Source organism: Aquarana catesbeiana, linkage group LG01, assembly GCF_042186555.1.
Source record: "Aquarana catesbeiana isolate 2022-GZ linkage group LG01, ASM4218655v1, whole genome shotgun sequence".
In the NCBI taxonomy this organism is placed as follows: Eukaryota; Metazoa; Chordata; class Amphibia; order Anura; family Ranidae; genus Aquarana; species Aquarana catesbeiana.
Genome location: NC_133324.1, coordinates 628,987,388 through 629,131,566, shown reverse-complemented (window position 1 = coordinate 629,131,566; position 144,179 = coordinate 628,987,388). Strand labels below are relative to the sequence as shown.

The 144,179-nt window shown below is 44.7% G+C and overlaps 1 protein-coding gene across 1 annotated transcript; it reads left to right on the top strand.

Moving 5' to 3' along the window:
• The first annotated feature begins 67,106 nt into the window (after nt 1–67,106).
• On the top strand, nt 67,107–126,108 carry LOC141109804 (N-acylethanolamine-hydrolyzing acid amidase-like). Its single transcript, XM_073601096.1, has 9 exons — nt 67,107–67,229; nt 108,875–108,965; nt 110,369–110,442; nt 112,601–112,761; nt 112,923–112,985; nt 122,040–122,106; nt 125,160–125,188; nt 125,733–125,806; nt 125,910–126,108. The coding sequence occupies exons 4-8, from the start codon at nt 112,646–112,648 to the stop codon at nt 125,803–125,805; spliced, it is 348 nt and encodes a 115-aa protein (XP_073457197.1). The 5' UTR covers nt 67,107–67,229; nt 108,875–108,965; nt 110,369–110,442; nt 112,601–112,645; the 3' UTR covers nt 125,806; nt 125,910–126,108.
• The last annotated feature ends 18,071 nt before the right edge of the window (nt 126,109–144,179 follow it).

Sequence of the window (144,179 nt, the reverse complement as noted above, 5' to 3'; positions counted from 1 at the left end):
ATGAGGACGGCTTGGTCATCCACTCGACCAAGTCTTCCGCATGTTGCGGCTCAACACGGCCAGCTGCCGAAAAAAAGGCCAAGCGTGTCCCACGGCCACGTGCTGATGAGGATGCACCGTCTCCACGACCAGCACTAGACACGGAGCAGGCTTGCCCTCTCTTATTGGCTTGTGACTGTCTGCCTCTCCTTCTTGGCCTTCCAGACATACTAATGGCCTGTAGCTGCACTAAGCTGGGATATATATATATATATGTTCTGATACTGCAGCTAGCAAAATCAACTGCCTGCCTGTAGTATGAGAACACCACCAACCTTCTACAGGTAGCTTTAGCTGAACACTGTGAGGTGGACGCACCCCACTAACTTGTAGGTTTAGCTGAACACTGTGAACAGGACGCACCCCACTAACTTGTAGGTTTAGCTGAACACTGTGAACAGGACGCACCCCACTAACTTGTAGGTTTAGCTGAACACTGTGAGCAGGATGCACTGCACTAACTGTAAATAGTCTAGCTGCCTGACTGTGGTACTAATAGGATCAAAAGAACACCAGTAATTTTCTTCAGGTAGCTGTATATACTGTAACAAGACAAGCCTGCCTGTCAGTAAGAAGATAACAGGAACGGATCTAGCTGAACACTGTGAGCAGGACGCACTGCACTAACTTGTAGGTTTAGCTGAACACTGTGAGGTGGACGCACCCCACTAACTTGTAGGTTTAGCTGAACACTGTGAGCAGGACGCACTGCACTAACTGTAAATAGTCTAGCTGCCTGACTGTGGTACTAATAGGATCAAAAGAACACCAGTAATTTTCTTCAGGTAGCTGTATATACTGTAACAAGACAAGCCTGCCTGTCAGTAAGAAGATAACAGGAACGGATCTAGCTGAACACTGTGAGCAGGACGCACTGCACTAACTTGTAGGTTTAGCTGAACACTGTGAGGTGGACGCACCCCACTAACTTGTAGGTTTAGCTGAACACTGTGAGCAGGACGCACTGCACTAACTGTAAATAGTCTAGCTGCCTGACTGTGGTACTAATAGGATCAAAAAAACACCAGTAATTTTCTTCAGGTAGCTGTATATACTGTAACAAGACAAGCCTGCCTGTCAGTAAGAAGATAACAGGAACGGATCTAGCTGAACACTGTGAGCAGGACGCACCCCACTAACTTGTAGGTTTAGCTGAACACTGTGAGGTGGACGCACCCCACTAACTTGTAGGTTTAGCTGAACACTGTGAGCAGGACGCACTGCACTAACTGTAAATAGTCTAGCTGCCTGACTGTGGTACTAATAGGATCAAAAAAACACCAGTAATTTTCTTCAGGTAGCTGTATATACTGTAACAAGACAAGCCTGCCTGTCAGTAAGAAGATAACAGGAACAGATCTAGCTGAACACTGTGAGCAGGACGCACCCCACTAACTTGTAGGTTTAGCTGAACACTGTGAGCAGGACGCACCCCACTAACTTGTAGGTTTAGCTGAACACTATGAGCAGGACGCACTGCACTAACTGTAAATAGTCTAGCTGCCTGACTGTGGTACTAATAGGATCAAAAGAACACCAGCAATTTTCTTCAGGTAGCTGTATATACTGTAACAAGACAAGCCTGCCTGTCAGTAAGAAGATAACAGGAACGGATCTAGCTGAACACTGTGAGCAGGACGCACTGCACTAACTTGTAGGTTTAGCTGAACACTCTGAGCAGGACGCACCCCACTAACTTGTAGGTTTAGCTGAACACTGTGAGGTGGACACACCACACTAACTTGTAGGTTTAGCTGAACACTGTGAGCAGGACGCACCCCACTAACTTGTAGGTTTAGCTGAACAATGTAAGCAGGATGCACCCCACTAACTTGTAGGTTTAGCTGAACACTGTGAGCAGGACGCACCCCACTAACTTGTAGGTTTAGCTGAACACTGTGAGCAGGACGCACTGCACTAACTGTAAATAGTCTAGCTGCCTGACTGTGGTACTAATAGGATCAATAGAACACCAGCAATTTTCTTCAGGTAGCTGTATATACTGTAACAAGACAAGCCTGCCTGTCAGTAAGAAGATAACAGGAACGGATCTAGCTGAACACTGTGAGCAGGACGCACTGCACTAACTGTAAATAGTCTAGCTGCCTGACTGTGGTACTAATAGGATCAAAAGAACACCAGTAATTTTCTTCAGGTAGCTGTAAATACTGTAACAAGACAAGCCTGCCTGTCAGTAGGAAGATAACAGGAACGGATCTAGCTAAACTGAATACAGTGTATATATATATATGCAACACCTGGGATGCATATATATACACAATACACTGTAAGTGCAGCTAACTGACTGACTGTTCTGCCTAATCTAACTCAAATCAAATGTCACTGTCTGTCTCTCTCTCTCTCTCAATGAATGCCGGAACACACACTACACAGGGCCGCCGTGCAGGCGGCCTTATATAGTGTGGGGCGTGTACTAAATCCCCTGAGCCATAATTGGCCAAAGCCTCCTTGGCTTTGGCCAATTACGGCTCTCTGTTTAGGCGGCGCTGTGATTGGCCAAGCATGCGGGTCATAGTGCATGCTTGGCCAATCATCAGCCAGCAATGCACTGCGAATTTGTCGCGAACGGCCCATATCGTTCGCAATTCGGCGAACGGGCGAACAGACGATGTGTTCGACTCGAACACGAAGCTCATCCCTAGTCACTGCTACTGCAGCTTTCGTCTTCTGCTTGGCTTTTATGGTGATTCGGTTACTTTGGTACTTTGGGTTAAAGCAGTATTAAGCCCAAAACCAAAAATGTTTTATATTGCAGCTTACCAATCATTAGATATGGTGGCTGCACCAGTTTTCTTTTCTTTGTACCCCCCCCTCTGTTTTCACCTGGTGATTTGGCCAGTAACACACCTTCAGTATTAGTGAGACACAACTCTGTTTGAATGAGCACAGGAGGTACAGCAGACAGCAGCATTGTCAGTCTGGGGAGGGTATGGTTAAATTCATTATAAGATTTAGATCGGGAGTCAGCAATCTGTAGATCGCGATCTACCAGTAGATCACGGACAGGTGTCTGGTAGATCTCGGTCTGGGCTTGCTGACCCCCATCCCAGAGCATCAAACAGTGCAATGCAGAGGGACTACCTGTAAACTTGGAGGTGTAGTAGGGAGCAAGAACTGCACAATCTGATGCCTCCTCTGTAGTGCTGGCTCCTGTCCCATGTGGAGTGATACTAACTGCACTCCACCTCTTATCCTGGCTAGCGGTCTCCAGAGTGGTGCCAGCAGCAGGAAATAAGAGATCTTCAGGTCAGTGTGAAGCAATACACGGGGCATAATATTATAGGGCTGCTTTCACACTGAACCGCGACTCAACCGCAGGGTTTTACTGCCACACAACTTTTTTTTTTAACAGAAAAGTTTTTATTTATCTCCAATGGGAGATGTGTTTCCATATACAATATAGTTGTAGACATAAAACCTTATACAATAACGGAGATTACATCATGATTTAAGGCGTAACAGTAAAGCAGTTATTTACAAGCATTTCATAATATACCGTGTTAGACTGCCACCCAACCTTAAGTGTGAACGAGCCCTAAGGTTGCCTCTGCCAAATGCAACTAAGGGCTCATTCACAAGTGCAGCAGGCACTGCTGCTCCTCTGAAAAGTGTTCCAAGTGTATTTGACAGGTGGTGAGGAGGCGATATGTTGCCTCATCACCACCTGATTTAAACCCATGATTGTCACACAATGCACTCGATTGCAACTCAGTAGTACGGCAATTAGAGGTTTAAATCAGGCTTTCAATACATCAACATCAGGGGCAAAATGTTCATTTGCTGCCTAATATATCTCATCCACTTTCAGGTGCCATTTTCATGAGATAATCATAGTTATTCACTTCACCTGTCAGTGGTCATAATGTTATGACTGATCAGTGTATATTTATGTGTGTATATCTTTCTCTCATATAATATATATATATATATATATATATATATATATATATATATATATATATATATACCGTATATACTCAAGCATAAGCAGAGTTTTTCAGCACATTTTTTTGTGCTGAAAGTGCCCCCCTCGGCTTATACTCGAGTCAAGCACTTTTCTGCAGCAAAAAATGTCATTTTCCGAACCGACTTTGGGGCCCCGTATCTCGGGGCCCCTTGGTGCTAGGAACCCCAAATTTGGTGTGCAAACCCAGTGGAACTAGTACCACAACATATCCAAAGCTGGGGTTCCTAGCACCAAGTGGCCCCAAAGCTGGTTCAGAAAATATCATTCTCTGCTGCAGAAAAGTGCTTGACATTTTCTGACATTGCTGTGTCCATCTGCAGCAATGTCATTTCGAGACACTTTGGGTCCAGAGACCCCAAATTTTGGCTGCAGCTAGGGGGCATCTAGGAACCCTTAACTCCCGAATTTGAAGTTCAGGGGACCTATGGCTGCAAATGGGCACAGTGAGGCATGCAAATGGGCATTGTTGACCCTCTTTTCCACTAAGAGCCCTTTCACACTGGGGCGGTTTGCAGGCGCTATTGCGCTAATAATAGCGCCTGCAAACCGACCCGAAAGTGCCGCTACTTTCATTCCAGTGTGAAAGCCCCGAGGGCTTCGGAGCGGTGAAGGAGCGGTGTGTATACCGCTCCTTTACCGCTCCTGCCCATTGAAATCAATGGGACGGCGCGGCTATACCGCCGGCAAAGCGCCTCTGCAGAGGTGCTTTGCGGTGGTATTGAACCCTTTCTCGGCCGCTAGCGGGGGGTAAAACCGCCCTGCTAGCGGCCGTATACCGACGGTAAAACGCCACTAGTAATAGCAGCGTTTTACCGCCGACGCCGCCCCCCGCCCCAGTGTGAAAGGGCTCTTACAGTAGCTGCACATTTCTCACCCTAGGCTTATACTCGAGTCAATACGTTTTCCCAGTTTTTTGTGGTAAAATTAGGTGCCTCGGCTTATATTCGGGTCGACTTATACTCGAGTGTATATATATATATATATATATATATATATATATATATATATATATATACATACATATATATTTATATATACAGTATGTATATTAAAACTAATCAGGAGCTTGGCTTACTTCCATATTATTATACCAAGTCTTACTAATTAACATAGTACCCACAGCAGTATGAAAAACACATCTTTTACCAGTTACAAAAATAGCATTAATCCCTCAGCGTTTTTTTTGGCTTACTCAATAAAATTGTATTACATTGGCACAATAAAATAAACATTCCCTTGTAAACTATTTATTTGTTTCTACCCCAGCACCTGCAGTTTACAACGTTCAGTGCTGCTGGCTTCTGCACTCTCAGTGCTGCTTCCCTGAATTTCCAGTCTTCACAAAAAAGAGTTAACAGTGAACAGTGGGTAGGGTGGGGGAGTGCCTTGCTATCCTAGGCTATGGGTCTGTATGTTTCTATTGATGCACGCAGTGTAGGGAAACAAAACTCTACTCCCTGCATGCAAGGATGCTGCAAGAGAGCCATCCTGAAACTGGAAACTTGGAGCAAAAGTCATGGCACCATTTTAACTGGAACGTTTTCAAGGATTAAAAGATTAAGAAGCTGCACACTCATTTAGTGATTACATTAGTTACTGAAAGTGCTTAAAAAACTGAGGGTTTAATATCACTTTAAAGCAGACTTTCAGTCATTTTTTCATCTTTCCATCTATTAAATCCTCTGCCCTTGTTGTTTTAACTTTGGATCTTCCTGTTTCTTGTCTAGTAAAAAGCCTAGGCTTATGACATCATGCATATCTCTCTCACTCTCATGAGAGTTTGCCAGGAAGGGAGGGGGGTGAATCATAAGAGGGCCAATGAGAGCTGCAGAGCTGGAGGTGTGCCTCTGTGTGTCTGTGTAAATCCAGGAAGTGAACAGGCAGCAGCTTCAGCTGCCCACAGTTAAAAATGGCTGCAGCCAGACTCGATGGAGGGAGATTTCTGCAGCATATTTGCCAAGTACAGAATGACAGTATATATAAAATAATGTGCAAAGTGGTTGAAAGGAAGCTTCAAAATGGCAAAGATGTTTTTATTACAAATTATGTGAGCAGACTGCAGTTCCTCTTTAAGGAAAATCGTGTGTTGAACGTTGGTGGGGGGGGGGGGGGGGTTAAATTTAGCAGTGGTTCCTTGACCCTCTTAAAAATTTCCAATGTATCATTCTAATTAGCAGAGAGTTTTTCATTGATCATTATCCAATGTAATTTTGAAAAAAATCTAAATTATTTGAATTTGAGTTCCATGATCTAGCTATTGTATGTTTAGCTGAAACTCATGGAATATCAGACAATTCCACCAAATATGAAAAATCTGTTACAGCATCTGCTAAAGCAGCCTTTCTTAACCTTTCAATACAGAGGATCCCTTGAAATAACTTTGCGATCTCAGGGAACCCCTGATAAAAGTTACTATACCTACAACTCATGATACATTGGTGTGATGGTCAGTGGGAAGAATGCTCCTTACACTTGTGGTCATTGGGAAGAATTCCCCCCTTACAGATAGATAAAAATTTCAATGATGTCAGTGGGAACTTATCTGAGAGGAAGAAAGTGCTCATTGCTCAAGGAACCCCTAGCAACCTCTGGAGGAACCCTTGTTGAGAAAACCCTGCTCTAAAGCATAACATTAATGCACTAAGGCCCCATTCACACTAGCGCGTTTTTTGATGCATTTTGCATTTTGCAGAAATGCACGGGAATTTTTTAACATGGGTTCCTATGGAACATGTTCACATCAATGCTTTTTTGTATCTCTGCGTTTTTGGAAAGGGTCGGGGACTTTTTTTCATGCAAAAAGCAGCGTTTTGCATGTAATGGTTTTCAATGGACAAGCATCAAAAACGCAAGTGCACCGTTTTTGCAGTGTTTTTGATGCGTTTTTGGTGCGTTTTTGGTGCGTTTTTGCCGTTTTTTTTTTTTTTTTTTAATTTTTTTTTTTGTAATTTTTTTTTAAGACTGTAAAAAAAAATGAAAAAAAATAAAAAAACGCAAAACGCAAATCGCGGCAAAAACGCGGCAAAAACGCGGCAAAAACGTGGCTCAAAAACGTGCCAAGTATGAAAAAAAAACCTCCAAAAACGCTCAAAAGCAACATGCATAGGTGTGAATCGAGCCTAAGGCCTGATTCACACCTATGCATTTTCAGTGCTTTTTGCATTTTGCTGATTTGCACTACAGAACGTGTTCCATAGGAAACCATGGTAAACGGACTGTGGTGCAAATCTGCAAAATGCAAAAAGCACTAAAAATGCATAAGTGTGAATCAGGCCTAAGAACACACTTGGCTAATTGGATCAGTACTAAATACCATCTGAAGTGTACTGTGTAGTTAGCCTCATTGACGGTGGTATTGATGGAAATTAGGATGTTCTTTTAGGCTGGGCTCACAGCTCTGTGTAGAGTGGCTGTAAAGGGGTCCAGTGCGTCCCTGTATACCGTTTCAGGTCTGATTTCGGTCACAATATTTGGCTGAATTCGGACCTGAAATGGACCAGTAAAGGCACAGGCCTCCTGTGCAATTCGCTCTTCAGCTGTCCCGGAGCTGTGTGATACGGCTCCATTGAGACCTGGTCACAGGCTCCTGACATGCAAATTGGATGTGGGAAAAGCCGCATCCAAATCGCAAAAGTGTGAACCCAGCCTTAGTCATAATATACCAGTCAGTCAACCTATAGCTTCTTCAAGATCCAAATTTCAGTTCATCATATAAGATAATTTGTCATTAGAAATTGAAAGTAGTTGTTTAGACTATTTGTCAAACTGTCTACATAAAGTTTCAAAAAGAGAAATGTTGAATTTGTCATTAGATGGCATTGACTTCAATATTAAGATTGGAATACAGTGATGTTCTTCCTGTGGTGGAAGTTTATGGTTTCCTTAAACTTTCAATAGTAATATTATCTGGAGACATGAAAAAGTTATCATTCTTAACAGACCTTTATATTTCCACCAATGAAATTAAAGCGGAATTAAATTGCATCTGATCACCACAGACTGAAAACCTTATTTGTTTAATTTTTAAAATTCTAAGCAGACTCACCCATCCATCCATGTCTCTGCGCTTTATCTTGTCAAGAAATCACTTTAAAAAACAGCCTCCATAGCATTTCTATCCGCAGCTATCTAAAGTAAGAGCAGATCATTCATGTAGCATTTCTTTCCTGGAATTTATCTGCCCTTAGCTCAGGCATACTGGCAGGAGGGTGCACTTAGGTGAGAAAACCCCTTCTCCCCTCCTTCAGATAAAAGATAAAAGTGCCCATTAAGACTCTTGGGAAGTATGACATCACTTTGGCCTAGGCCAGAAGCCATGGAGCAAAGGAAGAAATGTAAAAAAATGAAAGTAAAGTACCTTGCTATCTATTTACTAAGGCTAGCAGCATAATTATTAAAATAATTAATGTTGCATAATAGAGTCTAGTTCTGCTTTAAACAAGATACAATTCTGAAATGAAAGTAGGATTTGAAAATATAGGAAAGGAGAATGAGGAGATTGAAAATGATATCTAGATCTCAGTCTGTCCTACAATACTAACCAGTGAGAGGGACGAACAGAGTATTTTTGGATACTAAGTTTGATTCATATTCCTGAATCTATAGTAGTAGTACATTCAGTGGAGTTATTACTAGCATTAAAGGATTACATCTTATGGTAAGTACATCAACTAAAGCATGTTATACAAAACATCCAGAAGCTGTGTGGAATCAAGCTGCACTGAAGTACTGACTTGAGCGCATTTGCTGTGTTTTTTTGTTACATTTACAATTTACTTATCTTAATCATACAGTACAGGACAGGATATAGACTTGGTATTCATAGGCCCTAGGTTATATGCTCGTGATAAGATGATTAGACACTGGACCCCCCCCCCGCATGTCCTCAGTTTTTTGCTAGTGTCCTAAGATGATGGACCTCTTCTCTTTCACAGGAAAATCACTTTTAACAAACTAGTTCTATTATTTTACTTTAGATTCCTCAATCTACTTTTTAATTAACACTTTACTGTCTTCTAATACCACAACAGAAGCAGTGCACCCGGATCCGTCTAACCTCAGTCTAACCTTGGGAGCCATGCCCAGACCCCACATTGTAGGGACGGACTGTAATGTTGCTTTAGAATTCTCGTTGGGAACTCACCTTGGCACTTTGGTCCAGGGCCGTGATCTATTCCTATGGAACCCAGACCCCGAAGACCCCTTTGGGGGTATACCCACCGTGACAAGCAAGACATGGTCATACATTACATCATTACTGTAGCCTGAACATTGGGACCGTGTTTGAAAATTATTAATTTATATTTAATTTATATTGTCGGATTTTCCGACAACAAATGTTCGATGGGAGCTTGATGTCGGAAATTCCGACCGTGTGTAGGCTCCATCGGACATTTTCCGTCGGAATTTCCGACAAACAAAATTTGAGATCTGGATCTCAAATTTTCCAACAACAAAATCCGTTGTCATAAATTCCGAGCGTGTGTACACAATTCCGACGCACAAAATTCCACGCATGCTCGGAATCAAGTATGAAACGGAAGCACTCGTTCTGGTAAAACTAGCGTTTGTAATGGAGAAAGCACATTCGTCACGCTGCAAATTTTAAAATCTTTTAATGCAGGGCATTCTCTTCTTCTTTATAATGCAAGAATAATTAAGTTGTTTTGCTGCTGATATTCACACAGAGTTCTGACAGCCTGATTTCTTTATTATTTCTCGTGATCTCATGAAAGTGGTTTAAACTCTCCTATACAACTTTACATCAATGGAATCTACATAGCACAGGCAGCTTATCGCTGCCTGTGAAAGTGCACTCACATTTGTCTTTGCGATGCAAATTGTCTTTATTTGTCCTGTGACGTCGCCCACACTTGCGCACTAGGTAGCCTCATTGACGGCACACAATATGTGCCGTTTCAGCTCCCTCTGCCTGCTGTGTCATTATCTGACACTCAGAACGGCACAGAGGAAGCCTCGCGATGATAGCCTTGATAGTCATTTACTGTTCTCATTGAGAATGCTCTGTTGCCGTAGTAACGGCAATTGAGATCGAGGCTTGGTTACGACGCTACGGCGCATGCGCTAGATTTTGTCAGGGATACGAACTAAGGGCGGAAATGACATCCGCATCGGCTTCAGCAAACAGGACAAAGAATGGCGCGGACGATACACGGAAGATACATGAAAATAAAAATCATAAAAAAGGTACTTCTAACGCTCGTTTAGGAATAATTTATAGATCGTTTGCTTGGCAAGATAAAAAAAATTGAAATATTAGAAAAAAAAATAAATATTTTGCGGGGTTTACTTCCTCTTGAATAATTTTTTTTTTATGTCAGATCTCCATAATAATGTTTAGAATTTTTGTTTATAGTGTTTTTTTTTTGTTTTATAGTGATCTCCATAATTTTTTCTTTTGTTTTGTGTCAAGTTACCACAACACCATTATTATCTTGTATTTTTTAACCTCAAGGAGGTTGGTGTTGGTGTCCCTTGTTAATTTGACTTTGTATTTTTGAAATGTACCTGCCTACTCACAAACAAACTGTCCTTTTTGAAGTAAAACACATAGGCAAGTATTTGTGAAAAATAAATAGCCATTTATTATGGGTCATACCAAAATAAAGAGGAAGGCAACGCTGGAGAAACTGGTGAAATTTGCAATCTTTTGTACCCCAGGGCACACATCAACTATTTTACAGTCAAAATTGTTGGCCTGAGGAGTCCTTATAATAGTGAGCACAATCCGATCCAGGACTACAAGAGATCAGGAACAGCAGCATCTGTCCCCAGGCTGTGAGTCTTACCACAGCCTGTGTCTGTTTTCAGACCAGACTGAATTCAGGCCATCACTTTCTTGTCTTCCTTCCACACTTCCTTCCACGCTTGCTTCCAGGCTGTGGCTCTGGTGTTGTAGTTGTGGCAGGAAGAGGAGGAGGACCATGGTTGAACTCACAAACGTGACTTTGGCTTGTGAGTTCGCCCCTCAACCCCTTAGTTAGGGCTTGTAACATAACTTCCTCACATAAGAGGCGTTGGCCCTCCTCCATTTCCTGCATTTTGCAGGCTGCCATGTAGGCATAGTCGTCTTGATTATTGGGGGGGGTTCTGAGGGCCGCAGTAGCCTTCCGAAATAGGCCAAGTGCTGCCTCCTCCAGGTTACTCCTCTTCCTGGGACTTTTTTTTTGGAAGGCGGAGGGGAGGGACCTGGGATTCAGGTAGGCTACTGGGACCGGCCACCTCCTGGCTGCCACTTACCCCTGCCACCTCCTGGCTGCCACTTTCCACAGCCTCCTCCTGTCTGAGACTTTCCTGTGTATGAAAAAGGGACATAGTTTTAGTTTTTGGTTCATCAATCACACACAATTTTCAGCTCATGACTGTTGCAAATTGAATGTTAATAAATAGAAAAGATTATCATTCTGACCCCAGCATCTTTCATGTCACAATCATTTGTGGCCACTACTGTCTATTGATATGTAAAACACTTTGTAAAATCAGAAATTACTGATCAATAATAACATCTAGTTAACATCATTAATTATTTGACTAGAAATATGTTGAACAATGCTATAGCTGGCTCAAGCTGGGCTCCTCCACTTCTTCCTGGCTGGAAGGCCCAGGTTGGACGTCGGAAGCCTCAGCTGAGGTGGAAGGAAGCCTTGAAGGAAGACTGGAGAGTGCTGGCCTGGGTTCAGTCTGGCTTGCCAGAAAATGCAGAAGAGAAAAAAAGCAACTCCTGCGCACAGGTGGATCACCATATGCAGTAGGCTGAGCACTGGCCTTGCTGCCTTCAAGGATGGGGATCCTAGTGAAAACTGAAATATAAAAAAGACAAAAGCGCACCAGCCTAGTGCATTAACTTTTAAAACATTTATTTGATAAAAAATAGTAAAGGAAATAACTCACAGGCAATTGGTGGAGGAGGCACAACATAAAATCGCACCGGTGTACAGTCTGCGATTTGGAATGAGCAGGACCTTCCAGGGGTCGTGGAAGAACGCACAGACGCTGCAATCCGCTAACGCGTTTCGAGGGGAATGTCCCCTCTTCCTCAGAGCTATGCAGTGCAACCTCCCTCAGCGAACCTCACTTATAAATGCCTGCAAGCCAATAAGACAGGGGTGGGGTGTGGGGCTCCTCCCCCTTAAGAAATCCCTCCCTCCTAAGTCCTCTGATCAGGCATACCCTATACACATAAGTGCATATGCAGACGTATGCACACACCATATGTACATGTGCATGCATACACACACACACACATATATACACACAGAAAATGCAGTCTGTCATAATGCCACAGCCTGGGTACATAAATGTCATCTGCTGCAGCTCCTGATCTCTGGGAATCCTGGACCTTCTTGCACTCCCTATTATAAGTGCGCCTCATGCCATCAGTTAGGGCCTTTAAATAGGGGATGTCTGTCGTGGGGATCACTGGCTTCACAAATTCCAGCAACTGATCCAGCGCTGCCTTCCTCTTTGGTTTATTGTTATAAAAGGGGTGGTTTACCTGCCACAGACAGGGCAGCTCCCTGCAGATATAAATGAATATGGGGATAAAGTCCTCATCATTGAATAGACCCATTTTCTGTGCAAGACACAACACAAGACAAACCCTATTTAGTGGGAATTCTTCAGCAGTCCCACTATTGTTGTTCGTTTTTATTTATTTTTAATTATAATTTTATTCCGTACGTTTTTTGGCTCTGCGTAACCTCTGCATACTTTCAGCTATTAAAACCATTTGACTATTAAAATGTTTGTCTCTTTCAGCTGATGATGGGACTTTTTCAACTTTTTTTCTACTATTTATACTTTTTAAAATATTAAGCTTTTTAACACTTTTTTTAACATTGAAGTCAATGGGAGCATGCTTCAGATCCCTAAAATCTTCTTCCGCTCCCAAAAGTTTCAGCTCCTTCATACTTTCACCTACAGACGCCAAACAAACTTTAAAATGTTCACAAAATATTCAGCTATCTGGCTATATCTTTTCAGTTTGATATAGTTTACAGTTTTTGTGAAAAAGCTGTTTGTTTAGTGGTCATTTCAGGAAATTTTAGCCATTAAGTAGAGTGTACTTTGTTGGTTTTGTTGCCATGGTTACCAAAGCTTCTGTTATACACGGGGGGGGAGCACCAAGTTAAAATTGTACCTTCATTCTAACGATCGGCGCTTCCGATACTCCTTCCTCCACTCACAGATCGTACGTATGACGCACGCGTGTTGCGCTTTATATACACTGCGCATGCATGAAACTCCGCCCGCCCCTGATGTTCTTTCTAGTCTATTCCCCGCCCCTTCTCTTTTGGCGCAGTGGTTGATCACATGGCGGAGAAAGAGCAAGTGCATGCAGAGGAGAGCAGCAAAGAAGAAAGCCCGGAGCCATGAATGTCCCGATCCCGGAGGAGATTTAAGGCCTCAAATATGTCCTTTGTCGAGATGGTGGAGATGGTGGACATCTTGAAGAGGACCGACTTTGATGGGAAGCATGGACCTTACCCAAACCCAAATGTGAGAAAGGCCAAGATCATGGCGAAAGTTGTGAAAAGTCTGCAGAAGAATTTTGGGGTACGGCAATCCAAGGATCAACTGAGGAAACGATGGTCCGAGGGAGCAGGATCAGTACAGAAAGATCAGGAAACTGCTTCTAAAAAATAAGTATTTGTCCTGTGGTTCTATTATTATTACATTCGTGCTGCTCCATGTGTTTTTCTTTACTGTTGTACAGTTTAAAATGGCAATTTTCAGGTTCGTGGGCACAGTAATTGTTCGTAGTAAACATTGTTCGTTTGCCCACTAATACAAACTTTTTAGGGTGTCCCACGCAGGTGCTCTGACCAAAAAAGACAATTGTACGACACTTCCAAGCAATGTTTCAGATTCCTATTTCTGCCCTCAAATATCTGTGTGCTAAGTATACCTTTTTATTCACATAGGGGAGAAAAGACTCAGGACATCAGAGGACACCAGGGACCCCCAACCTCATAAAGAAGGGGAAATACCAACACCACAACCAGAGGATGTGGAGGAAGGAGAGGTTTATGAAGTGGGCGAAATAGTGACCACAACAGGTGAGTGAAGAAACTCTTTTCACAAGTGCAAGTGCACACGGCCTCATCGGGGAGATCATGGTGTGCAATCGGGTTTTACAGAAGATCAAGGAAGACATCAATGATGTTGAAAAAAGACTCAAAAACATCATTGATGTTTTAGGCAGAATCTAACACCATATAACAGACTGTATGCTATAAAACAGCTGTCACTGCGAAAAGGCTGCAGTCAGCAAGACGCCTCACATCGAGGTGGAGTTTTTCCCTTTTTATTTTCCCCGGGACCGTCAGCGCCGTGATTGAAGATGGATGGACATCGCGGGACACTTTTTTTTTTTTTTTAAATAAAGGAATTGTCAAAAACTGTCTCCTGTCATTTTTACTTTTTTACACTTTTTTGGTGAATGGATAGGGGTGCAATGTACCCCATACCCATTCACATAGGGGGGGCGGGATCTGGGGGCCCCCTTGTTAAAGGGGGCTTCCAGATTCCGATAAGCCCCCCACCTGCAGACAACCACCGGGCAAGAGTTGTGAAGATGAGGCCCTTGTCCTTATCAACATGGGGACAAGGTGCTTTGGCGGGACCCCAAAGCACTGTCCCCATGTTGAGGGTATGTGGCCTGGTACAGTTCAGGAGAGGGGGCTCTCTCTCGCCCCCCCTCTTTTCCTGCAGCCTGCCAGGTTGCATGCTCGGATAAGGGTCTGGTATGGATTTTGGGGGGACCCCCACGCCATTTTTTTAAAAATTTTGGCACGGGGTTCCCCTTAAAATCTATACCAGACCTGAAGGGCCTGGTATGGATTTTGGGGGGGACCCCCACACCATTTTGATAAAAAAAATTGGTGCAGGGTTCCCCTTAACCACTTTACTACACTGTTATATAAACAACACTGCCTGCGTTGACTAAATATAGAATCTACACTAAATACATAGGCTACATTGAATGCAGAGTATATATATACTAGACTGTATGTATGTATCTATATATATATATATATATATATATATATCAAATACACTGCCTGCACTGACTTGAATATAGAGTCTACACTGAATATCTAGTCTACACTAAATGCAGAGTATATATATATATATATATATATATATATATATATATATATACACATACATACACACACACACACACACACACACACACACACACACACTAGACTGTATATATATCAAATGCACTGCCACTAACTAACCTACCTGCCTAATCTAGCTCAAACTGTCTCCGTCCACACACTATACACAGCCGCTATGTAAGCAGCCTTATATAATGTGGGGTGTGGACTTAGTCCCCCTGAGCCATGATTGGCCAAAGGCACCCTTCCTTTGGCCAATTATGGCTCTCTCAGCAGAGCACGCTGTGATTGGCCAAAGCATACAGGTCAGGTGCATGCTTTGGCCAATCATTATACAGCAATGCACTGCGATCTCGCAGTGCATTATGGGGCTTCCGCGGTGCTCAAATTTCCCATGAACGCCCCATATGTTCGGTTAGTTTCTAGAACAAATGAACAACCGATGTTCAAGTCGAACTCACGTTCAACTTGAACTGCGGGCTCATCCGTAGTTATGACAAGTCTCCAGCTTGACTTTGATTTCCATTCACATGCATAGAATCCTGTGACTCAAAGCCTGGTCAGCTGTAACCTCCTGTAAAAGGTGCCGCACACATACAGTGGGGTAAAAAAGTATTTAGTCAGCCACCAATTGTGCAAGTTCTCCCACTTAAAAAGATGAGAGAGGCCCGTAATTGTCATCATAGGTATACCTCAACTATGAGAGACAAAATCCAATCACAATGTCTGATTTGGAAAGAATTTATTTTTCAAATTATGGTGGAAATTAAGTATTTGGTCAATATCAAAAGTTCACCTCAATACTTTGTTATATATCCTTTGTTGGCAATGACAGAGATCAAATGTTTGCTGTAAGTCTTCACAAGGTTGTCACACACTGTTGCTGGTATGTTGGGCCATTCCTCCATGCAGATCTCCTCTAGAGCAGAGATGTTTTGGGGCTGTCATTGGGCAACACAGACTTTCAACTCCCTCCAAAGGTTTTCTATGGGTTTAGATCTGGAGACTGGCTAGGCCACTCCAGGACCTTGAAATGCTTCTTATGAAGCCACTCCTTCGTTGCCCGGGTGGTGTGTTTTGGATCATTGTCATGCTGAAAGACCCAGCCACGTTTCATCTTCAATGCCCTTGCTGATGGGAGGAGGTTTGCACTCAAAATCTCACGATACATGGCCCCATTCATTCTTTCATGCACACGGATCAGTCGTCCTGTTCCCTTTGCAGAAAAACAGCCCCAAAGCATGATGTTGCCACCCCCATGCTTCACAGTAGGTATGGTGTTCTTTGGTTGCAACTCAGCATTCTCTCTCCTCCAAACATGACGAGTTGTGTTTCTACCAAACAGTTCTACTTTGGTTTCATCTGACCATATGACATTCTCCCAATCCTCTTCTGGATCATCCAAATGCTCTCTAGCAAACCTCAGACAGGCCCGGACATGTACTGGCTTAAGCAGGGGGACACTGGCACTGCAGGATCTGAGTCCCTGGCGGCGTAGTGTGTTACTGATCGTAGCCTTTGTTACGTTGGTTCCAGCTCTCTGCAGGTCATTCACTAGGTCCCCCCGTGTGGTTCTGGGATTTTTGCTCACCGTTCTTGTGATCATTTTGACCCCACGGGGTGAGATCTTGCGTGGAGCCCCAGATCGAGGGAGATTATCAGTGGTCTTGTATGTCTTCCATTTTCTTTTTTTTTTTTTACAAGAAAATGTCTTCCATTTTCTAATTATTGCTCCCACAGTTGTTTCCTTCACATCAAGCTGCTTGCCTGTTGCAGTCTTCCCAGCCTGGTGCAGGTCTACAATTTTGTTTCTGGTGTCCTTCGACAGCTCTTTGGTCTTCACCGTAGTGGAGTTTGGAGTGTGACTGTTTGAGGTTGTGGACAGGTGTCTTTTATACTGATAACAAGTTCAAACAGGTGCCATTAATACAGGTAATGAGTGGAGGACAGAGGAGCCTCTTAAAGAAGAAAATACAGGTCTGCGAGAGCCAGAAATCTTGCTTGTTTGTAGGTGACCAAATACTTATTTTCCACCATAATTTGCAAATAAATTCTTTCAAAAATCAGACAATGTGATTGTCTGGATTTGTTTCCACATTTTGTCTCTCATAGTTGAGGTATACCTATGATAATTACAGGCCTCTCTCATCTTTTTATGTAGGAGAACTTGCACAATTGGTGGCTGACTAAATACTTTTTTGCCCCACTGTATACCATTTGAAGAAGTACACCTCTTTGGTGAGACAGTTGATAAATTCATTAAAAATGTCTCCGCCCTTCCTTTTGGCACAAGACTTTGCCCACAAAGCTCACCAAATCCTTCCCAAAACCCTCTTCCCAATGGAGGGGGATGTCTGTTACAATTTACCTATCTCTGGGTCCCAGACCTATGGTTTCAATCAGTGGTTTCAAATGGGTACAAAAGAGTTTAAAACTCTACCCCCTCACAGTTTTCTTTGCTCAAACCTGCCAAAATGTACTCAAAGACAGTCAGATTTGCAAAATACCCTGAACCATCTCTTGTCTCAAGAAGTAGTTGTTCCAGTACCTCTAGAAGACTGGTTCAAAGGATTCTATACCAACCTGTTAATGGTACCAAAATCAAGCAGCAGTTTTCATCCTATCCTGGACCTAAATCCCTGAGCAAATACCTTCAAAATTTGCATGGAATTCACAAGGTCAGCTATTGCCTGAGACAAGGGGCATCCATAGACATCCAAGATGCTTATATGTCTATTATTCACCTCATCAGCAATTTATACGCTTTGCCGTATAATTCAGTCATTTCCAGTTGCAATCCCATTTAGCCTATCCTCTTCTCCCAGAGTATTCACAAAGGTCCTGGCACCTATCCTGGTCATTTTAAGCACTCAGGGCATCCAGTTCACAGGGTATCTAGATGACCATCTTCTGAAGGATACATCTCCCTTCTAACTATCTGCAATTGTCCAAAAGACAAATCAGAAGCTACAGGGTTGGGTGATAAACTTCCAAAAACCTGCCCTCCAACCCTCTCTTTGCCAGGAATACTTGGGCCTAATTCTAGACACAGCCCAAGCAAAAGTCTTTCTTCCAGAAAGGAAACTTTTCTCTCTCAGAACTCATACTTGGGACTTGAGATTGAGACGTTACTCTGAGTTTTTTTTGAGAATTCAAGACCTCATGGTGACTTCATTCGAGGCTGCCCTATTTGCCCCATTTCATTCCAGACTTCTCCAACACAACATCTTGTTGGCATGGAATAAGCAGCCTTATCTCAGCCTACCTATTCTCCTTTACCCTATGGTGGTTTCAGTCCTCCATGTTAAAAAAGGCATAGCTTTTCCATTTTTGTAGCCTACTGCCAAGCACTCAAAGGAAATTGCTCTTCACTCCCTGGATGTAGTCAGAGCCAGAAGCATCTACCTCAAAACTACAGCTTCTATTAGGAAGATGGAACTGCTATTCATCCTACCCTGAGGACATCCCAAGGTCTATGAAAACAAACTGTACAATTAAGATAGAAGTAATTTTTTGTGCGTGGGGCTGCGGAAGCTTTACTGCATTAGCATGCATGTAAGTAAATCACTGTGTTGCATAATATAATTCGATGTTAAAGGGGCTTTTTAGCACAAAAAGTAAGTAAGGAACTTGATTGAGAGGCATAATACATATTCTCCTGGAGTGACTGGTACTTTCTAATCTAATTTAAAGTCTCTTCCAGTAATGTAGGCTATAGGATGCTGGAGAATCTAAAGTATATTGATTCACACATGGATTTGAAGATGGATAAAGAATTATGGGAATATAAATAGATTATGTAGTAATCTTCTTTATAGAATGGGGGATAACCTTGCTTTAGCAAGGCAGTGGTTGTCTTGCAGGTGTGTTTGGGGTCATTATCATGTTGGAATACTACCCTGCAGGCAAGTCTCAGAAGGGAGAGGGATCATGCTTGGCTTCAGTATGTCACAGTACATGTTGGCATTCATGGTTCGCTCAATGAACTGCAGCTCCCCAGTGCCGGCAGCACTCATGCAGCCCCAGACCATGACACTTTCACCACCATGCTTGACTGTAGGCAACACACACTTGTCATTGTACTCTTCACCTGGTTGCCGCCACACACGCTTGACACCATCTGAACCAAATAAGTTTATCTTGGTCTCATCAGACCACAGCACATGGTTCCAGTAATCCATGTCCTTAGTCTGCTTGTCTTCAGCAAACTGTTTGCAGGCTTTTATGTGCATCATCTTTAGAAGAGGCTTCCTTCTGGGACGACAGCCATGCAGACCTATTTGATGCAGTGTGCAGCGTATGGTCTGAGCACTGACAGGCTGACCCCCCACCCTTTTAACCTCTGCAGCAATGCTGGCAGCACTCATGCGTCTATTTCCCAAAGATAACCTCTAGATATGACGCTGAGCATGTGCACTCAACTTCTTTGGTAGACCATGGCGAGGCCTATTCTGTTAAACCGCTGTATGGTCTTGGCCGCCACCGTGCTGCAGCTCAGTTTCAGGGTTTTGGAAATCTTCTTATAGCTTAGGCCATCTCTATGTAGAGTAACAATTCTTTTTTTCAGATCCTCAGAGAGTTCTTTGCCATGAGGTGCCATTTTGAATTTCCAGTGACCAGTATGAGAGAGTGAGAACGATAACACCAAATTTAACACACCTGCTCCCCATTCACACCTGAGACCTTGTAACACTAACGAGTACATGACACTGGGGAGGAAAAATGGCTAATCGGACCCAATTTGGACATTTTCACTTAGGGGTGTACTCACTTTTGTTGCCAGCAGTTTAGACATTAATGCCTGTGTGTTGAGTTATTTTGAGAGGACAACAAATTTATACAAGCTGTACACTCACTACTTTACATTGCACCAAAGTGTCATTTCTTCAGTGTTGTCACATGAAAAGATATAATAAAATAAAATGTGAGGGGTGTACTAAATTTTGTGAGATTCTGTATGATGAGTCAAACAGACGATTTAAGTGTCACGAAAGAAGCCTAGGGATGAGTTAACTGGTAATATCTGAATGTCAAGCTCCATTTTAAATTAAATCAAAAGAGGTAGTAGGAGAATAATCGATAGAGCTTGAGACCTACATGCACGCTAATCTCAGCCTCCACCAAATTATCCCATAGGGCTCACTCTCAAGATCGAGGGCTCAACAACTATCAGCCCCCCTCTGCATGCCAAGGTACTAGGTATAATCCTGGACCCTGAACTATCCTTTCAGCCCCACATCCAAACAATGTCCAAAGCCTGCCGCCATCCATATATTATTGTGACACTCAGGGCCATTATCTGTATTGTATAGGTATGGAAAACTGTCAGAAAGATATTAAACTGTACAGGGCACACAAAGAGCAAACAATTTATGCTATAAAATCATACCATTTATTGATAACAAAGATAAAAAAGAGTTCATACAAACATGTCTCAGTATATAAAAACATAGTATTGATAAAATTCACTGTGTGTTAGATATGCATCAGGGATGAATGGAGATATAAAGGGTCTTCATGTACAGACCAGTTTTGCCAACTTTTGCTTCATCAGGGTTCATGAAAACCATACAGCAGATTGTATAGTATAAATTGTTTGCTCCATGTGTGGCCTGTGCAGTCCGATATCTTTCTCCAAAATACACCCCTTCCTAACCAATGACACCACCAAGTTCCTAGTCCACTCCCTGGTCATCTCTCGCCTAGACTACTGCAACTTCCTCCTCATTGGCTTACCGTTACATAGGCTATCCTCCCTTCAGTCCATCATGAATGCTCCTGCCAGACTCATCCACCTTACCAGCCGCTCAGTGTCTGCTACCCCACTCTGCCGATCCCTCCACTAGCTTCTGCTCATCCAACAAATTCAATTAAAAATACTAACAACTTACAAAGCCATTCACAATTCTAACCTAATTGTTCTCTTTGTTCCTCCCAAGACCTCTTGCTCTCTAGCTCTCTTGTCACCTCCTCCCATGGTCGCCTCCAGGACTGCTCCCGAGCCTTTCCCATCCTCTGGAACTCCCTACCCGAATCTGTCCACTTTTAGACGATCCCTGAAAACCCTTCTCTTCAAGAGAGGCCTACCCTGCCCCCACTTAACAACTGAATTTTTACTTTCCATCAGTTCATCCCCCAAAGTTATAACCTTTTGTAACTCTATCTAACGAGAAGGGCTCTGTGATTCCTAATGTACTAAATTGTATTGTAATTGTACTGCCCTTATGTTGTAAAGCGATGCATAAACTGTTGGCGCTATATAAATCCTGTATAATAATCATGTTTTGTATATAGTAAGGGGTTAGCTATCTACAAGGTAGGATTCCCAAGGAGGGAATTGTTATTTTATTTAGGATATTTACTAGGATAAAAGATTTGCAGTGCTTTGAAAAAGTATTCATACCCCTTGACATTTTCCACATTTCGTTATGTTACAACCGAAAACGTAAATGTATTTTATTGGGATTTTATGTGCTAGACCAACTCAAAGCAACGCATAATTGTGAAGTGGAAGGAAAATTATATATGGTTTTCAAAATTTTTTACAAATAAATATCTGAAAAGTGTGGCGTGCATTTGTATTCAGTCCCCTTTACTCTGATACCCCTAACTAAAATCTGGTGGAACCAATTGCCTTCAGACGTTGCCTAATCAGTAAATAGAATCCACCTGTGTGTAATTTAATCTAAGTATAAATACAGCTGTTCTGCGAAGCCCTCAGAGGTTTGTTAGAGAACCTTAGTGAACAAACAGCATCATGAAGGCCAAGGAACAGACCAGACAGGTCAGGGGTAAAGTTGTGGAGAGGTTTAAAGCAGCGTTAGATTATAAAAAAATATCCCAAGATTTGAACATCTCACAGAGAACTGTTCAATCCATCATCCAAAAATGGAAAGAGTATGGCACAACTGCCTACCAAGACATGACCGTCCACCTAAACTGACAGGCCAGACAAGGAGAGCATTAATCAGAGAAGCATCCAAGAGGCCCATGGCAACTCTGGAGGAGCTGCAGAGATCCGCAGCTCCGGTGGAAAAATCTGTCCACAGGACAACATTTGGATTAGTCGTCCACAAATGTGGCCTTTATGGAAGAGTGGCAAGAAGAAAGCCATTGTTGAAAGAAAGCCATAAGAAGTCCCGTTTGCAGTTTGTGAGAAGCCCTGTGGGGGGACACTACAAACATGGAAGAAAGTGCTCTGGTCTGATGAGACCAAAATTGAACTTTTTGGCCTAAAAGCAAAACACTATCTGTGGTGAAAAATGACCCTGAATGACCACATCACCCTGAACACACAATCTCCACCGTGAAAGATGGTGGTGGCAGCATCATGTTGTGGGCATGCTTTTCTTCAGCAGGGACATGGAAGCTGGTCAGAGTTGATGGGAAGTTGGATGGAGCCAAATACAGGGCACTCTTATACCGCGTACACACGGCCGAACTTGCCAACGGGCTAAACTCCATCGGCATTTCCGACGGAAAGATTTAGAACATGTTCTATATCTTAGTCCATCGGAAATGCCGACAGAAAAGTCCGATGGGGCATACACACGGTCGGAATGTCCGACCGAAAGCTTCCATCTGACTTTTTTTGTCGGGAAGTCCGGCCATGTGTACGCGGCATTAGAAGAAAACCTGTTATGCCCCGTACACACGGTCGGACATTGATCGGACATTCCGACAACAAAATCCTAGGATTTTTTCCGACGGATGTTGGCTCAAACTTGTTTTGCGTACACACGGTCGCACAAAGTTGTCGGAATTTCCGATTGCCAACCACGCGGTCACGTACACCACGTACGACGAGACTAGAAATGGCCAGTTCAGAACCAAGCGCGGCACCCTTTGGGCTCCTTTTGCTAATCTCGTGTTAGTAAAAGTTTGGTGAGAGACGATTCACGCTTTTTCAGACTCGTGGCTTTCAGATCGTTTTCTGCGGTTCAGTTTGTGCTTGTGGGTTTCTATCTGCTCTTCAGTGCGTGCAAGCAAGTTCCGCGACACTTAGTCATTGTGTTCTTGTTCGTTCGTTACTGTTTTTCAGGTCGCTCTTCACAGGCCTTGCTGTTCTTCAGTGCGTTCTGTTACTTTGTTCTGAACAGCTGACCGTTTTCTAGCCATGTTGCGTATACGTATTCCTCGTAGAGTTCGTGCTGTGCGGGGGCTTGGTGTTGGGGACCTGACCTTGACACAAGTCCAGTCCATGAACAGGGTGGGGAGGAGTTCATGGACCAAGAATTGGTTGCTTCAGCGTGACCAGTTCTCTCATATGCCTTTGCTCCGTGAGATCCGTGAGAATAATCCTGATGATTTCAGGAACTTTCTCAGGATGACGGACCCCGTATTTCACCGTTTGTTGGCTTCGCTGACCCCCTATATCAGCAGACAGGATACCTGCATGAGGCAAGCCATCACTCCGGAGCAGAGGCTCGTCGCTACCCTGCGGTACTTGGCGACAGGGAGAAGCCTGCAGGACTTGAAGTTCTCGACAGGCATCTCCCCCCAGGCTCTGGGGATCATTATCCCGGAGACCTGTTCTGCCATCATCCAGGTCCTGCAGAAGGAGTATATGAAGGTAAGTTTTTTATCCTTTAATATCACATTTTATTGTATTGAATGTTTGCTAATGTATTGTATTTCTTTCCTCATTCCCCAATTACCATGATTGTAATATGCTGTGAATGTCCCCTTTGTCCTCATGCATGCTGGATTTTTATGTAATTATTTTTTTAGTCCTTCATACATATTTGCCTTCACTTACCTCCCCAGCATGGTCTCCTGCCCCTATATTCACCTCATGTAGTCACTTAACAATGTATTTTATCAGCTCCATAGTAGTGCTTTACCCCAAACACCCCCTAAAATGTTTAGAAATGTGATTTGTGCTTTAAATTTAGGCAAAGTGCCAGAGGCATTTTTTTGTAGTGTCCCCAAATCATTTTTATTAACCCTCCCTCCCCCCAACTGCTAAGTCAGCTGATACCAATTATCTGTCTATCCTCAGTGCTCTATCTGCTGACTTGGCCAAACCCATGCACACTAAACCCATCTCTTTAGTGGTGAGATTTATGGATGAATTCCCCAAAGCATGTAGTAGGGCCTGCCTGTATACTTGCAAATGGTACTGTTTAAAGTTTTTGTATCCTATTATTATCTTGATAGGTAAGAGCAGAAAGTCCAAATGTGCTCAAATGTGTACAATGTGTATTTATATCTTTGTATTATGACACTTCTTACCTGTCCAGTGGGCTGCCAATAGTGTAACTAAGGAGGGGCTGTTCAAAGTAATACCCTGTATTTAGGCATTCATCTCTCAATGAAGTGGAGAGGGTTACCTGTCCAAGACCCCCCCCCTATAATGTTAGAAATGGCCCATGAGAGGGGGGGGGGGGGGAATATGATAGTGTACCTTGTACTTTGGTGTTGTAAAACTCCCCTTAATAAATGTTTTATCTGGATGTTGGCCAAGAATGTTTGTGTCTAATCTGCTTTCCATGTTTATGTGCCAAAATACTAATTTTTTTTGGTTTTCCTCAACAGTTTCCTTCCAGGCCACAGGAATGGCAGACTGTGGCCTCCCACTTTGCCCAGCGGTGGGACTTTCCTAACTGCAGAGGTGCAATTGATGGGAAACACGTCCACATCGTCCCACCACCCAACTTGGGGTCGTACTATTATAATTACAAGGGGTTCAATAGTATTGTGATGTTGGCGGTGGTGTCGGCTAATTACAACTTCTTGTATGTGGACATGGGGAAGAATGGCCGGATGGCCGATGGTGGAGTCACCGCCCAGATGGAGTTTTACAGGCGTCTCCAGAATGTCAGTTTGGACTTGCCACCTCCAGAAGAGAACGTGGAAGGACTCCCATTTGTCTTCGTTGCGGATGAAGCCTTTGCACTGGGAGACCATCTTATGCGGCCATTCCCGATGAGGACCCTCACCCCGGAACAGAGGGTTTTAAATTACCGGCTGGCCAGAGCCAGAAGAGTGGTGGAGAACACGTTTGGAATCATGGCCAGCCGGTTCCGCCTATTTCTGACACCCATCCATATGGCGGAGTATAAACTTAATCATATAATCCTGGTGTGCTGTGTTCTGCATAACTTTTTATACCAACATTCTGCCAACTATGCTGGCTCAGTTGGGCCTGAGGCTGGAATTATACATGAAACATTCCTGACGGCGCTTGAAAGTGGCCGTCCTGGCTTGCCCTCCCTGATTGCCCGTGATGTCCGGTTACGATACCTTGAGTTCTTTGCGGGTAGGGGGGCCATCAATATGCCAGACCATTTGTGAAGCCTTGATCAAATAAAATCCAAAAAAAACAAAATCTTTGGTGACATTTACTGCTTGTGTTTGTTTTAGCTGACCCTGACAGAAATGTGGGGAGTCCTGCAAATGGCGTGATTGTGTAACCTTATACAAAGCACTTTTGGGTGTTATTTACTAAAGGCAAAGACACTTTGCACTACAAGTGCACTTGAAACTGCACTTGTAGTGCAAAGAGGATTTGCCCTTAGGAAATAACCCCCATTTTCCCTGAAAGCTGCAATTACATCACCACAAAAGTGTTGTAGCGTTGAGACAATAATCCACACATACTTGATTAACAATCATTTTAATACAAGCACAATCACATGTGCATTTAGAAAAGGTTTTTAAAACAAACCAACATGTTTGTTGTATAACAATCTTTGGGGTGGCATTTTCAAAAATAAAAATGTCAATTTAAAGCGGGGTTCCACCCAAATTTTGAACAATATATGTATGTATTCTCTTCCTTGCCTAGATGCTGACATGCCGTTTAAAAAAATTTAAATCGCTGTAATTACCTTTTATTTTTCTATTCTTCTTTGCACTTCCTGGTTCTCCTCCCGTGGGAGTAGGCGTGTTTCTAGCCTCTCCCAGACTCCTGGGAGCTAGTCTCAGGCTTCCCAGGATGCCACTGAGCATGTGCGGGAACGAGCGGTGAATGCTGGGAGCACAGCATTCACCACATCCAGGAAATAAATGCTTGTGGGCTTCAAATGCCCACAATGAAGATGGAAACTGCCTGCAGTGAATAAGTTATTCTTTCCGACGAAATCTGACACAGGCAGACATATTACACACAATATGTGAGTATGTAATGCTGAGAAGAAAAGTTTGTGAATGAACTCAAAAAAAAAAAAAACGATAGATGGGTGGACCCCCGCTTTAAGATAAAACAGGCATGTGTAAAACCAACAAGAAAGACACAAATCTTGAACTTACAAAGTTCACATTAGGTAGAACTTGAAGGCAATATCAGACATGAGTATTTAGGAACTGTGTTTGATATTGCGTTCAGATGGGGTGAAGTCACCCCAGGAAAAGCCAAATTTGGAAGATGCACACCAATTTACGAATGTCAACATGTGCTAGCTGCCATCACGGGGGATCAAAGGACGTGTTTTGGTGGAGAAACCCCTTCCTCTCAACTACTCTATTATTGAGGAAGGGGTTGCACCCCCAAAACGCGTCCATTGAACTCCCGTGATGGCAGATAGCACATGTTGACACACTGTGTGCATCCTCCAAATTTAGCTTTTCGAAAAATCGCTAAAACATTTAGAACATTGTAGCACACAAAAAAACAAAGGGATTTGGAGGGGTTTTAAACTCTCCCCAAAACATCAATGATGTTTTTATTTTTTTGAATAACATCATTGATGTTTTTCTTGAGGTTTCCAATTCTAAATTACACCCCATGATCTCCCCGATCAGGATCTGGGCACTTTCTGATGTGAAAGGATCTGGATCCACAACATCACGATCACCTAAAAAGAGAGAAAACAAACAAAAACAGGTATAAAAAATATGCCGGCATCCATCTCTTACCTGAGCCTGTGGTCGCAGACACTCACCTGTTGTGGTGACTAGTTCCACCACGTCTTCTTCCTCCTGCTCTTCTTGGGTTGGGGGGATTTCCCCTTCTTCCAGAGGTGGGGGGGCTCTGGTCTCCTCGGATGAGGGGTGTCCTCCGAGTCTTTTCTCCCCTATGTAAAACAAAAATGCTATACTTAGCACACAGATATTTGATGGCATAACTATAAATATGAAACATTACTTGGAAGTGGGGTACAATTGTCTATTTTGGCAGAGTTCCAAAATGTAGCATTTTCAGTGTCCTTTGTCAAGCTGCAATACTTTACCTGTTTGGTACAAGCTTCACAGATGGAGACCCCCCTATAGTATACACTGGAGCACCTGTGTGCCCCCCTAATAAAAATGGTGTTCTTGTGTCCCACACTAGTGTTCCAGTGTCCAGATGTGAAAACCGCTGCTCAGTGTCCTCTCCTTACACAGAATCTAGTTTGCATTTCATTCTAGTAACAAACCCATCTACACAACCAAATTAGTTTCATACAAGTAGGGCGTAAAAAATGTGGCCAAATGCATATGGCCAAAACAATGGTGTTTTATAGGCCGAAAGAAAAATGTTTGCTACGAACGAATAATGTGCCCATGAACATGAAAGTTGCCATTTTAAAATGTACACTTTTAAGAAAAGCACATGGAGCAGCACGAACGTAATAAACATAAAGAATAGGAACACAGCACAACTACTTACTTTTTTGCAGCACTCTCCGGATCTTTCTGTACTGCTCATGTTCTCGTAATTTGAGGTCCGACCACCACTTCCTGAGCTGATCTTTTGATCGTCATACCCCGAAATTCCGGTGCAGACTTTTGACCACTTTTGCCATGATCTTGGCCTTTCTGACATTGGGGTTGGGGTAAGGTCCATACTTTCCATCATAGTCGGCCTTCTTCAGGATGTCCACCATCTCCAACATCTCCCCAAAGGACATATTTGAGGCCTTAAATCTCCTTCTGGATCGGGACGTGTCCGGATCCGGGCTATCCTCCTCCTCATTCCTGTAATTAGCGCGCACCTGCTGTGTATCCGCCATGTACTCTTCCCCCACTGCGCAGAACGAAAAGGGGCGGGGAATAGACTAGAAAGAACGTCAGGGGCAGGCGGAGTTACACGCATGCGCAGTGTGTATAAAGCGTAACACGCGTGCGTATTACGTACGATCTGTGAGCGGAGGAAGGAGCATTGGAGGCGCCGATCGTAATAACGAAGGTAAGAGACAAACTTGGGCCTATACTGCTTCTAGATTGAGGCCTATATTGTAACAAGATTAGGAGAGTTTTGCCTGACATTAGGGTTTGTCTTGTGTTGTGTCTTGCAATTAAAATGGATATCTTGAAAGATACAGACTTCATGGCAATATTCATTGACATGTTCAGGGAGCTGCCTTGTCTGTGGGAGATCAACCACCCACATTATAGGAACCAAACAAAGAGGACGGCAGCGCTGGATCAATTGTTGGAAATTGTGAAGCAGGTGATCCCCACGGCAGACATCACATATTTGAAGATCCTAATTGATGGCCTGAGGAGCACATATGTAAGGGAGCGCCAGAAAGTCCAGGATTCGCAGAGATCCGGAGCAGCAGATGACATCTATGTCCCCAGGATGTGGTACTATGACAGGCTGCATTTTCTGGAAGGCCAGACTGAACCCAGGCCAGCACTCTCCAGTCTTCCTTCCACGCTTCCTTCCCCCCAGCTGAGGCTTCTGACGCCCAACCTGGGCCTTCCAGGCAACAACATGTGGAGGAGCCCAGATTGAGCCAGGTATAGCATTCCTCTAAATATTTCAGGTTGTCCAATCAATGATGTTAACTAGATGTTAGTTTGGAGTACTAATTTATGATTGTGATTGATGATGCAAAACATTACAACCATGTCCCTTTTTCATACACAGGGAAGTCTCAGCCAGGAGGTGGCCGGGCCGAGCAGGCTGCCTGATATGCAGGTCCCTCCCCTACACCTGCAAAGAGAAAGTGGCAGGAGGAGGAATACCCTAGAGGAGGCTGCCATAGGCCTCTTTTGGAAGGCTACAGAGGCCCTGGGAGCACCACACACTGTGGAGGAGGACTTTGCTGCCATAATTGCCTGTAAAATGCAGCGGATGGAGGAGGGCCAACAACTTATCTGTGAGTCCTTAATTTTGGAGGCTCTCAATAAGGGTTTGAGGGCCCAAATAACATCTGATACCCACCTTTGTGACCTCACACATGGTCCTCCTCCTCCTCCAGGTCCTCCTCCTCCTCCTCCTTCTCCTCCAGGTCCTACTAGTCCTCCTCCTCCTCCAGGTCCTACTCCTCCTCCTGCCACATCTCCAACAGCAGAGCCACAGCCAGGAAGGAAGCGTGGAAGGAAGACCAGAAAGTGATGGCCCTGGGTTCAGTCTGGTCGGCCAAAAGATGCAGCCTCTTGTAGTACCACAGCCTGGGGACACAGATGTCATCTGCTGCTTTCCCGATCTCTGGGACTTCTGGACCAGACTGCACTCCCTTACATATGGACTCCTCAGGCCACCAATTTTGATGTTCAAGAATTGATGTCTGCCCTGGGAGTCCAAGGCTTCGCTAATTTCTCCTGCTTATCCAGCGTTGCCTCCCTCTTTGTTTGGTTCTGATCCCTTAATAAAGGATTTTTTGTTTCAATTATACTCTCCTATGTGTTTTTTACTTCAAAAAGGACAGTTTGTTTGTGAGGATTCAGGTACATTTCTAAAGTACAATGTGAAATTAACAAGGGACACCAACACCAAACAATCTCCTTGAGATTAAATAATACAAGATAATAATGGTGTTGTGGTAACTTGACAAAACACACACAAAAATATTCTGGAGTAAAACTAAAAATAAAATAAAACAAAGACCAGCCTTTGAAAAAATACAAGCCTAAAATAAAAAATAAATCTGCCTTTAAAAAAAATATATATTTTTGTCAGATGTGACAAATCAAAATATATTAAGGAAATCCCGATAAATAATAAAGAAAGAAGTTTGTGAGAAGTGTGTGTGAATATGAGCAGCAAAACTACTTAATTCTTCTCACATTATAAAGAAGAAGAGAGTGCGCTGTATTAAACCATTCTTTACATTGCACCGTGACGAAAGTGCTGTATCCATTGCGAACGCTAAGTTTACCAGACTGAGCTGTTCCGTCTCGGAATTTCTTCTGAGCATGCGTGGCACTTTGTGCGTCGGAACAGGCCACACACGGTCAGAATTGACGCGATCGGATTTTGTTGTCGGAAAATTTTATAGCCTGCTCTCAAACTTTGTGTGTCGGAAAATCCGATGGAAAATGTCCGATGGAGCCCACACACGGTCGGAATTTCCGACAACATGCTCCGATCGGACATTTTTCATTGGAAAATCCGACCATGTGTACGGGGCATTAGAGTCTGCAAAAAGACTTGAGACTGGGGTGGAGGTTCACCTTCCAGCAGGACAACAACCCTAAACATACAGCCAGAGCTACAATAAAATGGTTTAGATCGAGGGTCAGCAATCTGTAGACCGCGATCTACCAGTAGATCATGGACAGGTGGCTGGTAGATCTTGGTCTAGGTTTGCTGACCCACCATTCCAGAGCATCAAACAGAGTGCAATGCAGGGGGAATACTTGTAAAGTTGAAGCTGTAGTAGGGAGCAAGAGCCGCATAAGCTAATGCCTCCTCTGTAGTGCTGGCTCCTGTCCCATGCGGATTGATACCAACTGCATTCCACCTCTTATCCTGGCTAGAGATCTCCAGAGTGGTGCCAGCAGCAGGAAAAAGAGATTTTCAGGTCAGTGTGAAGCAATACGCTGGGCGTGGGTGTACCTGCAGCTTTCCTGCGGGTTTGCTGCACTTAGCCATAAACTTCTATTATATTCTGCTGTTATTCCACCCCCTAACTTTAGGTGTGAACGAACACAAGTGCTGCTCCTTTGAAAAGCGATCTGAGTGTGTGTTGATAGGTGGTGAGGAGGCAATATGTCGCCTTCTCACCACCTGATTTAAACCCATGATTGCTGTGCAATGCACGCATTTGCGACACGGTAGTCCTGCAATTAGAGGTTTAAATCAGGTGTGAGGATGTGACACTGACTGGTGATCTGACTTCTCCCCTGTTATTCAGGTAGATCTCCACCTCTCCAAGGTTGTCTACCTCTGTGTCAGGTCACCTTGAGGTTAGGTGACAGATGCACACCGTTGGGATCAGGAGTGCACCGCAAGGTAGTGGACCCTACGGCTGACTGCTGCGGATGGGAGTCAGGGTGGTAAGGAAAGCAGGGCCACTGGAACACCAACACGGATCCCACGGGGTTAAAGCGTAAGATTCCCTAGGGCGCAGAGTCTAAGAGCCAGCAGGTGTTCACCAGAGCCTCTAGTGGTGAGGATGGACTGGGCTGCAACTGGCTCCAGGTCCGACCCCCAGGGTCCCCCAGCTCACACCCACATTAGGCAACAGGAGGATAGGGATAGTAAGGGAATAAGCCAAGGTCGTGGCCACAAGCAGACAAGGACAACAGAGTTCACGCCAAGGTTCAGGGTCACAGGCAAACAGGGATAGTCGGGGACACGCCAAAGATCAGGGTCACGAGCAGACAGGAATAGTTGAGAACACACCAAGGTCGGTAACAGAAACAAATGTAGAGCACACGGCAGGCAGGAAACAGGAAGCCAAAACACACAAAGGTTGATCAGCAGGGCTGGCCTGCAGTACAGAGGTTAATATAAAGTTCTCTGATAGGAGCTGGGGTGGAGCCATGCTAGAGGAGAGATTATAAAAGCAGTCAGGTGAGAGTCAGCTGATCTCTAGAGATGAACACATGGAGACAGGTAAGCTGACAGACAAAACTCTATTGCATAACCATGACACTCTGGTTTAGATCAAAGCATATTCATGTGTTAGAATGGCCCAGTCAAAGTCCAGACCTAAATCCAAATGGGAATCTGTGGCAAGACTTGAAAATTGCTGTTCACAAACGCTCTCCATCCAATCTGACAGAGCTTGAGCTATTTTGCAAAGAAGAATGGGCAAAAATGTCACTCTAGATGTGCACAGCTGGTAGAGACATCCCCAAAAAGACTTTCAGCTGTAATTGCAGCGAAAGGTGGTTCTACAAAGTATTGACTCAGGGGAGCTGAATACAAATGCACGCCACACTTTTCACATATTTATTTGTAAAAAAAAAATTGAAAATCATTTATCATTTTCCTTTCACTTCACAATTAAGTGCAACTTTGTGTTGTGTCTATCACATAAAATCCCAATAAAATACAAGTTTTTGGTTGTAACATGACAAAATGTGGAAAATTTCAAGAGGTATGAATACTTTTTTAAGGCACTGTATGTACATTTTAATCCGTTTTGTGAAAAAATATTGGAATATTTTATCTTTTGGAGTCTTTAATAATAATACAAGCCCTTTAACCACTTGACCACTGGGCACTTAAACCCCCTTCCTAACCAGACCAATTTTCAGCTTTCGGTGCTCTCACATTTTGAATGACAATTACTTAGTCATGCAACACTGTACCTATATGAAAATTTTGTCCTTTCTTTCACACAAATAGAGCTTTCTTTTGGTGGTATCTAATCACCTCTGGGTTTTTTAGAGACAAGTGCATTACCACAAAAGGTCACTAGATGGCAGCATGTAAACTAAACATAAAAGTCCAAAGAAAATGGTTAGGAAAACAATATATATAAATTCTATGCCCTGTTGGGGCAGCACACTCCCCATCTGGCATTGGTAAATGTCACTATATATATATATCAGAACGGTAGTGATACAACTGCAAATAACAACAGTGTAATTTGCTGGAAGACTTGAAGACCTGAAAGACATAAATAACATGCATATAATGCAAAAACAACAACTATTAATTCAAGGCTTCAAGATATGTTAACTCAATTTTTTTTTTTTTTTATGTCATATTGTAGAGTATAAGATTTCCTATCATTTGAGCCCAGTCTTGCCATACATTAACATTGAGTTAATCCATCTCTGAGCAATCCTCTTTTAATGTTCAGTGAGATAATTCTTGACAAACTGAGAAAAACTTTGTCAAATACCCCCCCCCCTTGCTGTGAGTGACAGGTGATTTACATATCTCGTGCACTAGCCTAAGTAAGAGACATGCAGTATTTTTTAATTCCCTCCCACTCCTTTCTTCTGCTGCTCTGCCAGGATTGGATGTTCCACATAATCTCCGCCCTGGCTGCAGACACTCCACTGGTCTGATGGGGGGGTTTGCTGCTGGACACAGCTATATACTACTGTATATAGCTGTGTCTAGCAGCACTCCACCCCCCCCCCCCCGTAAATGACATGTATAGCGTTTCCGTCCTTTCCTCCACTCTCCATCCTGACAGAGCCCGCGGGAATGGAGGGGAGTCGGCTGCGGGGGATGAGGGGGGGTGGAGGAGGAAGACACAGCGGGCGGATGAGGACAGGAGGGGGGCCAGAGAAGAAGGGGAAGTTACATAGTTACATAGTAGGTGAGGTTGAAAAAAGACACAAGTCCATCAAGTCCAACCTATGGAAGTGGTGGTGGTTGAGGAGGAGAACGGGTCAGGCGCTAGAGGAGGAGGAGGAGGACACAAGGGACAGTCGGGGGTGATCGGTGCAGCGGAGGGACAGCCGTGAGCACCGATCTCCCTGCATGGCATTTGATCAGCCGCTTCTCCTTCTCTGCCTCCCGTGGCTTTCAGCAGAAAAGCCATTTAGGGGGATCCGTGCTTACAGCTGTCCCCACCACACTGATCATCCCCGACTGTCACTGGACAGTGACACATGACGTGACAGGAGCCATGAGCGCGCTCTTCTTCTCTTGTGCGCGCACTTTTCACTCCGGACGGGCGCGAGTGTAGAGGTGGGCGGGGAGTCTGGTGATGTCATGAATCCGCCCACCGAGCGCTGTACAACGGACCCGCCCACTGAATCCGGCGTTTTTGGGGCTCCAAACAGCCAAAGGGGAGACATTTGAAAGGTAAGGATACATGCAGGAGGAATGTATATCCTTATAGATCACCACTATGGCAGTACTTTAAAAAAGATGAGAGTGGGTTTACATTCACTTTAAATCCAAGACACTTTCTTCTTGAAGTCGCAGGTAGGATCCAGCAGCGTAGGCAAACAAGTTCATTCTCCAAAGGGTAAGAGCAGAATAAGTTCCGTGATAGGTCTGATGAAAATCCTTATAGTCCCTTGTCTGGCAACCTTCACCTCTACCTTACATACCATACCATCATCACTAGGAAGGCTCTTTACAATAAGTCCCATGGGCCATTCGATTCTTTCAGCTTGCTGGTCCTTAAGCAAAACAAGGTCTCCAACTTGTAGGTTAGGGTTCAGATCAGTGGCAAAGGTCTTGACTTCAGGACACATCTCTGGATCTTTGTCAGATTCTAGAAGACTGAAGACATCAGCTGTGGTTTCTTCTGGATGATCCAGCAGGAATTCAGGCCAAGACCAAGACCAAGAAGAATTTGCAAAGACACTTGCAGACACTGGCCTAGTGGCATGATCTGCAGGGTTAATTTAAGATGGAACATAATGCCATTGTTCAGGCTTAGATGATTTCCTGATTCTACACGGTTGCTGACATAGACATAGAAACGTTTAGTCTGGTTGTATATGTAGCCCATAACAACTTTGCTGTCTGTGTAGAATCTGACGTCATCTATCTGAATGTCTAGCTTACGCAGTATGAAATCTGCTATTTCTACCGCTAGCACAGTCCCACAAAGTTCAAGCCTGGGAACCGTGTGTTCAGGCTTAGGTGCCAACTTAGCTTTCCCAAACAGAAACCCTATGTGGGCTCGATTAGAAATATCTCTTACCTTGAGGTAAGCGACAGCTGCTATGGCCTCAGTAGATGCATCTTGAGAATATGTAAAGCTCTTTCCTCCGTCTTGTGGCAAGGGAGGCAGAAGTGTCAGTGTGGTATATGGATTCCATCTAAGGCATGTGGAGATTGTTTCCAGGACTCCCAATTTGAAAGCTGGTCTATTGGTAGTGGAGCATCCCAATCTTTAATAGTCTCTGAGAACTGCCTAAGTAAGGATTTACCTTGTATGGTGATGGGAGCTACGAATCCCAATGGATCGTATAGGCTGTTCACTACTGACAGAACACCACGTTTGGTAAATGGCTTGTCTGCAGAGCTGACTTGAAATCCGAAGGTGTCTTTTAATAAGTCCCACCGTAGGCCCCAAACTTCTCTGTACAGGTGGTATGTCCATTCCCATATTCAAGTCTTTAAACCCTGTGGCATGATCGCCAGGTTGAAAGGCTTTCATAACAGCAACACTATTTGAGGCAATCTTGTGTAGTCTGAGGTTAGGCTCAGAAAGCATACCTTGTGTCCTTTGGAGCAGGTCTATGGCTTCTTCGTTTGTAGGTAAAGATTTAAGTCCATTGTCCACATAGAAGTCTCTCTCAACAAAGTGTCGAGCATCCTTGCGATACGCCTCTTCTCCATGAAGGGCAGTCCTTCGTAAACCGTATGTTGCAACAGCAGGTGAGGGACTATTTCCGAAAACATGTACCTTCATGCGGTATTCAATCATCTCATTGTCCATGTTGTTGTCACGGTGCCACAGAAAGCTTAGGAGGTTCCTATGGTCTTCACGCACAGTGAAGCAATGAAACATTTGTTCAATGTCAGCAGTTATGGCAACTGGCTCTCTTCTAAACCTCATAAATACACCTACAAGGTTGTTGGTTAGGTTTGGACCAGTGAGAAGAACATCGTTCAGGGATACGCCTTGATGCTTGGCACTGGAATCAAATACTACCCTGATTTGCTTTGGCTTACATGAATGATACACTCCGAAGAAAGGCAGGTACCAGCACTCATCATGTCTTTGAAGTGGTGGAGCTGGTTCGGCGTGATCATTGTCAAAGATCCTTTTCATAAAGGCGATGAAATGGTTCTTCATTTCAGGCCTGTTCTTTAGTGTTCGTTGAAGTGAGTTGAATCTGGATAGAGCCTGTTCACGATTGGTTAGGAGTTTAACCCTTGCAGCACGAAGAGGTAATGGTGCAACCCAGCTGTTAGACTCATCCTGGAAGAATTCTTTGTCCATTATTTTGATGAACTCCCTGTCTTCAACTGACAAGGCTATTTTGTTGTCATCGCTTGTAGTACAAAACACTGTGGTACCTAGGTTGGGAGTGACATCAGGTACTTGGATGATGTCAAGAGGCTTCTCCTTTACTTCGTAATGGCGAGGGCACTGTTTGAAGTGGGATGCACGTCCATCTCCTAACATGTAAGTTTAGAAGGAGTGGATCTCGGATGACGTACGCATACTATCCAAGCATATGTTGCCCACGATTACCCAGCCTAGGTCAAGTTTTTGTGCGTAAGGGGCATCATTAGGTCCATTGCACTGCTTGTGTACTTTGTGTACTCTGAGAATGTCTCTTCCTAGCAAGATCAAGATTTCAGCATTCATGTCCATTGCAGGAATTTCATTAACAAGGTGCCTCAAGTGAGGATGGTGATATGCAGCCTCTGGAGTAGGAATTTCTTCCCTTTCATCTGGTATCCACTCACACTCGACTAATGTTGGTAGGGGTATGCCCTCTCCCTTATTGATATGAGAGACCATGAACCCATCGGCCCTTCTGCCGAAGGTCTCTTCACAACCAGAGCAGGTTCTGAGAGTATACAGTAAATGCGTGTCCCTCTATACCAAAGATCTCAAATAATTTAGGCTTAACCAGGGATCTGTTGCTCTGTTCATCTATTATGGCATACATCCTAATAGCTTCCTCAGGTTGACCCTTTGAGTATATCTTGACTAGGCATATCTTAGCACAGCATTTGTGATCTAAGCCTTCTCCACAGACTTCTGTGCATGAAGAAGAAATGTTAGCTGTGACTGGAGCATGACCTTGCTACTCCCCGCCATGACTTGAGACAGGGCTGGAGGTAGGAGGCTGCTGTGAATTGTCTGAAGGTGGACCCGGATGCATAGCTGTAACATGTCTGTCGCTACTGCATTCTGTGCACTTGATGACAACTTTACAGTCTTTAGCAAAATGTCCATAACAAGCACAGCACCTGTAGCATATTCCAAGTTATTGAAGAACCTCCCTGCGCTCTTGTAATGTCTTTGCCCTAAGCCCACGACATTTCTTTAGGGGGTGAGGCTTCTTGTGAATAGGGCACTGACGATTAGGGTCTTTATCTCTGTCACCCAAATCACTCTGGTGAGCAGGAGAGGAAACGGGTGGTGAGATCTCTGTCCTTTTAATGGATATTGCTCTATTAAAGTCTCTACGTTTAGCTGCCATGTTATCATACCTTGATGAAGATGATGATGATGATGATGAAGCAGGCAAGTTGGGTTCACTGAAGCTGGGATCGTTTCTCGTCCAGGCTTGATAACTGATGAACCTGCAAAAATATGCGAATGGAGGAAAAGATACGTTATAGTCTCTTTTGTACCTTGAGCCTTGTTGTGCCCATTTCTCTTGCAGGCCGTATGGCAGTTTAGATACCACTGGATTGACACCATGAGCAGTGTCCAGGAAGCTTAGTCCAGGTAGACGTGGGTCTGTCTTTTCCAACCCCAGCTCCATGAGAAGATCACTCAGATCTTGGAGCTTGTGGCAGTCTTTGTTACCTATTTTTGGGAAGTTTTGCAGTCTCTTGAATAAAGCGCTTTCTATGGCTTCAGAGCTACCATAGGCTTGCTCAAGTCTTGCCCATGCAGCAACAAGACCTGCATCTGGGTGATCAACGTGCACTGTTCTCAGTCTTTTAACACGATCTGCAGATTCCAGCCCCAGCCACTTTATGAGCAAATCAAGCTCCTCCTTGGTAGTAAGGTTGAGATCAGCAATGGCAGCTTTGAAGGTTGATCTCCAGGCCCTGTAGCTTTTCGGACAGTCATCAAACCTTGAGAGGGTAGTGTTAATGAGCTCACGGCACACCATATATCTGGCAAAGTCATTCAAGTCTGATCTCTCACTCTTCGGTGCCAAAGTAACTTGTGGAACCCCTCAGGTGTAAAAGTTCTCTGGTGAAGTAGGGTGAGGTTTACCAGGATGAAATGATGTTGCAAGAGCCTTTAACTGTGGAGTAGTCCCTAAGGCTTGTGCTGGCTGTGGCTTGAGCTGCGGCTTGTCACTAGAAGTCACCTTGTTGTCAGCAAGAGGTGATGCGGTTTGTTGCATAGATGCACTTGTGTTGTAGACTTGAAGAGGCTCAGGGATTTGGAGCTGAGAGGTCTCTGTGTTGAGAGTCAGAACAGTGTTGTTAGTAAAACGTACAGGAGATAACTCTGTATCATTGCAAACATTATGCTTTAGTACATATTCACTGGTGCGTTCAACTGGGTCTTGCAGTTCCTCTGGGATGGAACAGTCTGAGTTAGCACTTTCTCCCGTCGCTTGTTCAAGGACTCTCAGCCTTGCTAGGGCAGCTGCTTCTTTCTTTTCCATTTGCAGAATCTTTAATTGGGAATCTGTCTCTGCTTGTTGGGCATCTGCCTCTGCTTGTTGGGCATCTGCCTCTGCTTGTTGAGCTGCTTGTTGAGCTACCATCTCTGCTTGGTGAGCTTTCATCTTTGCTTGGTGAGCTTTCATCTTTGCTTGGCGAGCTGCCTTTTGTGTTTCTATTTCTGCTTCCTTTCTGGTAAAAGAGCTTTGCACTTTTTTTGATTCCGCATCAGCGCGGGCCTCTATTATCTTATCGCTTAATGTTGAACTTCTGGAGCGAGAGGATCTAGAAGAACGTGTAGTGTGCTTGGTTGATGTGGATCTGTGAGATCTGGTCTAGCGATGCGGAGTTCTGCCTTACACTGGGCTTTTTGCACTAAGAGATCCCTTTGTTGGTTTAGTGCATCAGCCCTGGTCAGTTCTGCTGAAGAGTCCTCTATATTACAGTCTTGCAAGAAAGCTGTGTATTTTGCAAACAACCGCTGGTAGCGTTCGTACGCGGCAGATAAGCAATCTATAGAGTCTCTTAGTTCAGCTGGTCGATCATTAAAGTGTGACAAAACTGACATGCAGTGTGAAGCTTTGTCCCATAAGTCTGACAGATTGCTGGAGAACACATCTCTAGTGGCTTCATAATTTTCTCTGAGTTTCTGTGTAGGTTCTATTGTACGCTTGGTTCTTATACTCTGTTTGGCAATATCTGCAGAATCTGCTCCCTGTACATCTGCGGGTTCAGAGGCATGATGAATCTGCATTGGTTCAGCCACAAAAGGGTGCTCAGAGTCTAGTCTAGACATTTTTCACGTTTTGCAAGAAATGGTACTGTCTCTTTTAGAAGACGAACAGCAGCTTAGACAGGTGGGGTAACACAGTTCAATGTAGAGAAACAGTTTTTAACATTCACATGAGGTGCAGTAAGCTTGTGCGACCATGTGCTTTCACAAGATGGCAGATGGCACTGAGCTTGATTGCAGATTAGGCACACACATATACACAGCAGGCTGTAGGAATTCTATACATCTTTTGACTATTCTGACTCCGATTGTTGTGAAGCGACTGTCCCTTGTGAGACCTCTATGCCTGGCCTGTATAAGCAGATATAATCACTGAAGACAATCCTCCTCAGATAGTTTGAACTCACCAAATACCGCAAGATCCACAAGATGCTTTTATTCTGAACATCAGGTTACAGCAGATGACAGGATACAAACAGATGAACAGGTTGTAGTATTTATGCGTGTAACGAGCCCCTGCTCGCTCGGTTCCACTCTCCCGACACTCCTCTGCTGCTATAGAATCAGATTGCAGATCGCACATCTGATTGTTCGGTCATCCAATGCTACGGGATTAGAACTACAGCTATGTGTCGTTCTAACTCAGTTGTGATAGCTCAGAACAAACACCAGGCAGGCTGTATGTAAGTTCAGCCAGGAATCTTCTTTATTGAAAAATACAGGCTCTTTTATACAATAAAAGAGGAGGTGCGTACCTCCGGCTCATATTAATCACACATTCTGGCAGACAACAGACAGGTAGCTGGAATTGATGACATTAGCATTTAACAGTAGGAGTCCCAATGGTATGAATCATTCACTATTCTAATATGGCATATAAAGGGTTCCCAGAGTCTTGTGTCTTGGGGGACATGGAGCTGAATCCAAAGTAACACCAACCCCAGGGTCCCCAGAGTCTGTGTGTCCTGGGGGACCAGGACCCGAATCCACAGTAATACCACCTCAAGGGTCCCCAGGCATACAGCTCACAAAGAGCACCATTCCCCCAAATGCCAGGGCCCACGATCGATCGGCAAGAGGCTAGCATTCAGTCCCCTCCAAAAGTCTCTTTCCCGGCTAGGTCTGTCACAATGCGGTCAAAAGATGATATTGTCTTTAGCTTACAATGGAGAATACATGTGCCCTGCTACATGTGGCTTGTTAACTGCATAGATGACACAGGAATAGGGATGAGCCAAACACCCCCCGGTTCGGTTGGCACCAGAACCTGCGAACGGACCAAAAATTTGCACGAACATTAGAACCCTATTGACTTCTATGGGACTCGAACGTTCAAAATCAAAAGTGCTCATTTTAAAGGCTAATTTGCATGGTATTGTCCTAAAAAGGGTTTGGGGACCCGGGTCCTGCCCCAGGGGACATGTATTAATGCAAAAAAGCTTTTAAAAACGTCAGTTTTTTCGGGAGCAGTGATTTTAATGATGCTTAAAGTAAAAAAAAGAAAGTGAAATATTCCTTTAAACATCGTACCTGGGGGGTGTCTATAGTATGCCTGTAAAGTGGCGCGTGTTTCCTGTGCTTAGAACAGTCCCTGCACAAAATGTCATTTTTAAAGGAAAAAAAGTCATTTAAAACTGCTTGCGGCTTTAATGTAATGTCGGGTCCTGGCAATATGGATGAAAATCAGTGAGACAAACGGCATGGGTGCCCCCCAGTCCATTACCAGGCCCTTTGGGTCTTGTATGGATATTAAGGGGAACCCCGCACCCAAATTAAAAAAGGAAACAGCAGTATACAGGCTCTGTACTCTGAACAGGAATATACAGGTGGTGCAAACAAGAGAGGGACTGTAGGTTTGTTGTAGAATCTGTTTGTAATTTTGAACTGGTACATTTTTAACGTGTTTATCTCCAGCCAAAAAATCTATTTTAAGCTTTTTGGAAAACATAGGGAAGGGTTATCACCCCTGTGACATTTGTTTTGCTGCCTGTGCTCCTCTTCAGAAGATTTCACCTCACTTTTTGTCCCAATGACAAATGTTTTTTGAAAATTTGGGGTTTTTTTGTGAAACAAGGATTGGTGATAAAGCATCAGTGGAAAGGAGAAATGTTTTTCCCATATTATCTCTTACAGGAGAGAATTTCCCTTCCTAGGGGTAGATTTCATCTCACTTCCTGTTGTCTCCTTCCATTTGCAAGTAGGAGTCGTTTGTAAGTTCGATGTTTAAAAGTAGGGGCCTGCCCTATATACTCAGCAGAAATGTGGGCCTTAGGTGTTGTTGTGGCCACAACACTAAGCCCTCACAGGGCCCTGCTGTGAAATATTAGATCAAGAATTGTAATTACATGCCCCTGTTGAACAGGGGCAGAAAAATTGGGCCTTTGGTGGTGGTGCTGTTGCCACAACACTGTAAGTCCTCACTCGCTCTTGGTGGGTGCTGAAACGGGCCCTGCTGTGAAATATTAGATCAAGAATTGTAATTACATGCCCCTGTTGAACAGGGGCTGAAAAATTGGGCCTTAGGCACTGGTGCTGGTGCCACAACACTACAACCCCTCACAGATACTCTAGTTGGAACGCAGGAACGAGCCCTGCTGCAAAGTATTGCATCAAAAATTGTAATTACACGCCCCTGTTAGACAGGGGCTGAAAAATTGGGCCTTAGGCCCTGGTGCTGGTGCCACAACACTGCAACCCCTCACAGATACTCTAGTTGGAATGCAGGAATGAGCCCTGCTGCAAAGTATTGCATCAAAAATTGTAATTACACGCCCCTGTTAGACAGGGGCTGAAAAATTGGGCCTTAGGCACTGGTGCTGGTGCCACAACATTACAACCCCTCACAGATACTCTAGTTGGAACGCAGGAACGAGCCCTGCTGCAAAGTATTGCATCAAAAATTGTAATTACACGCCCCTGTTAGACAGGGGCTGAAAAATTGGGCCTTAGGCACTGGTGCTGGTGCCACAACACTGCAACCCCTCACAGATACTCTAGTTGGAACGCAGGAATGAGCCCTGCTGCAAAGTATTGCATCAAAAATTGTAATTACACACCCCTGTTAAACAGGGGCTGAAAAATTGGGCCTTAGGCACTGGTGGCGGTGCCCAGAACCAAAAATGTTCTTACAAGCTATCAGCGTGATCATTGAGGAGGAAGAGGATAATTACTCAGGATAGTCACTCAGCATCAGCATAGGCAGTCTTTGAAGGGATCTGAGATTTTAAAAAAAATTATTCGGTTACATCAGCATCAGGTGCTTGGTAGCTGGTGGTGATCCAAGACTGATTCATTTTTATGAAGGTCAGTCGATCGACCGAGTCGGTGGACAGATGCACCCTGTGATCGGTTACAAAGCCTCCAGCAGCACTGAATGTGCGTTCCGAAAGAACGCTGGATACAGGACAGGCCAGTAGCTCAATTGCATACTATGCAAGCTCTGGCCAGTGATCCATCCTCAAGACCCAGTAACCCAAAGGATTTTCGGTGGGAAAGGTGTCCAAGTCAGATCTTGCCCCTAGGTATTCCTGCACCATGTAAAACAGACGCTGGCGATGGTTGCTGGAACCGATCATACCTTGGGGCTGCGGACTAAAAAATTGTCTGAACGCATCGGTCAGACGGCCACCTTCTCCACCGCTCCTTCTTTGACTGACCGAAGCCTCAACAACACTTTGTCCAGAAACAGGAGTTTGTAACCTCCCAGTCTCTGGAAACGCATTGCACAGACCTTTCTGCAAGGCCTCCTGAAGATGTTTCATCCTCTGCTCCCTCTGCGACGGCAAGATAAGGTCCGCAACCTTACCCTTGTAACGTGGATCAAGGAGGGTTGCCAGCCAGTATTGGTCCTTCTCCTTGATACCATGAATACGAGGATCCTTACGTAGGCTTTGCAGGATCAGGGAGGCAATGCAGCGTAGGTTTGCTGAGGCATTCGGTCCAGAGTCCTCTGGGTCACTAAGGACGACATGGTCTGCAGCCACCTCCTCCCAGCCACGTACAAGTCCATGGGTTTCTTGGGACTGATCCCTTAAAGACTGCTGCTGATGCTGAGTGCCAGGCTCCACCTCCATACCGACACAATCCTCCTCCTCCTCCTCCTCCTCCTCGTCCTCTTCCTGTGTGATCGGCTGGCATGCAGGAACACTGTCTGGATAAAGGGGGCCTTGGGAGCTAAGGAACTCCTCCTCTTCCTGCCTCTGTTCTGCCTCAAGTGCCCTGTCCATTATTCCACGCAGCGTGTGCTCCAACAGGTGGACAAGGGGGACAGTGTCACTGATGCATGCACTGTCACTGCTCACCCTCCTCTTGGCCTCCTCAAATGGTGACAGGACAGTGCATGCATCCCTGATCATGGCCCACTGGCGTGGGGAAAAAAAAACAAGCTCCACTGACCCTGTCCTGGTGCCATAGTCGCACAGGTACTCTGCTGCATGTGCAGCTGTTGCAGCATGGCCAATGTTGAGTTCCACCTGGTGGGCATGTCACAGATTAGGCGGTTCTTGGGCAGGTTAAACTCCTTTTGGAGGTCTGCCAGCCGAGCACTGGCATTATATGACCGGTGGAAATGCACACAGACTTTCCTGGCCTGCCTCAGGACATCCTGTAAGCCCGGGTACCTGCCCAAGAACCGCTGCACCACCAAGTTAAGGACGTGAGCCAAGCAGGGCACATGGGTTATTTGTCCCTGTCGGAGGGCAGAGAGGAGGTTGGTGCCATTGTCACAAACCACCATTCCTGCCTTAAGTTGGCGTGGCGTCAACCACCTCTGAACCTGCCCCTGCAGAGCTGACAGAACCTCTGCCCCAGTGTGGCTCCTGTCCCCCAAGCACACCAGCTCTAGCACCGCATGGCATCTTTTGGTCTGCATACTTGAGTAGCCCCTTGAACGGCTATGGAGCACCACTGGTTCTGAGGACAAAGCACAGGAAGAGGCCATGGAGGAAGAAGAAGAGGAGGGGGTGGAGGAGAGAGGTGTGTCACAATCATTAGTAGTGGCATTTTGGAGGCGTGGTGGCGGAACAACACTACTGCACCTTGTCCTGCATCCTTCCCAGCTGCCAGCAGAGTCACCCAATGCGCGGTCAAACTTAGGTAACGTCCCTGTCCATGCCTGCTGGACCATGAGTCAGCGGTAATATGCACATTACCGCTGACCGACCAGTCCAGCAAGGCATGGACATTGCCTTCCACACGCTGGTAGAGAGCCGGAATCGTCTTCCGTGAGAAAAAGTGGCGTTTGGATACCTGCCACTGAGGAACCGCACATTCCACAAACTCACAGAAGGGGGTAGAGTCTACCAACTGAAAAGGCAGCAGTTGAAGTGCTAGCAATTTTGCCAAGCTAGCATTCAACCGCTGGGCATCTGGATGGCTGGGAGCGAACTTCTTTCGGCGGTGCAGCAGCTGGGGCAGGGAAATTTGCCTGCTACAATCTGACGTCGGTGTACCGAAAGCAGATTGCCCACAAGTACTTGGCTGTGACACACCTAATTCTACACCTTCATTCCTCTCAGTGCAGGTCTCAGAGAGGACTGAAGGTATAGTGGGGTTGGAGATCTCAGCTGATGAGGAGCAAGGAGAGGTCCTCTTTGTTCTTTGGTGTGGGTCTTTTAGATACGCTTGCCAACGAACTGCATGGCAGGTCAACATATGTCTGGTCAAGCATGTGGTGCAGAAGCGGGAGATGTTTTGGCCACGCGAGATACGCTTGAGACATATGTTGCAAATAGCAGCGGTGTGATCTGATGCACTCGTCTCAAAAAAGGCCCACACCAAAGAACTTTTGGAATAACGCGCAGAGACAGCAGCGCCCTGCACATGCGGAGCTTTGGGGTGTGATGCAGTCAGTGTGCTGCCCTTAGACTGGTCCCTGGAGGGCATCCTGCCTCGTTGGTGATGTGCCTCCTCCTCCTCCTCTCTCCTATCAGGCACACCACGTTGAGTCAGTGACCTCGTCATCCCCTCCCTCCTCATCACTGGAGCAAACCTGGCAGTATGCTGCAGCAGCGGGAGCATGACTGCCAGATTGCTGTCCTTCTTGGGCGCCCCCTCTGTCCGTGCTCACGTTACTGCCTTCATCTAGCTCAGTATCATCATCAGAGCCTTCAAAACGCTGGGCATCCTTCTGGAGCATGTACCCAACATTGTGGTCAAACAGTTCGAGGGACTCCTCAGGAGGACATGGTGGGGCTAGGGAAGGAGTCACTGATGCCATTGAGCCGAGGGAAGAGGCCGCATTGGCAGCTGCTTTGCCAGACAAAGTACCCTGAGCATGGGTGAGAGAGGATGAGGAGGATGAGGACGGCTTGGTCATCCACTCGACCAAGTCTTCTGCATGTTGCGCCTCAACACGGCCAGCTGCCGAAAAAAAGGCCAAGCGTGTCCCATGGCCACGTGCTGATGAGGATGCACCGTCTCCACGACCAGCACTGTTGCCTCTGGACACAGAGCCTGCTTGCCCTCTTTTATTGGCTTGTGACTGTCTGCCTCTCCTTGTTGGCCTTCCAGACATACTAATGGCCTGTAGCTGCACTAAGCTGGGATATATATATATATATATATATATATATACTGATACTGCAGCTAGTAAAATCAACTGCCTGCCTGTAGTATGAGAAAACCACCAACCTTCTACAGGTAGCTTTAGGTGAACACTGTGCAGAGCTCGCAAAAAACGAACTTTTAGCTTATTTAGCTGCCTGCGGTAGTGATAGGATCAGGAAAACACCACCAACCTTCTACAGGTAGCTTTAGCTGAACACTGTGCAGAGCTCGCACTACGCTAACTTGTAATTTTAGCTGAACACTGTGCAGAGCTCGCAACTGCACAGAGGACGCACTACACTAACTTGTAGCTTTAGCTGAACACTGTGAGGAGGACGCACTACACTAACTTGTAGCTTTAGCTGAACACTGTGAGGAGGACGCACTACCCTAACTTGTAGCTTTAGCTGAACACTGTGCCGAGGTCACACTAAACTAACTTGTAGCTTTAGCTGAACACTGGGAGGAGGACGCACTACACTAACTTATAGCTTTAGCTGAACACTGTGCAGAGGTCGCACTACGCTAACTTGTAGTTTTAGCTGAACACTGTTCAGAGGACGCACTACACTAACTTGTAGCTTTAGCTGAACACTGTGCAGAGGTCGCACTACACTAACTTGTAGTTTTAGCTGAACACTGTTCGGAGGATGCACTACACTAACTTGTAGCTTTAGCTGAACACTGTGCAGAGGTCGCACTACACTAACTTGTAGTTTTAGCTGAACACTGTTCAGAGGACGCACTACACTAACTTGTAGCTTTAGCTGGACACCGTGCAGAGGTCGCACTACACTAAATTGTAGTTTTAGCTGAACACTGTTCAGAGGACGCACTACACTAACTTGTAGCTTTAGCTGAACACTGTGCAGAGGTTGCACTACACTAACTTGTAGCTTTAGCTGAACACTGTGATTAGGACGCACTACCCTAACTTGTAGCTTTAGCTGAACACTGTGCAGAGGTCACACTAAACTAACTTGTAGCTTTAGCTGAACACTGTGAGGAGGACGCACTACACTAACTTCTAGTTTTAGCTGAACACTGTGCAGAGGTCACACTAAATTAACTTGTAGTTTTAACTGAACACTGTGAGGAGGACGCACTACACTAACTGTAAATAGTCTAGCTGCCTGACTGTGGTACTAATAGGATCAAAAGAACGCCAGCAATTTTCTTCAGGTAGCTGTAAATACTGTAACAAGACAAGCCTGCCTGTCAGTAGGAAGATAACAGGAACGGATCTAGCTAAACTGAATACAGTGTGTATATATATATATATATATATATATATATATATATATATATATATATATATATATATATATATATATATAGAACACCTGGGATGCATATATATATATATATATATATATATATATATATATATATATATATATACACAATACACTGTAAGTGCAGCTAACTCACTGACTGTCCTGCCTAATCTAGCTAACTCAAATGAAATGACACTGTCTCTCTTTCTAAGCACGCCGGAACACACTACACAGGGCCGCCGTTGTTCTGACTCAACTACAAGGCAATAACTTTATCTTCAGCTTCACATAGAGCTTACATGACCTGGTGATCTATTTATCCCTTGCATCAATTCAGACAGTTTAACTCAATGGATAACTCACTGTATGGAAAGACAGACGATGAATCCTCTCGAATGTTCCGTTTAATGATGGGTATCCATAGGTAGAAAAATGTTGCAGTTGTAAGCCACATGTAAAGATGTTACAGCAATGAGGTATACTGTGCACAATGAATCAGAGAGAGGAAGGGGAGGAGAATATACAGAACTACGGTGAGAGAAAGAGTTCAGATAGACAGAGGGAACAGATCTTAAAGACACAGAGCATAATAAATCACATAGTGTAACACAACACTCCCCGTCTGAAATCTTTAGATTTCATAACCATAAACAATTATATATATATATTCAATAAGTCCAATACTGTTAAATGTCCTGGAACCTGTAATGAAAAACATGCAACAAGCAAGTATAAACATAAGTCCAACAGGATAGAAGAACATGTAGTCCGACGTATGACGTCTTCAGAGAATTCCAAAGTTCAGAGTAGAACCTGTTGATAGCAGCAATGTACTCCCCGCCGTGCCAACAGCATGGCTAGTCCTTGTATAAGTCATTCACCTGGCAAAAGGAGTACTAACTCTGTAATTGGCCGAGTAAAGGTTCGAGTCGATCCTCCTTTGGTTACCTTGACTTCTACCTTCCGGACCTTGTTATCGTCACAGGGCATAACTTTAGTAATAAGACCCATGGGCCACTCATTCTGACAAACTTCCTTGTCTTTTAGAAGGATGAGATCTCCAACCTTAAGATTAGGCTTAGATGTTTGCCATTTGTTACGACCTTGAAGGTGATGAAGATACTCCTTCCTCCAGCGATGCCAAAACACATTGGCGAGATGCTGCACCTGCTTCCATTGACGCCTGTAGATATCCTTGGGTTCAATCTCACTTGAAGATATTACAGCAGTCCCAATCTTTTGAGTAAGGAGCGAAGCTGGAGTAAGGATCACTGGAGCATCAGGATCTGAAGATACCGGCACTAAAGGTCTTGCGTTCACTATAGCACACACTTCAGCGAGAAAGGTAGACAAAGTATCATGGGTGAGTGGTAAAGACTTGTGAGTCTGCAACATGGAGTCGAGAATTCTTCGTGCTACTCCATTCATTCGTTCCCAAGATCCTCCCATATGTGAAGAATGTGGAGGATTAAACAACCAAGTACATCCATTATTGGCCAGGAAATTGTCCAATTGTAGCTCTTTACATGCTCCAACGAAGTTGGTACCACAGTCAGATCTCAACTGCTTAACTGGTCCTCTGATAGAAAAGAATCTTCGTAGAGCGCAGATGAAGGAAGAAGAATCCATAGACTCGATTACTTCTATATGTATTGCTTGGATGCTGAGACAGGTAAACAATACAGCCCACCTTTTACTATTGGCAGCTCCACCACGAGTTCTCCGAGTGATGACGGACCATGGGCCGAAAACATCTACTCCAACATAGGTGAAGGGTGGATCTGTACTTAGGCGGTCGGCTGGAAGACTTGTCATTTGTTGCTGTTGATGTTTTCCTCTTAACTTGTGGCACTTGACACACCTGAAAAGCAAGGAGGAGACACACCTTTTCATACCAATAATCCACAAGCCAGCTGACCTGATGGCACCTTCTGTAAACTGACGTCCTTGATGATGTACCAGTTCATGGTGATGACGAACCAGAAGGGTAGTAACATGATGTTGACCTGGTATGATTATTGGATTCTTTTCTTTGCTGCATAAGTCGCATTTAGTTATACGGCCACCAACTCTCAGCAGCTGATTGGCGTCAACTACAGGATTTAGATTGAAGAGAACTGTTTTTAGACAATTCAGTTCCATTTCTGATTCTCTCGAATTCCTCCTGATACACCTCTTGTTGCTCACAATGGATTATTACCTCTTCTGTGTGTGAGATCTGCTGCTGTAAAGTGTCCAGAACAGCTGTGCCAACCACGACACTCTGCCGCAGGGTTCTTCCTAAAGCTGCAAGCAATATGAATTAGGCGAGCGATGGCTGTTACAGCAGATGACCAGGTGGAAAAACGCTCAAAGCGGTGTGACCGCAGCTTCTGTTTTGTATTTACAGAAGTGTGACGTGAGATGTTCACAGTTCTTATTTCCTTATCATCTTCAGGACTTACTAACCCATAGGTGTTGTCAGTAGGGGGTGAGTAGGAGTCCTCACACAAAAACCTTGGAGGTGACAGCCATAAGCTGTCCTGAAAAACATCAGATGACATGGCTCTGGTCCCACAGTCAGCTGGATTGAGTTCAGTGGGAACGTAATGCCATTGACTTGGTAGGGAGAATCTCTTAATACGTTCAACCCTGTTGCTGACGTACACATGAAACTGTTTTGTTTGGTTGTATATGTAACCAAGTACTACCTTACTGTCTGTATAGAAGGTGAAAGAATCAATTCTAGTGTCCATTTCACTTCGTATGACTTCGGGAATTTCTACTGCTAGCACGGCTGCACAAAGTTCAAGTCTTGGTATGGTATGTGCAGGTTTGGGAATGAGTTTTGCCTTGCCTAGAACAAAACTACAGTGTGATTCCCCATTCATTTCAGAGGTCTTCAAATAGGCTACAGTAGCAATAGCTTCAACTGATGCATCGGAGAAAATATGAATTTCCCTCCGGTAAACAGTTGAAATAGAACCTGGAACATAGCAACGGGAAATCTGAAGTTTTTCTAGTGACTTCAAAGAATGTCTCCACCTTTCCCACTTGTGTTGATTCTCAAGTATCCCAGTCTATGTTCTCAGTAGATAACTGTCTTAGCAGAATCTTACCTTGAATGGTAACTGGAGCAAGGAAACCAAGTGGGTCATAGATGCTATTCACCACCGACAGGACTCCTCTCTTAGTGAAGGGTTTGTCACAAGTTGACACTTGGAAGGTGAATGTGTCTTGTTTGATGTTCCACAACAAACCCAGACTTCGCTGTACAGGAGGCACATCTGTACCCAAATCAAGGTTTTTTAGACTAGTGGCATAGTCCTCAGAGTGAAAGGCATTCATAAGTTCCCGGCTGTTGGATATAATCTTGTGCAGTCTAAGGTTTGCTGTAGCCAGCATCTCCTTTGTTCTGGGGAGGAGATCAATCGCTTCTTTAGCGGTTGGAAAAGACTTGAGTGCGTCATCAACGTAGAAGTTTCTTTCAACAAACTGACGAGCATCAGATCCATATTCTTCTCCAGTCTGAGCTGTTCACCTTAGCCCATAAGTTGCCACTGCAGGTGAAGGACTGTTACCGAAGACATGTACTTTCATTCGATAGTCTATAACTTCCTTGTGGATGTCATTGTCTTTGTGCCATAGAAACCTGAGGTAGTTTCTGTTGTCTTCTCTGACAATGAAGCAGTGAAACATCTGTTGAATGTCTGCCATAACTGCTACAGGCTCTTGTCTGTAGCGAATTAAAACTCCTATTAGACTGTTGTTCAAGTTAGGCCCTGTAAGGAGCATGTTGTTAAGAGAAACACCTTCATGCTGAGCACTGGAATCAAAGACAACTCTGATTTGGTCTGGTTTACGTGGGTGATACACGCCAAAGGATGGAAGGTACCAGCATTCTTCTCCTTCCTTTAGTGGGGGTGCAGGCTCTGTATGATCTCTGTCAAATATATTTTGCATAAAGTCCACAAAGTGTCTTTGCATCTCTGGTTTCCTGCTTAAGTTGCATTTTAAGGAGGAGAATCTACTGATGGCCTGTTGCAAGTTGCTGGGCAGTCTCTCTCTTGGGAGACGAAAAGGTAGGGGTGCTACCCAGTTATTGGAGTCGTCTTGAAAGAACTCATTGTCCATTACCTTGATGAATTCTTTGTCTTCCGTTGAAGGAGCCAGTATGTCATCTTCACTGGTTGTATTAAACACTGTAGAGCCGAAGTCGTCATCGTGGCAGGAGAAAGGGCTTGTGTTACCTGAGATACCATGTTGCCATCCATGGCTGGCTATCTTCTCTTTCACCCAGTAGTGATGTGGGCATGGCTCAAAGTAAGTGTTTCAGCCATTTGGCAGAACATTTGTCTTGAATGACGAAATGTTGGTAAGTCTCTTCATTTTACCTATACAGACGTTGCCTATGATGACCCACCCTAGATCCATGCGCTGAGCAAATGGGGCATCTGGGGGTCCACTGACTTGTCTGTGTACCTTGTGAATTCTTAGAATGTCTCTTCCTAACAGAAGAAGGATCTGAGCATCTTTGTCAAGTGGCGGTATCTTGTTCTGATTTTGCAAGCGATCTATTGCTCTGATCGTCTAGGATAGCATAGGCTTTTAGAGTCTTTTCTGGTTGGTCCTTGTGGTATATGTTCACCAAGCATATTTTAGCACAGGACTTATCACAGCGGTCTTCTCCACAAACTTCAGTGCAGGATGAAGAAATTATGGTAGAATTAGGCACTTGGTCTGTATTCTCCCCGCCATGCGTTAACCTGGGAGGAGCGTTAGCAGGTTGTGCAGAGCTGGGCTCAAGCGGATGTAGGGCTTGCACATGCTCTTCGGAGCCACACTCTATGCACTTGATGGATACATTACAGTCCCTTGCAAAATGTTCGGTAGAAGCATAGCACCTGAAACATACCCTAAATGTCTTTAAAAGCTCCTTACGCTCTTCAAGAGGCTTTTTCCTGAAGCCGATACATTTTTTGAGGGGGTGTGGCTTCTTGTGAATGGGACACTCTTGTTAGGGTTTTCAATCTTCCTGCTCTGTCTGTCCGTGGCCACCACTGTGGTAGGAGTGGGAAGGATGTCAGTCTTTTTCACGGATACTGGGCCTCTACGGCTTCTATAGTTGCCCTGAAGACTGGTACTCTTAGGAAATGGTGAGAAGAGACTGTACTCACCGTAGGAAAAACTTGGATCATTCTTGGTCTCTGCGATTTTCCTGATGAAGTTGCAGAAGAAAGAGAATGGAGGGAAGGAAACCTTGTTCTCTTTTTTGTATGATGATCCTAGTGCAGACCATTTCTCTTGTACACCATACGGGAGCTTGGAGACGATTGGGTTTACCCCTCTTGCAGTGTCAAGGTAACTGAGTCCAGGTAGTTTTGGGTCTGCTTTGGCTAGCTGAAGCTCAAGGAGAAGGTCACTCAGTCTCTGGAACTCTTTGTTGTCCTTACCAGATATCTTTGGAAAGGTTTCCAGACGCACGAATAAGGCATTTTCTATAGCTTCTGGACTGCCATAACTTTGCTCTAGTCGCTCCCATGCAGCTATGAGGCCTGCTGTAGGATTGTCCATGAAAACTGATCTTAATGGCTTAACACTTGCAGCAGATAGAGGACCAAGCCATCTAATCAGCAGATCCAATTCTTGAGCCCCTGTAATGCCAAGATCACTGATTGCAGTTCTGAAAGCACATTTCCAACTTCTGTAGCTCTCAGGTTGGTCATCAAAACTTGTAAGACCAGTCTTTGTGAGCTCTCTGCGAAGTATGTACCTCACAAACTCTGCTGTCTCAGTTGTCTCTGCCTTTATGTGAGATGCTGTTGGCTGAATGGTGCTGATTGCACTATCTTTGACATTATTGTTAAAGGACACAGGTAAATATGGTGCAGCAGATGCGTTCAGGTGAGTTGCTTGCTTGAAGTCGGTTGTTCCAATGGTACATTGACTCAATGCTGTACCGATGACAGGAAATTGATGACTTGCTTGCAGCTTGCTCTGATGCTCTGTGACATAAGAAGGAAGGTTAGGTAGGCAGGCAGGAAATGCATTGGAGTGATTTTGCATGCAGGAAGTTGCTGGAACCTCTTTAACTTGGAGCTGTGAAGGAGTTTCTAAGTTGCCAGGAGCATTGGAGACAATGGAGTGTATACTGCAGTGGCTTAGGACATAGTCTTTAGTGCGTTTGAGGGGATCTTCCATATCTGCTATGTTTAGGTTGATGCTGTCTTTCTCACTTGCACCTTCCTCTGCACTGATAGCTTGCTCTAGAACCCTTAGCCTTGCCATAGCTGCGTCATGTTTACACTGTTCATTTAAGATTTCTATAGTTGTTCTTTGACGTGCTGTGTGAGCTTCCAACTCTGCTCTCTTTTCTGCATATGCGACCTGCACCTTGCTGGCTTCCGTTTCAGCGCGGCATTAATGAGTCGCTCACTGAGTGTTGAGTATCTTGAACTATGACTTCTAGAAGACCTTTTAGAATGTCTGGTGGAAACAGATCTGTGAGATACAGTGTCCTGTAGCAGCTTTAACTTTGCTTCTGCCTTTAATTTGGTTTGCTGGATAAAACAGTCTCTTTCCAGATTAAGAGCCTTGAAATTCTTTAATTCCTCAAGTGAAAGTTCTGTGTTCATATTTTGTAAGACATTAATGAACTTGTCACTGGTAAGCTGATAGAGCTCATAAGAGATAGAGAGTTGTTTAATGGCGCCCTCTAGTGTCAGTAATTCACCTTCAACAGACACTGTATTTGATTCAGAAGCAATCTTTTCCCAAAATAGCTTCAAGCTATTAAACAATTCAGTTCTTAAGGCTTCATAATTCTCCATCACTTTCCAGGTGGGTTTAACTGAGCGTTTGGGTAAGTCAGTTGGCTCAGTGTCTTGTGTTGGAGTGGCTGTGTATTCATATTGAGAGCTGTGGTGACTCATGACACAGGCAGAGAATGTCTCAGTGATAAGCAGGCAGGATCTGTGTGCTGTAATATGACACCCTGCAGCCTGGTCTCAGGTTATGAAGATTCCATGTGCTGCTGACTCAATCTTTCTTGCAATGAGGGCAGTAAATCTTGTCTGTAACAGTACTGTATGCAGAAATCTTGTAATTAGGCTGTTCTGACTCAACTACAAGGCAATAACTTTATCTTCAGCTTCACATAGAGCTTACATGACCTGGTGATCTATTTATCCCTTGCATCAATTCAGACAGCTTAACTCAATGGATAACTCACTGTATGGAAAGACAGACGATGAATCCTCTCGAATGTTCCGTTTAATGATGGGTATCCACAGGTAAAAAAACGTTGCAGTTGTAAGCCACATGTAAAGATGTTACAGCAATGAGGTATACTGTGCACAATGAATCAGAGAGAGGAAGGGGAGGAGAATATACAGAACTACGGTGAGAGAAAGAGTTCAGATAGACAGAGGGAACAGATCTTAAAGACACAGAGCATAATAAATCACATAGTGTAACACAACAGCCGTGGAGGTGGCCTTATGTAGTGTGGGGCGTGTTCTAAACCCCCTGAGCCATAATTGGCCAAAGCCACCCTGGCTTTGGTCAATTACAGCTCTCTCTACTGACGGCGCTGTGATTGGCCAAGCATGTGGGTCATAGTGCATGCTTGGCCAATCATCAGCCAGCAATGCACTGCGATGCCGCAGTGAATTATGGGCCGTGACGCGCCACACGAATTTGGCGCGAACGGCCCATATCGTTCGCAATTCGGCGAATGATCGAACAGACGATGTTCGAGTCGAACATGGGTTCGACTCGAACGCAAAGCTCATCCCTACACAGGAAGTATAAAACACAGGAAAAAGGGTGGAGCATTACATTCAAAGGAAGTGTGTCATAACATAAGGGAAAAATAAACTTGAGAGACAAGTGCATTACCACAAAAGGTCACTAGACTAAAGTCCATAGAAAATGGTTAGGAAAACAATATATATAAATTCTATGCCCTGTTGGGGCAGCACACAATGATAGTCATAAAGTATCATTATATCTGAAGTACCATTTTCCAATATGATTTAATGAAAAGGTGATTCGTTAGATCAAATCTGAAAACACAATTCCTGGCTCTGATGAGACTTGATATCTGAGAAAAATAAGTTACCAATGGAGTTTTCTGTTTAAACATGATCCTGTTTAAAAAGAAATACAAGAATTGCACCTCTAGCTAATAACCCTATTGTTTTTTGTATTTTTTTATTTGCAGGCAGTTGTCCGGTTACAAATTTGAACTCATCCAAAGACTATCAAATAAGTATATCAGTCATCTTTTTCACCCATATATCAGTGAAATGGAAGGCATTGCTAAGTTAATCAATGAAAGCTTTGCTAATGTGGTTATGCTGAACATTTACTTTGATGCTTATGTGTAAGTATGACCTATCTCTTAGCAATAGTTTGCTGTTATCTTTGTCTTTTTATTGGTGGAAGACAGTATGACCTATAAGATACACACCCCACCTAGAGAAGCCTGGACACTAAAGAAAGGTTTACCTTCCCTCTGGACTATAGTTCTGCAATAAGAACTAGCTCTTTATGCCTTGGATAGTTTATGTAGGAATTATATGCTAGTTGTCCTTGTTATTCTAAGTTTAGTTTCATGTTTTTTTAATTTATGTAGCACCCTCTAGTGTGTGCTAGAAGCAGTGTAGGTTTGTTAGTGTAGGTCAGTGATGGCGAACCTTGGCTCTCCAGATGTTTTGGAACTACATTTCCCATGATGCTCAACTAAACTGCAGAGTGCATGGTCATTATGGGAAATGCAGTTTCAAAATATCTGGGGTGCCAAGGTTCAGCATCACTGGTGTAGGTAAATTTAGTTAGCTCAGGGCTAAGCCTGAGCTGTGAATCTAGGTCAGGGTTCAGTGAGTCAGGGCTGGATAACTCACCCTGACAGCTCTCCTAGTGCCTCCCCCTGTTTATGGAACATTGGAGAATGTTCCAGAGCTAGTGGGCAGGAGGTTAGGAGGAGGTGCCATGATAATTTATGAGGCCTTGGCCAATCCCCAGTAGAGGACTGGCAGGAGGCAGAGTTTACCACATAAATAAACATGGTGCATGCCAGCAGGGGCAGTCGGGTGGAAGATGGAGATGCAGTTCTGGGGAGGCTGTCAGTGGCCCTAGGGGGTGCCCCCTAGTCTGGTGGGGGGGTGACCTTGGGCTGGGGAAAAAGTCTTCCTGGGGTCACAGGAGCAAGAGAGGACAGAGTAGCACTGTGGGGACTACAAAGGGGGGAGATTGCCACATGTAGTTAGTCTCCCTTGAAGTCTCCCTTTAACTCTTCAGGCTTTCCCCAGAGATCTCCTGAGAGTTAGCCGGGTGGGGCTGGTGAAGAGTCAGTCGGGTGAACTGATCTAAAGGGGCAGATTCAGCCAGGTGGGTTGGCGTTGCCTCAAGTAGTGGTACTAGGCTCAGTGACCACAGAGGAAGTCAAGGAGAAAGTTTAAGCTGTGTCACTCCAAAACGCTACTGTTAAGGGACTGCAAATTCTTGCCTGTAATGGGTTATTGCTGAGCTGTCAATCAGGCCTTGTCAGCTCCCCTCAAGGAGTGAGCCAGCAGAAACTGAGTAAAGGAAAAGGAACCAAGTGTGTGCAGGTGACTGAAGAAGTGGAGGCTGTGTATAGAGAATGATTAAAGAGACTGTATATAGGAAGTTGTCCCTGAAGTTGTTGAAGTCAGGTGGGCATCCCATAACCTCCCATTCTTATCCGTGTTGAAACTCCCTAATAAAACATAAAAACAAAGCTATGGACTGTTCTCTGTCTGATGAAGATGCATTGCGCCTGGCTGTGCAGGAGGGGGGATCCCTTTAAAATGCAGCTCCTACGTGGGGTGTGCTACATTTATTTTATTTTGTTTCAGGTTTGTGACAGGTTTCTTCCGCAGGAGAGATTTCTTATATGCAGGAGCTGTTCCTTTTCCACAGATTTTAGGCTGTGCCTCTACAACAGGGATATGCAATTAGCGGACCTCCAGCTGTTGCAGAACTACAAGTCCCATGAGGCAAAGCAAGACTCTGACAGCCACAAGCATGACACCCAGAGGCATGATGGGACTTGTAGTTTTGCAACAGCTGGAGGTCCGCTAATTGCATATCCCTGCTCTACAAGGTTCAATTCAACAGTGCTTTCTTCTGACTGTTTTTGAGCCTAAAATCCATCTTTTCTTCAGCCCCCATCCTCCTGTACTTGGGTATCATTACGGGACCTAAACTTGCCTGTATATATCCATGGTTGGTGGAGATAGATCTTTACTATTATCTAATTTTGTGACCAATTTAAGATTTGTCTCTAAAGACCACTTAGCCCCGGTTCACACAGGGGCGGCACGACTTGCAGGTCGCCTCAGCGAGGGGACCTGCAAACTACTTCTGAGGTGACTTGCAAAACGACTTCTGCATAGAAGTCTATGCAAGTCTCCCCCAAAGTAGTACAGGAACCTTTTTCTAAGTCGGAGCGACTTGCGTCGCTCCTATTAGAACGGTTCCGTAGCACAGAACGGGAGGCGACTTGTCAGGCGACTAGGTCGCCTGACAAGTCGCCCCTGTGTGAACCGGCACTTATAGTAACTGACAACAGTCTTTTCAGGATTTCTGGAGCATGTAGCAATCTGTTTTGTTGTAAAATGTCACCAGAAACAGAAATTAAGAGCATGTGCACTGAATGAAGGTCATTCTAGTCTACAGTCAGGTCCATAAATATTGGGACATCGACACAATTCTAATCTTTTTGGCTCTATACACCACCACAATGGATTTGAAATGAAGCTTCAGCAGCTTTAATTTGAGGGTATTTACATCCAAATTAGGTGAATGGTGTAGGAATTACAACAGTTTGTATATGTGCCTCCCACATTTTAAGGGACCAAAAGTAATGGGACGATTGGCTGCTCAGCTGTTCCATGGCCAGGTGTGTGTTATTCCCTCATTATCCCATTTACAAGGAGCAGATAAAAGGTCCAGAGTTCATTTCAAGTGTGCTATTTGCATTTGGAATCTGTTGCTGTCAACTCTCAATATGAGATCCAAAGAGCTGTCACTATCAGTGAAGCAAGCCATCATTAGGCTGAAAAAACAAAACAAACCCATTAGAGAGATAGCAAAAACATTAGGTGTGGCCAAATCAACTGTTTGGAACATCCTTAAAAAGAAAGAACGCACCGGTGAGCTCAGCAACACCAAAAGACCCGGAAGACCACAGAAAACAACTGTGGTGGATGACCAAAGAATTCTTTCCCTGGTGAAGAAAACACCCTTCACAACACTTGGCCAGACCAAGAACATTCTCCAGGAGGTAGGTGTATGTGTGTCAAAGTCAACAATCAAGAGAAGACTTCACCAGAGCTAATACAGAGAGTTCACTACAAGATGTAAACCATTGGTGAGCCTCAAAAACAGGAAGGCCAGATTAGAGTTTGCCAAACAACATCTAAAAAAGCCTTCACAGTTCTGGAACAACATCCTATGGACAGATGAGACCAAGATCAACTTGTACCAGAGTGATGGGAAGAGAAGAGTATGGAGAAGGAAAGGAACTGCTCATGATCCAAAGCATACCACCTCATTTGTGAAGCATGGTGGTGGTAGTGTCATGGCATGGGCATGTATGGCTGCCAATGGAACTGGTTCTCTTGTATTTATTGATGATGTGACTGCTGACAAAAGCAGCAGGATGAATTCTGAAGTGTTTCGGGCAATATTATCTGCTCATATTCAGCAAAATGCTTCAGAACTCATTGGACAGCGCTTCACAGTGCAGATGGACAATGACCCGAAGCATACTGCAAAAGTAACCAAAGAGTTTTTTAAGGGAAAGAAGTGGAATGTTATGCAACGGCCAAGTCAATCACCTGACGTGAATCCGATTGAGCATGCATTTCACTTGCTGAAGACAAAACTGAAGGGAAAATGCCCCAAGAACAAGCAGGAACTGAAGACAGTTGCAGTAGAGGCCTGGCAGAGCATCACCAGGGATGAAACCCAGCGTCTGGTGATGTCTACGCGTTCCAGACTTCAGGCTGTAATTGACTGCAAAGGATTTGCAACCAAGTATTAAAAAGTGAAAGTTTGATGGATGATTGTTAATCTGTCCCATTACTTTTGGTCCCTTAAAAAGTGGGAGGCACATATATAAACTGTTGTAATTCCTACACCGTTCACCTGATTTGGATGTAAATACCCTCAAATTAAAGCTGAAACTCTGCAGTTAAAGCGCATCTTGTTCATTTAATTTCAAATCCATTGTGGTGGTGTATAGAGCCAAAAAGATTAGAATTGTGTTGATGTCCCAATATGTATAGACCTGACTGTATCCTATATAATCTTCAGCATGAAGAGCCTGGGGCAGAGGGTGAAAGGAAGGGAAAAGGCTACCTCTATTATACAAATATGTAAGCTTGTAGCTTTAGTAAGTGAATCCCTGGGGATAGGGCTGCAACAGGCTCAGGTGGAGAACCCACTTATGGGGGACTTACGGTGAGGACCATTGAAGAGATGAGTGGCTATCCTATGTTGTGTTGGACTTGCAATGTTCATAACATTGATGTTGGGACCGACAGAGCGGAGGTGAAGGTTGTGTATTGCTCAATGTTCTGCCACAGTAAAGGTTAAAAGGCTGAATTTGTGGACATTTATTATTTTGAGAGGTAGGCCTCAGACTGGGAGAATAAGAATGACCAAAGATGGCAGAGTTTCTCCATGTTACAGATGTACAGTGGGGAAAATTATTATTTGATCCCCTGCAGATTTTGTAAGTTTGCCCACTTACAAAGAAATGAAGGGTCTATCATTTTTATCATAGGTGTATTTTAAATGATAGAGACAGAATATTAACCAAAAATGATATCAATGGTATAAATTGAGTTGTAGCTCAGTAAAGTAAAATAGTAAAATAAGTATTTCATCCCCAAGAACAAAACATGAAAAGAGATCTGTAAGGTGAAATTACACTGGACCCCCTCCCCATTCCCCTGATCCTGCTGTACCTAATCACAGCGTTTACCCACTAGGAGACATCGGGTCGCCACTTTACCGGTCCGGGGATTTGAAATCCCTGTGGCTTTCTCTCCTCTTCTCCCCCGCTGACAGGACAGGCTAGGTGGGTTCTGATTGTTCGGTGCCGACCAATTAGAATGCCTCCTATATGTACCTTTATCTCCTATATGAGGTATGTATAGGAGAGTAGGTGCAAGTAATTTAAAATCCACGGACCAGTGAAGCAGCAACCCGATGTCTCCTAGTGGGTGATCGCTGGCCTCAGGCACAGCGGGACCAAGGGGGGATGGGGAGGGGGTCCAGTATAAGTTCACCTTACAGATTTTCTGAAAGGGTAAACTTGCCCTTTAAGGTTTCTTGATTGTCGCATGACAACTTGAAGTTTCAGTTCCCACCATAAGTTTTCTATAGGATTAAGGTCTGGAGACTGGCTAGGCCACTCTATGACCCTAATGTGCTTCTTCTTGAGCCACTCCTTTGTTGCCTTGGCAGTATGTTTTGAGTCATTGTCATGCTGGAAGACCCATCCATGACCCATCTTCAGTGTTCTGGCTGAGGGAAGAAGGTTCTCATCCAAGAGTTTACAATACATGACACCGTCCATTGGCCCCTCAATGTGGCACAGTACCTTTAGCAGAGAAACAGCCCCAAAGCATAATGTTTCTACCTCCATGGTTGACTGTAGGGATGGTGTTCTTAGGGTCAAAGTCAGCATTTTTGTCTCCTCCAAACATGGCGAATCGAGTTAATGGCAAAGAGCTCAATTTTGGTCTCATCTCCCAATCCTTCTCAGAATCATTTAGATGTTCATTGGCAAACTTCAGATGGGCCTGTACATGTGCCTTCTTGAGGAGGATGACCTTGCGGGCGCTGCAGGATTTCAATCGGTTACTGTGGTCCCAACTGCCTTGAGATCATTCACAAACTCCCCCCGTGTAGTTCTGGGCTGATCCCTCACTTTTCTCATGATCATCCTTACCCTATGAGGCGAAATCCTGCATGGAGCTCCAGACCGGGGGCAAGTGATAGTTATTTTGTATTTCTTCCATTTGGGAATAATTGCTCCATCAGTTGTCTCCTCTTCACCAAGCTTCTTGCTGATGGTCTTGAAGCCCATTCCAGCCTTGTACAGGTCTACAATCTTGTCCCTGATATTCTTTGACAGCTCTTTGGTCTTACCCATGATGGTGGGTTTGAATGGAAGAAAGAGATTCTGTGGACAAGTGTCTTTTATACACTGTACCTGATCTCATCCCTGAGCAGGATGATAGTGGGAGGGACCCTGCTAACATATAGAGAATCAGCATTATCACTCTAGGGCAGTACTACAGAACACTTCCTCTCCTCTTCTCTAGAGGAGAATAGGTGTTCTGTCTGCCTCAAAAATAGCTGGGAACGATGTAATTGAGTTATGCACCAGCAGAGAGCACAGAGTTATTATCAGCTCATAAGATTTCCTGGCAAGATTTCTACACTTTTCAAACACGTCAGTGAGGCCCGGAACGGAAAGGACTGCAAGGAGGGATAGTGTAGGGCCGGGCATGACAGTGTGTCTAAGGGAGACACATATGGGGTTAATGTGGAAAGGAGTAATGGGAGTGGCAAGAAAGGGGAAGGTAAGAAAGAAGTTTTTGCCAAAGGGGAGTGGTTATATTTATAGAGGGGGCGGTGCAAAGGGTCAGTGTGAAGATGAACTTACAGGAGGAGGCAGTTTTTCTCACTGCTCCTCCACGATGGCAGAGATTGAAGCAATACCAGAGTGGCTGCAGAGACAGGCCCGGAGCTCATGGAGGACGAGGCAGATGGATCCCCGTCAGGTGAGGTGTCCCATCAAGCGCGGAGGTCGCGGCCTCTGGCGTGCTTTTCACCAGGGCCTGCATCTAGACCCATTCGCCTCCCCAGAAGCCCGACAGAGGAGCGATTGCTTCCCCCGGCAAAACAGCATCAGCCACAGCTTTCAGCAGGCCCTGGGTGGTCCACACGCCGCCTGCCTAATCCGGTAAGTGGGGCCATGGGCCAACATGGCGCCGGTTCCCCACACGGACATCGTGGGTCAGGAAGCAGGGCGGCATCCCCATCCGCACACAGCAATCAGAGGGGGGAGATGATGAGGGACGGAGAGCCGAGCAGAGAAACGGAGGTGGTGGAGCGGGAGATCGGGAAGTCGGTGAGGGGGCGGAGCCTACCGGGACAGCGCTCGGTGGGACAAGATGGTGGAGGAAGAACAACACATGACAGCCAGGGCATCGCCAGGTCAGGTCAGTGACGCCGGTCTGGAGAAGGAGGAATTTCGGGGGTGAAGCGGGCCCCACAACTGCCAAGCACCACGGCCTTAGGGATCTCATCTCCCGGGGGGCTTGCTATGCCACCCATCCTGGAACAGGATGAGAGGTCAGAGGGGAAAGCATCAGGGGAGGAGGAACCACTAGTACCAGCGATGGAGAGCAACGCGGCGGCTGTTGGGGGAGCTCCTGGTCAGCCCGGTAAGTCAATGGTTAATTTGTCTTTGTCTGATGCATTGCAGGATGTGTTAGGGGTGGTAGCTGCGGGTACGGTTAGGCCAGCAGTTCCTTTGATACAGTCAGGGGGGGACACGCTGGGCCAGCAGGGGGCAGGGCACAGGCCTGCCAGTGCGGGGTCCGGTACGCAGCTGACGGATTTATTGGAGGGCCTGCGGGCGTTGTTAGGTAGATTTGAGGCAGTGGTTGGAGGAACTGGGGGATCTGGGGTGGAGATGCCCCCGGCAGCTCCGATACCCGTGCAGTCAAGGGTAGGAGTGGTCACCGAGAAGGCAGGGGAAAAAGGGGATACGGAGAAGGCGGAGAGGACCAATATGGTCAGGACTGCGGACGCGGCGAAGTGCGAGGTATACCTCTACTTCGAGGGCCCTCTGGGAGCTCATCTAAAACAGGAAGTCCGGGATAAGATTTACAAGTGTGAGTATGTGGAGATTTTTCGCTACTGCCATTGGAAAAAATTAACTTGGACAGGGTGAAACCTGATGATTCCAAGAAGGAGAGCGAGGAAAGAAGGAGGTACAGGCTTATACCGTGTACATTTGTTAACTGGCTGCAAGCGTTTGCCATTATGGTGAGCGTTATTGGTGAGAAGAACCCCAAGCATTGCTCGGCTTTGTTCTGTTACATGGAAGCTATAGGAGAGGCACATAGGGTGTACGGTGGTACTGCTTGGCTTAGATACGACGAGCAGTTCAGACAGCGCAGAGCAGTCCACCCGTCTCTGCATTGGGATCATAAAGATATTAGCCTCTGGATGAGGCTTATGTCTTCAGCGAGGGCCCCGCCTCAGTTTTTTCAGGGGGAGGCCGGGGGTACACATTCCTCAGGACTGCTGGCCGGAAAGAAGTGGGGAGTATGCTGGCAGTGCAATGAGGGCTCCTGTAAATTTGGAGCAGCATACAAGTTCTAGCACGAGTGCTCTGGGTGAGGGGGAGCCCATACATTGTCCAGGTGTTTTAAGAGAGGGAAGCGTGCCGGCGACTCTGCTCAAAAGAGGGACGACGCCGGTGAGGGTGGAAAGGATGCTTCCTTTTCTAAGTAAGTATCCAGACAGGGAAGCGGCAAAGTTATTGGCTTCGGGGTTTCAGGACGGTTTTAAGATCCCGTGTTTGTTGGCGATGGTTCCGCCAAAGGCAAGGAATCTGACATCTGCTTTACAGCATCCGGGGGTGGTGGGGGACAAATTGGGAAGAGAAGTGGCCATGGGGCGCATGGGGGGGCCTTTGCCAACAAACCCTGGCAGGATTTGGTGGTGTCACCATTGGGGGTGGTGCCCAAGAAGGAACCGAACAAGTTCCGCTTGATACACCACTTATCTTTTCCAAAAGGGGGTTCAGTCAATGATGTTATTGACCCGGAAGCGTGCACAGTCTCCTACACTTCTTTTGATTTCATATGCCATGTTCGAGGCTTTCAGCTCGTTTTTGGAGTGGGTGATTAGGGAGGTTTCCGGCTTAGGTTCAGTCATACATTATTTGGATGACTTTTTGTGTATAGGCCCCCCTGCTTCCTCTGTGTGTGCGATTCTACTTTCCACGTTGCAGCACATCGCAGGCAGGTTTGGTATACCATTGGCCGCAGAAAGAACGGAAGGCCCAATGGCTGAACTTAGCTTTTGGGGATAGTAATAGACTCAATGGCGATGGAGTGCCGCTTGCCCAGAGGTAAGTTGGAGGACTTGCAGAAGGAAATTCGGGAAATCCACGGACTGCGGAAAGTTCAGTTGAGGACTCTGCAGTCGTTGCTGGGTAAGTTGAATTTTGCCTGCAGGATCATCCCCATGGGGCAGGTTTCGGGGCCTTTACCGCGGGGGTAAAGGCCCCAACTCACTTTATTCGCCTGACCAGGGAACACAGGGAGGATTTAAAGGTGTGGTATGAGTTTTTAGCCTCATACAATGGCAGGGCGGTGTGGATGTCTGGCCCGGTGAGTAATTTCGATGTAGAGCTGGTTACAGATGCTGCAGGCTCCACGGGCTATGGTGCATTTTTCCAAGGGCAGTGGAGCGTGGAACCCTGGCCGCAGTCTTGGGAGAGGGCGGGGTTCCTTAAGAATTTAGTGCAACTGGAACTTTTCCAGTGGTGCTGGCTTTGGAACTGTGGGGGGAGGCATGCCAGAATCTAAAGTTGAGAATAAATTGTGACAACATGGGAGTAGTGCAGGTGGTCAATCGCATGTCTGCGTCACCACAACCAGTTATACGGCTTTTGCGGAAACTGGTGTTGAGGTGTTTGAGATTAAATATTTTATTTATGCGGTGCACATCCCGGGCGTCGACAATTTGCTAGCTGACTCCTTGTCTCGATTTCAGTGGGACAAGTTCAGGGAGCTGGCTCCGGGTGCACAAAAGGAAGGAGTTCCTTGCCCGGACTGGATTTGGGAGCTGCCCTTGGAGTCACCGCGGGATGGATTCGGCAGTCTAAGTGAGTCCACTTGGTCAGCCTACGCGAAGGTATGGAAAGAATGGTCAGGGTTGGTACAGGAGGCAGGGGCTGGGAAAATGGGGTCTGACGGGCGGTTACTGGTATTGTATTTTGTAGCTAGGAACACTGAAAAATGTTTTTTCGGTCTCTTCCATCGATAAAAAAATGGCGGGCTTATTGTTTCTTTTCAAATTAATGGGAGGGGAGGACTGGAAAAAAGATTTTGGGTGAAGCAGGCCATAAAGGGTTATCGAAAACAGCATATGTGGAAGGATGTGAGACGGCCTGTCACTTTTGCGAACCTGGGGTCCGTATGTGCGATGTTGGGTTCAATATGTAAATCACGGTATGAAGCGTTGCTGTTTACAGCGGTGTTCTCGCTAGCATTTTTGGGGGTTTTTCGGATAGGGGAGTTGGTCAGCCCATCGAATTGTTTGGCAGTGGGCCTGTTGGGAGCAAGATGTGCAGGTGTAGGTGGATAGAGTGTGTTTGCGGCTGCGCAGGTCAAAAACTGATCACCAGGGTAAGGGTGTGGATGTGTCGCTGTTCGCATTACCTGGGTCTAGGGTGTGCCCTGTTGAGGCAGTGCGTGAATTTCCGAAGATTAGAACAGATGGGGCAGGGCCATTCCTGAGGCATGAGGATGGGTACTACTTGTCAAAGTTTCAGTTCATATCAATTTTTAGGAAATGTCGTAAAGCAGCTGGGTTGGACGGGGCAGGGTACCCTTCACACTCCTTCCGCATAGGGGTGGCTACAGAAGCTGCCAGATGTGGGGTTGGATGAGGCGGCTGTGCGCAGAATTGGAAGAAGGGATTCGAGGAGATTTCGGTCTTATATTAGGCCTCATTTGGCCGTGGAATAGATATAAAAAACTATCTTGGATGTTTACAGGAAAAGGAGGGTGCATGTGGGATTCGCATGTTGTGATATGGTTGTGTTAAGTTGACAGGTGTGTTGCTGCCTTTATGTTATTTGTTTGTCGTTTCAGATGGAGGTTCAGTACGCCTTGTCTGGATCATAGGGCACTCCTAGGTGTGTTGGGGGGCCAGGAGAGGAGACGTAAGACCGGATGGCAGGCAATTGGGTATTTTCCAGGAGGGAGGCTTATGGGAGATGGTTGGGGATACCCGGGATGAGGTGGGGTAGAGTGATGGTGGAGGTGGAGAGGTACGTAAGGCTGGATAGACCACCTGACGTGTTAGTGATACATGCGGGTGGGAATGATTTGGGGATCCTGGGACCTGATCGCGGATATTAAATCCGATTTCACGCACTTGCGCACTAAATTCCCGGGTACCCCTTTTTGCTGTGGTCTGACATTGTGGCTAGAACCACATGGCGTTGGGCTAGATCTGTGGTGAGCATCAGTAAGACTTGTATCAACAAAGTAGTGGGTAGGTTCGTGGCACAGAATGGGGGTATTGTGATTAGGCACAGAGAGCTTGGAAAAAATGCAACAGATGCATTACATGTAGTGATAGCAGTCAGTATCTCTCTAAGGGTAGGTTCAGGATAAGTGCTGGCTTGCAGTTCACTTCCTTTTTGGAAGCATGGGGCTGTGTGTACTGTGTACTCACATTTGAGGAGACAGGAGGATCAACTGGCAGCAGGGGGATGGAATCCATGTCCTCTGGGTCCTCATCCGACTCAATCCCCCCAGAATCCAGTGATAGGGGTGGTGGAGGGTCCTCTGCAGCTTTTTAAAAGAGCAGCTGTGCGGCCTTCTTTGCCAAGCGGGGCAGGAGGGTGCCATCTTGACCAGGAGTATCGGGCGGATAGCGTAGGCCCTGTCCTCTTTTGGCCATCCTAGTGCTGGCAATATAGGTGGCCAAGGATTGTGGCGGCACAGCGGCAGCCAGCGGTGTGTGTCCCGGGTCATTTCAAGGCAGGATGGTGGTGCTGTGAGCAGGATTCAGCAGGATTCTCGGCAGAGCACACAGAAACACGCCCTACTGCATGCTTTTAGAAAAAAAAGTGACCTTAGCCTTTAAATAACCTTTAGCAGTCTAATTAGTGCTATGAACCTATTGCAGTGTTTTCCGTCTCACAATTTTTCTTCTCTCCCATCACATTTTTTCTTTCCAAATGCAATGCAGGCGTGGCACCAGTATAATAGCTAAAGATGGCAACGGAGATGTTCTTCATGGAGGAAATTTCGATGTGCCTTTTGCTTCTTGGTTAAGAAAAATCGTCATTGTTGTAGATTACAAAAGAAACAAGAAGGTATTTATTTATTTCAGGTACTTATATCTTAGGATCCAATTAACCTACCAGCACGTCTTTGGAGTGTGGGAGGAAACTGGAGTACAAAGAGGAAACCCACGCAGGCACAGGGAGAACATGCAAACTCCAGGCAGGTAGTGTCATGGTTGGGATTCGAACCAGCAACCCTTCTTACTGCTAGGTGAAAGTGCTATCCACTACACCACTGTGCCACCATATAAATTTAAATGTTATTTTATCTGGTCCTAAACCAAAGCGATATATGCCATTTACTTTTTAACATCAGTTACTTTAGAGATCAGCTCCAGCTAAAACGTTTTTTTTTATTCTGGACAAAATAGAAAGGTTTAACCACTTGACTTTAACTGGCAATTGCCTTGTTATGCACCACTGTACCCAAATGAAATTTATATCAAATTTATATAATTTTTTTTCTGCACAAAAAGAGCTTTCTTTTGTTGGTATTTTATCACCGCTGGGTTTTTTTTATTTTTATATAAATGAAAAAAGACCAAAAATTTTTAACAAAAAAACACTATTTTCTACTTGTTGTTATAAAAAATATCCAATAAAATAACATTTCTTCATGAATTTAGGCCAAAATGTATTCTGCTATATGTTTTGGTAAACAAAAACCCAAGTGTTTATTGATTGGTTTGTGTGAAAGTTATAGCGTCTACAAACTTTGATGTATTTACAGTCATGCTCATAAGTTTACATACCCTGGCAGAATGAATGATTTCTTGGCCTTTTTTCAGAGAATATGAATGATAACACAAAAACTTTTCCTGGCCAGCCTCATGTCAGCACACAATGGGTTAACCCCTTCCTCCAGTCTCTCAGTACCACCTTCTCTTAGCTGATAAAAGGGAGCCCCTCCTCCCCCGCCCTTGTTCCTTTTTTTTGGTCAGACTCCAGGCCACCATGCTTGTGGATTAGACTATAGCCCCCTACCGAATCTACCCAACCAGGTTCAAGCCTCTCCTGGGATCAGACGGTCCAGAACAATAAAGGTAGTTCCTTTTATCACACTGGACGCTCTATGTGCAGGAGCCATGCGGGCATACTAAGGCTTAAAGAGCTTACCATTTTAGGCTGTGGTGTTGCTGTAGTATTGTGCTTTCCTTTCCTGCTTCCTAGGAGCTGCGCCGGCCGCCTCCCCTGTGTTTTCTGTTGGTCGGTGATGACCTCACAGGGGGGCGGGGCTGTGGGGGCGGAGGTGTCAGGAGTCACCTAGCAACACTCACCATAAAGCCTGGAGAGTCAGAAGCTCCAATGCTGTTTGCCGCAGCTAGTGAGGGAAGCGTATTGGTGAGTTTCCTTCACAGAGGGGGAGGGGTTCCTGGGCTGTGTCAGTGTTTACTGAGCCATGATCACAAAATGCATTACACCATGTGTTTACAGCTTTTCAGATACCCTACAAACCTACTGCCACCCCGAGTGACTCCATATCCAGTATTAAGGTGAAGTTATTTCCTTTAAAGAGCCGATAGAAAACGATAGAATAGGAACTTCTTTTTTCTTATTTCTATATCCTGTCTTTTGTTGCTGTAGTATGAGCTCACCACAGCCCCAAAGTTCATGAAGATCGTCGGAAAGGTAGGAGGGGTCTACGGGGGCCACAAAACAAAAGAGTGCAACACCAGTCTAATAAGGTGTTTTGTCTTTATAGGAGCAGAAGTCTTAAAAAAAGACAGTCGCGGAAGAAAAAGTCCCGCCACCGCTCAAAATTTTCGCATGCATCTGGGTCACGCACAGGACATGAACCCCAAGCAATGGCCAGTCCATGCCGCAAAAATGCTCAGACCGCTATGGTGGCAGAACCAAGTGCGACAAGAGGCCATCCCGCTGAAGGCCTCTGCTGGGCCTGTTCAGTGCCATCTGCCCCTGAGAAACTCTTGTGCGCAGAATGCATAAGAGATGTAGCCACGGATAGATAAACAGAGGCACGTATAATAAAGGACTTTATTCAGGAGGCAGTGACGGAGAGTATGCAGGCGGTCGCAGGCGTAAGTGCCTCCAGAACTAAGCCTAGAGCCAAGAACGCATCTAAGCAGAAGTGGGACTCATCACCGGGGCTTGAAATATCTTCAGGAGATTCTTCAGACTCTGATGAACCGTCGGAATATTTGTTCGACTTCCAACTCATAGACCCTTACATTGTAGCAGTGAAGGAGGCCATAGACTGGGAACAGGACACTCAGCCTCTGGAAAAAATTAAAAGATATTTCCCTAACTTGAAAAGGCCAGGCGCAACCTTCCTGTTCATGACGGAGATCTGCAAATTATTCGATAAGGAATGGGGAAAGCCAGAAAGGAAGGCGAACCTACAAAAACGCTTTTTAAGATTATACCCATTTAACACCCCAGATGCTGCCTTTTGGGAGTCACCTCCAGGGGTAGATGCGGCCTTGCAACGCTTAGCAAGACAGGTGTCCCTACCATTGCAGGATTCTACAACCTTCAGAGACCCGATGGACAGGCGCACAGACACAGATCTAAGGAAGATCTATTTAACTGCTGGCGCAGCTTGCCGCCCGGCCATAACCCTAACCTCGATCTCCAGGGCTCTGAAGGTCTGGGTCACAAATGTGGAGATGGCCCTGAAGTCTAACATAGAGACAGCCAGAATCATTTCGGCAATGGAGGAACTTAATCTCTTTCGGCAATGGAGACCTAGTAAAACTGCTCGCAAGAATTATGACATTTTCAGTGAAACGGCGAAAAGGGCCCTATGGTTACGCCATTGGGTGGCAGACAGTAAATCGAAACAGGCACTTTGTAACATTCCATACAAGGGCAAAATGCTGTTCGGGGACACCCTGGAGGAAGCTATTAAACGAGCTACTGGAGGGAAGTCGGGTCTGCTACCACAGAGACCCAAAAGGAGACAGCAAACCGCTCGGTCAGGCCAATCAGAGTTCAGAAGAGCGCAGGAGGCCAGGTCATATAGACCAGGCCGAGAATATACGAGACCCCAATGGAGAGGCTCACAAAGCTCCTTTCTTTGAAACGTGAAGTCTAAGGCTGTTCAGACTGCTAAGGAACCGGAGAAGTCCTTTTGACGGGTTGACCGCCCATCACCCCTAGGTGGGTGCCAGGTTGGCGTCCTTTTTTAAGGTATGGGTGCAGGAAGTCAAGGACCAATGGGTCCAGAAAACAGTCAAGCGAGGATACAAGATATTGTTTCGAGAAAAACCACCGGACATCCTTGTCCAGACAGCATGGCCACAAGATCAGAAGAAACGAAGGTGCTTGCAAGAATATGTGACCGAATTACTTCAGAAAGAGGCAATCTCGCCGGTTCCTTTAAAGCAGCAGGGAACAGGAGTTTACTCACCAATGTTTCTGGTGCCCAAAGCGTCCGGAGATCTCAGACCGGTCTTAGATTTAGATCTCTAAACCACTACATCGATCCCAAGACATTCAAGATGGAATCAATATTTACAGTTATATCAATTCTGCAACCAGGGGACTGGCTAATATCAGTCGATTTAGCAGATGCCTACCTTCATGTGCCAATCAACAGGCATCACCAAAGATACCTGAGATTCATGGTAGGGGAAGATCATTTCCAGTTCAAATGTCAACCCTTCGGAATCAGCACAGCACCTCGAGTCTTTTCTAAGATCTTGCTAGCTAGCTACCATCGCTTAGACCTTACCATACTTAGACGACATCTTGGTAGTGGCCCGTGCAAGCGAGGAGTTAACAGCACAAAGCGAAGTGGTGCTGAAAATTCTATGCAAATTCGGCTGGATTATCAACAAGCAGAGGAGCCAGTTGATTCCCTCCCAAGAGATGGAGTACCTAGGGCTTGTTTTCAACACAAGCAAAGGGCAGGTCTCGCTACCACATCGCAAGATAGCCGAGCTAGTAGGCTGAGTGAATAGCGTGATGGAGTCCTCGTTGCTGTCAGCGAGGGACTGCATGACGCTTCTAGGAATGTTTACCGCTAGGGATGAGCCAAACACCCCCCGGTTCAGTTCGCACCAGAACCTGCGAACGGACTGAAAATTCGCACGAACCTTAGAACCCCATTGACGTCTATGGGACTCGAACGTTCAAAATCAAAAGTGCTAATTTTAAAGACTAATTTGCATGGTATTGTCCTAAAAAGGGTTTGGGGTCCTGCCCCAGGGGACATATATCAATGCAAAAAAAAGTTTTAAAAATGGTCGTTTTTTCGGGAGCAGTGATTTTAATGATGCTTAAAGTAAAAAAAAAGTGAAATATTCCTTTAAATATTGTACCTGGGGGTGTCTATAGTATGCCTGTAAAGTGGCGCGTGTTTCCCGTGCTTAGAACAGTCCCCGCACAAAATGACATTTTTAAAGGAATAAAAGTGATTTAAAACTGCTTGCGGCTTTAATGTAATGTCGGGTCCTGGCAATATGGATGAAAATCAGTGAGACAAATGGCATGGGTACCCCCCAGTCCATTACCAGGCCCTTTGGGTCTTGTATGGATATTAAGAGGAACCCCGCACCCAAATTAAAAAAAGGAAAGGCGTGGGGCCACCAGGCCCTATATACTCTGAACAGCAGTATACAGGCGATGCAAACAAGACAGGGACTGTAGGTTTGTTGTTAAGTATAATCTGTTTGCAATTTTGAACTGGTACATTTTTAATGTGTTTAGCTCCAGCCAAAAAATCTAATTTAAGCTTTTTGGAAAACATAGGGAAGGGTTATCATCCCTGTGACATTTGTTTTGCTGTCTGTGCTCCTCTTCAGAAGATTTCACCTCACTTTCTGTCCCAATGACAAATGTTTTTTAAAAATTTGGGGTTTTTAGTGAAACAAGGATTGGTGACAAAGCATCAGTGGAAAGGAGACACGTTTTTCCCATAGTAACTCTTACAGGAGAGAATTTCCCTTCCTAGGGGTAGATTTCATCTCACTTCCTGTTGTCTCCTTCCATTTGCAAGTAGGAGTCGTTTGTAAGTTGGATGTTTGAAAGTAGGGTCCTGCCCTATATATTCTGCAGAAATTTGGGCCTTAGGTGTTGGTGTTGCCACAACACTGTAAGCCCTCACAGGGCCCTGCTGTGAAATATTAGATCAAGAATTGTAATTACATGCACCTGTTGAACTTGTTAAAGGGGGCTTCCAGATTCCGATAAGCCCCCTGTCCGCAGACCCCACAACCACCGGCCAGGGTTGTGGGGATGAGGCCCTTGTCCTCATCAACATGGGGACAAGGTGCTTTGGGGGGCTACCCCAAAGCACCCTCCCAATGTTGTGGGCATGTGGCCTGGTACGGTTCAGGAGGGGGGGCGCTCTCTCGTCCCCCCCTCTTTTCCTGAGGCCTGCCAGGTTGTGTGCTCGGATAAGGGTCTGGTATAGATTTTTGGGGGGACCCCACGCCAATTTTTTTTTTATTTTGGCGTGGGGTTCCCCTTAAAATCCATACCAGACCTGAAGGGTCTGGTATGAATTTTGAGGGGGACCCCTACATCATTTTTTTTTAATTTTGGCACGGGGTTCCCCTTAATATCCATACCAGACCTGAAGGGCCTGGTATTGAATTTAGGGGGACCCCCCACGTCATTTTTCTTTAAATTTTGGTTCGGGGTTCCCCTGTGGGGAATTCCCATGCCGTTTTTATCAATGAACTTTTATGCGTATTGTCAGGAGACTCGGGACCGGCAATTCATTAATAGCCGCGAGTAGTTTTAAATGACTTTTTTTCCTTTGAAATGTCATTTTGCTGTCAGACTGTTCTAAGCACGGGAAACATGCGCCCCTTTACAGGCATACTATAGACACCCCCCAGGTACGAAATTTAAAGGAATATTACACTTTTATTGTTTGACTTTAAGCATTATTAAAATCACTGCTCCCGAAAAACGGCCGTTTTTAAAACTTTTTTTTGCATTGATCCATGTCCCCTGGGGCAGGACTCGGGTCCCCAAACACTTTTTAGGACAATACCATGCATATTAGCCTTTAAAATGAGCACTTTTGATTTCTCCCATAGACTTTTAAAGGTTGTTCCACGGCTTTCGAATTTGCCGCGAACACCCCAAATTGTTCGCTGTTCGGCGAACTGACAAACAGCCGATGTTCGGCTCGAAGCTCATCCCTAGCAGGAACAAGCCCTGCTGCAAAGTATTGCATTAAAAATTGTAATTACTTGCCCCTGTTAAACAGGGGTTGAAAAATTGGGCCTTAGGCACTGGTGCTGGTGCCACAACACTGCAACCCCTCACAGATACTCTAGTTGAGCGCAGCAACAAACCCTCCTGCAAATTATTGCATCAAAAATTGTAATTACACGCCCCTGTTAAACAGGGGCTGAAAAATTGGGTCTTAGCCACTGGTGGCGGTGCCCAGAACCAAAAATGTTCTTACAATCTATCAGAATGATCATTGAGGAGGAAGAGGATAATCTCTCAGCATAACAGGATAAGCACTCAGCATCAGCATAGGCAGTCTTGAATTGATCTGACATTTCAAAAAAAATTATTCGGTCACATCAGCATCAGGTGCTTGGTAGCTAGTGGTGTTCCAAGACAGTCGACTGACCGAGTCGGTGAACAGACGCACCCTGTGATCGGTTACAAAGCCTCCAGCAGCACTGAATGTGCGTTCCGAAAGAACGCTGGATGCAGGACAGGCCAGTAGCTCAATTGCATATTGCAAGCTCTGGCCAGTGATCCATCCTAAAGACCCAGTAACCCAGAAGATTTTCGGTGGGAAAGGTGTCCAAGTCAGATCTTGCCCCTAGGTATTCCTGCACCATGTAAAACAGACGCTGGTGATGGTTGCTGGAACCGATCATACCTTGGGGCTGCGGACTAAAAAATTGTCTGAACGCATCGGTCAGACGGCTACCTTCTCCACCGCTCCTTCTTTGACTGACCGAAGCCTCAGCAACACATTGTCCAGGAACAGGAGTTTGTAACCTCCCAGTCTCTGGGAACGCGTTGCACAGACCTTTCTGCAAGGCCTCCCGAAGTTATTTTATCCTCTGCTCCCTCTGCGACGGCAAGATAAGGTCCGCAACCTTACCCTTGTAACGTGGATCAAGGAGAGTTTACAGCCAGTATTGATCCTTCTCCTTGATATCCACGAATACGAGGATCCTTCCGCAGGCTTTGCAAGATCAGGGAGGCCATGCAGCGTAGGTTTGCTGAGGCATTCGGTCCGCAGTCCTCTGGGTCACTAAGGACGACATGATCCGCAGCCACCTCCTCCCAGCCACGTACAAGTCCATGGGTTTCTTCGGACTGTAAATGATCCCTTAAAGACTGCTGCTGATGCTGAGTGCCAGGCTCCACCTCCATGCTGACACAATCCTCCTCCTCCTCCTCTTCCTGTGTGATCGGCTGGCACGCAGGAACACTGTCTTGATAAAGGGGGCCTTGAGAGCTAAGGAAGTCCTCCTTTTCCTGCCTCTGTTCTGCCTCAAGTGCCCTGTCCATTTTTCCATGCAGCGTGTGCTCCAACAGGTGGACAAGGGGGACAGTGTCACTGATGCATGCACTGTCACTGCTCACCATCCTCGTGGCCTCCTCAAATGGTGACAGGACAGTGCATGCATCCCTGATCATTTTTCACCACTGACGTGGGGAAAAAACCAAGCTCCCCTGACCCTGTCCTGGTGCCATAGTCGCACAGGTAATCATTGATGGCCCTCTGCTGCATGTGCAGCCGCTGCAGCATGGCCAACGTTGAGTTCCACCTGGTGGGCATGTCACAGATTAGGCGGTTCTTGGGCAGGTTAAATTCCTTTTGGAGGTCTGCCAGCCGAGCACTGGCATTATATGACCGGCAGAAATGCACACAGACTTCCCTGGACTGCCTCAGAACATCCTGTAAGCCCGGGTACCTGCCCAAGAACCGCTGCACCACCAAGTTAAGGACGTGAGCCAAACAGGGCACATGGGTCAGTTGTCCCTGTCGGAGGGTGGAGAGGAGGTTGGTGCCATTGTCACAAACCACCATTCCTGCCTTAAGTTGGCGTGGCGTCAACCACCTCTGAGCCTGCCCCTGCAGAGCTGACAGAATCTCTGCCCCAGTGTGGCTCCTGTCCCCCAAGCACACCAGCTCAAGCACCGCATGGCATTTTTTGGCCTGCGTACTTGCATAGCCCCTTGAACGCCTACGGAGCACTGCTGGTACCGAGGACAAAGCACAGGAAGAGGCCATGGAGGAAGAAGAAGAGGAGGGGGTGGAGGAGAGAGGTGTGTCAGAATCACCAGTACTGGCATTTTGGAGGCATAGTGGCGGAACAACCTCCAACAATATTGCACTTTGTCCTGCATCCTTCCCAGCTGCCAGCAGAGTCATCTTTCCGCGGTGCAGCAGCTGGGGCAGGTAAATTTGCCTGGTACAATCTAACGTCGGTGTACCGATAGCAGATTGCCCGCAAGTACTTGGCTGTGACACACCTAATTCTACACCTTCATTCCTCTCAGTGCAGGTCTCAGAGAGGACTGAAGGTATAGTGGGGTTAGAGATCCCAGCTGATGAGGAGCAAGGAGAGGTCCTCTTTGTTCTTTGGTGTGGGTTTTTTAGGTACGCTTGCCAACGAACTGCATGGCAGGCCAACATATGTCTGGTCAAACATGTGGTGCCCAAGCGGGAGATGTTTTGGCCACGCGAGATACGCTTGAGACATATGTTGCAAATAGCAGCGGTGCGATCTGATGCACTCATCTCAAAAAAGGCCCACACCAAAGAACTTTTGGAATAACGCGCAGAGACATCAGCGCCCTGCACATGCGGAGCTCTGCGGTGTGATGCAGTCAGTGTGCTGCCCTTAGGCTTGCCCCTGGAGGGCATTCTGCCTCGTTGGTGATGTGCCTCCTCCCCCCTCTCAGTCACCCACGTGGAGTCAGTGACCTCATCATCCCCTCCCTCCTCATCACTGGAGCAAACCTAGCAGTATGCTGCAGCAGGGGGAACATGGCTGCCAGATTGCTGTCCTACTTGGGCACCCCCTCTGTCCGGGCTCACGTTACTGCCTTCATCTAGCTGAGTACCATCATCAGAGCCTTAAAAACGCTGGGCATCCTCCTGGAGCATGTACCCAACACTGTGGTCAAACAGTTCGAGAGACTCCTCAGGAGGACATGGTGGGGCTAGGGAAGGAGTCACTGATGCCATTGAGCCGAGGGAAGAGGCCGCATTGGCAGCTGCTTTACCAGACAAAGTACCCTGAGCCTGGGTGAGAGAGGATGAGGAGGATGAGGACGGCTTGGTCATCCACTCGACCAAGTCTTCCGCATGTTGCGGCTCAACGCGGCCAGCTGCTGAAAAAAAGGACAAGCGTGTCCCACGGCCACGTGCTGATGAGGATGCACCGTGTCCACGACAAGCACTGTTGCTTCTAGACACAGAGCCTGCTTGCCCTCTTTTATTGGCTTGTGACTGTCTGCCTCTCCTTGTTGGCCTTCCAGACATACTATCGGCCTGCAGTGAGCTGCACAAAACTGGGATGTGTATATATATATATATATATATATATATATATATATATATACCAATTATACTGCAGCTAGCAGAATCAACTGCCTGTCTGTAGTATTATTAGTATAACACCTGCAGTTGTCTGCAGGTAGCTATACTGTAGGTGATACTGTGCAGGGTACACAGTACAGTAACTGGAAATACTTCAAAGAGCCTACACAAGCACCTGGCTGCTGGTAGCTATACTGTAGGTGAGACTGTGCAGGGTACACAGTACAGTAACTGGAAATACTTCAAAGAGCCTACACAAGCACCTGGCTGCAGGTAGCTATAAAGTAGGTGCAACTGTGCAGGGTACACAGTACAGTAACTGGAAATACATCAAGAGCCTACACAAGCACCTGGCTGCAGGTAGCTATACTGTAGGTGCAACTGTGTGGGGTACACAGTACAGTAACTGGAAATACTTCAAAGAGCCTACACAAGCACCTGGTTGCAGGTAGCTATACTGTAGGTGAGACTGTGCAGGGTACACAGTACAGTAACTAGAAATACTTCAAAGAGCCTACACAAGCACCTGACTGCAGGTAGCTATACTGTAGGTGAGACTGTGCAGGGTACACAGTACAGTAACTGGAAATACGTCAAGAGCCTACACAAGCACCTGGCTGCAGGTAGCTATACTGTAGGTGAGACTGTGCAGGGTACAAAACACCTGCCTGCCTGTCAGTATATTAGGAAGAGAAGAACAGGATCTAGCTAAACTGAATACAGTATATATATATATATATATATATATATATATATATATATATATATATACATATACACACACACACACAACACCTGGGATGCATATATATACACAATACACTGTAACTGCAGCTAACTGACTCAACCTGCCTACTCTATCTAAATTAAATGACACTGTCTCTCTCTCTCTCTATCTCTGTCTCAAAGCCGGAACACACTACACAGTGCCGACATGCAGGCAGCCTTATATAGTGTGGGGCGTGTACTAAACCCCCTGAGCCATAATTGGCCAAAGTCTCCTTGGCTTTGGCCAATTTACGGCTCTCTGTACACACAGCGCTGTGATTGGTCAAGCATGCGGGTCACAGTGCATGCTTGGCCAATCCTCAGCCAGCAATGCACTGCAATGCCGCAGTGAATTATGGGCTGTGACACGCCACTCAAATTTGCCACGAACGCCCCATATCGTTCGTAATTCGGCGAACGACCAAACACACGATGTTTGAGTGGAACATGGGTTCAACTCGAACACGAAGCTCATCCCTAGTGATAAGCCTCACGTATGAGAAACAGGGGCTGATGCCTCCACAAGTTATTAGAGCTCATTCAACAAGAGGGGTGGCAGCCTCATGGGCAGCTTCTGCTAAAATATCGGTTGAAGACATATGCAGGATGCTAGTTGGAGCTCCTGCAAAACCTTCGCAAGACATTACAGTTTAGATGTTACAGTGGCTAGTGCATCAAATTTTGGAAACGCAGTGGTGTCAGGACCCTTCCAAGCAAAATAAAATATTCACTAAAGCAGCATTACCAGTTGTTTTTACGACTTTTTTTTATCCCGCCCTATATCAGCTAAATCAATTCCCATTGTGAACTGATGTGAGGCTGGCCAGGAAAACAGAAAATTGTTACCAATACTTACTGTAACTTTCCTTTCCTGGCCTGCCCTCACGTCAGCACAATCTTTTTTCCCTCCCTACAAGCCTGCCGTCCGCTAGTTGATGGAACAAGGGTGGGGGAGGAGGGGCTCCCTTTTATCAGCTAAGAGAAGGTGGTACTGAGAGACTGGAGGAAGGGGTTAACCCATTGTGTGCTGACGTGAGGGCAGGCCAGGAAAGGAAAATTACAGTGAGTATTGGTAACAATTTTCCGTTTTCTTTCACTCATGGTTAGTGTTTGGCTGAAGCCATTTATTATAAATCAACTGTGTTTACTCTTTTTAAATCATAATTACAACAGAAACTACCCAAATGACCCTCATTAAAAGTTTCTTAATACTGTGTATTGCCCCTTTAACATCATTGACAGCTTGAAGTCTTTTGTGGTATTTGTGGGTGAAGCTCTTTATCGTCTCAGATGGTAAAGCTGCCCATTCCACTTGGCAAAAAGCCTCCAGGTCCTGTAAATTCTTGGGCTGTCTTGCATGAACTGCACATTTGGGATCTGACCAGAGTGGCTCAATGATATTGAGGTCAGGAGACTGAGATGGCCACTCCAGTACCTTCCCTTTATTCTGCTGTAGCCTATGACAGATCGACTTGGCCTTGTGTTTTGGATCATTGTCATGTTGGAATGTCCAAGTACGTCCCATGCTCAGGTCACTAGCTGATGAATGCAAATGTTCATCCAGTATTTTTTGATAACATACTGCATTCATCTTGCTGTCAATTTTGACCAAGTTTCCTGTGCCTTTGTAGCTCACACATCCCCAAAACCTCAGTGATCCACCTCCGTGTTTCACAGTAGGAATGGTGTACCTTTCATCATAGGCCTTGTTGACTCCTCTCCAAATGAAGCGTTTATGGTTGTGGCCAAAAAGCTCAATTTTGGTCCCGTCACTCCAAATGACTTTGTGCCAGAAGGTTTGAGGCTTGCCTCTGCTGTTTGGCGTATTGTAAGCGGGATACTTTGTGGCATTTGTGTAGTAATGGCTTTCTTCTGGCGACTCGACCATGCAGCCCATCTTTCTTCAAGTGCCTCCTTATTGTGCATCTTGAAACAGCCACACCACATGTTTTCAGAGAGTCCTGTATTTCAACTGAAGTTATTTGTGGGTTTTTCTTTGCATCCCTGGCAGTTGTGGCTGAAATTTTCGTTGGTCTACCTGACCGTGGCTTGGTGTCAACAGAACCCCTCATTTTTCACTTCTTTAATAGAGTTTGAACACTGATGGTTGGCATTCTCAATTTCTTGGATATCTTTTTATATCCCTTTCCTGTTTTATACAGTTCAACTACCCTTTCCCGCAGATCCTTTGACAATTCTTTTGCTTCCCCCATGACAGGAGTCCAGAAAGTCATTGACCTTTTATACACACACACTAATTACAAGCAAACAGATCACAGGTGAGGATGGTTACCTTTAATACCCATTCAAACCCCTTTATGTCAACTTGTGTGCATGTTATCAGGCCAAAATCACCAGTGTATGTAAACTTGATCAGGGTCATTTGGGTAGTTTCTGTTGTCATTATGATTTAAGAGTAAACACAGCTGATTGATAATAAATGGCTTCAGCCAAACACTAACCATGAGTGAAAGAAAAGTGTTTGTGTTATCATTCATATTCTCTGAAAAATGGCCAAGAAATCATAAATTCGGACAGGGTATGTAAACTTATGAGCACAACTGTATATATATGAAAATTGATCAATCCTGATGTACTGACAGCCTATCTCATCTTCTAAAGTAGACATTCTAAGGTATTTAGTAAGAAGCATTGCAAGTTTTTTGAAGTTGTAATTTTTTGTCACAATTTTTTTGGAAAATGGAAAGATTCAATAATTTTTTTCCACAGTTTTTTTACATACTGTCACCAGTGCAGCACAGTGTCAGCATATGGCTGGTGTGGTGGTGATCAGGGACACTGTGCTCTATTCACAGAACCAGATTGTATGTGGTATTTAGGTGTTTCCCCAAATACGGCATGCAATCCTAAAAATGTCAATTCACTATTGCTTTTTGCGGTATTTACTGCATAAAGCAAAAACGCTTGGTAAAAAAACAAATTAAACAGGAGTGACAATTAATTCATAAAAAGAAAAAAAAATGCATGAGGTAAACAAGTAGTGGTCCCGAAATGTGAAATTTAAGGAACCGGCAACCACCGGTTTCCTTAACAATCAGTAAACAACATGGTTGTTAAGGAGCAGGTGGCCGCCACGTCCTTAACAACCGATGAGTCATCAGCTGTCAGCGGGAATGTAAAAAAAAATTCCAGCAATGAAAAAGGGCATGGGGTCCCCCAATCCATACCAGTCCCTTCAAGTCTGGTATGGATTTTGAGGGAAACACTCAAGCCAAGATTAAAAAATAAAATAAGGTCCCCCCCCCTCCAAAATCCATTCCAGACCCTTATCCGAGCATGCAGCCCGGCAGGTCAGGAGAGGGGGGTGCTTTGGGGCTGGGGGGACTTTGCATTTCCCCCAAAGCACATTGTCCCCATGTTGATGGGGACAAGGGCCTCTTCCCCACAACCCTGGCCGGTTATTGTGGGGGGGTGGAGGAAAGAAAATAAATGATTTAAAATCAATTGTATATAATAAAAAAAGTTATAAGTCCAATAAACTATGCCATGTTTTATACAAACATCTTCCACAAGGTGAGAAATATGATAACAAATCCTCAATTTGGTAAATTGCCGGTGCTTCACATGCTTCAGGATGCACACCAGTGGTACAAGTCACCAGATTTGATTGACCACTTCTTACAAAATGGTCACACAGTTTACAGTAACATTTCTGAAAAGCACAGGAATCCCTTGGTTTTTAGGATCTTCATAACACTCATGAAAAGAAGGTTGGTTTTGCACAATTAGTTAGTTTTAACTGCATTGTTTGTTGGATGGACTATTTATGTATTGCACTCATTTTTTTGTATAGATTATTTATTATGGTTTGAAATATTTGTTTTTTTATATATTTAATTCTGTTTAGCACTGAATGTTGCATATAGTATATATATAATTATAACAATAGCAGTAATGATGTATATGTTAATACTAATAGAAAAGAAAAAAAGGGGTAATTGAAAAGGTAGACTCAGTATAGTTTACATGATAGCATTTGATCTCTATATTAGAGAGAAAGGGTACAACAAAAAGCTGTCTGCATCGATCTCTATGTGAGTGTAAAAGAGGACCTTGTTGATTGTGATGAGGCATTATGGGTAGAGCTGCATACTTCAAATGTAATTGGAGTTTGTTACAGGTCACCCAGTGTTAATGGGGGAGTATAAACTTAGCTCCCTGTATAAATGGCTGCAAGGACAGGGACAGTGGTAGCAACAGAAGGTTTTTACCACTCTGAAATTTACTGGAGTATTGGCACTGCTGGAACTGTAAAAGGGCGCAAATTTAGAAACCTATAAGAAGATAAAATTCATAGAAGCCCCAACTAGACATAATGCTCTGTTGGACCTGATAATCTCATATTACTAAAGTTTGTATAAAAAAACATATTGGTAGCAGGTACCATAGAATGTTTTCATTTAAGTTGTAAACAAAAAGCAAACACTGGAAAAATAAAAATATAATTTTAAGGCCTCATCCACACTGGACATTTTTGCAGCTGTTTCTAGGGACATCTGGCTTTTTTTTTTTGTTGTTGTATAGGCAGGGGAAAAACCCACTGTCAGTGCGTTCAGGAGCAGAGTTTTGGCAGAAAAAACACTTGATGCTGCTAAATGCCTCTAAATGCACCTAAATGCTAGGTGTGTTTAGCTCTTGGAAGTGAATTAATTTTAATGGCCAGAACAGTGGCATCACAGTGGGGGGGCGGGGAGTGCAGCTCGCACCTGGGTAACACCCGCCAGAGGGGTGACACTGGGGCTTTTTTCAGCTGAAACACTGGATTGAGCTGCGCTATATCTGAGGTCTGTGTTCACAGGGGAGAGTTTAATATGTGCTAATTGTAAAGGAAGGGGGATGGGTGTCTGTGCTAGAAGGGGGAAGACAGTCCTGTCCAGGATGGCGATTTGGTAGTGGAACGCTGCACCCTCTACCTACCTGCACCCTGCACATTCTACCAACCTGCACTCTGCACCCTCTACCTACCTGCACCCTCTACCCACCTGCACCCTCTACCCACCTGAACTCTGCACCCTGCACCCACCTGAACTCTGCACCCTGCACCCACCTGAACTCTGCACCCACCTGAACTCTGCACCCTCTACCCACCTGAACTCTGCACCCTGCACCCACCTGAACTCTGCACCCTGCACCCACCTGAACTCTGCACCCACCTGAACTCTGCACACTGCACCCTGCACCCACCTGAACTCTGCACCCTGCACCCACCTGAACTCTACACTCTGCACCCTGCACCCTGCACCCACCTGAACTCTGCACTCTGCACCCTGCACCCACCTGAACTCTGCACTCTGCACCCGGCACCCACCTGAACTCTGCACTCTGCACCCTGCACCCACCTGAACCCTGCACCCTCCTGAAACCTGCACCCTCCTGAAACCTGCACACTCCTGAAACCTGCACACTCCTGAAACCTGCACACTCCTGAAACCTGCACCCACCTGCACTCTGCAAACTGCAACCACCTGCACTCTGCACCCTGCAAACACCTGCACGCTGCACCCTGCAACCACCTGAACCCTGCACCCTCCTGAACCCTGCAAGCTCCTGAACCCTGCACCCACCTGAACCCTGCACCCACCTGAACCCTGCACTCACCTGAACCCTACACCCACCTGAACCCTACACCCACCTGAACTCTGCACCCTGCACCCACCTGAACCCTGCACCCACCTGAACCCTGCACCCACCTGAACTCTGCACCCTGCACCCACCTGCACTCTGCACCCTGCACCCACCTGCACTCTGCACCCTGCAACCACCTACACTCTGCACCCACCTGAACTCTGCACCCTGCACCCACCTGAACTCTGCACCCTGCACCCACCTGAACTCTGCACCCTGCACCCACCTGAACCCTGCACCCTGCACCCACCTGAACCCTGCACCCTGCATATACCTGAATCCTGCACCCTGCAACCACCTGCACTCTGCACCCTGCAACCACCTGCACTCTGCAACCACCTGAACTCTGCACCCTGCATCCACCTGAACTCTGCACCCTGCACCCACCTGATCTCTGCACCCTGCACCCACCTGAACCCTGCACCCGCCTGAACCCTGCACCCTGCACCCTGCATATACCTGAATCCTGCACCCTGCAACCACCTGCACTCTGCACCCTGCAACCACCTGAACTCTGAACCCTGCAACCACCTGAACTCTGAACCCTGCAACCACCTGAACTCTGCACCCTACAACCACCTGAACTCTGCACTCTGCACCCACCTGAACCCTACACCCACCTGAACTCTGCACCCTGCACCCACCTGAACTCTGCACCCTTCAACCACCTGAACCCTGCACCCACCTGAACCCTGCACCCACCTGAACTCTGCACACTCACCCACCTGAACCCTGCACCCTCCTGAACCCCGCACACTCCTAAACCCCACACACTCCTGAATCCTGCACCCTCCCGAACTCTGCACCCTCCTGAATCCTGCACCCTCCCGAACTCTGCACCCTCCCGAACTCTGCACCCTCCCGAACGCTGCACCCTCCCGAACTGTGCACCCACCGGAACTGTGCACCCACCTGTACCCTGCACCCACCTGTACCCTGCACCCACCTGAACTCCGCACCCTGCACCCAAGTGCACTCTGCACCCACCTGAACCCTGCACCCACCTGAACTCTGCACCCTGCAACCACCTGAACTCTGCACCCTGCAACCACCTGAACTCTGCACCCTGCAACCACCTGAACTCTGCACTCTGCACCCACCTGAACCCTACACCCACCTGAACTCTGCACCCTGCACCCACCTGAACTCTGCACCCTTCAACCACCTGAACCCTGCACCCACCTGAACTCTGCACCCTGCACCCACCTGAACCCTGCACCCACCTGAACTCTGCACACTCACCCACCTGAACCCTGCACCCTCCTGAACCCCGCACACTCCTAAACCCCGCACACTCCTAAACCCCGCACACTCCTGAATCCTGCACCCTCCCGAACCCTGCACCCTCCCAAACTCTGCACCCTCCCGAACTCTTCACCCTCCCAAACTCTGCACCCTCCCGAACTCTGCACCCTCCCGAACGCTGCACCCTCCCGAACGCTGCACCCTCCTGAACACTGCACCCTCCTGAACACTGCACCCACCGGAACTGTGCACCCACCGGAACTGTGCACCCACCTGTACCCTGCACCCACCTGAACTCCGCACCCTGCACCCACCTGCACTCTGCACCCACCTGAACCCTGCACCCACCTGAACCCTGAACCCTGCATCCACCTGAACCTTGCACCCTGCAACCACCTGCACTCTGCACCCTGCAACCACCTGAACTCTGCACCCTGCAACCACCTGAACTCTGCACCCTGCAACCACCTGAACTCTGCACCCTGCAACCACCTGAACTCTGCACTCTGCACCCACCTGAACCCTACACCCACCTGAACTCTGCACCCTGCACCCACCTGAACTCTGCACCCTTCAACCACCTGAACCCTGCACCCACCTGAACTCTGCACCCTGCACCCACCTGAACCCTGCACCCACCTGAACCCTGCACCCACCTGAGCTCTGCACACTCACCCACCTGAACCCTGCACCCTCCTGAACCCCGCACACTCCTAAACCCCGCACACTCCTAAACCCCGCACACTGCTGAATCCTGCACCCTCCCGAACCCTGCACCCTCCCGAACCCTGCACCCTCCCGAACCCTGCACCCTCCCGAACTCTGCACCCTCCCGAACTCTGCACCCTCCCGAACTCTGCACCCTCCCGAACGCTGCACCCTCCCGAATGCTGCACCCTCCTGAATACCGCACCCACTCGAACTGTGCACCCACCGGAACTGTGCACCCACCTGTACCCTGCACTCTGCACCCACCTGCACTCTGCACCCACCTGAACCCTGCACCCACCTGAACCCTGAACCCTGCATCCACCTGAACCTTGCACCCTGCAACCACCTGCACTCTACACCCTGCAACCACCTGCACTCTACACCCTGCAACCACCTGCACTCTACACTCTGCAACCACCTGCACTCTGCTCCCTGCAGCCACCTGAACTCTGCACTCTGCACCCACCTGCACCCTGCACCCACCTGAACTCTGCACCCTGCACCCACCTGAACCCCGCACCCTCCTGAACCCCTCATCCACATGAACCCTGCACCCTGCATCCACCTACACTCTGCACCCTGCAACCACCTGCACTCCGCACCCTGCAACCACCTGAACTCTGCACCCTGCAACCACCTGAACTCTACACCCTGCAACCACCTGAACTCTGCACCCTGTAACCACCTGAACTCTGCACTCCGCACCCACCTGAACCCTGCACCCACCTGAACTCTGCACCCACCTGAACTCTGCACCCTGCAACCACCTGCACTCTGCACCCACCTGAACTCATCACCCTGCAACCACCTGCACTGTGAACCCCACCTGAACTGTGCACTCTGCACCCACCTGCACCCACCTGAACCCTGCACCCACCTGAACCCTGCACCCACCTGAACCCTGCACCCACCTGAACCCTGCACCCACCTGAACTCTGCACCCTGCACCCACCTGAACTTTGCACTCTGTATGTAGCACCCTCATGGTATTTAATGACCCACACCTAGTTGCTGTGGCACGCTCAACCCCACCCCCCTACTTTGGGAAAAGTGTGGAGCGTGGTTGAGTTCCTGCACCTTTTCTCTGAGAAGAAAGCCCTGGGTGACACTATCAATTAGCACTGTGGCAGACTGGAGGGAGGTTAGGTGTGGCGTGAGAGGCGTTTGAGGCGTTAGCCTGCTAAGTGCTCTACTGCCTGTCCTACTGGGGGGGATGACACCATGTTTTACCGCACCGGGTGACACCAACCCTAATGATGCCACTGGGCCAGAATAAATGATTATTCTGGTCAATAAAATTAGTTAATGCCCCTTGATGCCTGTAAATGCCCTTAAAAGCTTGTAAAAGCTTTAGACACTTTTACAAGCATCAGGCTTTGTTTCTGCCAAAATGCTGCTGCCAAGAGGAAAGGCTTCTAGGAGAGTTTGCAAAACATCCTGTGTGCATGAGGTCTAAGAGCAAATTTTCCAAAACTAAGGAATGCTCTCAAAGACTAAAGCCTGGTACACACCACGCTGGGTTGAACGAAAAAACTGACAGCTCCACTGTACTAAAGATCCGAAGTTAATACAGTGATCTCCCCTGCTGTTCTTTTGTGTTCTGACAGGGGGACTGGCAGAACAACTCCGGTCAGCGTTCTCAGCCATTGGCTAAGAGCCCTAATCGGGAGCTGGTTGGCTGCTGGTTTTCCGGCATGCTCGTCCGACAGATGTCTGCCAAACGGCCAGCTTCTGTCGGACTGGCTGCCTTACACACAGGCAGAATGTCAGCTGGTTTTTATTGAGCCGGCCAATTTCATCCAGCATTTGGCTTGTGTGTACTGGGCTTTAGATTGGGAGGGAATATTGTCATGAAAAGCACAGAGCAGAAATAGGAATGTTTCAACTGTATGCAAATACGTTGCAAAATAGAGTATATTCAGTATACAGTATATATAGTATACAGTTGAGAAATGTTTTATTGCTGCTGTAAAGAGTACCCGGAAAAATTTTGTTGTATGTATATAACTGACAATAAAGTATATCTATCTATATATATTCCCATGGGCAATAGGTCCAAAGTTAAATTAACCATAAAGAATAAGAAAATGGGATTTAAAAATATAACAATAAAGGAACATTACCATCATTTGAAAGTTTCAAAGAATATAACAAAATATGTAAAAAAGAAATCAAGCCCACAAAAATTCAAATTGAATAAAAGGTGGTGAAAAATGTATTAAATATCTTCAGTTCTGTGTGTAGTACCCTCTAGTGTGCTAGGAGAGTAAAGTGTTTTTTTGTTTTTTTTAGGACAGGTACAATTCTAGGCTTGGCTGGCAGCCAAGCCTGGGTGTGTTCTGGTGATCTGGGTTGGGAGTGCCTCAGAGTAGTGTTGGGTGACTCACAGGTGGTGTCCCACTTCTTTACAGATGGTTCTGGTACTTTCTGGAAGGAGATGTGGAGGGGGGAGGTGGAGCCACCTGGGGTATTCTAAGGAGCCCTGACCAATCCCCAACTTTGATTGGCAGGGGGCAGGCCTCCTTAAATACCCTGGGTCAGCCTGGCTGAGGAGGAGTTGATCGGGTGGAAAAGTAGAGATGGCGTGTTAGGCTGTCTGGGCCTTTGAGATGCTCCCCAGTCGGGGGGGGGGTGACCTTGGGCCTGAGCTCAGGTGCAGACAGGGCCCTCTAAGAAAACGTGGAGGTGTCCTGGACAGGAGTCACAGGAGGAGCAAGAGGGGACAGCGGACGAACACTGCCGGGCAAGTCTCCAGGAGTTCCACAGAGACAGCCAAGAGGGCTGGTGAGTGTTCACACAATCAGGAGGACTGGGAGGCACACCTGAGAGGACTAGGATGGAGCAGTCTGGGATGGGTGCATACACTGCAGAGCCAGTCTGGAGGATTGTGGTGGCACGGCAGGGGAAAGGGGCAGCTGCAGCCAGGAGGGCTGGCAGTGCCTGAAGAAGTGGTACTGGGAGCAGTAGCCACAGGGACAGCTAGCACTGGGACTTTTCTATTTTGCGACATTATAGATGCCTGAGGTCTCTGCCTGTTAAGGGCCTTTGCTTTGGGCCAGGCTGAGCCAGTGTCAGGCCTACAGTGCTAGCTAGTCTGGAGCATGGAAGAAAGAAAGCGATGTGCAGGAGTTAGGAGTGATACTCTGGAAAGAAAGGAAGTGATGTGCAGGAGGAGAAGAGGAGAATGTATATACTGTGATGTATATAGAAGTCCCAATTTCTGATGTTTTTATTACCTGATTATCTCATAAGTCCCCATCCCTATCCAAATTTAATCTACTTCAATAAAAACAAGTGCGAGGACTGCTTTTTTGTCTGAGTGAGAGAAAAGCGTGTGCCTGACTGGGCAGGGTGACAGACTGACCAGAACACTCAGCAGCTCCTATGGGGGTACCAACCAACGGGAGCTGCCTTCAAGTTCAAATTGTTGCTACCTGCTTACCCAGTTGCTCCACCCGCGGCTGGGACAGACACTTATGCTTTAAACCTGCAATTCAGTAACTTTTACCATGTGCTGTCACCATTGGCAACCATGGCGGGCAACCACGCCCATGGATTACAAATATGTCCAGCATTCTGCTATTGCTGGACATTCTGAACTTATGCTTCAAACTCCTGCTTTGAACAGTAAAGTGTGCCTGGAAGTGTCTACTGTTGCGATCATGGTGATTGGGGTCAGCCTGCGGGTGCCTGCGGGCGGGATTGTGCTAGAAGTGTTCCTTGCAGTGAGGCATTTTATTTTATTTTTATTTATTTCAGGTACTTATATAGCGCTGTCAATTTATGCAGCGCTTTACATATACATTGTACATTCTCATCAGTCCCTACCCTCAAGGAGCTTACAATCTAAGGTCCCTAACTCACATTTATACACACTAGGGACAATTTAGACAGGATCCAATTAACCTACCAGCATGTCTTTGGAGCATGGGAGGAAACCAGAGTACCCAGAGGAAACCCACACAGGCACAGGGAGAACATGCAAACTCCAGGCAGGTAGTGTCGTGGTTGGGATTTGAACCAGTGACCCTTCTTACTGCTAGGTGAAAGTGCTACCCACTACACCACTGTGCAGCCCATGGGCTATAAACTTTATTGTTGCTACTGGCAACCCCCGGAAAAGTCAGTGGTCATCTGCTCCCAGTTGCTCGGGCACAGCCGGTGCCGGGCGACATGCCTGGACAAGTCTTGCTAGTTTCAGCATGCCTGCAGCCTTCAGTTTGTCTAACAAAGGGTTACAGAAGCACGCTGGGGAGGGGTCTGCCTACCAGTTTCACAGACGCCAGCCTTTCTTAAAGCAAGGGGGCAGTGCCGCGCCCTAGAGGAGACCCAGCGTTCCCTGCTAACAGACAACACGAGGCAGAGGAGCAAGATGGCGGAGGGTGGTCGTGTATACCCAGCACTGACCTGGTTGCCTGACATGCAGGAGCCTTGCTCCAGTTGGAGCATCGCGGGGGATTTGCCCTCGAGATGATCAATGGGATGTAGCGATTGTGCTGGCTGTGTCCAGAATGCCAGATACCGACTGTGGTGGTCAGTGCCTGGATCCGGTGCGGTCATTGTGGCAAAATGCTTATCTGGCTTACATCCAGCCAGCAGGAGCCACAGTACTACAATGTGGACCTGCACTCAGGACTGTCGCGTGCAGCCGCAGACATCCCGAAAGGCCGGAGCGGGCCTGAAGTCATCACCAAAAGGCGGGGTGGAGTCTGAGCCTGGTGACTCCCCTGCGAAGACAAGTGACATAAGGAAAGAGGAGTCTGCTGTGGCATGCGGCCTGGTAACTGAGTACTGCCATGCAGGAGCCAGATAATGTCCCTGAAATACCAGTCCCTGCTATGCTCCTTGCTATCCCTATCTGGAAGCCATTGTTGGAAGGGAATGCGCCCCCAGGTGAGCCAGAAGGGGAATGCGAAGGTAGGGCCATAGATTGGGGATCCCCCAGACTGCTGGTGGAGTTTGGGTCCCTGGAAAGATTAGCAGAGTGGTCATCTCCTAGTAGCAGCTCAGAAGAGGAATGGGAGACAGGAGGTTCCCAGGTCCCAGAGGTCCAATCTGCAGGAGGAGAAGAGCCAGACTTTTCTGGGGAAACCGAAGAAGCTGCAGGAACCCCCATCAGTAGCAGACAACTCAAGAGGGCCCCGAATGCTTGTGTCCTGCCTGGAAAAGGAAAGCCCAGAGAACTGCCCAGGTTTTCCCGGTTCCAGAGAGAGGTTCAGCGCAAAGTTGCTCTGGAGTGGGGTATGGACTATCCTTATGTCCCTCCCCAGACCATGGACATCGAGAACTCCTGGGAAGAGTGGGAGGATGACCTGGTTTGGGAGTATTTGCACATTCCCAAGCCTTTGCGGGTGCCAGAGTGTGAGGAGACCTGGGCCCGCTTTGAGGACATTCGGATTGAATGGCGGCTGGGGAGAGCAATTCACAAAGACCGGGTGATAATCGTGAAGGCAGGACGGCCTACGAGGAGTCACATAGTCTCCATCAGGGAGAAAGGGGGAGGTAGGAAGAGACTGCCTGACCCACATTTCTAAACGTGAGGTACTGTTGGTGTGCACAGCCCACCTTTAAAATGTCCACATAGACTGCTGTGAAGGTTGCAGAGTATGTGTGTTCCTTCTCTCCCTTACTTTGCAGGATCAGACCGGCCTGCCACCCTATGTTGTGCCCAATGGATGGACCTTTCCTATTGAAGGACACTGTGGGTGAGGTTTGATCTTCATTTGAACTCTTTAAGGAGCCTGTCAGTCCGGGGAGGGGCCCCTTCCATCAGGAACTCCAAAGAGAACTATCCACTTTAACATTGTGTTTTTTCTCCCATTTCCTGTTCTAAGGAGCCCTGACTAATCCCCAGCTTGGATTGGCAGGGGGCAGGCCTCCTTAAATACCCAGCTGGGGAGGAGTTGATCAGGTGGAAGAGTGGAGATGGAGTGTTAGGCTGTCCGGGCCTTTGAGGGACCCCAGTCTGGGGGGGTGACCTTGGGCCTGGGCTCGGGTGCAGACGGGGCCCTCAAAGAAAAGGTGGAGGTCTCCTGGACAGGAGGCACAGGAGCAAGAGTGCGCAGCGGGAGAACACTGCTGGGCAAGTCTCCAGGAGTTTCACAGAAACAGCCAAGAAGGCTGGTGAGTGTTCACTCAATCGGGAGGACTGGGATGGAGCAGTCTGGGATGGGTGCAGAGCCAGCCTAGAGGATTGTGGTGGCTCGGGCAGTTGCTTTGGGCCTGGCTGATGTTTTGATTACCTGGGCATCTCATAAGTCCCCATCCCTATCCAACTTTAATCTCCCTCAATAAAAACATAAAAACAAGTGCAAGGACTGCTTTCTTGTCTCTGAGTGAGAGAAAAGCGTGTGCCTAGCTGGGCAGGCCCACAACACTCAGCAGCTTCTACGGGAGTACCGCTACAGGTGTATATAAAAGAAGAAAATTAAGGAGCTCAATTGAGATAGTATTGACATAGCCCTAAAAGGACCATGATGGCTCAAAAATTATATAAGTGTGAATAAATCTCCTGGACCAGATGGGTTACACCAACGTATCCTTAACCACTTGCCGACCGCCTAACGCAGATATACTGAGGCAGAATGGCACGGGCAGGCAAAATCACGTACCTGGTACGTGATCTGCCTCCCGCGGGTGCCCGAGGCGGTCGGCATCGTTAGGGGAGCGATCCAGGCTGAGGGGGAGACCACTCATTCGTGGCCACCCCCTCGCGATCGCTCCCAACGAATGAGAATCTTCCTCTGCTGCTGTATAGTAAACAGCGGCAGAGGAAGTGATGTCATCTCGGCTCGGTATTTTCCGTTCCGGCGCCGAGGAGAGGAGACATCAAGTAAGTGCACCAACACATACACTTACAGTAAAACACACCAGGCACACTTTACACCCCCCATCACCCCCTAATCACCCCCCCCCCCCCGTCACAGTGACACCAATAGCAGTTTTTTTTTCTGATTACTGCATTGGTGTCAGTTTGTGACAGTTAGAAGTGGTAGGGCAGTTAGTGGTAGCCCCCTTTAGGTCTAGGGTACCCCCCTAATAAAGTTTTAACCCCTTGATCACCCCCCGTCGCCAGTGTCACTAAGCGATCGTTTTTCTGATCGCCGTAATAATGTCACTGGTGACGCTAGCTAGGGAGGTAAATATATAGGTTCGCCGTCAGCGTTTCATAACGTCAGGGACCCCCATATACTACCTAATAACGTTTTTAACCCCTTGATTGCCCCCTAGTTAACCCTTTCACCAGTGATCACCGTATAACTGTTACGGGTGACGCTGGTTAGTTAGTTTATTTTTTATAGTGTCAGGGCACCCGCCGTTTATTACCTAATAAAGGTTTAGCCCCCTGATCGCCTGACGGTGATATAAGTTAGGTTTTAGGGTCAAATAGGGTCTGCGTCGCCCCAGGCAGCATCAGGTTAGCGCCAGTATCGCTAACACCCACGCACGCACCATACACCTCCCTTAGTGGTATAGTATCTGAACGGATTAATATCTGATCCGATCAGATCTATACTAGCGTCCCCAGCAGTTTAGGGTTCCCAAAAATGCAGTGTTAGCGGGATCAGCCCAGATACCTGCTAGCACCTGCGTTTTGCCCCTCCGCCCGGCCCAGCCCACCCAAGTGCAGTATCGATCAATCACTGTCACTTACAAAATACTAACCACATAACTGCAGCGTTCGCAGAGTCAGGCCTGATCCCTGCGATCGCTAACAGTTTTTTTGGTAGCGTTTTGATGAACTAGCAAGCACCAGCGGCCTAGTACACCCCGGTCGTAGTCAAACCAGCACTGCAGTAACACTTGGTGACGTGGCGAGTCCCATAAGTGCAGTTCAAGCTGGTGAGGTGGCAAGCACAAGTAGTGTCCCGCTGCCACCAAGAAGAAGACACAGGCCCGTCATTGGGAACCCACCACTTCTGCAGCACCCGTACTTCCCCCATTCACATCCCCAACCAAATGCAGTCGGCTGCATGAGAGGCATTTTCTTTATGTCCTCCCGAGTACCCCTACCCAACGAATCCCCCCAAAAAAGATGTTGTGTCTGCAGAAAGCGCGGATATAGGCGTGACACCCGCTATTATTGTCCCTCCTGTCCTGACAATCCTGGTCTTTGCATTGATGAATGTTTTGAATGCTACCATACACTAGTTGAGTGTTAGTGTAGGGTACAGCATTGCACAGACTAGGCACACTTTCACAGGGTCTCCCAAGATGCCATGGCATTTTGAGAGACCCGAACCTGGAACCGGTTACAGTTATAAAAGTTACAGTTACAAAAAAAGTGTAAAAAAAAAAACACAAAACATATATGAAATAAAAAAAACAAAAATAGTTGTCATTTTATTGTTCTCTCTCTCTCTATTCTCTCTCTATTGTTCTGCTCTTTTTTACTGTATTCTATTCTGCAATGTTTTATTGATTTTTATGTTTTATCATGTTTGCTTTTCAGGTATGCAATTTTTGATACTTTACTGTTTACTGTGTTTTATTGTTAACCATTTTTTTGTCTTCAGATGCAGCGCGGATTTATTTATCTTGACAGCAACAGTGTTTGCTCCCACGATACATAAAGCCGTGACTCCAGCACTGTCGGAGGTGATATATGCCGAAGCATGGGGGCAGCAGGGGCAGATGAGCGATCTGCTCCTAACTTTTGGGATGGATGCCCCCATGCTTCGGCATATATAAATGGTGCATGTATGCCCATCATTAGAAGTGGGTGGATGAAGGGAGGTATTCTAATGGTGGGCATACCCACCAATCAATCAATCTCTTTTTTTCGTTCAGCCCACAAGCTGCATGAAAAAAAAGATTACAATATATGCCCAACAAGGACCAGCAACGTACTGGTATGTTGCTGGAATTAGAGTGGTTATACCAGAATGATGCCTGCAGGTTTAGGCATCTTGGCATCATTCTTTTCAGCCAGCGGTCGGCTTTCATGTAAAAGCAATGCTAGCGGGTAATTAGCCTCTAGACTGCTTTTACAAGCAGTGGGAGGGAATGTCCCCCCTCCCACCATCTTCCATGTTTTTCTCTGGCTCTCCTGTACCAACAGGGAACCTGAGAATGCAGCCGGTGATTCGGCCAGCTGACCATAGAGTTGATCAGAGACCAGAATGGCTCCAATCATCTCTATGGCCTAAGAAACCGGAAGCTACGAGCATTTCATGACTTAGATTTCGCCAGATGTAAACAGCGCCAATGGGAAATTGGGAAAGCATTTTATCACACTGACCTTGGTGTGGTCAGATGCTTTGAGGGCAGAGGAGAGATCTAGGGTCTAATAAACCCCATTTTTTTTCAAAAAAGAGTACCTGTCACTATCTATTGCTATCATAGGGGATATTTACATTCCCTAGCATATAATAATAAAATAATAAAGTAAAAAAAAAAAAAAAAGCACCCCTGTCCCCCCTGCTCTCGCGCAAAGGCGAACGCAAGCGTTGGTATGGCGTCAAATGTAAACATCAATTGCACCATGCATGTGAGGTATCACCGCGAAGGTCAGATCGGGGGCAGTAATTTTAGCAGTAGACCTCCTCTGTAAATCTAAAGTGGTAACCTGTAAAGGCTTTTAAAGGCTTTTAAAAATGTATGTAGTTTGTCGCCACTGCACGTTTGTGCGCAATTTTAAAGCATGTCATGTTTGGTATCCATGTACTCGGCCTAAGATCATCTTTTTTATTTCATCAAATATTTGGGCAATATAGTGTGCTTTTTCCCAAAAAAATGCGTTTGAAAAATCGCCGCGCAGATACTGTGTGAAAAAGGCCCCATTTTAATCTGTAGGGCCTTTGCTTTAAAAAATATATATAATGTTTGGGGGTTCAAAGTAATTTTCTTGCAAAAAAAAAAATATTTTTTCATGTAAACAAATAGTGTCAGAAAGGGCTTTGTTTTCAAGTGGTTAGAAGAGTGGGTGATGTGTGACATAAGCTTCTAAATGTTGTGCATAAAATGCCAGGACAGTTCAAACCCCCCCCCAAATAACCCCATTTTGGAAGGTAGACACCCCAAGCTATTTGCTGAGAGGCATGTCGAGTCCATGGAATATTTTATATTGTGACTCAAGTTGCGGGAAAAAGACAATTTTTTTTTTTTTTGCACAATGTTGTCACTAAATGATATATTGCTCAAACATGCCATGGGAATATGTAAAATTACACCCCAAAATACATTCTGTTGCTTCTCCTGAGTACGGGGATACCACATGTGTGAGACTTTTTGGGAGCCTAGCCGCATACAGGACCCCAAAAACCAAGCACCGCCTTCAGGGTTTCTAAGGGTGTAAATTTTTGATTTCACTCCTCACTGCCTATCACAGTTTCGGAGGCCATGGAATGCCCAGAAGGCACAACCCCCCCCCCCCCTCCAAATGACCCGATTTTGGAAAGTAGACACCCCAAGCTATTTGCTGAGAGGTATAGTGAGTATTTTGCAGACCTCGCTTTTTGTCACAAAGTTTTGAAAATTGAAAAAAGAAAAAAAAAACATTTTTCTTTTCTTTCTTCATTTTCAATAACAAATGAGAGCAGCAAAATACTCACCATGCCCCTCAGCAAATAGCTTGGGGTGTCTACTTTCCAAAATGGGGTCATTTGGGGGGGGGGTTGTGCCATCTTGGCATTTTATGACCTCCGAAACTGTGATAGGTGACAACTTTGTACAAAAAAATAAATAAAAGTTTGTCATTTTCCCGCAACTTGTGGCAAAATATAAAATATTCCATGGACTCAACATGCCTCTCAGCAAATAGCTTGCGGTGTCTACTTTCCAAAATGGGGTCATTGGGGGGGGGGGGGGTGAACTGTCCTGGCATTTTATAGCCTTCAAAACTGTGATAGGTAGTGAGGAGTGAAATCAAAAATTTACGCCCTTAGAAATCCTGTAGGCGGTGCTTGGTTTTCGGGGCCCCGTACGCGGGTGGTATCCCCATACTCAGGAGAAGCAGCTAAATGTATTTTGGGGTGCAATTCCACATATGCCCATGGCCTGTGTGAGCAATATATCATTTAGTGACAACTTTTTGTAAATTTTTTTTTTGTCATTATTCAATCACTAGGGACAAAAAAAATTAATATTCAATGGGCTCAACATGCCTCTCAACAATTTCCTTGGCATGTCTACTTTCCAAAATGGGGTCATTTGGGGGGGGGGGGTTGTACTGCCCTGCCATTTTAGCACCTCAAGAAACGAGATAAGCAGTCATAAACTAAAAGCTGTGTAAATTCCAGAAAATGTACCTAGTTTGTAGACGCTATAACTTTTGCGCAACCAATAACTATACGCTTATTGACATTTTTGTTACCAAAGACATGTGGCTGAATACATTTTGGACTAAATGTATGACTAAAATTGAGTTTATTGGATTTTTTTTATAACAAAAAGTAGAAAATGTTCGGTCTTTTTCCGTTTATAGCGCAAAAAATAATAACCGCAGAGGTGATCAAACCCCATCAAAAGAAAGCTCTATTTGTGGGAACAAAAGGACGCAAATTTCGTTTGGGTACAGCATTGCATGACCGCGCAATTAGCAGTTGAAGCGATGCAGTGCCAAATTGTAAAAAGTGCTCTGGTCAGGAAGGGGGTAAATCCTTCCGGGGCTGAAGTGGTTAACCACTTAAGGACCGCCTCACGCCGATGTACGTCAGCAAGGCGGCACGGGCAGGCAAAATCACGTACATACACGTGATTTGCCTCCCGCGGGTGGGGGGTCCGATCGGACCCCCCCCCGGTGCCCGAGGCGGTCCTCTTTTGTCCCCCGGCGATCGGAGCTGAGGTGGAGGCCATCCGTTCATGGCCCCCCCTCACGATCGCCGCCGGCCAATGGGAACATTCCTTTGCTGCTGTATGCTAAACAGCAGCAAAGGAAATTATGTCATCTCTCCTCGGCTTGTTATTTTCCGTTCCGGCGCCGAGGAGAGAAGACATCAATGTGAGCGCACAAACACTACACACACAGTAGAACATGCCAGGCACACAAAACACCCCCGATCGCCCCCCCGATCACCCCCCAATCACCCCCCCCCCGTCACAAACTGACACCAAGCAGTTTTTTGTTTTTTTTTTCTGATTACTGCATGGTTTCAGTTTGTGACAGTTACTGTGGTGGGACAGTTACTGTTAGCCCCCTTTAGGTCTAGGGTACCCCCCTAACCCCCCCTAATAAAGTTTTAACCCCTTGATCATCCCCCATCACCAGTGTCACTAAGCGATCATTTTTCTGATCGCTGTATTAGTGTCGCTGGTGACGCTAGTTAGGGAGGTAAATATTTAGGTTCGCCGTCAGCGTTTTATAGCGACAGGGACCCCCATATACTACCTAATAAATGTTTTAACCCCTTGATTGCCCCCTAGTTAACCCTTTCACCACTGATCACCGTATAAGTGTTACGGGTGACGCTGGTTAGTTCGTTTATTTTTTATAGTGTCAGGGCACCCGCCGTTTATTACCGAATAAAGGTTTAGCCCCCTGATCGCCCGGCGGTGATATGCGTCGCCCCAGGCAGCGTCAGATTAGCGCCAGTACCGCTAACACCCACGCACGCACTGTACACCTCCCTTAGTGGTATAGTATCTGAATGGATCAATATCTGATCCGATCAGATCTATACTAGCGTCCCCAGCAGTTTAGGGTTCCCAAAAACGCAGTGTTAGCGGGATCAGCCCAGATACCTGCTAGCACCTGCGTTTTGCCCCCCCGCCCGGCCCAGCCCAGCCCACCCAAGTGCAGTATCGATCGATCACTGACACTTACAAAACACTAAATGCATAACTGCAGCGTTCGCAGAGTCAGGCCTGATCCCTACGATCGCTAACAGTTTTTTTGGTAGCATTTTGGTGAACTGGCAAGCACCAGCCCCAAGCAGCGTCAGGTTAGTGCCAGTACCGCTAACACCCACGCACGCAGCATACACCTCCCTCAGTGGTATAGTATCTGATCGGATCAATATCTGATCCGATCAGATCTATACTAGCGTCCCCAGCAGTTTAGGGTTCCCAAAAATGCAGTGTTAGTGGGATCAGCCCAGATACCTGCTAGCACCTGCGTTTTGCCCCTCCGCCCGGCCCAGCCCAGCCCACCCAAGTGCAGTATCGATCGATCACTGTCACTTACAAAACACTAAACGTATAACTGCAGCGTTCGCAGAGTCAGGCCTGATCCCTGCGATCGCTAACAGTTTTTTTGGTAGCGTTTTGGTGAACTGGCAAGCACCAGTGGCCTAGTACACCCCGGTCGTAGTCAAACCAGCACTGCAGTAACACTTGGTGACGTGGCGAGTCCCATAAGTGCAGTTCAAGCTGGTGAGGTGGCAAGCACAAGTAGTGTCCCGCTGCCACCAAAAAGACAAACACAGGCCCGTCATGCCCATAGTGCCCTTCCTGCTGCATTTGCCAATCCTAATTGGGAACCCACCGCTTCTGCAGCACCCATACTTCCCCCATTCACATCCCCAACCAAATGCAGTCGGCTGCATGAGAGACATTTTCTTTATGTCCTCCCGAGTACCCCTACCCAACGAACCCCCCCAAAAAAGATGCCGTGTCTGCAGCAAGCGCGGATATAGGCGTGACACCTGCTATTATTGTCCCTCCTGTCCTGACAATCCTGGTCTTTGCATTGGTGAATGTTTTGAACGCTACCATTAACTAGTTGAGTATTAGCGTAGGGTACAGCACTGCACAGACTAGGACACACTTTCACAGGGTCTCCCAAGATGCCATCGCATTTTGAGAGACCCGAACCTGGAACCGGTTACAGTTATAAAAGTTAGTTACAAAAAAAGTGTAAAAAAAAAAATATATAATAAAAAAAAATAGTTGTCGTTTTATTGTTCTCTCTCTATATTCTCTCTGTCTATTGTTCTGCTCTTTTTTACTGTATTCTATTCTGCAATGTTTTATTGTTATTATGTTTTATCATGTTTGCTTTTCAGGTATGCAATTTTTTATACTTTACCGTTTACTGTGCTTTATTGTTAACCATTTTTTTGTCTTCAGGTACACCATTCACGACTTTGAGTGGTTATACCAGAATGATGCCTGCAGGTTTAGGTATCATCTTGGTATCATTCTTTTCAGCCAGCAGTCGGCTTTCATGTAAAAGCAATCCTAGCGGCTAATTAGCCTCTAGACTGCTTTTACAAGCCGTGAGAGGGAATGCCCCCCCCCACCATCTTCCGTGTTTTTTTCTGGCTCTCCTGTCTCAACAGGGAACCTGAGAATGCAGCCGGTGATTCAGCCAGCTGACCATAGAGCTGATCAGAGACCAGAGTGGCTCCAAACATCTCTATGGCCTAAGAAACCGGAAGCTACGAGCATTTCATGACTTAGATTTCACCGGATGTAAACAGCGCCATTGGGAAATTGGGAAAGCATTTTATCACACCGATCTTGGTGTGGTCAGATGCTTTGAGGGCAGAGGAGAGATCTAGGGTATAATAGACCCCAATTTTTTCAAAAAAGAGTACCTGTCACTACCTATTGCTATCATAGGGGATATTTACATTCCCTGAGATAACAATAAAAATGATTTAAAAAAAAATGAAAGGGACAGTTTAAAAATAAGATAAAAAAGCAAAAAAATAATAAAGAAAAAAAAAAAAAAAAAAAAAAGCACCCCTGTTGCCCCCTGCTCTCGCGCTAAGGCGAACGCTAGCGGAGGTCTGTCGTCAAACATAAACAGCAATTGCACCATGCATGTGAGGTATCACCGCGAAGGTCAGATCGAGGGCAGTAATTTTAGCAGTAGACCTCCTCTGTAAATCTAAAGTGGTAACCTGTAAAGGCTTTTAAAAATGTATCTACTTTGTTGCCACTGCACGTTTGTGCGCAATTGTAAAGCATGTCATGTTTGGTATCCATGTACTCGGCCTAAGATCATCTTTTTTATCTCATCAAACATTTGGGCAATATAGTGTGTTTTAGTGCATTAAAATTTAAAAAAGTGTGTTTTTTCCCCAAAAAATGCGTTTGAAAAATCGCTGCGCAAATACTGTGTGAAAAAAAAAATGAAACACCCACCATTTTAATCTGTAGGGCATTTGCTTTAAAAAAAATATATAATGTTTGGGGGTTCAAAGTAATTTTCTTGCAAAAAAAAAAAACTTTTTCATGTAAACAAAAAGTGTCAGAAAGGGCTTTGTCTTCAAGTGGTTGGAAGAGTGGGTGATGTGTGACATAAGCTTCTAGATGTTGTGCATAAAATGCCAGGACAGTTCAAAACCCCACCAAATGACCCCATTTTGGAAAGTAGACACCCCAAGCTATTTGCTGAGAGTCATGTCGAGTCCATAGAATATTTTATATTGTGACACAAGTTGCGGGAAAGAGACAAATTTTTTTTTTTTTTTTTTGCACAAAGTTGTCACTAAATGATATATTGCTCAAACATGCCATGGGAATATGTGAAATTACACCCCAAAATACATTCTGCTGCTTCTCCTGAGTACGGGGATACCACATGTGTGAGACTTTTTGGGAGCCTAGCCGCGTACGGGACCCCGAAAACCAAGCACTGCCTTCAGGCTTTCTAAGGGCGTGAATTTTTGATTTCACTCTTCACTGCCTATCACAGTTTCGGAGGCCATGGAATACCCAGGTGGCACAAAACCCCCCCAAATGACCCTATTTTGGAAAGTAGACACCCAAAGCTATTTGCTGAGAGGTATAGTGAGTATTTTGCAGACCTCACTTTTTGTCACAAAGTTTTGAAAATTGAAAAAAGAAAAAAAAAATGTTTTTTCTTGTCTTTCTTCATTTTCAAAAACAAATGAGAGCTGCAAAATACTCACCATGCCTCTCAGCAAATAGCTTGGGGTGTCTACTTTCCAAAATGGGGTCATTTGGGGTGGGTTTGTGCCACCTGGGCATTCCATGGCCTCTGAAACTGTGATAGGCAGTGAAGAGTGAAATCAAAAATTTACACCCTTAGAAATCCTGAAGGCGGTGATTGGTTTTCGGGGCCCCGTACGTGGCTAGGCTCCCAAAAAGTCCCACACATGTGGTATCCCCATACTCAGGAGAAGCAGCTAAATGTATTTTGGGGTGCAATTCCACATATGCCCATGGCCTGTGTGAGTAATATATAATTTAGTGACAACTTTGTGCAAAAAAAAAAAAAAAATGTGTCACTTTCCCGCAACTTGTATCAAAATATAAAATATACCATGGACTCAACATGCCTCTCAGCAAATAGCTTGGGGTGTCTACTTTCCAAAATGGGGTCATTTGGGGGGGTTTTGTGCCACCTGGGCATTCCATGGCCTCCGAAACTGTGATAGGCAGTGAAGAGTGAAATCAAATATTTACACCCTTAGAAATCCTGAAGGCGGTGATTGGTTTTCGGGGCCCCGTACGCGGCTAAGCTCCCAAAAAGTCCCACACATGTGGTATCCCTGTACTCAGGAGAAGCAGCTGAATGTATTTTGGGGTGCAATTCCACATAGGCCCATGGTCTGTGTGAGCAATATATCATTTAGTGACAACTTTTTGTAAAAATTTTTTTTTTTTTTTTTTGTCATTATTCAATCACTTGGGACAAAAAAAATAAATATTCAATGGGTTCAACATGCCTCTCAGCAATTTCCTTGGGGTGTCTAATTTCCAAAATGGGGTCATTTAGGGGTGTTTTGTACTGCCCTGCCATTTTAGCACCTCAAGAAATGACATAGGCAGTCATAAACTAAAAGCTGTGTAAATTCCAGAAAATGTACCCTAGTTTGTAGACGCTATAACTTTTGCGCAAACCAATAAATATTGAGTTTATTGGATTTTTTTTATAACAAAAAGTAGAAAATATCATTTTTTTTCAAAATTTTCGGTCTTTTTCCGTTTATAGCACAAAAAATAAAAACCGCAGAGGTGATCAAATACCATCAAAAGAAAGCTCTATTTGTGGGAAGAAAAGGACGCAAATTTTGTTTGGGTACAGCATTGCATGACCGCACAATTAGCAGTTAAAGCGACGTAGTGCCAAATTGGAAAAAGACCTCTGGTCCTTAGGCAGCATAATGGTCCGGGGCTCAAGTGGTTAAGCAGTTGAGCTGAACTAATGTGTAAAATTGGGTATACACTAGTAGATGTTCAAACTAAAATTTTAGCTAAAAGAATGTGTTTTCGATCTTCTAAGTCTTAGTGAGGTGAAATCAACTTTTGTTTTCAACCACAGCAACAATGTATGTGGGTTTTTATTCAGGAAATTACATTGAATCCAAAATCAAATATTAAACCATTGAATGTACTGAGAATTCTTTTACAAATCTTTGTTCGAAAATCTATTAGTCTATACTAGGGATGAGCCAAACACCCCCCGGTTCGGTTCGCACCAGAACCTGCGAACGGACCGAAAATTCGCACGAACGTTAGAACCCTATTGACGTCTATGGGACTCGAACGTTCGAAATCAAAAGTGCTCATTTTAAAGGCTAATTTGCATGGTATTGTCCTAAAAAGGGTTTGGGGACCCAGGTCCTACCCCAGGGGACATGTATCAATGCAAAAAAAACTTTTAAAAACGGCCGTTTTTCGGGAGCAGTGATTTTAATGATGCTTAAAGTAAAAAAAAAAAAAAGTGAAATATTCCTTTAAATATCGTACCTGGGGGGTGTCTATAGTATGCCTGTAAAGTGGCGTGTGTTTCCCGTGTTTAGAACAGTCCCTGCACCAAATGTCATTTTTAAAGGAAAAAATCTCATTTAAAACTGCTTGCGTGTTTAATGTAATGTCCGGTCCTGGCAATATGGATGAAAATCAGTGAGACAAACGGCATGGGTACCCCCCAGTCCATTACCAGGCCCTTTGGGTCTTAAACCCCACACCCAAATTAAAATAAGGAAAGGTGTGGGGCCACCAGACCCTATATACTCTGAGCAGCAGTATACAGGCGGTGCAAACAAGACAGGGATTGTAGGTTTGTTGTTAAGTAGAATCTGTTTGTAATTTTGAACGGGTACATTTTTAACGTGTTTAGCTCCAGCCAAAAAATCTTTTTTAAGCTTTTTGGAAAACATAGGGAAGGGTTATCACCCCTGTGACATTTTTTTTGCTGTCTTTCCTCCTCTTCAGAAGATTTCACCTCACTTTTTGTCCCAATGACAAATGTTTTTTGAAAATTTGGGTTTTTTTGTGGAACAAGGATTGGAAAGCATCAGTGGAAAGGAGAAATGTTTTTCCCATATTAACTCTTACAGGAGAGAATTTCCCTTCCTAGGGGTAGATTTCATCTCACTTCCTGTTGTCTCCTTCCGCTTGCAAGTAGGAGTCGTTTGTAAGTTAGATGTTTGAAAGTAGGGGCCTGCCCTATATAATCAGCAGAAATTTGGGCCTTAGGTGTTGTTGTGGCCACAACACTGTAAGCCCTCACAGGGCCCTGCTGTGAAATATTAGATCAAGAATTGTAATTACATGCCCCTGTTGAACAGGGGCAGAAAAATTGGGCCTTTGGTGGTGGTGGTGCTGGTGCCACAACACTGTAAGTCCTCACTCACTCTTGGTGGGTGCAGAAATGGGCCCTTCTGTGAAATATTAGATCAAGAATTGTAATTACATGCCCCTGTTGAACAGGGGCTGAAAAATTAGGCCTTAGGCACTGGTGCTGGTGCCACAACACTGCAACCCCTCACAGACACTTTAGTTGGAACGCAGGAACGAGCCCTGCTGCAAAGTACTGCATCAAAAATTGTAATTACACGCCCCTGTTAAAGAGGGGCAGAAAAATTGGGCCTTAGGCACTGGTGCTGGTGCCACAACACTGCAACCCCTCACAGATACTCTAGTTGGAACGCAGGAACAAGCCCTGCTGCAAAGTATTGCATCAAAAATTGTAATTACACGCCCCTGTTAAACAGGGGCAGAAAAATTGGGCCTTAGGCACTGGTGCTGGTGCCACAACACTGCAACCCCTCACAGATACTCTATTTGGAATGCTGAAATGAGCCCTGCTGCAAAGTATTGCATCAAAAATTGTAATTACATGCCCGAGCCGAGGGAAAAGGCCGCTGCTTTGCCAGACAAAGTACCCTGGGCATGGGTGAGAGAGGATGAGGACGGCTTGGTCATCCACTCGACCAAGTCTTCCGCATGTTGCGGCTCAACACGGCCAGCTGCCGAAAAAAAGGCCAAGCGTGTCCCACGGCCACGTGCTGATGAGGATGCACCATCTCCACGACCAGCACTAGACACAGAGCCTGCTTGTCCTCTCTTATTGGCTTGTGACTGTCTGCCTCTCCTTCTTGGCCTTCCAGACATACTAATGGCCTGTAGCTGCACTAAGCTGGGATATATATATATATATGTACTGATACTGCAGCTAGCAAAATCAACTGCCTGCCTGTAGTATGAGAACACCACCAACCTTCTACAGGTAGCTTTAGCTGAACACTGTGCAGAGCTCGCAAAAAACGAACTTGTAGCTTTTTTAGCTGCCTGTGGTAGTGATAGGATCAGGAAAACACCACCAACCTTCTATAGGTAGCTTTAGGTGAACACTGTGCAGAGCTCGCAAAAAAATAACTTGTAGGTTTAGCTGAACACTGTGAGGTGGACGCACCACACTAACTTGTAGTTTTAGCTGAACACTGTGAGCAGGATGCACAGCACTAACTTGTAGTTTTAGCTGAACACTGTGAGCAGGACGCACTGCACTAACTTGTAGCTTTAGATGACCACTGTGCAGAGGTCTCACTACACCAACTTGTAGGTTTAGCTGAACACTGTGAGCAGGACGCACAGCACTAACATGTATTTTTAGCTGAACACTGTGAGCAGGACGCACAGCACTAACTTGTAGTTTTAGCTGAACACTGTGAGCAGGACGCACTGCACTAACTTGTAGCTTTAGATGAACACTGTGCAGAGGTCTCACTACACCAACTTGTAGGTTTAGCTGAACACTGTGAGCAGGATGCACTGCACTAACTTGTAGCTTTAGATGAACACTGTACAGAGGTCTCTCTTCACCAACTTGTAGGTTTAGCTGAACACTGTGAGCAGGACGCACAGCACTAACTTGTATTTTTAGCTGAACACTGTGAGCAGGACGCACAGCACTAACTTGTAGTTTTAGCTGAACACTGTGAGCAGGACGCACTGCACTAACTTGTAGCTTTAGATGAACACTGTGCAGAGGTCTCACTACACCAACTTGTAGGTTTAGCTGAACAATGTGAGCAGGACGCACCCCACTAACTTGTAGGTTTAGCTGAACACTGTGAGCAGGACGCACCCCACTAACTTGTAGGTTTAGCTGAACACTGTGAGCAGCACGCACCCCACTAACTTGTAGTTTTAGCTGAACACTGTGAGCAGGACGCACCGCACTAACTTGTAGGTTTAGCTGAACACTGTGAGCAGGACGCACCCCACTAACTTGTAGGTTTAGCTGAACACTGTGAGCAGGACGCACCACACTAACTTGTAGGTTTAGCTGAACACTGTGAGCAGGACGCACCCCACTAACTTGTAGGTTTAGCTGAACACTGTGCAGAGGTCTCACTACACTAACTGTAAATAGTCTAGCTGCCTGACTGTGGTACTAATAGGATAAAAAGAACACCAGTAATTTTCTTCAGGTAGCTGTATATACTGTAACAAGACAAGCCTGCCTGTCAGTAGGAAGATAACAGGAACGGATCTAGCTGAACACTGTGAGCAGGACACACTGCACTAACTGTAAATAGTCTAGCTGCCTGACTGTGGTACTAATATGATCAAAAGAACACCAGTAATTTTCTTCAGGTAGCTGTATATACTGTAACAAGACAAGCCTGCCTGTCAGTAGGAAGATAACAGGAACGGATCTAGCTGAACACTGTGAGCAGGACGCACTGCACTAACTGTAAATAGTCTAGCTGCTTGACTGTGGTACTAATAGGATCAAAAGAACACCAGTAATTTTCTTCAGGTAGCTGTAAATACTGTAACAAGACAAGCCTGCCTGTCAGTAGGAAGATAACAGGAACGGATGTAGCTAAACTGAATACAGTGTATATATATATATATATATGCAACACCTGGGATGCATATATATACACAATACACTGTAAGTGCAGCTAAACTGACTGACAGTTCTGCCTAATCTATCTAACTCAAATCAAATAACACTGTCTCTCTATCTATCTCTTTCAACGCCGGAACACACACTACACAGGGCCGCCGTGCAGGCGGCCTTATATAGTGTGGGGCGTGTACTAACTCCCCTGAGCCATAATTGGCCAAAGCCTCCTTGGCTTTGGCCAATTACGGCTCTCTGTTCAGACGGCGCTGTGATTGGCCAAGCATGCGGGTCATAGTGCATGCTTGGCCAATCATCAGCCAGTAATGCACTGCGATGCCGCAGTGAATTATGGGCCGTGACGCACCACACGAATTTGGCGCGAACGGCCCATATCGTTCGCAATTCGGCGAACGATCGAACAGACGATGTTCGAGTCGAACATGGGTTCGACTCGAACACGAAGCTCATCCCTAGTCTATACCTAGCTATGGTTAAAGTCTATTGGCTTAGAAAATTCAGTTTCTAAATGGGTAGAAAATTGGCTAAAAGACTATTTTCAGAGAGTAATGATTATTGATACTTAATCTGAATGGTCTAAGGTTATTAGTGGCGTACCCCAAGGTTCAGTGTTGGGACCTTTACTTTTTAACCTATATATACCGTAAATTATATAGAGTTTGGGATAAAAGTACCATTTCTGTTTTTGGTGTTGTATGTAGTGGAATAATTCCTTCACAGTATGTCTCCAACTTACAAGCCGACCCTAATGCACCGTTTGATTGGCCAGCTACTGTATGTTGAAAATAAGGTTTAATGTTGATAAATGTAAAGTTATGCATTTGGGGGCTAAAAAAATGCATGCATCATATGTTCCAGGAGGAGTACAACTGTGGGAGTCAATGGTCAATAATGATCTGGGTGTTCTGGTAGATCAGACTTAATGCCAAACAGCAAAATATTAATATTATTATTATTGTTCAGGATTTATATAGCACAAACAGTTTGCGCAGCACTTTACATTATGAAGGGAGGCAGTACAGTTACAATATAATTCAATACAAGACAGTTAGGAGGACCCTGTTTCTGAGAGCTTACAACCTAATAAGGAGGGGCAAGCGGTACAAAAGGTAATAACTGTGGCCTGCGGGGGATGAGCTGAGTTTTCTGGGATCAACTAAAAAAGCACAGAGTAGGAGATTGCAGAAAAGATTGGGGTAGAGAGTTCCAGAGGATAGGAGAGGCTCTGGAGAAGTCCTGTAGATAAGCATGGGAAGTGAAGAAAAGGAGCTAGAGAGCAGGAGGTCTTGGGAGGAGTGGAGAGGACAGTTTGGGTAAAATTTTGAGACAAGCCTGGTAGCTTCGAGCAGAGTTGTAAATGGCTTTGCACATTGTTAGTATTTTAAGTTTTATTTGCTGGGAAATCGGAAGCCAGTGGATTGGCAAGGAGGGGTAGCGGACACTAATGCCGCGTACACACAAGCAGAATTTCTGACAGATAGAGTCCGATGGGAGCTCTTCATCGTATATTCCGACCGTGTGTATGCCCAATCGGACTTTTTCCTTTGAGAATTCAAACGGACTTAGATAGAGAACATGTTCTATATTTTTCCGATGGAAAAAATTACTATCGGAAAAAAACGCTTGTCTGTATGCTGTTCCGACGCACCAAAGACGACGCATGCTCTGAAGCAAGTACGAGACGGAAGCTATTGGATACTGGCTATTGAACTTCCGTTTTCTAGTCCCGTCATACGTGTTGTACGTCACCGCGTTCTGGATGGCCGGAATTTGGTGTGACCGTGTGTATGCAAGACAGCTTGAGCGGAATTCCGTCGGAACAACCTTCAGAGTTTATTCCGACCGAAAAACCAGTCGTGTGTACAGGGCATAAGGGCTAGGTCATACTTACTCATGCACACTGCTGCTCCTAAACTCATGTTTAGGAGCTTTTGGCGTTTTTTTGCCAAAGCCCCTGAACTCAACTCAATAAAAGCCTATGTGTCCATGCACACATAGGCTTTTACCAGAGTTTAGAAGCAGAAGAGTTTAGAAGCAGGAAAACACTCCTCTCCTGAAGGCAGAAGAATCGCATTCAGCAGAGGAGTGTTTTGACAGAAAAATGCTAAATTTGGCAAAAACATGCCTAAATGCCCTTCAACACTAGGCGCGTTTAGCACTTCAGTGTTTAATAGTTTCAATGGCGAGAATAAATTAAAATTCTGACCAATGAACTAAATAAATGTTCATACTCAAAACACTGCTAAACTGTTTTGAAACAAACGCAGCGTAGGTGAGTTCATAACACTGATTTTCTCCCGTTATGAGAAACCGCCAGACAAGTCACGCTCCATTCAGTGCAATGGGACTGTTCTAATCGGAGCCGCTCAGGTCGACTTAGAAAAAGGTTCCTGTACTAATTGGGGGTGACTTTGAAGTGGCTTGCTTTGACTTCTATTAAAGAAGTCATTTGCAAGTCGTGCTGTGCGGGGCGGCTTCAGAGTCGGGCGACTTTGAAGCTGCCCCAGTGTGAATTGGCACTTCGAGTGTGGAAAGCATGATCCATTTTATCTAACTCACTCAGCGTATGAGTGACTTAATTTCATATTCTTTCAGCACAAATTGGCAGTTTATCTTTCACAAAAATCTATATACAAACACACTCAAGCACAACATACTGTATAGATATTACAATGTTATAAGAACATTCTAAATTCTAATATCATTGTACAATAATATCAGGTCACCATGTTTCGAAATCTATGTAGACAAGATGATAACTTGGCGCCCCCTTCCTTTGTATTTCAGATTGTCTATACTGGAACAACTTTTGTGGGCTACGTTGGACTTTGGACTGGTCAGAAGCCTTACAAATTTACTATATCGGCAAATGTCAGAGGTACATTTTCCTATAATTTTGTTCAGGGTTATGGTATATAAATGGTGCCAGATTAATTTATGACATTACCTGCTACTTATTTGAAGATTACTATAATTATTATAATAATTATTTGTTCCCCACATTCCATTCAAGCATCCTCCAAAATGACTGGTTCTTTGGTGTTGTAAAGATCACATGATATTATGGTTGCCTCAGCTTCAGAGAAGTGATTGGCAGTGAATACAATCTGACCTATTTTTGCCAGTCTAATGCCAGCCATACACAGTTTGAATTTCGAAAAAATTTTCTTTCGAAAATCGTATCTAAGAATTTTCGTAAGAATTTCGCACCATTAGTGGGCTGCAGCAACGGCCGATTTTCGTGCGGAAATCAAATTTGAGGAATCGGACATGTTGGAAATTTTTAGAAAAACAAATGATTTTTTAATCAATGATGGGAGAATCGTGCGAGAAATGTAATAAGAAAAGAACATTTACGGAAAGAAAAGAAGATTCCCGGCCACGAAAATTCTTTTCTGTAGCAACATGAGGTGAAATTGAAGGCTTGGTCGGCCGAATTTCGAAAATCAATGGTGGCCCCATCGGATCACAAAAAAAACGAACTTTCTAATTTTTAAATTAAAATTAGTTCGAAATTCGACCATGTATGGCTGGCTTTAGATGTATTTTAGCTGTAGGACAAAAAAAAACAAACAAACTGACCAATAGAAACACTTAAGGAAAAAGAAGACAATGCATTCCTAATATGTTGGTAAATTCAGCAAAAACATAACAAGATGGTCAGGGACTGCAGACATGTTACAGGGCTAGTCAGAGACCGCAATTATGGTATATAAGGTATATATATGGTATGGAATAAATGGTGTATATATATATATATATATATATATATATATATATATATATATATATATATATATATATATATATGTGTGTGTTAAACCCCTCTTTAAAAATTATGTGTGGCACATTTGATATTTCTCACAACAAGATCAATAAAATCAGTTAAGATCAGATCAGAGAAGATTAAAATAAGATCAGAGAAAAAAAAATAACATGACAAACTAAATGGACAGCACCCAAAAAAGTGTGAAATAAAAAAACAAAAACATGTAACTACTAGAAGCCAGTATAAAGAACAGTTTTCTTTTACTTGTTTGAGTAAGCACCAAAACACGGACTACTGTTTTCACAGGCCCTGATGGCTGCACAATAAATGCCAAAGCATTGCATGTGGCCACCCAGACTGCAGGATGGACATTGGAACCGTACATCTTTCTTTACATACAGCCCTAGATTTATACATATGCTACTCCTAATTCTTTTTTTAATTTGTGGAACCAAAAACAATGCATTGGTTTAGACTAGAGTACTTGTAAACTGGTGGACTTTTTTTTGCAGACTATGGTGATTGGTTTGACCATGTACTCTACTTTTGTGAAGATAGTTATCCTGATGGCTGGATAATAAGAGATGTAAGTAAAAAGCACAAATATTAATGGTGGTGCTTTATATAGTCAAATATACTGTATGCCGTTGACATACACCTGTCACTGAACCCAGTCAGGGTATAGGCCTCAATAACCCTTCCTGCCCCAGTTGAAGTACACCTGTCACTGAACCTACAGTAGTTAGGGTATAGGCCTCAATAAGAGCCCTTTCACACTGGGGCGGTTTGCAGGCGCTATTGCGCTAATAATAGCGCCTGCAAACCGACCCGAAAGTGCCACTGCTTGCATTCCAGTGTGAAAGCCCCGAGGGCTTTCACACTGGAGCGATGCGCTGGCAGGACGGTAAAAAAAGTCCTGCCAGCAGCATCTTCGGAGCGGTGAAGGAGCGGTGTGTATACCGCTCCTTTACCGCTCCTGCCCATTGAAATCAATGGGACGGCGCGGCTATACCGCCGGCAAAGCGCCTCTGCAGAGGCGCTTTGCGGTGGTATTTAACCCTTTCTCGGCCGCTAGCGGGGGGTAAAACACCCCCGCTAGCGGTCGCATACCGACGGTAAAACGCAGCTAATAATAGCGGCGTTTTACCGCCGACGCCGCCCCCCGTCCCAGTGTGAAAGGGCTTTTACCCTTCCTCCCCTAGTTGACGTACACGTGTCACTGAACCCAGTCAGGGTATAGGCCTCAATAACCCTTCCTCCCCCAGTTGACGTACACGTGTCACTGAACCCAGTCAGGGTATAATCCTTGATAACCCTTCCTCTTCAGTTAACACGTCTCTTTGTTTCACTGCCTTTCTCTACATTTGAACAGAGACCCCTGCACATACCTAGTACTTCCAAGTATTTAGGATCATGTGATCTGATTCCACTTCCTTCCACAATGCAGTGCCTTGGCATCTCAGTGGCCCAGGTCTGACCACTGTCATAGAGGGAGGTAAGAAAGTCATTAGCTCTGTGTAAGCCCTGGTACAGACTGATACGGGACTATTTCTACTTAGGTCTCCAACAAGATGAAGTGGCGTTAAGGGAACGCATTGTAGGAGAGGCTGTGAGTTTAGGAGTAATAGAGACAGAGTCCACAAAACTCATACCACCCCATCCCGTTACCCCCATTTTCCACCATCTTCCTAAAGTTTACAAGTTAACGGTCGCCATTCAAGGAAGACTCATAGTTGCAAGTATAGGCTCTCTAGGGGAGCCATTGGGAGACCTTATCGACATCTTATTGCAGCCACTGGTTATGAAGTTTCCTATACATCTCTGGTACACCATACAAGCTATACATAAGTTGGAAGGGTTTGTATGGAGTAAATGCCATAAATGGCTTACGAGTGATGTGAAATTCTCATACGTCTGAATATCCACAATTTAGGCCTACAGGCTACCCAACATCACATGGGTGTATACAGAGTTTTCTCGTGGATTATTTTGGAGATTGTATCTTTTCCACGTAGACACAACTATTTTTTGTTCCACAATAAGTGGTACATACAGAAATGGGGGGCTTCTATGGGGTCAAAGTCTGTCCATACAGATGCTAATTTATATATGGGATGGTGGGAGGAGCAATTACACATATAATGTTATTAATCCATACAGAAATCAGATAACCTCTTTCTTACATTATATTGACTATCTTATATTTGTTGTTAGCAAAGAAATACCGTAGGTGGAATTTCTAGAATATTTGATCGATTCCCTTAATTTGAATTTTACTGGAGAAGAACAGTTATCTGAAATCAACTATTTAGATCTCACATTTGTTGGTTCTACTCACAGCCACACTGTTACTGTGCATTTCTAGAGGAAACCTACCTCTAAAAATTTCTTACTACATACAGCAAGCTGCCATCCACCACATGTACTGAGAGCTATTCTCAAAGGTCAATTTACTAGGGTGAAACGAAATAATTCCACCCTTAAAGATTTTGATGAGGAAGTCCATGCGGGTGACCCAAAAAGAAGAGGACCGGAGCTGCTCTGTGTAAAGCCATTGCACAGAGCAGGTAAGTATAACACGTTTGTTATTTTGTAAAATTCTTTCCTTTTGGAATCACTTTAAGCATTATTGTTTATTTTTAAGCATTATTGTTTATTTTCATAAGTTTCCAAATCATGTTTACTTGTTCATGCCTTCATCTCTAAAAATGATTCTGCTTATTTGCCATTTTTTTCTCCTACAGGTATTGGAAAAGGCCGATCATTTTCTAACTGCTTATCTGAAATTAATGTTGACACCAGTGCTGCAAAGTATGTACATCACTTTGGCAGGCATCAAACAAGGAGTAATCATGGTTAGAGATAAGGCTACATGTGTACAGAGCTACTATTTTGAGCCTTACAAGTAAGTGTGCTAAAACTCACAAAAGTGCACATAAAGTAGTCACATCAGTCATTAAGGTCTACAAACTACAATCACAAAAATGAACAGGAACCACTATCTGTTTTAAATGTTACATGCAATGTAGCTCATTATTTCTTATTTTTGTGGTCTTTTGCAATCAGGTGGTTCCTTCTCCAAACGGACTGTGACAAAAATAAGAATGAATGCCAACATGATGCTGGCAGGTATGAATTCTGTACAATCTAGTTGTAAGATTATAATCCAGACTGGCATTTTCAGTATTTCACAAAAGTGAGTACACTCCTTACATTTTTGTAAATATTTTATTATATCTTTTCATGTGACAACACTGAAGAAATTAAACTTTGCTACAATGTAAAGTAGTGAGTGTTCAGCTTATATAACAGTGTACATTTGCTGTCCCCTCAAAATAACTCAAAACACAGCCATTAATGTCTAAACTGCTGGCAACAAAAGTGAGTACACCCCTTAGTAAAAATGTCCAAATTGGGCCCAAAGTGTCAATATTTTGTGTGGCCACCATTATTTTCCAGCACTGCCTGCTTCAGTATGTCATAGTACATGTTGGCATTCATGGTTCCCTCAATGAACTGTAGCTCCCCAGTGATGGCAGCACTCATGCAGCCCCAGACCATGACATTCCCACCACCATGCTTGACTGTAGGCAAGACACACTTGTCTTTATACTCCTCACCTGGTTGCCTCCACACACGCTTGACACCATCTGAACCAAAAAATGGATCTTGGTCTCATCAGACCACAGGACATGGTTCCAGTAATCCATGTCCTTAGTCTGCTTGTCTTCAGCAAACTGTTTGTGGGCTTTCTTGTGCATCATCTTTAGAAGAGGCTTCCTTCTGGGACGACAGCCATGCAGACCAATTTGATGCAGTGTGTGGCGTATGGTCTGAGCACTGACAGGCTGACCCCCCACCCCTTCAACCTCTGCAGCAATGCTGGCAGCACTTATACATCTATTTCCCAAAGACAACCTCTGGGCACGTGAGCATGTGCACTCAACTTCTTTGGTCGACAATGGCGAGGCCTGTTCTGAGTGGAACCTGTCCTGTTTAACCATTGTATGGTCTTGCTGCAGCTCAGTTTCAGGGTCTTGGCAATCTTCTTATAGCCTAGGCAATCTTTATGTAGAGCAACAATTCTTTTTTTCAGATCCTCAGAGAGTTCTTTGCCATGAGGTGCCATGTTGAACTTCCAGTGACCAGTATAAGAGAGTAAGAGTGATAACACCAAATTTAACACACCTACTCCCCAGTCACACCTGAGACCTTGTAACACTAACGAGTCACATGACATCGGGGAGATAAAATGGCTAATTGGGCCCAATTTGCACATTTTCACTTAGGTTGTACTTACTTTTGTTGCCAGAGGTTTAGACATTAATGGCTGTGTGTTGAGTTATTTTGAAGGGACAGTAAATTTACACTGTTATACAAGCTGTACACTCACTACTTTACATTGTAGCAAAGTGTAATTTTTTCAGTGTTGTCATATGAAAAGGTATAATAAAATATTTACAAAAAATGTGAGGGGTGTACTCACTTTTGTGAGATACTGTATATTTGTATGTATACATGAATGTGAATATATTACTATGGATTCCCATATCCCTGTATATTGAGGTCGCTGAAAAACAATTTTTTTAAATAAATATCACTGACACCGCTAACTATGGAAGGGGGTACTGCATTTTTATTTCTGAATGTAAAGAATTCCTGCAGTTAACAAAAAAAAATGCAGTTTAAGATTAAATTGCTTTTTGTCCAACTTCATGTTGAGGTCCCATTTCTTGGTCAGACTGAAGAGTTTATTCCCATTATTGCAGTCACCGCTGATACATTTGCATAATTCTGTCATATCCTCATTTAAGTGCCTCTTTGCCAGGGAGAACAATTTTAAAGCTTGGCTCCAGGAAAAACAAAACTTATCCCTTGCATTTGGGTATAGGGGTGGGAAACAGTCAATAAATTACCCGATCCTCTGCTCCCCAGCAGACAGCACACTCCTATGCTCTGGAGGCTTACCTCAGCATCCTCATAACCAGTGCACGGCTATGGGCCCTGCATTGGTCTGGATGACACCAGGGGCATCCAACTGCCAAAACATAGGGGAGAAGAAGCTGCGGGGAATGGCCTTACAGTCCAGAGTTGCTTGCTAGAGCATAAGATTGCATAAGTAAAACTGCTTTTTGTGGCTGCTTAGATGTAAACTAAAATTTAACCCTCCTAGTGTGGAACTTTTTCTTGCCCAGAGGTCAGTTCTTATTTCTGTAATCCTTCTGCATAACTTAGGTTCTCCACCCCACCCCCCCCCCACTAAATGTGTTGCCCTTCTCTGAATTCTCTCAAGTTCAAAGACACCTTTCCTCAGGATTGGTTCCCAAAAGTGAACTGCATACTCAAGGTCTAACCAATCTTTTGTAAAGTGGTCGAATTATAGTTTTATCTCTTTAGTAAATACCATTTTAATGCATGATAGTAGTCAGCTGGTGTTGCTAGTCACAGCCTAGCATTGCATGCTATCATTGAGTCTATGGTCTACAAAGATTCCCAGATCATTTTCAATCTCATTTCCCCCAGAGGAGCACCTCCTCATGAATAACTTGCATACACATTTTTAGCTCCCAAATGCATAACTTTACATTTTTCAATACTGAACCTGCCATGTAGCTGCCCACCCTTTAATTTTATCAAGGTCTTCTTGTAGAGATTCTATATCCTGTTGTCTTCATCAGGAGATCACCAAGCACCAATTGTATATTGCATCTGGATATACTGTAGAGCATCAGCTACCTGTCATTCAGGTACACATCTCTTTTTTCACTACCACATTCATTCAACCTATGAAAATATGGGGTGTTTTGGGACTTTAAATGAGGTACAATTAAGTGCCTCCATCCCGGTAATAAGTAAATATAAAAGGGAAGTTGGGACTTTAAATGAAGCGCTTGGGTAGTGGAGGTAAAAAAATCATATTTAAATTGCATTATGAAATGTTTATTGGTTATAATAAATAACAAACAATAAAAAGAGTATTCATTTCATATACAGTAAAAAAATATATTCATTTCATATATGTATAGGAAGTGTACACATAGCAAAAGCATGATAAAAAGTATATACGTATAGCAGCATATGATCTGAAGTTGGAATGAAAAGGCATAGTATTACTAGGAACAACATGCCTAATACCGACAGGTGCGTCCACGTGGTAAATGTGCATTTGCTGAGTAAAGAAAGATTAATATAATTAGAAGAACCAGATGGTACAGATAAATATGGGTTTCATATAAGTTGTAGCTGGGGCATCAAAAACATAGCTTGACGCGTTTCATGGGTGTTTCCCCACTCATCAGGAGCTGATGCAACCAAAATTCCTATGAAAAACATATAAAAATATAATGAACCATATTGTCCATATAAAGGAGTAAAAAATATATAAATAGATGAACATTTCATGTATATAGATGGTTTAAACAAATACACTCACCAACTCAGACAGCAAGTGTGGTGCGCAGTGGTGGGCGTAGGGCGGGCCAGGAACATAGCCTCTCCATGGGAGCCGAGGTGGCATAAGTATAGATGCAAACATCGGGCAGGGTGAAAAAATAAGGCAGCGTGTATCCATGAACAGTGGTGTATTGTAGTAGGAGCAAACATATCTGGGAGCAAAGTGTTATATTAAGTGTGTATATAGTTTTCAATAGTATTTGGTAGATAATAGTGATTGAATAGTAAATAATGAACCCAGTGAGCTCCAAAAGAAATGATGATGTAAATAAATAAATAAGTGTGTATATTGGGAGATCTATGTTAAAGAGTGAGTGACATTTGAATAAATGTAAAGTAACCAAAAAAGAATGAGGTGTGATAGCGACTTGTGCATAAAGAGTTACAGGTAAGAAGAAGTGAAAAGAAAAAGCAAGGTCACCAAAGAAATAAACACCTAAACCAAAAGGAAGCAAAACGAAACAAAAAAAGGAAAGAGGAGAAAGAAAACAATAAACCTACCCGAATGTAGCATCTTGAGGCACCCCCAGCCAAACGTATAATGCAGGGCTGGTGTGCAGTAACCCCAGAAAGAGACTGGCGGTATCCACAGCCAGCTCTAAGTCGGGGGTATAAATATGCCGCCAACGCCACGTGGGTGACGCAAAGGAGGAGCCGCCGCACCTGGACTGAGTAAGCACTCAGTAGTCGGTGCGGAGGAGCTCCTCCATGGGGACACCGAGATGTAATTACTAAACATTGGCGCAGTGACGCCAGGAACTGACATCACACGCACAACATAGGATACATGGCCCAAATCTCCCGATCACTAAGTGAAGGGGGAGGAAGGGGGGACCCACTGGCGCATCGCGGCTCCTGCAGAAAGGAGAACCTAGCATCGCCCAAACTCCCGATCACCGCACACAGACACGAACACTGGCCAAGTGGAGAATGTGCCTAAGATACCTATAAGAGGAGAACCATGTGGGGCAAAAGATCGGTAACAGAGATGCTGCCTATAAAGGTTGAAAAATAAAATTAAAATTAATAAAGAGTAGCATGTTCGTAACTGCACTAGGAAAAAATCTATACATAAAGACAATATCCTATACATGATGGTACCCTATAAGGGGCAAACCTCACACAGGGAGGGTAGGGGAACACTACCAATCACATATAACCAATTGCTTCCATCCCAGTAATATATGAAAATATGGGGGGTTTTGGGACTTTAAATGAGGTACAATTAAGTGCCTCCATCCCGGTAATAGGTATATATAAAAGGGAAGTTGGGACTTTAAATGAAGCGCTTGGGTAGTGGAGGTAAAAAAAAATCAGATTTAAATTGCATTATGAAATGTTTATTGGTTATAATAAATAACAAACAATAAAAAGAGTATTCATTTCATATACGGTAAAAAAATATGTTCATTTCATATATGTATCGGAAGTGTATACATAGCAAAAGCATGATAAAAAGTATATACTTATAGCAGCATATGATCTGAAGTTGGAATGAAAAGGCATAGTATTACTAGCAACAACATGCCTGATACCAACAGGTGCGTCCACATGGTAAATGTGCATTTGCTGAGTAAAGAAAGATTAATATAATTAGAAGAACCAGATGGTACAGATAAATATGGGTTTCATATAAGATGTAGCTGGGGCATCAAAAACATAGCTCAACGCGTTTCGTGGGTGTTTCCCCACTCATCAGGAAAATTCCTATGAAAAACATATAAAAGTATAATGAACCATATTGTCCATATAAAAGAGTAAAAAATATATAAATAGATGAACATTTCATGTATATAGATTCTAATGTCACTCACTCTTTAACATAGATCCCCCAATATACACACTTATTTATTTATTTACATCATCATTTCTTTTGGAGCTCACTGGGTTCATTATTTACTATTCAATCTATTCAATTTGGTCGCATCAGCTCCTGATGAGTGGGGAAACACCCACAAAACGTGTCAAGCTATGTTTTTGATGCCCCAGCTACATCTTATATGAAACCCATATTTATCTGTACCATCTGGTTCTTCTAATTATATTAATCTTTCTTTACTCAGCAAATGCACATTTACCATGTGGACGCACCTGTCGGTATCAGGCATGTTGTTGCTAGTAATACTATGCCTTTTCATTCCAACTTCAGATCATATGCTGCTATACGTATATACTTTTTATCATGCTTTTGCTATGTGTACACTTCCTATACATGTATGAAATGAATATATTTTTTTACTGTATATGAAATGAATACTCTTTTCATTGTTTGTTATTTATTATAACCAACATTTCATTCAACCTACATCATCAGCAACATTGGAGTCCAACGCCACAAGGGTTTAACAGTTTTCCTATTTAGGCCTAGTTCTTTTTCAAAATGGTCCAAGCGATTAGCTAAGAAATCCTCAGAAGTAAAGCTACCAGGGCTCTGGGCAAAAAAGTTCTATGGTAAATATTTCTTCTAAACCAATTCAGCTCTAAATTATGTCGTCTTAAATACAATCATGTACAGTGCCTTGAAAAAGTATTCAAGCCCCTTGAAATGTTCCACATTTTGTCATGATACAACCAAAAAGGTACAGTATGTAGCACCCTGATGTTTAGGTAGGGTTGCTAGTAAATTTACTTGCCAGGTATAGTTGCCTTGGCCAATTGATAGGAGATCAATTGATTCCACCCTAACTCTGGACTTGCTGCACTTCTCTCTTCTGTCACTAGATGGCCGGGTATCTGGGGGCATTAGATAAGACAAGGGCATTGCAAGGACAGATTAGGAATAGGTATCTCAGCCAATGGGCAGGGATCGTCTTGGGTCCTTTGGCCTGCTGGGAGAGCCTATGTATTTGGGCGAGGTAAGGTCAGGTGATCAGGGTTCTGTGCCACCTGGATGGCTGTCTGGGTGGACGTGTGTTGTGCTGCCCCGGGCTGCTAGGCCAGAGCCTGAGGCCTATCCCAGGGATGTCTGGCTGCTAGGCTGTCTGAGGGCCTATCCAGAAGCAAGAGAGCAGCGTAGGGTTGGGACTGCGGCTTGCAGTCCAACCAGAACTGCCAGTTCTGCCGACTTTAGAACCTGTCATGATCGGAGGTGGAGGGGAAGCTGTCGCCACTAAGCAACTAACTTACCAGGGACCACAGTGAGTAGCTGAAGCAAGTACTGGAGCAGTATTCTCACCAACCGGGGATGGTGAAGAATTGGGAAACTTCAGCAGGTGTCAAGCCAGGGTCCCAGCCAGCAGAGGTGATGCTTGCAGAGCAGCCTTGTGTGTCAAGCCAGGGACCGAGCAGGCCAGTGGGGTGAAGCTTGAGGAGTATCTGTGAGTGCCAAGCAAGGGACCCAGCAGAGACGCAGTGGTGATGCTAGAGGAAGATACTCATTGAGAAGATTGGAAGAGCTCAGGAGATCCAGTGGTAGTGGATCAGCAAGTCTAGTGAGAGACTGGGAGCTCAGTGGAGTGAAGATCTACAAGAGGAGACTGTAGAGGAAGTGAAGGAGTTCATTTTAACCTTTGTTAGAAACTGTTCAAGATTGTTGCCATAGGAGACAGCGTGTCTACTCATGCAGATGTGTCCAGCTGGGTGCCTTTCCCTGCATGGCTGTCTACCTATAGAAGTCTCGAAGTCTGCCAATTAACATTGCAACTACTAAAGGGTGTCCTCTGCCTAACCATCTCTCCCACAGTTCTGTTTAAGAGACAATAAATCTCTTTGCATTCAAGAAGTGTCTGGCGCCCATGAATCTACCTTGCACTACACCCACCATGCCTTGTAACCCACTCTACAAAGATGTCAGCTACCCCTAACTCTAGAGGTTCTCATTAGACTAGGGATGAGCCGAACACCCCTCGGTTCGGTTCGCACCAGAACATACCGAACAGGCAAAAAATATGGAAGGACACACGAACATCATTACACGAACATCATTAAAGTCTACCCCAAAGCACCTTGTCCCCATGTTGATGGTGACAAGGGCCTCATCCCCCCAACCCTTGCCCAGTGGTTGTGGGGGTATGTCTCATAGACTTTAACGGTGTTCTTGTGGCTTTCTAATTTGCCGCGAACACCGCATATTGTTCGCTGTTCGGCAAACAGGCGAACACCCGATGTTCGAGTCGAACTTACGTTCGACTCAAACATCGGGCACATCCCTACATTAGACCAAAGGGGGTCTGGGACTTGGCTACGTAAATGTATTTTATTGGGATTTTATGTGATAGATCCATACAAAGTGGCACATAATCGTGAAGCGGAAGGAAAATGATAAATGGTTTTCAAAATTTTTTTACAAAGAAATATCTGAAAAGTGTGGCATGCATTTGTATTCAGTCCTCTTTACTCTGATACCCCTAACTAAAATCTAGTGGAACCAATTGCTTTCAGAAGTCACCTAATTAGTTAATAGAGTCCACCTGTGTGTAATTTAATCTCAGTATAAATACAGCTGTTCTGTGAAGCCCTCAGAGGTTTTTTAGAACCTTAGTAAACAAACAGCATCATGAAGGCCAAGGAACATACCAGCCAGTTCAGGGATAAAGTTGTGGAGAGGTTTAAAGCAGGGTTAGGTTATAAAACTATATCCCAAGCTTTGAACATCTCATCGAGGATCAATCCATCATCCGAAAATGGAAAGAGTATGGCACAACTGCAAACCTACCACCTAAACTGATAGGCTGGCAAGGAGAGCTTTGTTCAGAGAAGCAGCCAAGAGGCCCATGGTAACTCTGGGGAAGCTGCAGAGATCCACAGCTCAGGTGGGAGAATCTGTCCACAGGACAACTATAAGTAGTGTACTCCACAAATCTGGCCTGTATGGAAGCTGCAAGAAGAAAGACATTGTTGAAAGAAAGCCATAAGAAGTTTGATTTCCAGTTTGTAAGAAGCCATGTGGGGGACATGTGGGGGACATGAGGGGGACACAGCAAATATGTGGAAGAAGGTGCTCTGGTCAGATGAGACCAAAATTGAACATTTTTGGCCTAAAAGCAAAACAGTGGCAGCATCATGTTGTGGGGATGATTTTCTTCAGCGGGGACAGGGAAACTGGTCAGAGTTGATGGGAAGATGGATGGAGCCAAATACAGTGCAATCTTAGAAGAAAACCTGTTTGAGTCTGCAGAAGACTTGAGACTGGGGCAGAAGTCCACTTTCCAGCAGGACAACAACCCTAAACATACAGGCAGAACTACAATGGAATGGTTTAGATCAAAGCATATTCATGTGTTAGAATGGCAAAGTCAAATTCAGACCTAAATTCAATTGACAATCTGTGACGAGACTTGAAAATTGCTGTTCACAGATGCTCTCCATCCAATCTGACAGAGCTTGAGCTATTTTGCAAAGACGAATGGCCAAAAATTTCACTCTCTAGATGGAAACCTGTTAGAGGCATAGCCAACAAGGTGGTTCTACAAAGTATTGACTCAGCTGGGCTGAATACAAATGTACACCACACTTTTCACATATTTATTTGTAAAAAAATTTGAAAAACCGTTTATCATTTTCCTTCCACTTTACAATTATGTGCCACTTTGTGTTGGTCTATCACATAAAATCCCAATAAAATACATTTACGTTTTTGGTTGTAACATGACAAAATGTGGAAGGCACTGTATTATTATCAATTTGATCTTTACACTTAATAGCGAACATTTGTTTTTGGTTTTTGTAGTTATAATTAGGTATTTTAATTTCTGTAGATATTACAAGTAATGTTTGTTTATTTTATCTCAGGGTTGCTATAGTTAATGCTATGAATCATTACAAGAAGAAAAACATCAACGTGGATAACTTATTCAAGGTGGTAATATGCTAACCTGTATGTCAAGCTTTCTCTGTATCATGATGCAAACAAGTGTAGTAGGCTTCATAAAACCAATCAGTCATTCTAGAAGAAATAAGCAGAACCCAGATATCAAAAGTGTAAGGATAGTCATACTGATCCTAATTCTAAGGGTAGGGTCGGTGCATAATATTTTTCACTGTGATGTTATATACTATCCCTTGTAACAAGTGTTAATGATCCCCTTTTCTATAAACACATTATGGAAAAAAAGGCATATTTACATGGATATGAGATCGCCAAAGAGTACAAATCATATGAATTGGAAACAACTTTAATTAAGCACTTCCCATCCATAGGACATACCCGTATGTCCTTGGATGGGAAGGGTGATATCTCGGTCATCACTGCGGCTGCAGCAATGATCGAGGTATAATTTTTTTAGATCCAGCAATTTCCTACAAAAAAAAAGTAATTTGAGCGGCTATAGAGCGGCAATTTTGGTTTGATCAGTAGCTTTAAAAGCCAGAGGAGAGATCTGGGGTCTAATAGACCCCAGAACTCTCCATAAAGAGGACCTGTCATGGCCCGTGCGATCACAAGTTATGTTGTTCATCCCTTATGATATCAAAAAAAGTACATCCAAAAAAAAAGGTTAACCTACAGTGTAATTTTTTTTTTAATAAAATAAATAAAATGTTTTATTTTTTTTTTAAGTGCTCCCATTCCCCTATGCTCATGCACAAGTGCGAATGTGCATGTAGTTCCTGCATGCATATGTAAATGGTAATTGCACCACACATGTAAGGTATCACCACGAACGTGAGAGTGAAAGTAATAATTCTAGTGCCAGACCTCCTGTGTAACTCTAAACTGGTGACCTGTAAAGGCTTTTAAATCATCCCCTTATGGAGATTTTTAGATACTGTAGTTTGGAGCTGTTATACGGGCATATGCAATTTTAAAGCGTGACATGTTAGAGCTCTATTTACTCAATGTAACATTATCTTCTATGTTTTACAAAAGACCGGTGAAGAAACCGGTTTGGGTGAAGGCGGTGCTGGATCCCTGGACAGGTGAGTGTCTGAATATTAAAAGTCAGCAGCTACATTATTTGTAGCATCTGACTTTTAATTTCTAAAGGAATGGCTGATATCTTTTGGGTAAATGAAAGGAGTTGCTGACTAGAGAGTTCATGGCCTAACAATCCGTTTTTATGGGGGATCCACGTTTCATGAGGAATTTCTTCACTTTGATTACTGTAAGCATGCTTACATAAAATGTTATTGTGGTCAAGTATGTAGCTATGCTTGCCCCCTTTCTCTACAACATTCCTCAACATCTGCATTCTGACGACTCTAACAGCCGGTGTTGTCACTATGGCCCAGAATGGTGCTGCATCTTGCACTGTAATTCTGTTCATCAGACTTTCAATTACTTGTCTTGGTTGTCACAAGGTTGATCAGGCCGTCGGGCCATATACTCATTTGTCTGGATACAGTCAGTCTGATGCTTTTCAAGGCACTCTTAAGATAACTGTGAGACATAATTCCCTCTAATAACTTGTAAGCAATACATATATTCCAGGCTTTAACTGCAGGTGGAGGCATGTCTATAAAATAAAGGTCATAATAGAGCCCTTAACGACTCAATTTAAAATCCAAGATCAGTGCCATTGCAAAGCAGTTGCTATACATACTTTTTGTTTCTATAACATTGTGCCTTAAAGGTAACCTTTAAGCAAAGTAATATGGAAACAGTAAATGTACCCAATCGTCAGTGTTTTTACTGGCAGACAGTAAAAGATGAGCACTTTTCTCCTGCTAATAAATGCCAGTGATAGGAAAAGTTTGCCAGTAAAAAATATGGCTGAGATGCTCAGCTCGGAACTGCGCATGCTGAGCTGGCCAAGACCATCTGAGTGCCTGCTACAGTGTGTTCAGGCAGCGCTGGCAGAATGGCGGGTCTGGTGGAGGTGGTGCCTGAGCGTGTAATGTGATGTCATGGTGCAAGGGAGCCGAGAGGAGCGGCAGGAGCCTCGTGTAAGGGTCATGTAGGACGGGAGCAAGGCAAGCCGGGAGCAGGACTGTCAGTGCTGTTTGGACTGGAGTGGACTGAAGTGTCACTGTGAGAGTTGATTTCATGTGTGTGTAAAAAAAAAAACCTCTGGAATACTACTTATTCCAGATCAGGTAGGCAGTAAAGTATAAATTAGGATTAAAGCCCTTGAATTTACACTCCTAAAAAGAAGTGGGCGATAGCAGCTCCCAACCTGATAAGTTTCTTTCAGCGGTATACTGTATACATCCTACACGTGTCCTTAAAGTGATTGTAAAGTTTTTGTCTTCCTTTTTTGAAATAACAAACATGGTATACTTGCCTGCTTTGTGCAATGGTTTTGCACAGAGTGGCCCCAAGCTTCCTCTTTTAGGGTCCCCCACCGTCTCTCTTGGCTTCTTCTTTTCTATGAGTGCCCTCATAGCAAGTCGCTTGCTATGGGGGCACACATGTGGGGTTGATCCCAAGCAGGGCTGTGTGTGCCTATTGAGAAATGCACAGCGTGATTTGGCCCCACTGCCACTCCCGCTTCACTGGCTTTGACTGACAGCAGCAGGAGGCAATGGCTCCCTTCGCTCTCAGGCAAGCTTGTGATAACCCAGAGAGGGGAGGGGAGAACCTGGGCACAGTGCTGGATCAATACAGGAGGTGTTAGGGAGGGGGGCTGGGGGCACTACTATTGTAAGGTTTTTTTACCTTAATGCAGATAATGCATTAAGATAAAAAAAAATTTAAAAATCTTCTACGTTTACAACCATTTTAATTATTGACCTAATGGTAGTGTTGAGGTATAATCCATTGGGCAACCAGCCTGTACTGATTCATTACACCTTTGAATGCAAAATTGAAACTAGGTTCTCCTATTCAACATGTATGGGAGGTTATAACAATATATGTGATTATTTTTATGGATCCAGTTACTGGCAGAGTATTGTAGTTAAAGTTGTATACCCTATATTTGCTGTATTTGTTATGAATAGTTCTACATTCTTACACTATTGTTTGTATGACAGGTGTTTGCTTCAATAAATGGGACGGGCGTGTAAGTGATAACTGTTTTACTATTAAAACAACCATATATATGTGCATTTTTGGCTGTTCAATATTGCTAGTTTCACCTTTTGTGCTACCTTCAAACCAAACATGTTTAAAGCATTGGTAAAGCACACCTGTAATTTTAAAGTTGACCCTCAGCTAAAATGTGCCCTTCCTGCCTAAAAATATATATATTTTTAAATGATCATAACCTCAAACTACCACCTGTTCACACTTGTACTAACTGCTCACACCTTGGTGCGTTAGAAGCCATAGGTACCCCAACGCACATGCCCAATGCACTTGTGTTGCAGTGCGCATTGTGGGGCGTCTAACTACAATACTGCATGTAAGTATATAGTTATATATTTTCATGCAGTTATAGTGATCCCCAACAGAATATTGCTACTATATAGACTATATGAATTCCATAATATGCAGCAGCTCTGTTGAATGCAAACCAGAACACAGGATTTGGGCTTTTATTTACCGGTACATATAAATGTATATTGTATTAAAGCCTAATTAACTTTTTTGTCTGGTTTATTTAGAAATACAGCATATACAACAATAATGTGTGCTGCCTCACCAGGCATCTATGCCACCTGGATAAGGAAAAATTAAAGTAAGCCATGTTCAGTATCATTTGCTGAATGACAAGTTATAAAATGCTTATCCTGTACATAAATTGATCCAAATGTAATGTTTTTCTTGCATTTATATTTCAGCTTAATGAGAAGAATTCCAGTGTCCAGTAAATTGTTTTTGCATGATATGATCTTTCTGGCCGTTGATTCTTGGAAGAGTCTTGTAATCTTCTTTCACAAATATTCATTAAATTCATTATATTCATTCATAATATTCATTAAATATTAAATGGCTATTCACTAATAACTTTCACTAATTAAAAATGTGGCTGGTTGTCAAGTTGGGGTGTGAGCTTTTTTTTATCATCCATCAATAAGGCTTCTAATAATACACCTTTACACTCATTATGTTGCCATAGATTGCCAGATTGGGGTTTCAAGCATATAAGCTGGATTTACCAAAATCAGACAGACTGCGTGCACTAAGGACTCTTGCACACTCATAGTTGCCAACAGTCCTGATTTGCCTGAATTCAGACCCATGTCCCGGACTTAAGCTGGCCATACACCTATAGATTATCTGCAGATTTTCTATGGTTAGATGGAAAAAGTGCAACAGATTTCTCCATGTTCGCTAAACTGTGTGGATGGAGGAATCTTCCACTTTTTCCATCTAACCATAGAAAATCTACAGATAATCTATAGGTGTATGGCCAGCTTTAGCCTGTCCCAGGCAGAATACCGGAAACTGGGGCGGGCTGTGTTGGGGAGTCTGATTCCCCATAAAAAAGGCTGCACTGCTCTGCTGTCACCTGGTGCGGTGTGTGCGTGGTCACCAAAGGTGTCATTTCAAAGGTGTCACACATACTAAGCTGGGTGGGCTGGGAGTCAGGAAATTCTGGGAGGGATGCAGCTACCTATTGGCTGAGGAGGAAGCAGGAGGCAGGCTGCACCGTGTCCCAGCCAATGGGTGTGCTGTCGGGGCTTCCTGTTTTGTGGCATGGAGCAGCTCTGCAAAGAAGCTGCATGTAGGGAGGAAGGAGAAACCCTCTTATGTGACCGTAATGACAACTGGAGGTACTTGACTATGGAGAGGATGGCTCCCCAACTCCTCATTAAGACTGCAAAGTCTTGTGGTGGAATGGGCCCCTTCTTGCACTGGTTCCCATGAATGTGGTGGCTTTTGGACTGTCGGTTTAGTGCAGGGATATGCAATTAGTGGACCTCCAGCTGTTGCAGAACTACAAGTCCCATGAGGCATAGCAAGACTATGGCAACCACAAGCATGACACCCAGAGGCATGATGGGACTTGTAGTTTTGCAACAGCTGGAGGTCCGCTAATTGCTTATGCCTGGTTTAGTGGGTCTGTCGGGTCAGTGACTCACGGCAGCAACCTCGATATGTTTACAGCAGCAGTTCTGATCCCTGCGACCTCAGGCCCACTACTCTCAGTCTCTCTCTCCATCCCTCTCTCTCCACCCCCCTCCCTCTCCATCCCTTTCTATCCCTCTTTCTCCCTTTATTTCTTTCTCTCTCCCTTCATCCTTCCTTCTCCATTTATTTCCTTCTCTCTCCCTCCATCCCTCTTTCTCCCTTTCTTTCTCTCTCCCTCCATCCCTCTTCCTCTTTTTCTTTCTTTCTCTCTCTCTCTCTCCTTCCAACCCTTTCTCTTTTTCTTTCTTCCTCTCTCCCTCCATCCCCCTTACTCTTTTTCTTTCTTCCTCTCTCCCTCCATCCCTCTTACTCCCTTTCTCTTTCTTCATCCCTCTTTCTCCTTTTCTCTCTTGATACCTCTTTCTCTATTCATCTCGCTTTCTCCCTTTCTCTCTCTTCATCCCCCTTTCACTCTTCATCCCTCTTTCTCCCTTTCCCTCTCTTCATCCCTCTTTCTCCCTTTCTCTCTCTTCATCCCTCTTTCTCTCTTCATCAGTCTTTCTCTCTTCATCCCTCTTTTTCCCTTTCTCTCTCTCCATCCCTCTTTCTCCCTTTCTCTCTCTCCATCCCTCTTTCTCCCTTTCTCTCCCTCCATCCCTCTTTCTCCCTTTCTCTCCCTCCATCCTTCTTTCTCCCTTTCTCTCCCTCCATCCCTCTTTCTCCCTTTCTCTCCCTCCATCCCTCTTTCTCCCTTTCTCTCCCTCCATCCTTCTTTCTCCCTTTCTCTCCCTCCATCCCTCTTTCTCCCTTTCTCTCCCTCCATCCCTCTTTCTCCCTTTCTCTCCCTCCATCCCTCTTTCTCTCTTCATCCCTCTTTCTCTCTTCATCCCTCTTTCTCTCTTCATCCCTCTTTCTCTCTTCATCCCTCTTTCTCTCTTCATCCCTCTTTCTCTCTTCATCCCTCTTTCTCTCGTCATCCCTCTTTCTCTCGTCATCCCTCTTTCTCCTTTTCTCTCCATCCCTCTTTCTCCCTTTCTCTCTCTTCATCCCCCTTTCTCTCTTCATCCCTCTTTCTCTCTCTCCATCCCTCTTTCTCCCTTTCTCTCCCTCCATCCCTCTTTCTCCCTTTCTCTCCCTCCATCCCTCTCTCTCACTCCATCCCTCTCTCTCCCTCCATCCCTTTCTCTCCCTCCATCCCTTTTTCTCCCTTTTCTCCCTCCATCCCACTTTATCTTTTTCTTTCTCTCTCTCTCCCTCTTACTGCATTTCTCTTTCTCCCTTTCTCTCCCTCCATCCCTCTTTCTCCCTTTCTCTCCCTCCATTCCTCTTTCGTTCTCTCTCCCTTCATCCCTCTATCCCTCTTTCTCCCTTTCTCTCCCTCCATTCCTCTTTCTTTCTCTCTCCCTTCATCCCTCCATCCCTCTTTCTCTTTTTCTTTCCCTATATACTGTATTACCACATTCTCCACTATGTAAGTAATCTCAGGCTCTATTTAACCACACACCCTTTAAGCCATGCCCAATATTTTTATACTCCTATGCCTACACATGAATGCCCCACCTCTAATTAAAATAATACTCCGCCAATAAACTTTTTAGGCGGAATGTTGCTAAAAAAATGTTTGAAAATCTTTGCAACTGTGCACACTGCGGCTTGAAAAGCTCAGTACAGCCTTTTTTTTTTTACTGATCTAAAAAGCAATCATTGTTTACACACAGGTGTATAAACAAGCACTGCGTATTCTTGAGTAAAAAAAAAAAATAATATGCTTTTTCCCTGTCAGTATTTTGTGTTAGAATGCACAAATACACGCATATGAGCTTAAATATTTTGAAATTTCATAGATTTTGCCATAGGGAATGCATTGTACACGCAAATGCGCATACGTAAAAATACATGTAACCCAAACGCCAGAAATTTCATCCAGAAATGCTGACACTTAAACATCAGTACCGTGTGCAAGAGGCCCAAGGCTCAATGCTGATTTTAGCTTGTATGACAGCACTGGGATGATGTTTACATTATAATATATGTAGCGCACCCACTAAGGAGCCGCAAGTAGCCAGCACAGCCAGGCACACTGCATCTTCACAGCACACTTGAATCAAAGAACAGACCAGTGCTTTATTTTATGTTTTATTAAGGGGAATAAACTTGAATAGGGATTAGAGTATTATGGGATGCCCACTTGATCAGAACAGCAGAATTTTTCAGGGACACAAACTATATACAGTCTGTATATACACTTCTCCATCTACCTCCAGCACAATCTTGCTTGTAGAAGTACAACTCCCAGGACCAGCTGGCACTGTATTGATGATCCAACAAAGGCTCAGTTAGATTGGTAGCAAATGCCCTTTACAGGCAGGGACCGCGGACCCCTTTGGTAGTGTAGCAAAAAGTCCCAGTGCTCAGCTGTTCTACTCCTGTGGCTACTGATCCCAGTACCACCTCTTCAGGCACTGCCAACCCACCTGGCTGCAGCTGCCCCTTTCACTAGCCCTCCTGGCTAAGATGCCACAGTCCTCCCAGACTGACTCTGCATCCAACCCAGACTGCTTGCATCCAGTCCTCTCAGGCATGCCTCTCAGTCCTCTGTCTAACACTCACCAGCCCTCCTGGCTGACTTCCTCTCTGGAGATTTGCCCGGCAGTGTCCTCCTGCTGTCCTCCACTTTGCTCCCATGCCTCCTGGTCAGGACACCTCTGTTTGTAGTGAAGAGGGTCCCTTCCGCACTCGAGGCCCAGGCCCAAGGTCACCCCCCCCCCCCAGGCTAGGGGGCACCTACAAGGGCAACTGACAACCTAACACTCCATCTCCATCTTCCACCCGAACTCCACTGCCCCAGCTGGGCTGATGCTGAGTATTTGAGGGAGCCTGCCCCCTGCTAACCCATCTGTTGGGGATTGGTCAGGGCCCTCATGAATACTCCAGACAGCTGCTCCTCACCTCTACTCCCATTCTTCTAGGATCTTCTACCAGTTTCTAGAAGTGAGGTAGGTCTCAAACATGCTGCCTGTGAGTCATCCAGCCCTCCATGAGTCACTGACCCGACCCAGATAAAACAAAACAACACAGGCTTGGCTGCCAGCCAAGCCTGACAATTTACCTATTCAAAACCTATTCTATTCCTAGCACACTAGAGGGTGCTACATATATTTCAAAGGCGGTTTAAAAAACAAATAAAATAAATAACACTCTTTTGTTGAAGTGCCTGTGGACAAAGCAAGTAGGAAATCACCTGAACGTCTGGTGAGGGATAGGTCATTTTATTAGAGGTTTTTGTGCTAGCTTTGTGGTATTCTGAAGTTTTGCAGAAACACTATCTGAGCTTCATCCACTGTAAGGGCTTTCATTTCACAGCCTCCTGCCCCCAAGTCTGTGGTTTCTTAAATAATAATTGCCACATCTTCTTTATATACAACTAATTGCTTCTTTGTTATGTGTCACTAATCCTGGCTGTTCTTCAGTATCACGAATGAGCAGAATTATTTAATTAATCCAATCCTTTGTCCTCTGCATTTACTGTAATATTGTTTCTACTTCATCTGCTCAGACTTGTACTCCTTGTTATGTCTGTAATACTTTACTTTCTCTTCTGACAACACAGTTATTTCTACCTGGTTGGCTTCTTTTCACAGCCAGCCAACAAACAGGCCATGAGGAATTGCTGTGAAATACATAGTGATCCACAGCAGAAAAAGAGTAGGGAGGTGGTGAAGAAAGCCAAACACTGCAAAAAATATTCAGACCTGTCTTACCATTTCCATCTCCATCTTTCACAGATATGAATACATTAAAACGTTCTGTTTTAAATGCCACTTAATGCGTTGACATAACTCCTTAGACCCAGTCTGTCTGGACAGAATGGTCACCTGCTGACTTGGCACCATCCACAGGCAGCTGAACTCTTCTATAAGACACAGTAGTTAACTCCAACACAATTTTGCTTCACCTAACTGCAGTACAGAGCATGTTTTTCCAGTCTTTTGATGTGAAGAAGATAATAACTTTCCCGAGCCCTGTCTCTGGGAACTAACACTGTGTAACCAACACTGACTGAAGGAACATGGAAGAAGTGGGAAAAGTCTAGCTAGTTCTAAACGAACTAGCACTAAGAGGGGAGGGCAGAGGAAGGTACCAAAATCAAATTTTAAAAAAAATATATTAACAGTAAACAGGTGAGGTCAGAACACATAGGCCCCATAAAGGAGGAGGAAGGGAAGATGGTTACTGATGACAAGGAGAAGGCAGCTGTACTAAATGCTTTCTTCTCTTTAGTCTTCACACAGGAAAAGGATGGGTATAAAAATCATGACTGTATTGTTAGTAACCATACTTGCCAACATTCCCCATTTTTCCAGGACAATCCCGATTTTGGGACCCTCGTCCTGATCGGAGCTCGTCCCGATTAAAATCCCGGGGTTTTGCTTTTGTCCCAGGAAATTGGGACTGTTTTAGGTAAAAACGGCAGCGGGCTACAAAAAAGATGGTTGTCGCCGCCACAGAGAGGACTGTTTCCCTGTGTGTTCAGTGGAGAGGGGAGGGGCAGCCCATCGGCTTCTCTCTTCAGTGTACAAGTAGAAAATTCTCTTGTACGCTGAAGCCGATTGGCTGAATGGATCGGAGACCCCTCCCCTCTCCACTGAACACAAGGAAGAGATTTACATGGAGCTGCTGCCAACCCTCCACCCCTGTGTGTCAGACGAGCTATGACACTGATGTAAGGACTGTGCTCGCCGCTCTGCTGAGGAGACTGTGATGTAAGGACTGGGCTCTGCTGGGGACATTGTGATGTAAGGACTGGGCTCTGCTGGGGGGATTGTGATGTAAGGACTGGGCTCTGCTGGGGGGATTGTGATGTAAGGACTGGGCTCTGCTGGGGAGACTGATGTAAGGACTGGGCTCTGCTGGGGAGACTGATGTAAGGACTGGGTTCTGCTGGGGACACTGATGTAAGGACTGGGCTCTGCTGGGGACACTGATGTAAGGACTGGGCTCGCCGCCCTGCTGGGGACACTGATGTAAGGACTGGGCTCTGCTGGGAACACTGATGTAAGGACTGGGCTCTGCTGGGGACACTGATGTAAGGACTGGGCTCTGCTGGGGACACTGATGTAAGGACTGGGGCTCTGCTGAGGACACTGATGTAAGGACTGGGGCTCTGCTGAGGACACTGATGTAAGGACTGGGGCTCTGCTGAGGACACTGATGTAAGGACTGGGGCTCTGCTGAGGACACAGATGTAAGGACTGGGGCTCTGCTGAGGACACAGATGTAAGGACTGGGGCTCTGTTGAGGACACTGATGTAAGGACTGGGGCTCTGCTGAGGACACTGATGTAAGGTCTGGGGTTCTGCTGAGGACACTGATGTAAGGACTGGGGCTCTGCTGAGGACACTGATGTAAAGACTGGGGCTCTGCTGAGGACACTGATGTAAAGACTGGGGCTCTGCTGAGGGCACTGATGTAAAGACTGGGGCTCTGCTGAGGACACAGATGTAAGGACTGGGGCTCTGCTGAGGACACTGATGTAAGGACTGGGGCTCTGCTGAGGACACTGATGTAAGGACTGGGGCTCTGCTGAGGACACTGATGTAAGGACTGGGGCTCTGCTGAGGACACTTATGTAAGGACTGGGGTTCTGCTGAGGACACTGATGTAAAGACTGGGGCTCTGCTGAGGACACTGATGTAAAGACTGGGGCTCTGCTGAGGACACTGATGTAAAGACTGGGGCTCTGCTGAGGACACTGATGTAAGGAATGGGCTCTGCTGGGGGCACCTGATGTAAGGAGGGACTCTGCTGGGGCACCTGATGGCATCTGGTGGCAGGCGACGTGGCAAGTGACATACTCAGGGCTCCCACTGATTCTGCATTATGGTGAGTTGAATGATTTAATTCTATATTACAATGTAATAGAAAATGCGCTTCAATCACATGATGAGACTGGAAGAGAAGCGGTTTAACATTAGGCTGTGTAGGGGGTTTTTCACTGTCAGGGCGGTAAGGATGTGGAATTCTTCCACAATCGGTGGTGTCGGCAGGAAGTATGGATAGTTTTAAAAGACTCTTGGATGTGCATCTTAGCGAAAACAATATACGGGATATGGGAAATTATTTTCTACACACACACACACACAACTACACAGGTTGAACTGGATGGACTGATGTCTTTATTCAACCTTACCAACTATATTACATTTGTAAACAAGTTTCAGTGGCCCCAAACCACCACTAGATATCAGATACTACAAAAAAATGATAACCTAATGCAGTTCAATACAAGATATAAAGAATACGTGAACGTGGGGCAGAACAAACATGTTTGGATAAATTTACTTGTTTCGGATTTCTCAAAAATAGTATTTGGGGGTCCTTTCACCCTGCCATTCTTATTAGATCCACAAGTAATTTTTTTGCAGGCAGACCTGATTGGAAACTCCATGCAAGTCTTTGAGAGGTGTATGTTAAAGGATGTGCCCACCTCAGAGTCTGTCCAGGTCTGAAAAAAAAAATTGAAGGACTGCAGTTTTTTCCATTTTTTTCAATGCCCAAATGCAACTGATGGGAAGTAAACGGATGCAAGTCTGTTTTCTTCTGGCCACCTATAGATCTAACATGGGTCTGCTGTCAAAATGCGAACAAAAACTATGGCCTCAATGAAACTAATTTCACATGCGATTTAAGTCTCTAAACACAATACAAGTGAATGACACACACTGAAAAAGTATCTTATTGTACTCATTGTAAAAAAAACAACCTTTTCTCTATTTTCCTTGAAGGACACTATGCACTATGCAGCAGAATCCTGAATAACTTATTTTTGGGTTATAGTGCTACTTTCAGGAGAAGGACACTATGCACAAAACAAAAGCACAGCCTTGGGGTGGCACCTGACAGTAGCCAAACCCCCCTTTTGTTAGAGACAGCTCAGTTAATCATAAAGCAGTATATAGAGCAACAACCAATGACAGACATAACAACCAGAGGAGTGCCTGCCAATGAATGCAAAGAAAAGGATTTACCGCTGAGTGCAAAAAACTCCAACTTTCCCTTCCGTTCATTAAAGGAGACAATAGAGATCTTGAATATATAACCATTGGGATGCCTAAAGCAGTGTTTATCAAGGAGTTGGAAAAACAAAACAACTCTTTAATGCCAGGAACAATATACTACCGCCGGATAGATACGGGATTACGTCCCCCTGACTAAGTAAAGTGCAAGGGCAGGGTCAAAGATGATAATTGGGATACTGTAAGCTCCTTCTAGATGCTCAGAGAGGGTCAGTCTCTCTAAGGCGAGTAGGGACTGCAAGGTGAACCTACGCCGTATGAACCACACCTAGGCAGTGAAAAAAATGCTTACTGATCCACTAGAGCTGGGCAGGTTGACAATGTCATAGCTGAGTTGCCAGTTGAGATGAAACCCAATGTCATAGTTGAGAGGTGAAAGCATCATAAGAAGGAAGGAGGCCCTGGGCCTCAACACCACTTATTCCTGTGTAGGACCAGCAGGGGTACTTACTTGACAAGTCTGCCAGGCAGAACATGCCTTACAAAGGTAAAGGCAACAGGGGAGGTAGCTGTGTGACCAAGAATGGAAATGGCAGGTTTCAAGGGTGAACCTTGAAGTGTAGAGAGAAGCAAGTCAATTCCAAACAAAGACACAGGAGGTTGCACAGAAGATATCCGCATGATAGATACCCTGTACAAAAAACCTAACCAGGGAATTAGGGGTTAGTAGTATTTATAATGAAATCACAGCTGCTGAAATGTAGCCCTTGGATAATATGCAAGGCAAAACACTGAACCAGACCTGATTGAAAGTGGAGACAGGATTCCTTCCATTGAGTGTTTCCAGCAGTGAACACTTCATCCTTCGCACCAGGTGAAACATGCCGTCCATATGCAATGGTTGACCTTGAGAAAGGTAGACTTCCTATTGTTCAACAGCTTTTTTGTACTCAATGTAAAATCCTCTTCCTTGTGTTCATTGAAGGACACAGCACCCACTCCTCTGGTTGTATGTCTGTGGAGCGGGGATTCGTAATTTCCGGGTCCCATATGTGACATCCAACTAGTATATCCAGAATGAGGAGTGGATCGAACGCCACGGGGAGCCTGGTATACCTATCCGCACATGCTGTAGACACCTTTGTGCCAGGATTGGCACAGTCACATGTGAGTGCAACCTATGTAATTTTAAACTTATTTTAAATAAAAATGTACTACACCATAAAGCTCTTCTTTGTGTCCCTGGTGGAGTCTGTTTTCCACATTCCCAGCCTATGCCAGAGGGAGTTCCAAAGTGGAGAGACGCACACCCAGAATCAATCTGGTTTATCCAAATAAAGCACATTTTGATCTACCCTAAAAAGTGGTCAAACAACCCTTGTGAGTTGCCATCTACCTCATGAGCACTGGTGGTGAAGCATTTATTTGAAGATACATCAAATAAGAAGAATTATTTTTATTGTGTTGGGATTGTCACTATGGACTATCACCAGATTGCTATTGATTATGCACATGGTTTATTATGCACCATTTAATGTGTTGAATCCCTATTTATGTGCTGTTTTGTAGTGCCAACACCTTTACCTTTCTTTATCATGTCTGTGACCAGTTGTATGTATATCTTTTTGAACAGAGCGCCTTCTAACAAATTAGGTATTTTTCCATTCGGCTGTGCTTTTTTTTGTACCTAATGTCCTACTCCTGAAGTTGGTGCTATGACCAACTTTGATTGATCAAAGAACAAGTCTTTATATGCTGTGATGAGTGGGAGGGGGCAAGAGTAGGAGGCCAGTACTATTAACTATTGTTTAACCAAAAATTTGTGCTAGACACTGCACGTGTCAAGGGGATACATAAGGCTAATGTTAATTGACCCTAGAGCGATAAATACTGTCCATACTCAAAAAAGAAAAGGAGAAATAAAATGTGAATAATTAATTAAAAGTAAAGGTTATTCTAATGATGGCAAACATTGGCATCAATAAACAGCTATATGATAGTGTGCAGAACAGTCAAGTGCAATATATATAGAAAATGAAGTAGTTGCAGATCAATGGAAACCTGTATGTAAACTACAGTAGAAATAGTGGGAATACTCATATGTTGTGTGGAACAGTCAAATGTAGCAACTGCTACACTCCCCTACACCTCCTGTCTTCAGCTGAGAGAGGTGCTGTTTTGGAGCCGCAGCCATCTTGCCACTTCTGAAATCTGCTGACGCTTATGTTCCAGCGTGAAGCCTGACAGCTGCAAATCCTTCAAGAAGTCTGCTTCAACCAGTCCCGTGCCTGCTGAGCTCTGCAGCCTCACGGTAATCCTATGGAGGTCTATATGGGTCTATGACAAGCCTTGATCTACTTTTATGTAGTGAGTGCATTTTAATTGTTTTTTATGCCTTTTTAAATAAATCACTATGACCCAACAGTCAGAGATTCAAGATCTTTTTTAACCACTTCCCGTCCACCCCCTCCACCACCTTTACTGGGCTCTCCCATCCAATCGGGGAGCCAGGGGAGGATGCGACCAATGGCATCTGGTTCCTGGGACACAGTGAAAGGAACTGATGTTCCTCCAACTATGTGTGACGACAGAAACCAGAAGCAATGGGAATGTTGTCACTCCTGGGTTCGGTTTGTCATTTACAAACAGTTACCGGCTTGTACAAGCATCTGATCAGACCAATTTCGGTTTGATCAGATGCTTTGGGAGCCAGAGGGGAGATATGGGGTCTCACAGACCCCAGGTCTCTCCATAAAGAGGACCTATCACTATTACAAGGGATGTTGTTAAAAAAATTAAATAAATGTAAAAAATGTAAAAAAAATATTTAAAAGCGCCCCTACTTCCCTAGTGTTTGTGTGCAAATGCAAATGCGCACGTCGGTCCCGCACACATATGTAAATGGTGATCGCACCACACATGTGAGGTATGGTCGTGAATGTCAGAACAAGAGCACAAATTCTAGCTCCAGACCTCCTGTGAAACTCTAAGCTGGTAACCTGTAAGGCTGGGTTCACACCGCAGCACACTCCGTCTCACAGCAGGGGTCCGGTGCGTCTCCATTCATCAGTTCAGGTCAGATTTCAGCCCGAATTTTTGGCTGAATTCAGACCTGAAACGACCAAAAGACACACAGGACTCTTGTGCAATTTGCACTAGAGATGTTTGAACCAGCTCTATAGAGAGCCAGTCACAATCTCCTGCTACGCAAATTGGATGCAGGGAAATCCGCATCTAATAAGCAACAGTGTGAACCCAGCTCAAGGCTTTTATAGTGTCACCTATAGAGATTTTTAGGTACCGTAGTTCGGTGCCATTCTACTTTGTGCTAATACTAAAACTTAAAAATATTCGAATTATTTTGGCTGTAATTGGCCAGCATTTAATACTACAGTTTGCATATGTCATATATTATTTCTGTCACCTTTGAATCTTTCAGATATAGATGTTTGGACTGGTCATGTAAACACTAATCTCCCCTACAATTGTGTACAGAATTAATATCCCTCTTGGCCTCTAATGCATGCCCTGTGCATAAAGTCAATTTACTCTCTGCCCAACCTACATAGCTCCCAACTGTCCCTTATTTCGAGGGACTGTCTCTGATTTGGAGGAGTGTCCCCCTTTCCCCCTCATTTGTCCCTAATTTTTGTCTGATCCATATAGTTGTATATAAAATGCACTTTTTATCTTTCAAAAAGTGTTTCTCAGTGCTAAACCTTTCATCCAATTTCTAAATTGCTGCATTTGTACATTGTAAAGCCAATATAAAGGAATAGAGTGGTAAAAAGAAGCCCTTGTGGATTTAATTCACCTTTTTTTCTTGTTAATTCTCCTTTAAGGGGGTGTGGCAGGGGGCGTGTCCTATGCCTACATACATTTGTTAGCAGGTGTCCCTCATTCCCATCTCAAAATGTTGGGAGGTATGTATTCCCAACACATAATGTTACTCCACTGTAAATACTGGAACCAATTTTGCACTAGTATCGTGTTACTAAATATATCAGTAGTACCAGTGGTGGGCTGTCAGGGTCAGCGAGGCCTTCCCTTCTGGCCTAAACCATCAGAATCACTGGCTTAGGTTTTATTATATTTTTTCTATGAATGTGTATTAATATATTCCTATTTGTCTATTCACTTAATTTCATAGCTTTTCTCTTGGTTTTGCTGCTTCTAATAGTGTATATTTATGTTGGAGCTTTTATTAAATCATATTTCAGCCACAATAGGGATCATGTGTTGCCAGGGTCAAAGAAATCTGCCTTGAGGCCATCAGAATCAACAGTGCAGGCACCTGTAGCTTACAGCAAAAGGCAAGGAGACTGTAGCTTTAACCAATCAAATTTTGAGTTGGTGACACCAGGGCCATCTAGCAGGCGTACAATCAAGTCTGCATAATTTTCTATTTTTCCAGACCTAAATGTGACAGATTAGAAGTAGCCTGATATCAATGGACACTGTGTGTACCTGCTCCAGAGAACCCCTTAGTGGGACGCAGTATAAGGGAGGGCTGACATGACGGGGTAGCTGAGGAAACCAGCAATTCAGGAGTTAAGTGTAAGGGGAGTGTAACAGTGAGTGTGGGGGGTGGCTTGGTTAGTGATTCCTGAGGTGGTAGGAGGAGCCAAGGTACGAGGCTCAGTCTCTTGCCACCGGAAGAAGAAGCAGCTCCAACCCTCCCGCCCATTTTAATTTGATGATTTTATGTGGTGATGTTGAATATGATGTGTTGGCGGTTGGGGATCTTTGGAGGCATTAGGAATTAAGAACAACGTGGGTGAAGTGGGGAACCATCTTGGTATGGTATCCTTGGTTGATCCCAGTTAACTGAGGTTTAACTGGCATTAGGAGATAGGTATCAGCATGTAAGGTTGAGTGGTGTCGTCTGAGTCGGAGCGGCCGCGACTGACGACCTGGTGAGGACACGCTGATATGGGGATAAATGTGGTTAGTGCCTCCAAGGATCCTCAACACTGGTTTAAAATGTATCTGAAGGATTATTGTGTTCTGTAATAAAAGGTTATGGTTGAAATGTTTAATAAATGGCCGATGCGGCCAATTTACTCCAAAATAGGTGTGGTTTGGTTACTTAATAGGTTAAGTTGGGGGTTATGCATTTAAGAGGTAAAAAGGGGTTTGCATAGGCTATACCATAGTCGTGTAGCTTCCTGGGATATGTAAAGGTTTTACATAAATAAATAAAAGCTGATCATTGAGAGAACATGGAAAAAGTGGGGTAAGTCTAGCTAAGACTAAACCGATTTCAGTTTGATCAGATGTTTGGAGGCCAGAGGAGAGATTTGGAGTCTCATAGACCCCAGATCTCTCCGTAAAGTGGACCTGACAGTCTATGCTATCACAAGGGATGTTGTTTATCCCCTGGGATAGCAATAAAAGTGATTAAAAAAATGAAAGAGACATTGTAAAAAAATGTAAATAAAATAGATTAAAAAAACAGTAAAGTAAAACATTTTTTTAAAGCGCCCATGCCCCCCCCCCCCCGCCCATTCTCGTGCGCAAATGCGAATGGGCATGTGTAAATGATGATCACACCACTCATGTGAGAGGTATCATAGTGAATGTCAGAGCGAGAGCAATAACTCTACTTTCAGACCTCCTGTGCAACTGTACACTGGTACCAGTAAAGGTTTTTACAGTGTCGCCTATAGAGATTTTTAGGTACCATAGTTTGGCGCTGTTTCACGGCATACGCAATTTTGAAGAGTAATATGTTTGGTATCTATATACTTGGTGCAAAATCTTTTATATTTTACTAAAAAAAATGGTATTTTATTGTGGTTTTTGTGCATTAAAATTCATTAAAGTGTATTTTATCCACAAAAATACACTTTAATGAATGCAAATATTGTGTTACATAAAAATATGCAATACCCACCATTTTATTCTCTAGGGTCTCTGCTTAAAAATATATAAAGTTTGGGGGTTCTAAGTAGTTTTCTAGTGAAAAAAAAATTATATATTTTGCATGTAGGAGAGGAATGTCAGAATTGTCCCAGACTGGAAGTGCTTATAGAGGAACTGCAGTCTGCTCATATAATTTCTAATAAAAACATCTTTATCATTGTGAAGCTTCCCTCCAACCACTTTGCATAATATTTTATATATACTGTGATTCTGCACTTGCCAAATAAGCTGCAGAGATCTCCCTCCACTGAGTCTGGCTGCAATCATTTTAACTGTGGGCAGCTGAAGCTGCTGCCTGTTTACTTCCTGGAGTTACACAGACACACAGAGGCACACCTCCAGCTCTGCAGCTCTCATTGGCTCTCCTATGACTCATCCTCCCTCTCTTCCTGGCAAACTCTCACGAGAGTTAGAGAGAGAGCTGTGCATGATGTCTTAAGCCTAGGCTTTTTTTCAGACAAGAAACAGGAAGTGGGCTTTATAAAGTATTTACTGGCAGAAAAAAAAAGTTTTACTATCCAAAGTTAAAACAACAAGGGCAGAGGATTTAATGGATGGAAATATGAAAAAATAACTGAAGTTCCGCTTTAATGAGTGGAAGAGAAAAAAAACATTTTACCTAACAGATAACAGATGGAAGGTTACAGAAATTAGTAGTCTTAAGTTTAGCAGTCTTAGCATTTCACTGCAGGGCCACCAGCAGACATTTCTCAGTGTAGTCTACTATGTTTCTATGGTCATTTTGGCATGTCTCTAATCGAAAAGCAGTACACTCATACTCAAAAGTAAGGATGGGCTCAGGTGTGTTCGGATCGAACCTGTCAGGATGCTGGCACTGCACACCGCCAACCAATGGCTGCGTGTATGTTCAGCTGCCGGTCAGGAAATTCCGCACTGCCTAGGATTAGCGGCGTGCAGTGATGACTTCCTGATGGGTTTCGATCCAAACACGCCTGAGCCAATCAATATTGAAACGTATAAACAGAAAAGTCAGTGCTACTACCCATACACCACATAGATAGCAGAGCTCCCAGGTGCTCGATTCACAGTTGCTGGCTGAGTAGAGTAATGTTGAAAAAAATGATCCGCACTCCGGTTGTTGCTCTTAAAATTTCTTCATTTTATTAAATAGCCAGAGTGAACAAACTTAGATTAAATCAGTTGACGCGTTTCAGCCTATAAGGCCTTAGTCATATGAAACAAAAGAAAAGGTGTGTATGTGCTGCTACTGAACATTAAAGCAAACCTGTTGCTTTGATCTGCATGGCAATAGTGCAATGTAATGAATATAATTGACTGCAAAAGCAACATTTGAGTTGTAATTTTCTACTTTCAAAGCATTGAAAACGACATAGCAGATTTCTTTTTTTCACTCTGTTCTAAAACGTTATGCTAATACTAAAACTTAAAAATATTCAAATTATCTTGTTCGTAGCTGTCAGTTTGCATACGTCATATATTATTTCTGTGACCTTTGTACCTCTAAGTTCAGATAAGGATATTTAGACTGGTCATGTAAACAGTGACCTCTCCTACAATTGTTTACAGAATTAATATCCCTCTTGGCCTCAAACGCATGCCCTGTGCATGAAGTCAACTTATGCCCAGCACATAATGTTACTTCACTATGCATACTGGAACCCCTTTTGCATTAGTATAGTGTCACTAAATATGTCAGTACCAGTGGTGGGCCGTCAGGGCCAGCAAGGTCTTCTTTTCTGCCCTAAACATTAGCGTTTTTCATTTTAAATAAACGTCTAAAGTTTTTACACTATGCTGATCCCCCTTTTCTTTTTTATGTGACATCTGAATTACCCATGTAAAAGGATTTCTGATTAACAGTACAGGAGTAAATCCCCCGATGCAAGCTGAGAGATACCATAATCAATGGGAATCCTCTGATATTTTCAAGCTACACATGACTTAGAATAAATAGGTGCAGCACTAAGGTTGCAAAAAGCAAATTTGCATAAATAAATTATATAAATGTGACTTAAACATAAATATATCAAATAAACAGAGATTCATACGTGGTAAAATGTGAATCAACAAAAGAAAAAGTGAAATTTCTGAAAAAATACAGGTATGGTGACAAATGTGCTAGTATGGTGACTTTACCATAAATCAGGTGAGAGATAGAAATTAGGGTGTTAATATATAATTTCTGAAAAATGTGCTAGTATAATAATGTGCTAGTATAACAACTGCACAATAAACAAAGTCCAAAAACCGAAAAGAGTGATCTATAAAGTCCAAAAAAATCTAATTAGATGTGCAGTCCCGTTAAAAAAGTAACATAAGAAAAAAATGCTGGTATAATGAAAAATGTGCTAGTATGGTGACTACACCATAAATAAGGTGAGAGATAGAAATAAGGGTGTTAATATTGAACAGAAACATCAAATAAACAAGGATTAACACATAATGAATGTGAGTTCAAACTCAGAAAAAATGAGAATAATTTCTGAAAAATGTGCTAGTATAATAATATGCTAGTAAAATAACTGCACAATAAACAAAGTTCAAAAAACAAAAATGGTGAATTATAAAGTCCAAAGAAATCCAATTAGATGTGCAGTCCCGTTAGACATATGGAGGATTCCAATCACCAGTATGAACTGTGAAGGAAAAAACAGAAGTACCACCACCATAAACAGGGGGAGGCTTACCAGATCTTATTGACTTGGCGGGGCTTACACCACCCAAGTCTGCAGAGCTTATTAGGTTAAACACATCTGTTGGAAACAACTGGTCCTAGATCTGTATCAATCAATCAACCTTGGACTGTCACTGAATAGTGACTTGAAGGCTCCAATCATCGTGAGGAGGGTGGAAGGTAAATACTAGGAGGGATATATCATGCAATGAAAAGATGGGCTAACATAGCGTTATACCGTATAAAAAAGGCAATTTATTAAAAATAGAATAAAACACCCACATTTGGAAGAGTAGAAAAACGCTTGTATATAACAAAGAGCGATGCAAACAGGAGGTCCACCCGACGCGTTTCAACTCCACGGTCGACCTCCTGTTTGCATCACTCTTTGTTATATACATGCTTTTTTCTACTCTTCCAAATGTGAGTGTTTTATTCTATTTTTAATAAATTGCCTTTTTTGGACTTTATAAATCACCATTTTCGGTTTTTGGACTTTGTTTATTGTGCAGTTGTTATACTAGCACATTATTATACTAGCACATTTTTCAGAAATTATTCTCATTTTTTCTGAGTTTGGACTCACATTCATTATGTGTTAATCCTTGTGTATTTGATGTGTTTCTGTTCAATATTAACACCCTAATTTCTATCTCTCACCTGATTTATGGTATAGTCACCATACTAGCACATTTTTCACCATACCTTTATTTTTTCAGAAATTTCACTTTTTCTTCTGTTGATTCACATTTCACCACGTATGAATCTCTGTTTATTTGATATATTTATGTTTAAGTCACATTTATATAATTTATTTATGCAAATTTGCTTTTTGCAACCTTAGCGCTGCACCTATTTATTCACAGTTTTTGCTTTTTGTCTACAAGCTGTGCTGGCTGCTAGGTTGCATGTTCACAGCGCAGTATTGCTTTAACTTTAAAGCTACACATGACTTACCTGTAGTGTGTAGTCATGGCAATCTGGTAAGTTCTCTGGTGTGGAAAAGGTGGTGGAGCACTGAAGCACTTATAATGGGTGGGCCAACTCAATATTGAACCCTACGGACCAAGACTGGGATGCCATTAAAGTTCAGGCAGGCGTCACAATACTTTTGGTAATATAGTGTATATTGCAGTGTATTAGAATAGGTAATCAGCTGTAACTTTCAGTTTAATAAACAAGTTATGACAGTTTCAGCTCTTCTGGGAAGGCTGTCTACAAAGGTTTAGGAGTGTTTAAGAACAAAATAAAAAAAACGGATGCGGGACTTTAAATGAGGTGTGTCTCTGTGGGTAAGGGATATAGTACTATTAATTGTAACCAGTCCCCGAGGTTTAGTCCCTATAATGAATAAACTAAATATTTCTTGTGTACAATATAGGCACAATATACACATATTCAATGCACAATAGTCACATATTTAATGTTCTTACATAAAA

Excerpts from the sequence above, each read along its gene's own strand:
- LOC141109804 (XM_073601096.1), top strand. The coding sequence starts at position 112,646 with ATGTTGACACCAGTGCTGCAAAGTATGTACATCACTTTGGCAGGCATC. Across the intron at positions 112,986-122,039 it reads TGCCAACATGATGCTGGCAG|GGTTGCTATAGTTAATGCTA; the intron begins GTATGAATTCTG and ends ATTTTATCTCAG. Across the intron at positions 125,189-125,732 it reads TCAATAAATGGGACGGGCGT|AAATACAGCATATACAACAA; the intron begins GTAAGTGATAAC and ends TGGTTTATTTAG.